This window comes from Schistocerca piceifrons, chromosome X (assembly GCF_021461385.2).
Source record: "Schistocerca piceifrons isolate TAMUIC-IGC-003096 chromosome X, iqSchPice1.1, whole genome shotgun sequence".
Lineage (NCBI taxonomy): Eukaryota > Metazoa > Arthropoda > Insecta > Orthoptera > Acrididae > Schistocerca > Schistocerca piceifrons.
The window spans coordinates 829730711-829874889 of NC_060149.1; the positions used below are offsets into that span (position 1 = coordinate 829730711).

The 144179-nt window shown below is 41.7% G+C and overlaps 1 protein-coding gene across 1 annotated transcript; it reads right to left on the reverse strand.

Moving 5' to 3' along the window:
- Positions 1–60323: 60323 nt before the first annotated feature.
- Positions 60324–107768, reverse strand: LOC124723183 (pro-neuropeptide Y-like). Its single transcript, XM_047248377.1, has 3 exons — positions 107739–107768; positions 66470–66671; positions 60324–60616 (listed from the first exon to the last, which is right to left on the reverse strand). Exons 2-3 carry the CDS (start codon positions 66661–66663, stop codon positions 60511–60513), a joined length of 300 nt encoding a protein of 99 aa, XP_047104333.1. The 5' UTR covers positions 66664–66671; positions 107739–107768; the 3' UTR covers positions 60324–60510.
- Between the last annotated feature and the right edge of the window lie 36411 nt (positions 107769–144179).

Here is a 144179-nt window from a genome sequence, read left to right on the forward strand (position 1 = left end):
ACAATGTTTGGCCCGTTTTAGGAGAAATGAACAAGATATTTTGTGGCAGTTTGTGACCACAGATGAAACTTAGGTGCACTGCCATTCCCCAGACACAAAACAACAGTAAAAGCAGTGGAAACATGCTTATTCTCCACCAACAAAGAACACAAAGACAATTCCTTCGGTGGGAAAGGTCATGGTGTCAGTGTTCTGGGATGCGAAGGAGATTCTGTTTGTAGATTATCTCCCACTGGGTAAACAATTACTGGAGAATACTATGCTAACCTCCTGGACAAATTGCAACAAAAGATATGCAAAAAAAGGCCATGTTTAGCAAGAAACAAAGTCATCTTCCATCGAGATGATGCGCGCTCTAACATTTACCGTTGCCATGGCAAAATTACATGAACTAGGGTATGAATTGTTGCCACACCTGCCTTATTCACCTGATATGTCTCCATCAGACTTCCATCTCTTCCCAAAACTGAAAATTTTTCTAGGTGGACGAAGATTCACTTCAAACAAAGAACTGATAGCCGGAGTTGACAACTATTTTACAGGCCTAGAGGAAACTCATTTTCGAGATCAGAGCAAGGCACTGGAACATCGTTGGACCAAGTGCATTAATCTACAAGGAGACTAAATTGAAAAATAAAAAAGTTTCAGTGATGTAAGTACTTTTTTCTATTCCTTTCCAAGAACTTTTCAAACCACCCTCGAATTTCACAAGACTGTCTATCCATATACCCTGGAATGAATCCATAGATGTCCCAGTCTATACTTAGTACGTTACAGTTGCCTTCAACTAATGTAGCATGATCTTGGTATTTCTGCACTACTGGGCATAGACTTTCTTTGAATGACTCAAAAATTATCACTGCAGAATCAGGTGACTGGTGAAAATATCCAATGATTAACTTGATCTCACATAGACTTGTCGTATGTGTCCAGATAACTTCAGAGTCACACTCAAAATCAGTCTCATTAGAGACAATACTTTTGTCAGTTGCGTTGAACACTCCCCCTCCTATGGTGCCTAATCTGTCTTTGTGATGCATGTTCCATAGCCCACTAAATACTTCAGAGCTTTCTACATGGCTTCGAGCCAGCTTTCAGTCTCAAGAATAATTTGAGCATTAGAAATTACCTAGAGGGGAGTAAACTCAGGAACTTTGATACAAATGTTTTAACAATTTGCTGATAAAATTTTGACAGTTGAAGTGTCTTTACTCTGAAGTTATCTAATTTTGCTGTTTGCATGTCACCTGTTGAGTGTTCATCAGAGTACCTCATACTAGATGGCACTAGTTCAAAAGAAAACATAGCGGTTGACAACATTATTTTTGAAACATGTAAACTTCCCTTAACAAGTGCAATAAAATTGATCTGTTTGCAGATAGTCAAGAATGAGGAATAGCCACCAAATGAAGTAATAGATGTACTTACAAAATCAACGCCATTGTGAAACAGGTGCCAGTTTCAAAGCTGTGACTGCAGTAAGCTGTGAAAAACTATTGGAGCTGAGCACAAATGATTTCTCTGTTTTCCTCACAGGAACATACGACATAACAGCAAACAATAGAAATGAACTCATTTCTCTTATGCCAAGATTGCTTGAGTTTAGAAACACAAATGTGATCATTTTTTTCAGTTGCACATTGTCATGACCTACCAAACTGGTCCTCTGTAAATGAAAGGTACAAAAAGCAAACAAAGACATTCAAAATATCTGCAGACAATTTAAAAATGCAACATTTGTGGATGTGTGTGAACTTGGAAGAAAATTCCACACAAATTATGGCCACCATGTGAACAGTGTGTGAAAGAAATTAATTATTTGCAAGCTTTTAGAAATAATTTGTCAAAAGTTATGCTTTAAGCAGGATATCTAGGTAGCCATGCCTCTCAACGACAAGTGTGTTATGTCTAATTCTATAAATAAGACGTGTGTGGTAACAGAAGTGACATCTCTCAAGGCCGGAAATGGACCATTTATCTTCATGCCAGAACCTCAGAAACATAACCAAAAGATCACTTAAAGATTGACAGTACATATACACCGTCAACAACAGATACCACACAAGAAATATGTTACAGGACAAGTTATGCTAGCACTCTGAAAACAGCAGCAGCAGTTCAAGCTTCTCCTGTGGAAATAAATGAGCAAGGAACAGCACCAGTTGCAGTGTGTAGTGACGGGAGCCAAGGGGAAAAAAGCAACACCAATAATGGAAACTATATCAACAACAGCAGAAGCAACAGGAGTCACTTGTCTCCCTAATAAGAGAAGAGTCTCACCACTAGCCCATCAGAAGGATTTTTTTTATTAGTAAGTGGTATGAAGAAAAAACTGAGGTAAGAAATCTATGAAAATGTGTACTTAAACAGATAAAGAAAGGTGAAAAAATTATTGAATGCATTGGAATATAAATGATCTGAAGGCAGATAGTTTAAAAATAGAAGACCTGCAAATTATCCACAATCAAAGCAAAAAATCAAGGTTGTCCATTCAAGTGAGCATCGGTTAACTAGTGACTCTATAAAAATTTTAAATAAACTGGAACATTTCAATGTAGCATGCACCTTTTGCAGAAAAGAAAGATCCCATGGGGGGCTTGTGCATACTGCCGATACCAGCATAACATATGAAATAAAGACAGATTTTGATTATTTAAGTTAGGAATTCTTCTTTGAAAGTTGTTGTGCTGAACTAAAAGTAGTCATATCAATTTACAGAATTCTGGGAAGTGCAGTAACTAAAACTTTCTTGTCTGAACTCCAGTGTCTTCTTGATAAACTTAAGAAAGAAAGGAGAAAAAATATCATCATAGCAGCTGATTTTAATGTAAATATGATAAGTCAAGACAGTGGCTCAAAACAGTTTGTTGACATAATTCATAACTCTGGTTTTAAACTAAATTTTTGTGAATTCACTAGAGATAATGCCATTTCAACTACTTGTATAGGCAACATCTTAACAAATTATGCTGTGCGGAGTAGCCACACAGTCTGAGGTGTATTGCAGCTTCCCCTGTTGGAGGGCATGGATGCGTGTGTTGTCCTTAGCGTGAGTTAGTTTAAGTTAGATTAAGTAGTGTGTAAGCTTAAGGACCGATGGCCTCAGCAGTTTGGTCCCATAGGATCTTACCACAAATTTCCAAAATTTAACAAATTATGTGTTCGACAGTGTAACAAAGTCCTGTTAAGATTTAGGAATTTCTGACCATTCTGCATTGTTTATTCAGCTGCCAGAAAAAATAAACCAAATGTTAGTAGAGGTTTTATGAAAAGAGGCTTTAGTAAAACTAACTCAAACCTATTCCGCAACAAGATAGATGCAGTGAAATGGCCCATAAATAATAGTGTGTCAAGTACTGAGAAGTATGATAATTTTCTAAAAAGTTTTCTATGGGTATTCAATGACTCATTCCCACGTAGGATCTGGCACCAAAAAGTTAAAAGTAAACTAAATTGGATGACTCCACGCTTAAAAGTGTCTAATGCTCGAAAACGAGACGTACATAAAGAAATGAAACACAATAAAAACCCTGAATTTGTTAATTATGTGAGACATTATAAAGTTGTATTTAAAAGTGCTATTAAAGCTGCCAAAAGAATGTCAAACGATGAGTTCATTTTAGGACATAAGAATAAAACTAAAGCAGTATGGTCTTTTATTAAATCGGAATTAGGTACAACAGTTAACCACCAGGAAATTTCAAAAAACATACAAAACAACGTTACTATTTCAAACTCTTCTCAAATAGCTCAATGTTTTAATAAGTTTCTCATAAATGTAACAAAATTTGGTGTAAATGTGATTACTTATCAAAACAGTGTGAATTTCTTTGGCCTGAACAAGAATAGTGACCACTTTGTGATATTTAGTAAAATCTCAGCTGAAGATGTAAAAATGCTATTTTGTCATTAACAAACAAAAATGCTCCAGGATGGGATCAAATACCCACCAAAGTAATTAAATTTGTATATGATAAAATAGCACACCCTCTGTCCTTAATAATCAATCAGTCATTTGAGCAAGCAAACTTCCCTGATGTGCTTAAGTATGCAGAGGTAAAACCACTGCACAAAAAAGGATCAATAGAGTGTATGTGAAATTACCACCTCATCTCTATCCTCCCAGTGCTATGCAAAGTATTCGAAAAAATAGCTGCTGTCCATATAATAAATTTTATTGTGAAACATGGTTTTATTCTTAAAAACCAATATGGGTTCCAAAAAGGGAAAAGCAGCATGACTGTTGTTAATGAATTCATTGAAAAAATCTGCTCATCACTAGATAAAAGCAACAAAGTAGCAGGTGTCTTCTGCGACCTTGCAAAGGCAATCGATTCTGGGAATCACTTCATGCTGCTTCATAAACTAGACAGATATGGCATCAGACCAAATGCTCTGCAGTGGCTCAGATCTTATCTGACAAACAGGAAGCAAAGGGTAATCATAATATCTAACACTGTAAATTAGCATCTCAGTGGGGTACAATACCACAAGGAGTCCCTCAAGGCTGAATCTTAGGGCCAATATTGTTTCTCTTTTACATAAATGATTTACCTCTTAGTATCAATGCAAATGGCCTTCCTGCAGTGGTAACACCTGTTCCCATCAGATCACCGATGTTAAGTACTGTCGGAATATGCTAGCACGTGGATGGATGCACTCAGCCCTTGTAAGGAAACTTAGAGCTACTTGATTGAGACGTAGCGACTCCGGTCTCATAAACTGACATACTGCCGGGAGAGTGATGGGGTGACCACATGCCCCTCCATATCCGCATCCAGTGATGCTGGTGGGCTGAGGATGGTACAGTGGCCGGTCGGTACCGTTGGGCCTTCCAAGGCCTGTTCGGATGGAGTTTAGTTTCTTAATATCAATGCCTAGCCAGTCATGTTTGCTGATAGTACTTATGTACTCCTTGAAAAACAAAATGTGGGAGAAATTCTGGATGGTGTTATAAACACACTAAACAACCTAGATACATGGTTTCAACATAATGGCCATAAACTTAACTTTTCAAAGACCTTGTTTACACAATTTAGAACCAATCAATCAAAACTCAGTGACTTCAGTATTGTACATAAAAATCAAGTTATGGACCAAGCTCAGTCCTTTAAATTCTTGGGACTAAACTTGGACAAAAATCTAAGCTGGCAAGCACATATAGATTATTAACTGCAACATTAAACAGTCTTGCCTTTGCAATGGATCTGGTATAACAGACATAAGCTGCAATGATGAACCATAGTTACTTTGAATCTGTAATTAGATACGGTTTAATTTTTTGGGGAAATTCAAGCTACATGCCACGAATCCTGCTACTCTAAAAAAGAATTGTTAGAAAAATGTGTGCTGTCCCTCCCAGAACATCCTTCCACCCATTATTCAATAACCTAAAAATATTACCTATCCCTTCACTGTACATATTTGAAATTATCATCTTTTTACATAATAAACCTGAACTAATGGAAGAAAACCATTTCAAACATATGTACAACACTGGACACAAAGATAATTTCATGCTTCCACAACAGCTCTTGAAACTCTACCAACGGACACTCTAGTACATGGGACTGAAAATTTACAATAAACTCAAGGGTAGAGATGTACTGACCATGAAGATAGGTTCACTAAAGAGAAAACTATGTGATCTCCTGGTGGAAAATACTACTATTCAACTGAGGAATTTATGAATGATGAAATCATCATTTGACTAGTGTGATTGTTTAATATTATGGCATTGTGCATAATATTGTACACACATGTAAAGATAATGTACTATCACATCATAAGAAAAACATTATCAACCAGTACTGGTAAAAATAGTGGTAGGGAATTGTGTAATTATGTATATCATAAGGCTAAAATTTATGTGTCTCCTGTACAGCATCATCAGTAGATCTGTAAATGTATGTTATGAGACAAATAAAATGGAAATACAAATACAAACTATCACCTAGCCTTTAAAAAAAAACCCTTGTGCACTCCACAAATACTCTTGCTCCCTGAGTAGCTCCTGCCTTTGTGTAGTGCACCCCTGACCTGTCAAGAGGAGTCCTACAACTCTCCACCCAATAACATAGCTCCAGAAATCTGCAGCCAAAATCATCACAGAGCCAACATAGCCTTTGGTTGAGACACTCCACTGGTCTCCAAACCAAAGGAACCCAATCACCTCTGGAAACAATGCTGCAAATTGCCAGCTCTGGTTGCGCCCCACAGGCGAGGCCAGCAGGCTTGCCCACTTCCACGAGCCACTGCTATGAACTGAGGATAGGCTCAGAACTTATGTAACAGGCATCATTGGTGCCAAGAGCAGCCAGAACTCACAGATGACTGCAGCCTGCATGCTTGATAGCTGCATGCAAGGCTTCCTCCACTTTTTTGGATGTGGCCTTTTGGCAGATATATTGAGTACACATTGGCTTTCTTACAAGCCCTGAATGCTATTTCTCTATGAGGCTCTATAACATACTTAACTGTGGAGATCCCAATACGCAGCAAACCCCAACCCCCATTTGCCTGCTCAGACCCTGCTGACAGACTGATGTGAAAGCATTATCACCCACAATTCTCACTGCAGTCAAGGCGGACACCCCTTGCTGGGCCATCTGGAGGCTGCCTCAGTAGCAGAGCCTGTGGGTCAAACAAGTGACACCTGAAGTTTCCCATGTGATATATCGGATGATCCACCACTGCTACACCTCAAGGCAGCAGACTCAGGATCGCTGACTGTAGCCAAAAGTACCTTCAGCTGTTCGCAAACTGTGGCCAGCTTCTCCTGCATCTGCACCAAAGCATTTAAACATCCTTTACACCCCAGGACTCCTAAAAAAGCACAGAAAAAGCTAAATACATAACTTGCTGCTCTGCAGGTATGTAGCAGACAACAGTTGGAACCTGGACCATATTACAGTGTTAATTGGACCTCTGAATTAAATAAATGAATTACTTGACCATAAATACCAAAAAATTGCAACAACTTTTGTAACAATGATAAACACACATTTATGAGTATATTAATGAAAAAAATGATAGAAATAATAAAACTAGTGCACACTGAGTTTAGTGATATTATTCCGGAACCAAATCATGTCTTCATAGTGAGACCTAGTGCGTTGGATAGTTTGGTAATTATTTCATTTGACGCAACAAAGGTATCTTCTTCTTTTTCTGCAGCTGCAAATTTTGTATTATAAACTACTGTCTTACATAATTTTACTTCACAGTCATCAACATACATTTTAATCACTCCAGCAAACAATTGTGACTACTTGTGGCAGTTTTATCTTGTACCTTAACTACAATGAAGTCACCTTTGTGCACTGTTTCAATATTTTCAAAGCCACTTGTGTACAAGTTAGCATCAAAGGAATCAACGTACTGGACATGATCAGGATCTTCACAGCTACTGCTGCTTTCTGCCACTATTTGGCATACTTAATTTAATTTATGCCTTTTTGGCAATAGCTGTGCTCTTCTGTCTTCTGCTGCTGCCTCTGTCCATTGATGAACTGTTGTACTATTAAGGACAGTTTGTTTTCGTTTCCTTCTATGTCTCATTGTTTTCCTTGCACCCGTCTTAGTACATTGCCAAACTCATAATGTATGTGTAATTTCTGTTTGCTTATCTTCTGGCTGGTGTCCAAGATTCTCAACATTGTCATCTGCAGATGTGCTTGCATGTTCTCCCAGTGAAATATTTGTTATTTGTTGCCAAATTGGGAGATGTCCGTCTGCTATGTAAGACGATAAAAAATCATAGGCATTAAATATGTGTGAACTGATATGTTTGATACTACTAACACTAAAGCCTTTCCAAATGTCAGAGGCAGTAAATACCAAAGGAAATGCTACACCAGTTGCTAGGCTTAAAAAACCCAAAACAGTTACACATACACAGGGATACAATTATTTAACATGCTACCACCTACAGCACACAGGGTATCATTGAATGTCTTCAAAAATATTACAAAAAGGTGGCTTGGACAAAAAGCATCCTATACAATAGAAGAATTTACAGTATGTAATAAAAATGATGTAATCTATTAAAACTGCTGTATGACATGACCACCATATTACATGAGCACTTCTGAAAATGTTATTGTACCATGCTGTTGTGCTTTATTTACATAATGCATTTTCCCAATGGTTAACATGTATTAAGCCTGTTTCATTTATATTTGTTAAAATGTTTTTCTTAGCATGTGTATTGTGTTACACATACAGTATCTCCTTTTGTCATTCTGCATGACACATTTATGTTTAATGACTACTAAACGTGTGTAGTATAAAACATATTTACTCATTCAGAATGTTTTTTTGTAGTTATATAGTGTATGTAAAATGACGACATCAACTGCATGAAAATTGCTTAAAGATGGATCAATAAACCAACAAGGGCTGTAATGTTATATGTGGTAATTCTTGGGCACTAGAATGTGTTTCTTTGAAATTACTCATGAAATCAGAACAAGCACTCCTATATTTAGCCGTTAGAGGTCAACATAAAGTTGAATTTCCAGGCATTTTCCAACAGAAAGTAAATGAAACTGCGTGAAAAATGGTTTTTACTTGAAACTGCATAGCTTACATTTATGTAATTTATTAGATGTTTGTATAAAATTGTTTGGTGTTAACTGAACCAATCCCCTTAACTGCAGATTTTACTGATACATTTAATTCCAGCTTCACTTTATCAACAATCTTCAACATGAAAGGAAAGTGACTCCATCCACAGCTCATATTTCATGGAGTGTCATAAAGCAAGAAACACTTAACCTAAGTCAAACAAGTAAAACTGTAGGAGAAATTGTTAAATGCAAAAATAAATTACTCTTACTAGTGGATTTCAGTTTTTTATCTATATCTGCAAATGTGGCTAATAGACAACATTCATATTAGCTCACTCAGTACAGCCCACCTAGTGGAACATATTTATGGTACAAAAAAAAAAAAAAAATTTTTTTTACTCTTGAATTGTTTATAATTGTGATGGTCCAATTAGCTTTGAGAAGCAGTTAACCCAGAAAGCCATTGGTCCAATGTAAAATGTAATTACGTTCAGTTGTCTGTATGAAAGTTCATCTTTTCAATACGTGTGTACCATATTATAAGTCTTTCAGACCAAGATTAAGAATGTTGCAGTGAAAATAAATGTTGCATACACTAAATTTCAGTGAGAACAAAGTGTGTCAGAGACTTGCTCTTCAGACACGAGGAAAATAAAGTGATCATTTGAATAAGTTTTTCTCTGCTATGTGGTAGAGAGTAACGTCTTGCCGTTAATGTGGGTGGTTGCTGTTGAGAACTATCAAATAGAGTCATTTTTTTGTGTATAAAGCCAAGCAGAATGAAATATATGAAGCAGCAATGTATTATGTAATGGAGAAGTATATAATAATGATTTGGTGAAATATAAAGTGAATATGAAGTACTATGAAGTATATATGAAACAGCAATAGTTAGGGACCCTGTCTTTGTAATAGTTTCTTTTGCAAAAGTATCTCTTCAGTCAACATGTTTGTAAGGGAATAAATAAGCAGTATAATGAGCATTGATAAATTGGAAAGTGAAATGATATACAAGAGAATGTTCTTTTGTTGTGATGACATGCCCAACAAATATGACATTACTTGTTGAGAAGCTACTGGACATTACAGCACTGTTGTCAGAAACAGAGTGATTCTTTTATAAAAAAAAAAAAATGATAAAATACTGAAAATTATTTAATGAAGCTATGTGAATTACTAATTTATTTAGTGACTTGTTTAATATAAATTGCTGCACAGTTCATTTCTTTGATGTTTATATTTTCTAACAGGAATTAAACATGCGGAGTATTTCACTAACTTCATTTCAAGAAGGTTAATTGGCCAGAGTCAGAGGAGACCCGTTGAGTAAATAAAGCAGCTTCCATTCTCATTTCATTTATATACATGTGTTGTTGTAAATTTTCTGTGTGACGTTATACTGACAGTTATGTTCATTTATAATAAGTAAATTTCCAATTAATGAATAATCATTCTTACTAGAAATATAGAGATAGAAATTACTAGTGCATTAATTTAGGAAATTTGTTTGTCTATCCATGTTTGTAAATGCTGAACACCACTTTGCATCAGTACAATACAATACAATGGACGTGAGTGAAAATTTGAAGGAGAAATCACAGAAAGGACCCACAGCAAACCGTGAGAGTGGTTTTTGTGAAGATGGTGCCAATAATGAGTAATGAACTGTGTTAACACTGAAAAAATTGGGAAATATCAAGAATAAGTTATGGCCCAAGAAGTTCTCTGATATAAATCTGTTTTGAAATATTATAGTTATGTACATATAATGCTATGCACTTGTATGTTTAGAAATTTTGTAAAATTTTATGTCATAAGATGGCCAGGTAACATTTATTTAGGATACCTGATTTGAAAATTAGTTTAAAGCATTATGGTAACATTGTTTCTTTTTTATGTATTTTGAGACATGTAATAGACTCTTATAGACCACTGAATTATCCAGTAAGCTAATTGTCAATAACAGTCTGTTTAATTCAGTTGCAGGGTGAAGAGATATAGCAAGTTGTAAAATACTCCAACTGTTGTGTTTTCTGCCCACATGAATGACTGAAATTCATTCACTTTTTCACACACGCAATATGTAAGATATACAGGAATATGTAAAATTTTTATTTATGTGAAATGCCATTTAAAATTGTTGTTCAATTGTTTGTATTTATCTTCCTGATTAAAATGGCATATTTTCATTAGAAGGCTCAGAAATTAAATGTTATGGCGAATTAATGTTTGGACACTCATAATTTGAATGGCCTATTTTGCTTTAATATCGGCAAGATTTTGAACTTAGAAGACATAATTTTTTTGCTATATTTTTTTCTGAATCAGAGAACAACTCTCACTAATTAATTCAGTCACTAATTAAGATTTTGGATAACTGAAGATCATAAAATATGGATTTCAGGATAGATGCCCTACTTGTAGATAGGGGATTTCAGACTACAAAAACGTAATGATGTTCCACATGCTTTTATCATTTATTAACCTGAAGCATTTTTCATAAACGAGATAATAGTAAAGTCCGCAAGTCCACACAAAATAGTGAAATCTAACTTAGCAAAATTTAAAAACATTGAGTAATTTTATAAATCACATAATGTTCTTGTGCCTGTCTTTAAATAGGCACCCCTCCCCCAAAATCAACATTCTGTGTAGTAGTAGTAGTATTAGTAGTAGTAGTTTATTCATTCAGCGACAATGTACATTATATGGATTTTGTCAAAGAACATAGTATAACAAAAATAAGATAAGGGTGTACAGTTTCCTACATACTACAATGGTTCATTGTACCCATCACAATATTTTTGGGCAGTACAATTTTGATTACTGTAACAATATAAAAGTATGAGAAGGATCTTTTACATGAAATACATTACAAGTAAATAATTGATTTAACACTTTTGTCCAGAAAAATTTTCATTGAGGCTGTGGCAAGCATTTGATTTGTGGTACTATTAACTTACAGTAAATGAATGTAGTTACTTGCTACAAGGACAGGTATTCATTTATACTGTAATAGCAGTTGGTCATTAAGAATTTAAATATTGTTTCCTTGAATGTAGACAATGTTTTTATTTCTCTTAGCTGAGTTGGAAATTTGTTGTACAAAATAGTACCCTGAATATTGGTTTGTTGTTGTGTTAAAAGCCTTGTTTACTCTTTTTATGTGGATGTCATTGCACATTCTTGTATTGTAGGAATGAGGATCTTAGTTGGTTTTATAATTATCAATGTGCATTTTTATATTAACAACACTTTTTTATATAAGGCATGGTAAGAGTAGAATATTTAAGTGTTGCAATAACTGTTTGGAAGGTGTTAGCCTTGTACTGTTTGAAATTATTCTAACAGCCCGTTTTTTGTAAGGTGAATATGGTTTTTCACGTTTGCCTTATTATGACCCCAGAGGGTTAGACCATAGGTGATAGCCGAATGGATGTAAGCAAAGTAGACAGTTCTGCTACACTCTCTACTAATAATGCAAAGCGAGCAGAGCTTAACTTGTTAGTGAGGTACTTATGTTGATTAAAGTGAAAGTCTGTGAATGGTGAGCAACCAGGTAAAATCTCTATGTTGAGTTGTGTTAGACTCATGGAAGTAATACCAAACGAACAACATCAATGCATCAGAAAGTTCTGTGACACCCTAGCTCTCAGAAACATACTATAACATTCAGAGTCAAAGTCCAGGGTAAATATCAAAGACCTAATACCTCATGTGAAAATCTGTGCTCTGACATCATCTGCATGACACCCATGTGTCACATATGTAAATGCAAAGTGTCATCTTACTGGACAGTATAATTCGTTTTGGTGATTGTATAGCAAGTTATATAATGCGCACTGTTAACTGCATATTGCTGTCACTGTCGCATAAGAGGGCCGCTAGTAGTGCCACTATGAGGATGCAAATCAGGTTTCATTTAACACACGCTGTAATGACCATAGCATTGGTGACCTTTAGGACTAAACATAATAAGTTGATGTTAGTCAAGTACACCTTTGAGGCAACAAAATGCCATTATCAGCGCCTCACTGAGTTTGAGCGAGTTCATGTAATAGAGCTATGAGAAACTGGATGTTCCTTCTGTGATATTGCAGTAAGACTTGGCAGAGATGTAACCACTGTACATGATCACTGGCAGCAGTGGTCACAAGAAAGTACAGTCACAAGAAGATGAGGGTTCTGGATGGTCACATGTCTCTACCGAGAGGGAAGACCATCATATTCGGTGTGTGGCTCTGGTGAACTGTGCTGCATCTGCAGCAGCAAGTTCAGCAGCAGTTAGCACCACAGTGACACAACAAATTGTTACAAATTGGTTCCTTCAAGGACAGCTCTGAACCAGATGCCCTGTAATGTGCCTTCCACTGACCCCAAAACTTCTGTCATTTGTGGCTTCAGTGGTGTCAAGTGGCTCATTGGAGGCCAAGGTGGAGGTCTGTTGTGTTTTGAGATGAAAGTTGGTTCTACCTGAGTGCCACTTATGGATGCGTGTTGGTTATAAGGAAGCCTGTTGGGTGCCTGCAATCTACCTGTTCATGTGCTAGACACACAGGACGTACATCTGGAGTTATGATGTGGGGTACGGTTTTGTATGACACCAGCAGAAATCATGTGATTAGTCCATGCATCCTGACTGTAAATTTGTATGTCAATCTGGTGATTCAACCTGTTGTGCTGCCATTCATGAACAGCATATCAGGGAATATTTTTGAACAAAATGGTTCAAATGGCTCTGAGCACTATGGGACTTAACATCTAAGGTCATCAGTCCCCTAGAACTTAGAACTACTTAAACCTAACTAACCTAAGGACATCACACACATCCATGCCCAAGGCAGGATTCGAACCTGCGACCATAGCAGTCGCGCGGTTCCAGACTGAAGCGCCTTTAACCGCTTGGCCACACCGGCCGGCTATTTTTGAACAGGATAAAGTTCACCTATGTACTACTGTTGTAACCCCACATGCTCTACAGAGTGATGAAATGTTGCATTGACCTACTCAATCACGAGATCAGCATTCAATCAAGCACATATGGGACATCATAAGACATCATCTCCAGTGTCATCCACAAGGAGCACTAACCGTCCCTGTGTTGACTGATCAAGTGCAAAAGCATGGAGCTCCATCCCATAAACTGACATCAAGAAGTTGTACAACACAGTGCATGAATGTCTACATTAATTATTTTTTGGTGTTGAGATTTTTTTCCTGGCAGTGTACATTCCTCTAAAAGGAGAAGTATTTGTGTGTGAGGATGTAATTGGTAAGGTTTAGAAGGAATGAAGTAGTGGGTTTATGTCAGAAGGACATTGAGATCAGTAGTGTTGGATGGCAACACACAATGGGAGATCTAGGATTGTCGGGTTTTTAGATTTTGGGGAGCTCGTAAAATATGTGTGTGTGTGTGTGTGTGTGTGTGTGTGTGTGTGTGTGTGTGTTTTATTTGTTTTAGACCACAAAAGCAACTATGGTCATACGTTCCCATGTCATAACCTTAGAATATCAAGAAGTAACAGAACTCAAAAGAGACTATACATTAAGCCCAGTTGATTGATGGAAAGCAAGCTAAGAATAAGGTCCACAAAATATGCTGTAGAGACAGTGGTGGTCCTGAACCAAAGATTAAATGCCATTTGCCATGTTGCTATGAAGGATAAAAAGTAAAACATGGTCAACAACCCATGCGTCCTTTGCTAATACAGCCTACAAATCAGAAAGCAAACATATATGAGAATGTAAGTGGTAAAAACAAGGATATTCGGTCAGGAAATGGCGAATCATCAAAGGTTGACAACAGTGAGCACAAAGTGGCAGGGGACCATCACTTAACAAATAGCACTGACTAAAACAACAATGCCAAATATGCAACCTAGCAAAAACGATATCCTCGTTTGATGAGGTTGGCCAAGCAACTGGGAGAGGTTTAATTCCCCGGAGCACGTTCCCATGAAGCATGCTCCAATGGTGATGCCAAGCTGGCCGCTGTGGGTGAGTGGTTCTAGGCATTTCAGTCCGGAACTTCGCTGCTGTTTCTGTCGCAGGTTCGAATCCTGCCTTGGGCATGGATGTGTATGATGTCCTTAGGTTAGTTAGGTTTAAGTAGTTCTACTTCTAGGGGACTGATGATCTCATAATTTAAATCCCATAGTGCTTAGAGCCATTTTTTCATGATGCCAAAGTGACACCACTTGCCAATGGACGACAACATAGAGATCATCCATAGGGTTGGAAGAACTAGTGGACTGAGGTTGGAGGACTGCAGCCTTTTGAGCAGCATCAGCAGCCTTCCCATCAGACTGACGTTACCAGGAGACTGTATGAACATCACAGTGTCTCCCTCAACAGAGAAAAAATGGTAGCCTACATGGACCCATTGCACCAAGGGATGGACTTTGTACAGCACACAGAGGTTCTGAAGGGCACTGAGAGAATTGGAATACGACACAAATAAAAACTTGTCTCGCTGGATGTATTAGGTAGCCTGATACAGGGTGAAGAGCTCTGCTGTAAATATTGGACAGTGTTCTGGAAGCCAATACCGAAAATGGTCGGTGTCAATGATGAAAGCGCATAGGACTCCAAAGTCAGTCTTAGAACCGTTACTGTACACAAACGTGCTGTCAATATGTTGTGTGCAAGGGTCAAGAAACTTACTACGATACATCAAATCAAGAGAAGTTTGCTTAGGAAGTAAATGAAGTCCAAAATAAACACAGGCCCCCACGTAATCCAAGGTGGTGAAGGGTTCGTACCAACCTGGAAAATGGCAGGGAGTGTGAAGTTAAGCTGCTGGAATAGGTGCCGAAAGCAAACTCTGGGAAATAACAGAGAAGGGGGATGCGCCCCATACTGGCAGTCAAGGGAGTCATCGAAAAAGGAGGTGCAGGATGGGTGGCTAGGCATGGGAGACAAAACAGCAAGCATATATTCTGAGGAGAACATCACACCAGTATAACAGCAGTTGTCTGGCAGCTTCTGCATAGAGACTCTCAATTGAGCTAGTGTAAAAGGCACCAGTGGCCAAACAGATTCCGTGATGCTGGGTTGTATTAAGATGGCGTAAAATGGATGGACATGCAGAGGAATAAATGAAACACACATAGTCTAATTTCGAATGGACAAGAGATTGATACAAATGGAGGAGGGTGGTCCGATCTGCTCCACAGAAAGTACCGCTTAGAACATGTAAGACATCAGGAGACTCGGTAAAGCGTACAGCCAGATAAGACACATGGGAGGACCAAGAAAATTTTCTGTTAAGCATAAGCTCCAGGATTTTCATAGGTGGAAAAGCAACAAGCCCAAGATGTAAAGATGGTGGAAGAAACCGATTGCGGTGCCAGAAATTCATACAAACTGTCTTGTCAGTGGAAAAGTTAAAGCTATTGTCGATACTCCATGAGTAAAGACGATCAAGATGTTGCTGAAGACGCTGCTCAAGGATACAAGTATGTGGAGAACTGCAGTACATTGCAAAATCGTCAACAAAAAGAGAGCCAGTGATATCTGGTGGGAGACAGGCCATTGTAGGATTAATGGCTGTAGCAAAGAGTACGACACACAAGACGGAGCAATGAGGCACCCCATTTTCCTGGATGAAGGTGTCTGGCAAGAATGTACCCACACGTACCTTGTATACCTGGTCTTTAAAAATTTCTGAATGAAACAGAGCAGGTGGCATTGAAAGCCCCACATGTATAGAGTACAGAGGATACCAATCCTCCAGCAGGTGTCGTAGGCTTTCAACAAATCAAAAAACATGGCCACCATCGGGTATTTTGTCAGAAAACGGTTAATGACATGGGTCGACAGGGTGATGAGCGGGTCAACAGCAGAACGGTGTGCTCGAAATCCACATTGTGCAGTGGTTAGTAGATTGTGAGATTTGATCCACCGTACCAACCAGCCATAAATCATATGTTCTATCACCTTGCAAACACAGCTGATGAGAGAAATGGGGCAGTAGCTAGAAGCAAGGTGTTTGTCTTTACTGGGCTTAGATATGTGTACGATAGTGACTTCACATCAGCATCTGGGAAATGTGCCATCTGCCCAAATGCGATTGTATGTATGAAGGAGAAAGTGCTTGCCTCTGATAAAAAAGTGCTGCAACATCTGAATGTGAACATCTTCTAGCCCTGGGGTGGAAGATCGAGATGAAGTGAGAGAATGATCTAGTTCCCACAAGGTAGAGGCTGCATTGTAGCATTCACTTCTCTGACAGACTCAGGAAGAGCTGCAAATCGAACAGTGTGCATTAAAGACACCGAGCAGAGGTGAGGGAGTTGATCAGTAAGCTGGAGGAAGTTTGTCCTGGTGACACCAAATGATGGAGGGATGTATACGTTGCAAAGAGAAAATGTGAAGCGAGGAAGGCTAATGTGGACTGCAACAGCTGGCAGTAAGATGGTATGGCTATGAACGTCATCCCAGATGAGCAGCATGAGATGGAATTCTGTCCTCAGTAGGAAGGTCAAAGCAGTCCCAAGGATGCAGTTTTGTTTCCTGGAGGCAGAGAAAGAGTGGACGCTACAATTCCAAGAGCAGCCATAGTTCCTCCTCCTTGGTTCTAATGCCATGAATGTTCCATTGGAAGAGGGTCATAATGGTGAAAGGGGATGAGGAAAAAAATGGTTTGTCACCTCAGTGGCTGCTGAGTGCCAGCCTTTGAAGACTCACTGTTACAGGGTGCACAGGCTGGCAGATCTTGTTCCATGAGGTCTACAGAGGTGTTGGCATTCTCACTGAGTTGGCCTGCAGATTCTACGTAAGGAAAATGGTAGGCAGTGTTCACTAGTGAAATGTAGGTCAGCTAGGTAGGGGTATAATGCAGTGACACCATTGAAGAGGAGCTCTGAGTCAGGGAAGGAGAAAACCGTTTGCCTTTGTTTGATTTCTTAGAACTTTTGTGGTTGGCAGAAGAAGACTCAGAACTTTGCTGGCAGGAGTTACATAAAAAGTCATCAGGAGAGTATTCATTTTCTCCTTTCCAGTCTACCAGTTGTGTAGCAGGTAATTTCACTGCAGGAGGTGAAGATTTGATGATTTGTTGCACAGCTGGAGGAGAAGGAAATGGTTATGCTACCACAATGCTTGGCGAATTTACAACTGCAGTGCTGAATTTGAAGCTGCAAGACTGGGTGGCAAGGTCCTTCATGGAGCGAGGCGTAGCAAAACTGGTACTGTAAGTGCCAGATGGTGAAACATAGGGCTTTTGTCTAGCCAACAACTTGCAAGCAACAGGGTAAGGCACTTTTTCCTTCTACCAGATCTCCTGGATGGCCCACTCATCAAGATATATGGGACATTCTCTGAATGAGGCTGATGATCACTGTTGCAATTGATGCAGCACAGAGGATGGTGTGGGCAATCACCCTTCTGAGCAACCCTACCACAAATAAAGCGTTTGGTCATGTTTCAACAGGAAATGTGACTTTGGTTGTAATGTTGAAACTGGTGCCTACACATTGGGTTTGGAATGTACAGTTGGATCATGTTCACTTCACAATCTACTTTGATCTTCGGTGGAAGCAGTACTCAATCAAACACGAGTAAAAGAGTACATGTAGGCACTAATGTTGCATCAACATTTTTCATTAGCTTATGGACTGCAGTGATGCCCTGACCAGAGAGGTAAGTATGGAATTCTCCCTCAGCCTAGTGTAAATAACACCATGCAAAGAATTCAGCATTCAGTGGGCCTCAACATGAACAGGATAGCTGTGAGAAGTGAAGCTGCAAGCAATTGTTGGGCCTGAAATCACAGAATCCAAACGCAAATTTCCATTGCATAAATGGGAGCAAGATTTCACAGGGCCTGCAATTGCATCAACACCTTTTTGAATAATAAACACATTAACAGTAACAAAGGACTGACCTTCTTCAGTATGTGACACCATGAAGGTCCGACGTACTGCTGGGAGATTCTTTGAAACTTCATCTTCATTCCATTTACATTTAGTACAAGATGTAGACTGAAATGATGATTGACTCAGTGCGAGAAAATCTCCCATGATTCCCAGCATCTCCGATGGCCTGCTCCTTCAAACTGGGATCCCTCCAAGGCGGGCTCACCTGCCTTAGGTGATTGTTCAAACCTCAGGTCACACCTTCAGAACTCCGGATAGAGTGACAAATTGGCAATTTGGGAAGGTAAGAGCTCAGCCAGTCACCTCTCCCTGGGCCTGTCATGTACCAGGGGATACGTGCGAACCCTATGTATCGACCCGAGGTTGGGAATAACACATAACCTGTTACACTTGGGAGGAAGAAGAAACAAAGGGGAATCTCAAATGTTGAAGCAGAGGAAGGGTAGGAGATGGCAAATGAAAAAAGAAAGAAAAACAGTTGAGGGACTGTTCTGATGTCAGGGGCTAAAACTTCAGAACACATTCCCAAAACTAACCCAGACATATCCTCCGAGGGATGGCAAAATGAACAGCAGGAGGATAGACATGCAGTGCAGGGCTGATACCTGGAAGTGTACCTGATCCCTCAAGGTGTCGACAGATCACCAGGAAAGTTTGAAAAATTACATTAAAAATAATAGAGCCTATTCACTTTCACACATGTGCTCCATGAAGCTCTAATACGCTTTGTACAATGCCAAACATTTTGTTTTTCTGCCACGACTTCGAGGTCTTTGTCAGGTTCTAAACTGACATTAAGACGCTCTGATCTACTGCTTCTCACAGACAACAAGGACATCACCCCAAAGTACCATTATCCAAGATGTCACACTGTGATGCGATTGACATCATTCAAGATGATTGCTGTGACGTTAGATGATGACGCAAGTACCGCTACCCAAGGTGGCTGGAAAGTGCCACACACCAAGCCCCCAATGGCGGGAAGTTTGAATTTTGGAGGGAAGATGAGTCAATTGGACTACCTCTAGACGTCGCACTGTGCAAACCATATTACTACCGCTGTCACCATGACACTGGCTGATTTTAAATAAAAATCATTTACAACATAAGGAAACTGGAAGAGTTTTACGACGTTGGCGTGGGTTTCCAAACTACAGTTAAGCACATTTGTCACATTAACTGAATAGCTAATGGCTCTGCGTTCCATTTCGACTGATTCCTCATATTGCAGTCATGTACGCAATCACTGTTTCGCTGTTAGCAACCCCCACAAGGTGTCACCCATCCACAAAACTCATTCTCCAACTGAAACAAACGCTGTCAGTCAATCATTATGTGGTAACCAACAGTTCACCAATGCACGAATGGGATGGAAAAGACACCGCCGATGTACTGTAATACTAAGCAACACAGTTGATAGTGCGAACAATTTTAACAGTTTTACCGTAACTTCAGCACTGGGAGAGGATGTGGCAGCATGTTTCCCCAATTTCAGTATCGTAGCTAAACCACCCCTTCTCTATTTTACGAGTATCATTGCGAATGTAGTTAGATGACTGCTCAGTGTGTCCATTCAGTGCTAATTCTCGAACACATAAATCTTCAAAGTACACCAGACAGCGCTCTACATACTTCCAACACCTCAAGCACAGTGCTTAAATTACGATCTATCTCTCTGCATATGAGGGTCACATAGTATTCTCGCTGTCTTAGGATAAAATTAAAGAGTGAAAGACCGCCTTCACACTGTCATTGACCAAAGCGCCCTGCAGCACCGTTACCGAATTAATCTGCAACCGATCAGAAGAAGACCGCTAGACTTCACGTCTCGTGAATGAAGGGAGCTCTCCGAGTCCTCACCCATCCAACTGCATGAGATTTCTCGAGATGCGCCCATGTCGAGGAGCTTAGCACTCCTTATCGATCTATAGTAACAGATTTCAAAGTGTCGTGATATAATAACAGACAGTTAAGAATAACTAGAAACGAATGACTTTTATGGTCAAAGGAGCTCGAGACGGATGGAGTTCGACGCCTTTTTACGTAAATCAATCAAGCTATCAACTCTAAAGTATTGTTGAAGAGTCTAGGATCGGTACCTGGACGGTAATGGTAAGAGAGGACATAAACACACGCAACACAAACAACGTTCTGCACTTAAAATGGGCTCTAATGTTAGATCTCTTGCGTCTCCAACCTATCAGTCGTATGGAATGCAGCACTGTTAATATCGCAATGTAAGAAATATATTTCAAGTGCAGGACATACATCCTTCTTCCCGGTTCCTCTACGATAAACTATGTTATCGAACTGTGTACTGGCTGTACTGGCGCATGACAGTATGCGAGACAGCTTGAATGTGGGTGCACAATGCCCACGCCAGTGTGGAAGGAAGGATTATTCCCAGGCGATCATAAATCAATGAACAGAACAATATGTTAAGGGGAGGCGAAAGTGGATGGGTTACATGAAAAACCATTTAGCAGAACAATAGGTTGAGGTCATAAATCAATCATCTGCCACAATTTAATTAATTTGCAATCAAAAGTGGTATAGAACTGCCATTATGATACTACTTATAACGATGTATAAGTGCATTGCTCCTGTTTATGTTTTACTATTTTTTTTCTATTATCAAATATAAAAGCCTGACTAAGAAGTGTGCTATTTGTGATGCAAAAAAGACTTGTGTACACTGACTGACAATTGCTATGGAACACCAGACAGTTTCTAGTGAATAACTGCCAGTTGCTAGAGAGCAACCGATAACTGCTGAGTAATGTCCGACAAATGATAGTAAAAGGTAATGTAGTGGGTGGGACTTGTTAACTACAGCGAAGCTTGTCCTCAAGCATTCTGCATGCATCCAACAGCTTATGCAGCATGTGTCTGACGAAGGTTGTTGTGAAACCGATTACTTTGACATTCTGTGTAGTATGGTAACATGTCTGCAAGGTATCATTTCAGAGCTTATGATTATGGACGAGCAGTTGGAGGGCTTGAAGACTTTCAAAGTGTCTCTGGTGTGGCTACAGTAATGGAATTGTCCAGTTGTGTCATCTCGCAATTAAAAAAGGCCGTTGAAGGTGGAAATGCTATTTGAAATGTACTGGTGATCGTATATGGGTCAAAACACCACAAGAGGATCGACACGTAGCCCTAATGGCGAAAAGGAACAGACATCTCACTCATAGGGAGACCACCGCAGACCTTGCAACTGCTACCCATGTGTCTGCCAAAAACATTTCACACTATTAAATCAAACTGCTTTGTATGCTAGGAAGCCTGTTAAATGTGTCCCACTTAAACCACGCCATCATTGAGAAAGTGTTCGTTTCTGTAGGGAGCATGTTAGTTGGGATCAGCAACACTTGTCCAGAGTGATGTTCTCTGACGGATCCCACTTCACTGTGACAAGTGATTCTGGCAAACAGTTACTGTGGAGAGAGGGGGTGGAGGAACGCATTACTTTCCACAGGATGTTCATCAGTGACATCGGTATGGCCTAGGCGTTATGGCGTGGGTAGGCTTTAGGCACAATGGCCGAACGCCACTGCATATATTTGTGCAAAGTACCTCTACAGCACATGGGTATTGAAGGAAGGTTATTCTGGACCATGTCCGTCTATTTAGGGGTATGAATATGGAGGTGTGTTTGCGCTGTACCATTATTCCCTCCCACGTAAATTGTTCGGTTGACTGCTCCTGCACATTTCGCGCCTATGTTTAGTTGAGAGAAGATCGATTGTGGGCTGTGTATCTAGCATGTGGAAGACATAATTGCTGGTTCTCTAGACATGAGACACAATTTAGTTGACCTTGTAAATAATAGGGATGATTTGGAATCTACTACATCACTGACATTAGTATTCAAGAGTGGAAATATCAGTTTCCTCTATTCGTTTCTAGTTACTCAGTGGTCTAGAGCACACTTCACCTAGCTAAAGTTTCAGGTTTGTATAGAAATTGTTGTGTTGGCAGAAGAGCCAACACCATGTTACTAGTGGGGGCCGAAATGCACGCGTTTTAGCTCATGCAGGATGGCGTGAGGAGGAAAGGACTCTACTGACGTGAGATCTGGAACATGACAAGGAATTAGAATTCAAAAAGCGGACGTAATTAGTTTGATACTAATTATCTGCTCAGAATAGTAACTGAATATGGCGCCTTGCCAGGTCATAGCAAATGACATAGCTGAAGGCTATGCTAAACTGTTGTCTCTGCAACTGGGAGCGTATGTAGTCAGTGAACCATCGCTATCAAAATCAGCTGTACAGCTGGGGCGAGTGCTAGGGAGTCTCTCTAGACTAGACCTGCCGTGTGGCGGAACTCGGTCTGCAATTCACTGATAGTGGCGACACGCAGGTCCGACGTATACTAACGGACCACGACTGATTTAAAGGCTACCACTTAGCAAGTGTGGTGCCTGGCAGTGACATGACAGAAATAATTCTGTCTATATCCTCGGAATTATGTTGTCTAGTGCTTGATATCGAGAAGTACCACGACAATAGTATAATATTATGGCAAACCATGCGAAAATACGTGTGTTCTTGTAATCCCAGTGTCTGGAGATAGGTGTAGAAAAGGGAGCAAGCAGGCAGCTTTGGACCAGAAATAGTAATGCGTTTGTACTGAGGGGGTGAAACGAGCCAGTCTTTGCACAACAGTTCTGAGAGTGACTTCGATCCACTGACGCCTTTCGGATGTAAGAGGGATGATTTTGTATAGTGGAGGATATGAATTGTATGTTTACTAATTCTACACAGTATACGGTGATATATTGCTGGGTTGGAGATCGCTTTCACGCTCTAATATTCAAGTTCCTGTCCTCAGTTGGAGAGCAGTGTAATTGAGTAAGAGTCTTTCCGTATTTGATGATATGTATGGCATTTTGCAAGGTTTAGCTGTCGCTGCAATATGGCGATCAGTGTAAAGTAGTTTACTGCTGCTGAATGTCATGTCTGTAGAAAGGAAGTAAAGGCAGACGATGATTCTCTAGGACTCAGGAGCATCGTGACATATAGCCAGTGTGAGTGTAGGCATAATACAGGGCTACTACAAATGATTGAAGCGATTTCATAAATTCACTGTAGCTCCATTCATTGGCATATGGTCACGACACACTACAGATACGTAGAAAAACTCATAAAGTTTCGTTCGGCTGAAGCCACACTTCAGGTTTCTGCCGCCAGAGCGCTCGAGAGCGCAGTGAGACAAAATGGCGACAGGAGCCGAGAAAGCGTATGTCGTGCTTGAAATGCACTCACATCAGTCAGTCATAACTGTACAACGACACTTCAGTACGAAGTTCAACAAAGATCCACCAACTGCTAACTCCATTCGGCGATGGTATGCGCAGTTTAAAGCTTTTGGATGTCTCTGTAAGGGGAAATCAATGGGTCGGCCTGCAGTGAGCGAAGAAACGGTTGAACGCGTGCGGGCAAGTTTCACGCGTAGCCCGCGGAAGTCGACGAATAAAGCAAGCAGGGAGCTAAACGTACCACAGCCGACGGTTTGGAAAATCTTACGGAAAAGGCTAAAGCAGAAGTTACTGTTTACAATTGCTACAAGCCCTGACACCCGATGACAAAGTCAAATGCTTTGAATTTTCGGTGCGGTTGCAACAGCTTATGGAAGAGGATGCGTTCAGTGCGAAACTTGTTTTCAGTGATGAAGCAACATTCTTTCTTAATGATGAAGTGAACAGACACAATGTGCGAATCTGGGCGTTAGAGAATCCTCACGCATTCGTACAGAAAATTCGCAATTCACCAAAAGTTAACGTGTTTTGTGCAATCTCACAGTTTAAAGTTTACGGCCCCTTTTTCTTCTGCGAAAAAAACGTTACAGGACACGTATATCTGGACATGCTGGAAAATTGGCTCATGCCACAACTGGAGACCGACAACGCCAACTTCATCTTTCAACAGGATGGTGCTCCACCGCACTTCCATCATGATGTTCGGCATTTCTTAAACAGGAGATTGGAAAACCGATGGATCTGTCGTGGTGGAAATCATGATCAGCAATTCATGTCATGGCCTCCATGCTCTCCCGACTTAACCCCATGCGATTTCTTCCTGTGGGGTTATGTGAAATATTCAGTGTTTAAACCTCCTCTACCAAGAAACGTGCCAGAACTGCGAGCTCGCATCAACAATGCTTTCGATCTCATTGATGGGGACATGCTGCACCAAGTGTGGAAGGAACTTGATTATCGGCTTGATGTCTGCCGAATCACTAAAGGGGCACATATCGAACATTTGTGAATGCCTAAAAAACTTTTTGAGTTTTTGTATGTGTGTGCAAAGCATTGAGAAAATATCTCAGATAATAAAGTTATTGTAGAGCTGTGAAATCGCTTCAGTCATTTGTAATAACCCTGTATAATTTTTTTGGGTGCTGTACAGATATAAAAAATAACTGCACTGTTTGTGTAAAATGTGTATATATTGCATTGTAAAGCTATTGTGGCTATGTTGTGTAAAATGTGTCTATATTTCATTGTAAAGCTACTGTGGTTTATGTTGTGGCATGATTAGAGAGGATGACTGTGTGTCCTATCGTGAGGGATGTAGAGTTTCCGCACATCGATAACTGTGAGGGTATGAGAGAGATTTTTTTTGTGGAAAATTATGTGCGCTATGGATACTGAGATTCGTTCCAGAAGCTCAGCCGTTAAGAGGAGACATTACCTGTACATCAATCAGTGTCAGGCTGTAGCCCAATAGTAATATTTAATTGTAGTTACACTGGATTCCAATATTCTTGTGAGTCTCGTATGTATTTGATGATTTGTAGACAACTTTGTGGGTTTAACTGTCAATGCACTTTAGTGATCTGTGCATAATAATTTTACTGCTGAAAGTCGTGTCTGCAGAAAGAAAGAAAAGGTGGATCGTGCTTCAATACCGATGGCATCAGTAATTCGGCGAGTAAATTCAAAAAGAGCCCATCATAATGCTTGATTCATTCACATCCTTTGTGCTGGGATATAGGAGCCTCTACATAGCGGTGGGAATGTTTGTGTGTGTTGAAAGTGGGAAGGGTAAGACGTGCTGAACTGGGGAATCACGTCAGGACCGCTGGGAAGAGTGCATTCGATGTTGTTCTGCACTATTTGCAGTTAAGCAGAGTTAGACGCATCTTTCATGTCGCACTAGGTACAATGTGCCCTGCACTACTCTGTCATCAACGGTAAAGACATGTGCTGCCTAGAGGTATCTCGCATATGGGAGCAGCATGAGCACAACTTGGAGTTCTGTGACGTCAGTGTAACACTGACTGTATACCCGAAAATAGAGGCCACTTTCACTTGTGTCTATGGCGGTTCGCAGCGGTGATGGCGTGCAATTCTCTGGAGCGTCTGCGCTCCCACACGGCGGCGTCAGCAATGGTGCCTAGGTAAACATGTTTTTTGAGAGGAATTTCTCAGGTATCACGTATGAAAGGGATGTCGCTGCCTCATGCATGCTGGCATCTGTGCGTGGTATGAAAGCTGACAGCCGCATCACTTAGCAGGGGCTAACACTAACCTCCTGTGCAGTTCAGTGGACAGGGTGTGGGGGGTGGTGCTTTCATGCATTGATTGTGTGTCTCTTCCATTGTTTTGTGAGCTGGTCTGTAGGCTGTGCTATGCATTATTTGGACAGTTTATGATTCCATGTCTGCACATCAGTGTACTGCATTATTTAGGAGCAGTATGCAGGTCTGTACTGAAATTATTTCAGTTAATTAGGAGCTGTTTGCATGTCTGCAGAGCATTATTTAGGAGTAGTTTACAGGTATTTGGACTGTGTGGCGTGACCCCAGCATGTGGTTTGTTCCAGTGTGATAAATATACTCCATCTCTAAATAAATTGTTCCAAAATAAATAAAGTACAGTCCTTCCTTACTCTATCCAGCAGCCCAGCGCAGTCTGAGTCATTTTCGCACCATTTTCCCCCTCCAGACCGCCATCTGGGAATACATCACAGGAGGGTTGATTGCACCATCTGGTGACAGTATTGTGTACTAGGTCAGCTGGCGTCTAGATCTCATGGTGGAGACATTGCCTGCAAAATAAAAACTCATGTCCAGCACAGGCAGAGTCGTTTTTCCGCTATTTCCCCCCACCATCTTGGATTATGTCACTGAATGGACAACTGCACTCTCTGGTATTGGTACTGTGTACTAGGTCTAGATCTCCTGATGAACACACTATTGGTCACCATCTTGGATAACGGTACTTGTGTCATCAGCTGATGTCATGGCTGCCATCTTGGATTACGTTGTGGAACGGATGACAGCGCCCTTTGGTGGTGGTACTGTGTACTATGACAGTTGGAGTGTGGACCTCCTGGCGAACACACTGGATGGTGGTGCTGTCTCTAATTGTTTAAATAAAAACTGGTGCATGATTTCGACAGTTGATAATTAGCAAGCATGTTTGCAGAGTCTTTTAGATGAATTATTACTTTGACAATTTACGAGTTGTTTGGCTCTCTGGACGTAAATGTACTACATTATTTAGGAGTGGTTTGCATGCCTGTAGGCTGTGCAATGCGTTATTTTGACAGTTTGCAATTAGCAAGTGCATGTGGAGAGCATTATACAAGAGTTATTTAGGAACAGTTTGCAGGTCTGTATGTTGTGTGGCATGTCAGAGCGTGTGTTCTGTATCACTGTGATAAATATACTCCATCCCTAAATAAATTGTCCCAAAATAAATAAAGTACACTCGTTCCTCTCTCAAGCAGCCCAGTGGAGACAGTCCTTTTCCCACGAATCCCTAGGAGGAGGTGTTGGTTGGGTGACATAGGTTAGTGGAGGTATCCCAAGTGACATATCTTCCCGCGATTTTCTTAGATAAGTAGAGATAACCGTGGTGTGATGCATTATCCTGTTGGAATTTGAACTTGCCGCCATTTTTCTGGGGGAGAGGAGGGGAGGGGTATTAGGTTAGTCGGGGCAGCCCAATTGACCAAAGTCCGCCATCTTGGATGACGTCACAGCGGCCACATTGGATGATGTCCTGTGCTGTTGCCAATTCTATGCACCGCCATCTTGGATAACGTCATCGCCGCCACCTTGGATACGTCTGGCAACAATGCAGAGTGGGCGAGATTTCCCCTTGCCCCAATACTGATGTCTATTTCAATTTCATGTCAATCGCATAAGAGTGATGCTAGTAGCACCACTGTGATGATGCAACTCAGATTTGCTTTAAATACGCTCTGTAATAGTCGTGAGTGTTAGTTACCTTTGAGACTGGATATGACGAATTGATGTTAGTCATGAATGCCTTAATGCGCAAAGACGCTATACATCTCACTGAGTTTAAACGAGGTGGTAGGGCTATGAGAACCTGGCTCTTCCTCATGCAATATTGCAGAAAAACTTGGCAGGAACATAGCCACTGTACATGATTACTGACAGTGGTGGTCACAAGAAAGTATGATTGCAAGAAGACTGGGCTCCAGATTGCCACATGACACGACTAAGAGGGAAGACCATCATGTTCAGTGTATAGCTCTGGTGCATCGTACTGCATCTGCAGCAGCAGTTTGAGCACCAGTTGACACCACAGTGGCACAACGCACTGTTACAAATTAGTTACTTCAAGGACAGCTCCGAGCCAGACCTCCTGTAGTGTGCATTCCACTGACCACAAACTACGATCATCTGCGACATCGGTGGTGACAAGCGAGAGCTCACTGGTGGGCAGGCTGTTGTGTTTACCAATGAAATCTGGTTCTGCCTCGGTGTGAGTGTGATGGCCATGTGTTGATTCGAAAGAGGCCAGTTGAGGGCTGCATCCAGCCCGTCTGTACACTGTACCCACTGGACCTACATCTTTAGTGGCAGGGATGCGATTTCGTGTGGCAGCAGGCGCACTCTCGTGGTTATGCCACGCACACTGACTGCAAATTTGTACATAAATCTGGTGCTCCCACCTGTTGTGCTGTGATTGAAGGGCAGCATTCCAGGAGGTGTTTTCCACCAGGATAACGTTCGACTACATTCCGCTGATGTAACCCAACATTTTCTACATGCTGCCTTGGCCTGCACGATCAAGATCTCAGTCTCCTGTTGAACACATAAGGAGATATCGGAAGGCAATTCCAGCGTCATCCACGTACAGCGCTAACCATCTATGTACTGACCGACCAGGTGCATCAGGTATGGAACTCCATCCCACAAACTGACATCCGGCATCTGTACAACACAGTACATGCACGTTTGCATGGATGAATTCAACGTTCTGGCGGTTACACCGGTTATTAATGTACCAGCACTTCATATTTGCAATGGCTTATCTCGCGCTTACATTTACCTGTAATCTTGCAATGTTAATCACTTAAATATATTATCTAGAAAAATGTATTCCCAAAATTTGATTACTCTATATTAATTATTTTTTGGCGTAGCGATTTTTTCCGATCAGTGTATTACTACTCCGATCAGTCGGAACAACACCCCGCACAGAGAAAGAAAGTAGCAAATATGTACAAATCTGTAACGTAATGTAAAAGTATACGATGAATTCATAATTATGGGTGAGACATAGACGTGAATAAAGAGTTCTGTAAGTATAACTTGGAGGAGAGAATAAACCTACATAATCCATTGTAAGCAGTTACTTGTGATATGTGCGTTTAGAACTATTTGTGGTGAATAAAAAGTGAAAAAGTGACAGGTGCTGATACGAGATAACTGTGTCGCCCACTGAATAAACTTGGTGTGAAAGATAGTGTGTTTCACTTACCAGCTCTAGGATGTTGCGGAGGTGAACGGCAATTCCAGTCACAAAATGAGTCTTCGCTTCCTCCAGTGAATAATGCCAAACACTACTTGGACTTTTGGTCTACTGAAGATACTACATATTTATCATTTTTGGACATTTTAATTGGTGAAAGTCTTTTGAGTTCGATTTCGTCAAGTAAACAAGATCATTTCCTTGCGTCAATCAAAGGGGCAATATAGCTAAGATTTTTCTCTTTTTTCGGTTTTAGTAAAATTACTTTTTTTTCTAAGAGCAAATATAACAGTCCGACTATGAAGCCTGCTATTTATGATGAAAATATTTATGTATATGAAACTCAAGGTCATTATACTGAAGGCTTGAAGTAAGCAGTTTAGTAACTAAGTTACCTTTATGAAGCAAAATTAGTCTTTTATCTGATATACTTCACTTATCTCTTCCTTCTTTACCTTTCCTCCTCCTATCCGAGATCTTTTAAGATCCATGTATTGACGTAAGTTTCCTTAAGTGAGAACAGTCACTCATATTTCTTCAAACATTGTGTGATGTTATTTTGTGCCACTAATACCCCAGGTATGTTATTGACAGGTTTTGCGATGGAAGTGTTGCTAAGTCATTATATGAACGGAAGTAACAAGTTTGGGCGACATCTGCTTAGCCACCATTGCGGCTGTGGCACCGAGATACAAGAAGCCAAGCTAGTTATTCCTAAAGAGTGATATATCGTGTCTTATAGGAATCCAGTCTGTAGAATTTTCCATTAACTCAGCTCACCCTCTGAAAAGGGAGAGTTAAAGGAAACTTGAACGTAGCTTGGGGCAATGTATAGTCTACCTAAGGAGTTAAATGCCTGTTTTTGGCCTTTGTTAGATACTACTTTTACATTACTTTTGTACAAAGTCTTGAGAGGGAGTTTTAAAGTTGGCAAAATTGTGTTAATTCCTGAAAGCTCTGAGCAGGCAACAGCAGATAAATTTCTCCCGATTACCTTATTAAGTTGCCGGCTGTCTGCTTTGCTAGAGAGAATTGGTGCTGATCATCAATGCTGTATTCCTGGTCGTATTACTCTGACCTCGGTAGCTAAATGTCGTGAAGTCACATCGGTGGCCGCTGTTGCTTCTATTCCTGGTGCTCTGGCATTTTTGAATTTTGACAAGGCATTCAGCCAGATCATTCATGGCTTCCTGTTACCGGTACTGGGAGTCGTTGTGTTCATACTTGAAGCAAGCAGGCTGTTGTCTAACTTATTTACAGATATCGCAGCTTCGGTTTCTGTCAATGGACAACTGACACCCCAGATTCCCATCCGTAGAGGTTTTCATCAGAGAAGTCAACTTACACTATCGTTGTTGGTTCTGTGATTCGAGCCTCTTCCCCGAAGAACCGTCGCTCACTTACAAGGATGGACACTATTGGGCGAGACGATCTCTGTGCGCGCATACATGTGCGACGTGATGGTATTACTCTGTTCTTCCACTGAGATTCCATTGCACAAGGCTACGTTGGATACCTTTTGCCTTGTATATGGTGCCTGTCTGAACGAAAGCAAAAGTCATGAAACTTCCTGGCAGATTAAAACTGTGTGCCCGACCGAGACTCGAACTCGGGACCTTTGCCATTCGCGGGCAAGTGCTCTACCAACTGAGCTACCGAAACACAACTCACGCCCCGTACTCACAGCTTTACTTCTGCCAGTACCTCGTCTCCTACATTCCAAACTTTACAGAAGCTCGCTTTTTTAACTCTGCGTTTTAACCTAGCATTCACCGCTCAATCGTGTGCACATTCACCAGAAACGAAACCTGATTCGGACTCCACCTTTCACTGCAGCTTCCCCTTCCTCAGTTGAATAATTATTTAGGGGGTTGCAAATCACCTAAGTGACAGGCAGTTGATTGCAATAGTTTGGGAATAATGCAAAGAGAAAATAACGTGCGAATCGAAAACCTTCATTTTAAGTTTTTTGTAGTCAAAGCAAGTTTGGAATGTAGGAGACGAGGTACTGGCAGAAGTAAAGCTGTGAGTACCGGGCGTGAGTCGTGCTTCGGTAGCTCAGTTGGTAGAGCACTTGCCCGCGAATGGCAAAGGTCCCGAGTTCGAGTCTCGGTCGGGCACACAGTTTTAATCTGCCAGGAAGTTTCATATCAGCACACACTCCACTGCAGAGTGAAAATCTCATTCTGAAAGCAAAAGTCGTTTGATGAAATTACGGGGTTCTGATAACGCCATCATTTCGCGGGCGGCGGTCGATAGACATAGATCTCTGGGAGTCACAATTGATCGTTCTCCACTCCAAACGGCTACACATAATTGGAAGTCAGGGCAGTTATAGGAATATAAAAGGTGCAATCCTGGAACATGAAAGTCTTTCGTTAACCAGCTTCAGAAAGCTTAGATCCTGGAAACCTACATCTTGTGCAAAACATATTACATCGCTCAGATCTTTCCCCTTCCCGCAATGATGGCTAGCCGTTTTCATGGAAGCGTCACATATTTCCATTACGATACGAGGTGGTTGCGCGTGCGCGTCCTCTCGGGGCTTGGGACTTTCCGATATTCGAAGGGAAGAACCTATGTTACTTATTCGGCGGACCATGCTGACTATCTCTCACGCCCGGCGGGGTCAGGGATTTTCACCTGCCTAGAGATGACTGGGTGTTTGTGCTGTTCTCATCATTTCATCCTCATTCATGAAAGTGGCGAGATTGGACTGAGCAAAGGTTGGGAATTTGTACGGGCGCTGATAACCGCGTAGTTGAGCACTCCACAAAACAAACATCATCATCATCATATCTCTCACGCAATCCACGCATTCAAGTCCCTGTTATTTTACTGTCGGCGGCCGGACAGTCTTGATCCGCCTGTAGATGTTGGTCGATTGAATTTTCAGTTAAAACATGTCAGTGAATTTTACGCTGCTTTCAGTTACTTGATATTCTACAGAGGCAGCATCTGACAACCACATTTTTGATGATGCGTGTGGGAGGTATTGACTGTACGGTGTCTGTTGAACGAGTATCGCAGCAAACTTCTTGGAAGCGGGTGTGGTGTTATCTTAGTCTTCCTGTTCTACCTCGTAGTATCAAGTGGTACACAACCTGTTATCCACCAATGATCAACTATTTGTATTGGACTTAGTGCCACGGATCATTGCAGTCGCTGTCCCGCTATAGACACGACACCATATAGATTTACTTTTCACGGTCACGAAGCGAACTAACGCTGGCTTTAAAAAAAAATCAACGTTTTTAGTTCTGTCAGCTGAGACTGCTTTTTCGTCTGATATGGTATTGTGTCCAGACTTCTCCTACTTTCCGATAGCAAATTCAAATAGAACTGCACGGCTGCTGCGTCACCATATTCATTACATTGTAGATGGAGCGGGCGATACGATCAAACTTACCTTCCACCAATATTGGGCCACTGTGTATTGGAAATGCCTGCGCCTACCACGGTATCGCGACTTTTCGCTAATGTGTTGAACCTTGTATTTCGTCGTCAAGTTATCGGTTGAGTCAGCCGGTCCTTGTGTCATCGTCCGCTTTCAGGCATATCGTTACACAGTTTATTACACTTTTGTGGTCGTGTAGTCTTTTTTTTATTAATGGAAAAAGTACACTACTGGCCATTAAAATTGCTACACCAGGAAGATGACCTGCTACAGACGCGAAATTTAGCCGACAGGAAGAAGATGCTGTGATATGCATATGATTAGCTTTTCAGAGCATTCACACAAGGTTGGCGCCGGCGGCGATACCTACAACGTGCAGACATGAGGAAAGTTTCCAACCGATTTCTCATACACAAGCAGCAGTTGACCGGCGTTGCCTGGTGAAACGTTGTGATGCCTCGTGTAAGGAGGAGAAATGCGTACCATCACGTTTCCGACTTTGGTAAAGGTCCGTTTGTAGCCTATCACGATTGTGGTTTATCGTATCGTGACACTGCTGCTCGCGTTGGTCGAGATCCAATGACTGTTAGCAGAATATGGAATCGGTGGGTTCAGGAGGGTAATACTGAACGCCGTGCTGGATCCCAACGGCCTCTTATCACCAGCAGTCGAGATGAAAGGCAACTTATCCGCATAGCTGTAACGGATCATGCAGCCACGTCTCGATGCCTGAGTCAACAGATGGGGACGTTTGCAAGACAACAACCATCTGCACGAACAGTTCGACGACGTTTGCAGTAGCATGGGCTATCAGCTCGGAGACCATGGCTGCGGTTACCCTTGACGCTGCATCACAGACAGGAGCGCCTGCGATGGTGTACTCAACGACGAATCTGGGTGCACGGATGGCAAAACGTCATTTTTTCGGATGAATCCAGGTTCTGTTTACAGCATCATGATGGTCGCATTCGTGTTTGGCGACATCGCGGTGAACGTACATTGGAAGCGTGTATTCGTTATCGCCATACTGGCGTATCACCCGGCGTGATGGTATGGGGTGCCATTGGTTACACGTCTCGGTCACCTCTTGTTCGCATAGACGGCACTTTGAACAGTGGACGTTACATTTCAGATGTGTTACGACCCGTGGCTCTACCCTTCATTCGATCCCTGCAAAACCCTAAATTTCAGAAGGATTATGCACGACCGCATGTTGCAGTTCCTGTACGGGCCTTTCTGGGTACAGAAAATGTTCGACTGCTGCCCTGGCCAGCACATTCTCCAGATCTCTCACCAATTGAAAACGTCTGGTCAATGGTGGCCGAGGAACTGGGTCATCACAATACGCCAGTCACTACTCTTGATGAACTGTGGTATCGTGTTGAAGCTGCATGGGCAGCTGTACCTGTACACGCCATCCAATCTCTGTTTGACTGAATGCCTAGGCGTATCAAGACCGTTATTACGGCCAGATGTGGTTGTTCTGGGAACTGATCTCTCAGGATCTATGCACCCAAATTGCGTTAAAATGTAATCACATGTAAGTTCTAGTATAATATATTTATCCAATGAATACCGGTTTATCATTTGCATTTCTTCTCGGTGTAGCAATTTTAATGGCCAGTAGTGTAGTTTGAGGCAATGACTGAAAAGGGGAAAAACTTTGGTTTTTTGGTAAGTGTGAAAGTGGCGGTGCCCTGTGGGATTAACTTTGGTCTCGTTTTATTCATTTTTGAGTAGAAAATTCTAAGGATAAGAAAATGCCCGTTAGCACGCCTCTTCCGGCTTTCGAGAGGCGTATCGGCCCCTGATCTAATCCAGCCGGCGGTGTGGGGCCAGACGTAGTGTGGTTTCTAGGCAGTTTTCCACATCTGGTAAATATTTTTAAAAACGAGTCAGTAAAGTGTCTGGCTAGAAACCGAAAGTTTTTAGGCTGGAATATCCTCTGGCTCGCTTTTTTAACTCTGCGTTTTAACCTAGCATTCGCCGCTCAATCGTGTGCACATTCACCAGAAACGAAACGTGATTCGGACTCCACCTTTCACTGCAGCTTCCCCTTCCTCAGTTGAATAATTATTTAGGGGGTTGCAAATCACCTAAGTGACAGGCAGTTGATTGCAATAGTTTGGGAATACTGCAAAGAGAAAATAACGTGCGAATCGAAAACCTTCATTTTAAGTTTTTTGTAGTCAAAGCAAAAAGTAGCATGGGATGCAGCTTTGCTTCGTTTTGCACAAAGGAAGTTTTACATCAGCGCAACGTATCACTCAACTTACAGTTTTTCTGCTTTTATTGAGTCCAACATAGTTGGGAACAAGATTCTCTGCGTCGTGGGGATAAAGATAATATATGTTTGGACACTTTGAAATTATGCAGGAGACTGGTAAACGAATATCCACTGGCGACGCATTTCGAAATACGACGACAGTTTCAGACAACCAGTTTCTGATTCCCTCACATTAGCAATCGCAATTGCACAATTAATTCACTGCAAATCCATCGAACAACAAGCAGTGAGTTACTCAACTTCCAATATTCTAATAAATATGACCATTAAGGAAAAGATAACCACCTCATGATATGATGTGAGACTTGCAGTTTAAAATAATGAAATATCCTTAACCATCAGATTCACTGCATTCGTTTGAGAACATTTTCATAGCGAAAAACATGCAAATCCAAAATATGTGGCGTTTTACTTTTTATGCTTCGAGTAAAACATTTTAGAAAAAGTACTTCTGCAACTTTGCTTCGTTTACAGGCTATACGTTATTCCAGGAGCGCAGGAGATGACTCAGCTTTCAGCTTTCTGCTTTCCTTGAATGAAACATAGATGTGGGCCCTATTCTTTTCGTGGCACCGCAAAGAAGTCTCCCATAAAGCATCACGACAAATAATTGCGCCACTGAGTCTCAACAATGCATCACAGTGCGCACTAAGCTTCACAAGGGAAGTGTTTCAACAGGAGCTAAAAAGTGGTTCAAATGGCTCTCAGCAATTTGGGACTTAGCATCTGAGGTCATCAGTCCCCTAGAACTTAGAACTACTTAAACCTAACTAACCTAAGGACATCACACACATCCACGCCCGACGCAGGATTCGAACCTGCGACCGTAGCGGTCGAGCGGTTCCAGACTGAAGCGCCTAGAACAGGAGCTAAACACCTACATTTTTTTTCTTTTGTTGGTGCCACCTCAGCCAAGGTTGTAAGCATATTACTTTCATGAGGATGTGCTCCCATCATTGATATGAAATGTCACTCCAAAGGCCAATTATATATGGAAAACACAATATTCATCCCTCCAGACAACTTTACCGTGTGCTGCTTACATCGCGTAAGTTATTTGAAAGTGATGATATTCACTTACTTAAAGTTGTTTTCAGAATAATTAATAGTTTTATTCGTGGCCCCCAAAGAAAATCCACTACGCCTTTGAAGTCGTCTGACTGTAGATACTTACTGCTACCCGCGCGAAGTCATGCTGTTTTGCTACTACATTTACAATAGCCGAGAGACTTTACAGTCCAGTTGTTGCCATGTCAAAGACACTTAGAACATTTTTGCGTGAAATGGAAGTTAACAGTTCAACTGTTGCAATGTCAGAGTACGAGAAAGAGTGTTTGCCAAAAATACGCATTACCAATTGTACCAGTACACATAAATGTTATGTTGCTAAATGTAGAGAACACTTAAAACTGCTAGTCTCATACAGCTACTGCATAATAAGTGCAAACGCATAGGAGTACACATGCAGTCCAAGTTGTTGTTGTGTTGGCAGGACTTTGCAGCTTTTACATGAGATGAAATTTCAGCTGCTGCAATGTGTGGGAGAGACTTTACAGTTCATACGTTTTCTGTTATTTTCGCTTTGAAAAGAGAAACTTAGTAGTTCACGAATTTTCAGCTGTTGTTGGACTTACCAGTTCATTAGTAAAGGAGGCAAAGTGTGTGTGTAATATGAGATATGAAATTTAACAGTTCAACTGATGCATGTCATAGAGACTTAGCAGTTCACATACATGTCGAGTGCGGCTGTCCTTAGCAGTTCTTTATTAGAAGAGACAAAAAATGTTTCGAATGTGAATGCTCAAAAAAAAAAAAAAAAAAAAAAAAAAAAAAAACGAACTGGGAACTATACAAGGCGTCTGTGGGAGGGAGGGAGACAGCCAGAAATAACTTCTAAGCAGTCATACCATCCACCACTATTTGATGCAGTATCGTGCAGTGCTCTACTACAAAAAATGGTATCTAAAGATAACAGCCTGTAAAACCTTTTAGCTACGAGTTAAAATACAGAGCTCCACAAATAAAATTATTAAGCAGCCACACTAACATGTACCACTTCCAAACTATGGGTTACAATACGGTTTTCTACAGCAACAAGTGTTGAGCAGCCATAGCAACACATACCATTTCCTCAGTCTGAGTGTACAGTAACAAGTGTTAAACCACAATACCATTCTGTACCACCTCTTTGGGACGATGTATCAGTTAATGGTCTACAACAACAATTGTTAAATAGCATTACCTACCAGTAACACTTCCAACATATGGGTTACAAGACAGTGCTCTACGACACAAGTGTTAAGGAGGTTTACTAACCTGTACCACTTCCTCACTACTGTCACAGTTCAGTTCTCGACAGCAACATGAGTTAAGTAGCGATAACATAATGAACCACCTCCCCATGGTGGGGTATCGTTCAATGCTCTACAGCAAATAGTGTTAAATAGCCATAGCATACAGTATTGCTTCTAACATGTGAGTTAGAAGACAGTGTTGTACAACAACAATGGTTAAGCTACCGTTACAACTGATGCACCTTTCTTACTATGGGTTACTGTCCAGTGCTTAACAACAACAAATGTTGAGGATCTGTACTGTCCTGAATCAGCTCGTCACTATGAGATGCAGTTCAGGGCTCAAGAAAATTGTTAAGCATCCTGTTGAAAGTCATATCCATGGGATGGCATTCAGTTCTCTATAAATAAAACTGTTAAGTAGCAATAACATCGTGTACCACCTCCATGCTGTGTGTTAAAAATCTGTGCTTAACAATGACAACTGTTAACTGAGAAGAATATCCTCCACCATTTCCATATGACTGCGTAGCGTTCAATGGACTACAACATGAATTCCGTTTTGTACCACTTCATACCCATTGACTGCAGTTCAATGTTCAACCACAGCAAGTGTTATGCAGCTATGCCTTCCAGAACAACTTACTCGTTATGGGGTACAAATCTGTGCTCGTCATCATTGAGTGGTAAGCACCCACACTGTATTGTACCATCTCCTCAATACAAAGGACAACTAAGTGCTGGATAACAACTGGTAAGGACGAATAGCAAACTGTACCACTTGTTTGTCATAGAGTACAACTCAGTGCTTGACTACAAAGTGAGGAGGCACCCATATTATCATGTACAACAACCTCACTATCACTCTTTTGTGATCAACATCAAACAGTCTTTACTGATAACAATCTGTTATGCGGTAGCGTTCAGTGTACTACGGCGCATGTAACACCCCTGTACCATCAATTACCACCTTCTGATTATGCATTAATTTACAGAACTTGACAGCACCAAGTATTAGGCATCCATTAAATCCTGTACAATCTCTTCGCAATTGGGTACCAATCAATGCTGTACAAAATAAAGAGTGTTTAGTAGGCATACCAACCTAAACCACTTGATACCTGTGGGATACCATACAGTGTTCTTCAAATACAAAATTTAAGCATCCATGCCAAACAGTGCCACTAACAACCTATGGGTTACAATAAAGTGCTCTGTAACATCAATTGTTAAGCAGGTATACCAACTGGTTATACTTCCAACGTTTGAGTTACAACACAGAGCTCTACAAAACAAAGTGTTAGGCAGGCATACCGCTGCAGGCTACAAACCATGGCATGGCAAAAACAAGAGTTATGCAAACAATAGAGTCCTGTACCACTTCCTTTTTTAAGTCAGCTTTCGACTTCTACGAGCGTTAAGCAACTACACTATTCCTTCCAGCCTGCTAGATAATGGTTACAAAAAATGGTTCAAATGGCTCTGAGCACTATGGGACTTAACATCTATGGTCATCAGTCTCCTAGATCTTAGAACTACTTAAACCTAACTAACCTAAGGACATCACACACATCCATGCCCGAGGCAGGATTCGAACCTGTGACCGTAGCAGTCGCGTGGCTCCGGACTCAGCACCTAGAACCGCTAGACCACCGCGGCCGGCATAATGGTTACACATCAATTATTGACAACATCAAGTGGTAAGCGACCCAACTATCCTTTACCACCTTATGGCTATAGGTTACAATACAGTACTCAACAACAGCAAGTATTAAGCATACGTACCAGCCTGTGAACTTTTCCCACTACCTATACAGCCCATACTACCCTGTAACACATCCTCGCTAAAAGGTACAACTGATTGCTGGACAACATGAGCTAACAGTACCATCCTTCAACAATTACTCTTCATGGTGTAGAACTCAGTGCTCTACAAGAACGAGTGGTATGCACACATACTGTCCTGTGAAAACTCCTCACAATGGGTTACTATTTAGTACTCCAAAAAAAAAAAAAAAAAAAGAAATGTAAAGCAGGCATAACATCCTGCACAATTTCCCCATGTTGGTGTACCATTCAGTGCTCTGCAACAAAAAGTGCGACTCATTCATACCGTGCTCTACCATCTCCTCTCTGTAGGTTACAATTCAGTGTGCGACAGCACCAACTGTCAAGTAGCTATAACAACCTGCACTGCCTCCTCACGATGGGGTACCATTCAGCCATTCAGAACTGTACAGCAACAAGTGTTATGCAGCCGTAAGATACAGTACCATTTCTGTCGATGGGGTATTACTCAAGGCCCTAAAACAATTACTATTAAACAGCTATATCAACCAATACCATATCTTACCTATGAACTGGAGCACAATGCTCTATAACACAATGTGTTACATGTCTGTATCAACAAGTACTACTTCCTCAATACAGCTTACAATTTAGTACCTAACAAGTTTTAAGCATCCATACCATTCTTCACCATCTACTTACTACAGGTTACAACGCACTGCTCTACAGCATTAAGTTTTAAGTCACGATACAAACTTGTGCCTCCCCCCCCCTCTTAGTGATGGGGTACCATTCAATTTTCCAAAAAGCGTTAGTTTTATCTAGGCATACCAATCAGTACCAACTCCAAACTATTGCTTACAATGCAGTTCTCTACAACAACAAATGTTAAGCAGATGTACTAACCCATACCATTTCCTCAATATGGGTAACAATTCAGTGGTGGACTGTGGCAAATGTTAAGCAGCCATTCAATTCTGTATCATCTCCTAACTGTGACTACAATACAGTGTTCAACGACAATAAATGTTAGGGAGCGATACTATCCTATACCACATCCTCACTATTGTTTAGAATACAGTGCTCGAGAGAAACAAGCGTTATGCAGTGATACCAATCTGCACTACTTCCTTGGTATGGGTTAGAGTCTAGAGCTTGATAGAAGCAAGTGTTAAGAAGCCGTAATATCTCCTCCTGGTAGGGTACCTTTCAGCACTCTACAATAGCATGTGTTAAGCAGTAAGTCCATCCCATACAACCACCTTGCTTTGGGGTATCACTCAGCCGTCTACAACTACAAGTGTTCAATAGCCATATCAACCAGTACCACTTGCAGCATATGACTTACAAAATAGTGCTCTACAACACCATGAGTTAAGCAGGCTTACCAACCTGTGTCACTTCCGTACTACAGATTACAATTAACGACTTAACAACAAAGAGCATCGTGTACCACCTCCTCATTACGGTTTACAATCAGTTTTCGAAGAAAAAAAATCTATTCTATTCTGAACGACCTAGTAGATATGGGGTGCAGTTAACTTCTTGACGACATTAAATGACATCCATATCATCAAGTACCACATCATCACTATGGGTTAGAGTACAATGTTGAACAAGTAGTGTTAAGCAGTAATACAGTTGTGTACAACATCATCGCTATGAGTAACAATTCAGTATCCGACAGTAGCAAGGGCGCAGCAGCTACAAAAGCCTTTAACGCTTTCTCATGATGGGGTACCGATCAGCACTCTACAACAAGATTTGTTAAGGAGCCATACTATCCTGTACCACCTCCTTGCGATGGGCTAACAATCAGTTCTCTACAACAGCAAGTAGTAAGTAACCATACGAGCAGGTTCCACTTACTACCTGTGGGTTACAGTGCAGTACTCTGCGACAAGTGCTATCTTGTTGTACCAACCAGTACCACTTCCTCACTGTAGGCTATAGTTCATTGCTCAGTAACAAGAGGTGTGCAACAGCCATCCCATCATGTGTTACATGTATCATCATGAAGATACTGTTTATACTCAACAATAGTGTTATGCAGGAATTACATCCTCTATCAATTCCTTGCATTTTCGCACCATTGGATGCCCTGTACCTAGTGTTGAGCTGCTGTACCATCTCCTACCACCTCGTACCAATGGGTTACAGGTCAGTGCCTGACAAGAATAAATGTTAAGCAGCTATATCATTGTGAAACATCTACTCGAATGGTTTACAATTCAGTGCTTGTCATCACCGAGTAGTAAGTGACCATTCTATCCTGTACCGCCTGTTCGTTGTAAAGTACAACTGAGTGCTGATAAACGTGTTGTGAATATTAACATACTCCCTTTACCTCCCACTCAATATAGGATACAACTCAGTACTTGATGAGTGGTATGCACTCGTATTATCATGTACATCGTCCTTGCTATGGGTTACTACTATTTGCTCGACAATAAGAAATGCTAAGCAGCCAAAATAAACTGCATATGTTCCTCACAATGTGGTACCGTTCAGTGCTGTACAAATGTGTAACGGAGTTATTCATACCTATACCACCTTCTCACTATGAGTTACTATTCAGTGCTCTACGGCACCAAGTGTTAAGCAGCAATACCAACCTGAACTGTTTGCTCACTGGACGCAACTATTCAGAGGTCACCAACAACAAGTGATAAGCTGGTATACCATCCAGCACTACTTACTTGATATGGTGTGCAATTCAATGGTCGACAACATCTAGTGGCACGAGGCCACACCATCCTATACCAACTCCTCGTTATTAAGTATATCTAAGGGCTGGCCTAGAAGTGGAAACAACAACACTATCCTTTACGAACTACTTTTTGTAGAGTGCGACTCAGTGCTTGACAAAAACGAGTGGCGTGCACATATACTATAATGTAAAACTTCCTTGTTATCGGTTTACTTGTTACCATTCAGTGCTAGGCAACAAAAAGTGAAGCACAGGCATTCCACCAAGTGCTAAGTAGTGATAACGTACTGTACCACCTCTTCACAATGGGGTACAATTCAGTGCTGTGCAACAGCAAGTGAGAAGCAGCCATACCATCCTGTACCAGCTCTCCACCAGTGATTAAAATACAGTGCTCGACAGCACAAAGTGTTACACAACTGTAACGTCCTGTACCACTTCGTCACGATGCTATACCGTTCAGTGCTCAACAACAAGTGTTAAGTAGCCATAACTTTTTCTACCATCACATTAAGATGATGTATCATTCAATTGTCTACAGCAACAATACAGTTAAATAGCATTACCTACCAGTAAGACTTCCAATATATGGGTCACAATACAGTGCTTTACAATCCCAAGTTTTAAGCAGACGTACTAACCTATACCACTTCCTTACTTCAGCCAAAATTCAGTGCTTGACAACAACAAGTGTTTATTAACCACACCATCCCGAACCAGCTCCTCTCAAAGAGACAGATTTCAGTGGTCAACGAAATTGTTAAGCCCCCTGTTGAGTCATTTTGATTGGATGCCCTTTAGTTCTCTATAAATAAAACTGTTAAGCAGCAATAACATCGTGTATCACTTCCATACTGTGCATTAAAATTCGGTGTTTAACAAAGAAAAGCGTTAACTGTGAAGGAAATTCTCTAACGTTTCCTTGTGATTGCGTAGCGTTCAATGAACTACAACAACCATAATATTTTGTACCACTTGGTACCAATGGGTTGCAATTCATTGTTCGACAACAGCAAGCATTAAGCAGCTATGCATTCCTGAACGACCTACTCGATATGGAGTACAAATCTGTGCTCATCATCACCAAGTGGTAGGTACCCACACAGTAATGTACCACCTCGTCAATACGAAGGACGACCAAGGCCTGGAAAACAGCTGGTATGGATTAATAGCAAAATATACCACCTATTCATCATAGCGTATAACTCAGTGGTTGACTGCAATGAGTGGAGGCACCCATACTATCATGTACAACATCCGCGCTATGGGACACTTTTTGGTGTTCAATATCAAACAGTTTGCGCTAATAATAGTCTGTAGAACTTATTCACAAATGGTTAGCATCCAGTGTACTACAGCACATCTAATGCTGCTGTACTATCAATTACCACCTTCTCATTATGCATTAATTTTCAGTGCTCCACAGCGCCGAGTGTTAGGCAGCCATTACATCCTGTACAATCTCCTTGCAACTGGGTACCATTCAATGCTGTACAAAATAATGTTTAGTAGGCATACCAACCTATATCACTTGGTACCCATGGGATACAATACAGCGTTCGCCATATAAAAAATTTAAGCAGCCATACCAAACAGCGCCACTTACAACCTATGGGTTACAATGAAGAGCACTGAAAAATCAAGTGTTAAGCAGCCATACCAACTAGTTACACTTCAAGCCTAAGAGTAACAAAACAGGGCTCTAAAACAAAAATGTTAAGCAGCCATAACACTGGAGGTTACAAAATAGGTCATGACAGAAACAAGAGTTACACAACCACAACGTTGTGTATCACTTAATTGTTATAAGCCAGATTTCAACTACTGCGAGCGTTAAGTAACCATACCAATCTTTCCAACCTGGTGGATAACGGTTACATTTAGTTATTGACAACATCAAGTGGTAAGCGACCCAACTTTCCATTACCACCTCATTGCTATGGGTTACAATATACTGTTCAACAGCAGCAAGTATTAAGCAGCCGTACCAGCCTGTGAACTTTTCCCACTACCTATACAGCCCATACTATCCTGTACTACATCCTCCCTATGAAGTACAACTGATTGCTTGACAACACATGCTAAGGTTCAGTCCCATCCTTCAGCAACTAAAGTTTATATTGTACAACACTATGCTCTACGAAAACGTGTGGTATGCACACATACTACCATATAAAACCTCCTCGATGTGGGTTATTATTCGGTACTCAAAATCAAGAAATGTTAAGATGCTATAACATCCCATACAACATGCTGAGGATGGTATACCATTCAGTGCTCTACATCAACAAGTGTAATACAGCCGTACCATCCTGTAACACCTCCTCGCTATGGGTTATCATTAGCACACAAAAAAAAAAAAAAATGATCAGGAGGTATAACATAATGTATAACTTCCCAATGTTGGCTTACCATTCATTGCTCTACAACAACAGGTGTGTCGTATTCATACCGTCCTCTACCACTTCCTAGATTTGGCTTACAATCCAATGCTCGACAGCTCTAACTGTTAAGTAGCTATAGCAACCTGTACAGTCCTCTCACGATGGGGTACCATTCAGAGCTGTAAAACAACGAGTGTTACGCAACTGTACCACGTCCTTCGATGGGGTATCAATCCATACTCTAAAACAACTACTGTTAAACAGTCAAGTCTATCAGAACCATATCCTATCTGGGGGTTACAGCACAGTGCTCTACAACACAATGTGTTGTGTATCTGTACCAGCAAATAATAATTCCTCAGTACAGCTTACAAGTCAGTGCCTAACAACTTAAAGTTTTAAGCATCTATGTCATCGCTTACAATGCACTGCTGTACAGCATTAAGTTTCAAGTCACGACGCCATCTTGTACCACCTCAACACTCTGCGCAGTGTTCAATGACAATAAATGTTAGAGAGTGATACTATCCTATACCACATCCTCACTATTGCTTAGCATACTGTACACAACAGAAACAAGCGTTGTGCAGTGATACCAATCTGCACCACTTCCTTGGTATGGGCTACACTAGAGCCCGACAGCAGCAAGTGTTAAGCAGCCGCAACATCTCCTCCTGATAGGGTGCTTTTCAGTGCTCTTCAATAGCAAGTGTTAAGCAGTAAGTCCATCCCATACAACCACCTTGCTTTGGTCCACAACTACAAGTGTTCAATAGCCATACCAACCAGTATCACTTGCAGCATATGACTTACATAACAGTGCTCTACAACACCAGGAGTTAAGGAGGCTTACCAACCTGTGAGACTTCCAAAATACATATTACACTTCAGTGAGCGTCAACAACACGTGATAAGCAGCTATACTGTCCACCACTACCTACTCAATATGGATTAAAATTCCGTGCTCGGCAACTTTTAGTGGCATGAAGTCACACTAGTCTATACCACCTCCTCACTATTACGTACGTCTAAGGGCTGGCCTGGAAGTGGTAAAAATCGACACTATCCTTTACAAATTACTGTTTGTAGATACGACTCAGCGCTCTACAAAAAAGAATGGCTTCCACATATACTATCATGTGAAACCTCCTTGTTATCGGTTTGTTAGTTAGCATGCAGTTCTCGGAACCATAAGTGAAACACAGACATTCCGGTAAGTGCTAAGCAGTAATAATGTCTTGTACCACCTCCTCACAATGGGGTACAAATCAGTGCTCTACAACAGCAAGTGAGAAGCAGCCATACCATCCTGTACCACCTCTCCACCAACGATTAAAGTACAGTGCTCGGCAGCACCAGGTGTTACATAGCCGTAACATCCTGTACCACCTCCTCACTGTGTCATACCATTCAGTGTTCCACAACAACAAGTGTCAGGTAACCGTATCATTTTGTACCACCACCTTGGGATGATGTATGAGTCAATGGTCTACAACAACAGTTACCAAATAGTACTCACTACCAGTAACCGTTCCGTCATATAGGTTACAATACAGTGCTCTACACAACAAGGACACGTACTAAGCAAGAACATTGTGTATCACCTCCATGCTGTGTATTAAAATTTCGTGCCACGAGATTCCACTACGAAGGACAACTGAATGCTGGAAAACAGATGGTGTGGATTAATAGCAAAATATACCACCTATTCGTCATAGAGTATAGCTCAGTGGTTGACTAAAATGAGTGGAGGCATCCATACTGTCATTTACAACAACCTCGCTGTGGGACAATTTCTGGTGTGCAACATCAGTTTGCGGTCATAACAATCTGTACAACCTACTCACCATGGGGTAGCGTTCAGTGTACTACAGCACATGTAACGTTGCTGTACCATTTGCTGTACCTCCAATTACCACCTTTTTATTTTGCATTAATTTTCAGTGCTCGACAGCACCAGGTATTAAAGAGTGATAACATCCTGTACAACCTCCTTGCAATTGGGTGCAATTCAATGTTGTACAAAAGAAAGTATTTAGTAGGCATATAAACCTAGACCACTTGATACTTGTGGGATACTATACAGTGTTCGCCATACAAAAAAATTTAAGCAGCCATGCCAAACAGTACCACTTCCTATCTATGGGTTACAATGAGGTACTCTGTAACATCAAGTGTTAAGCAGCTGTACCAACTAGTTATTCTTTCAGCCTATGAGTTACAAAACAGTGCTCTACAACACAAAGTGTTAAGCAGCCATACCACTGCAGGCTACAAAATAGGTCATGATGAAAACAAGAGTTACACAACCATAGCGTCCTTTATCACTTCCTCGTTATAAGTCAGTTTTCGACTATTACGAGTGTTAAGCAACTACTCTATTCCTTCCAGCATTCTAGATAATGGTTACACATGAGTTATTGACAACATCAGCTGGTAAGCAAACATACTAGCCTTTACTATGTTCTTCATGTGGGCTACAATACAGTGCTCAACAACAAGATGTGTTAAGTAGCCGTACCACACTGTGTATCTTTCACACTATGAGTCTCAATGACTCACTGAGATGACAAAAGTCATGGGATAGCGATATGTACATATACAGATGTCAGTATCATCGCGTACACAACATGTAAAAGGCAGTACATTGGCGGAACTGTCATTTGTACACAGGTGTTTCGTGTGAACAGGTTTGCGACGTGATAATGGCCGCATGACGGGATTTAGTAGACCATGAATGTGGATCAGTAGGTGGAGAGAGACGCATAGGACATTCCATTCCGGAAATCATAAGCGAATTCGGTGTTCCGAGATCCAATGCGTCCAGAGTATGCAACAATGTGTCAAGAGAATGCCAAGAATATCAAATTTCAGATATTACATTTCACCACAGACAGCGCAGTGACTGAAGGCCTTTAGTTAACGACTGACAATAGTGGCGTTTGGGCAGAGGTGTCAGTTCTATCACACAAGCGACATTGCTGGAAATTTCCGTAGAAATCAATGTGGGATGTACGACGAAAGTACCTCTTTGGATAATACGGCGAAATTTGGTGTTAATGGGCTATGGCAGCAGACGACCGACGCGAGTGTCTTTGCTAACAGCACGACATCGCACGCAGCCCCTCTCTTGGGATCGTGACCATATCGGCTGGACCCTAGACGACTGAAAAACCGTGCTCTGGTCAAATGAGTCCCGATTTCAGTTGTTAAGGGCTGATGATAGGATTCGAGTGTGAAACAGACCCCATGAAACCGTTAACAAGGCACTATGTAAGCTGGTGGTGGCTCCATAATGGTGTGTCCTGTGTGTACGTAGAATGGACTGAACAGATCATTGATTGGAAATGGTTATGATCGACTACCTGGAGACAATTTTCAGCCATTCCTGGACTTCATGTTCCCAAACAACGATGGAATTCTTATGGATGACGGTGTGGTATGTCACTGGGCCACAAATCTTCGCGTTTGGTTTGAAGAACATTCTGAAGAATTCGAGCGAATGATTTGATCATCCCCACATGAATCCAATCGAAGATTTATGGTACATAACTGAGAATCCAGTTGGTGTGCAAGATCCTATAATGACAACAATTTCGTAGTTACGTACTGCTATAGATGCAACACAGCTGCAGCAAACTTCCAACGAGTTGTTGAGTCCATGTCACATCGAGCTGGAGCACTAAGCTGGGAAAATGGATGTCCGACGCGATATTAGGAGGTATCCCATAAGTTTTGTCACCTGAGTCTACTACTCACTGATAGACAACGCGAAATGTTTATCAGCCTTTAATACTTCTACAACCATCTCATAATGGGGTGCCATTCAGTGCTCGATATCAAGAAGTGTTAAGCTCCCATAGTACTCTGCATCACTTCTGCAATACATATTAAAATACACTACTCGATTACGAAAAGTGTGAAGCAGTTATACCATCCTCTACCACCTACTCTATAATGGTCACAGTTAGGTGTTCAACAACATTGACTCACAAGCAACCTTGCTATCCTGTACCACGACCCTGCTATGAAGTAGAACTGAGTACTGGACAACAAGTGGTAAGTATCAATATTACACTTTGCCACCTAGTCGTTAAAAAGTCCAACTCAGTGCTCGGTATCAACGACAGGTATGCGCCCATACTATAACTATGTTGGTTTATTATCATGGTTTACTATTCAGTGCTCGACAACAACAAAAAAGTTAAGCACCCATAACATCCCGTACAGCGTCCTCTCGATAGTGCACCAATCAGTGCTATACAAAAACAGTTTTTAAGTATCCATACCGTTCTTTAGCACTTACTTGCATATTTTTACAGTTCGTTGCTTGACAATATATGTAAAGCAGCCATACCAAGCTGTAACCGCTCTTCACAAAGGGGTACCATTCAAAGCTCTATAACAAGAAGAGTTAAGTATCCATACCAACCAATACCACTTCCAACCTATGGGCTACAATACAGTTATCTACAACACCAAGTGTTAAGCACCTACTCAACTGCTCAACAACAAGAAGTGTTAAGAAGCCACTCCATTGTGTACTACATCCTTACTGTGTATTATGATTCAGTGCTTGACAACAGCAAGAGTTATGTAGCCATACCATATTATAATAACTCCTCACGATTGGGTACCATCCAGTGCTCTACAATAACAAATGTTAGGTAGCTGTACGAACTTATGGATTACCGTACAGTGCCCTACATCAGCAAGTGTTAAGCAGCTGTACCAACTTGCACCACTCCTTCCTACAGGTTACAATTCAGTTTTCGAGAACGAAAAGTGTTAAGAAGCCATACCACCTTGGACCGCTCCTCACTATGGGTTACAATTCAGTTTTCGACGACGTCAAGTGTTAAGCACCTATACCACTCTGTACAACCTACTCATATAGGCTACAGTTCAGTTCACTACACATTGAGTCGTAACCACCAATATTATAATGCACCACCTTCTCGTTGTAAAGTTTACTGAGTGCTGGAAAGCAAGTGGTAAGCATTAACACGAACATTTATCATCTACTCAGTACAAGGCAAAACTCAGTGCTCAGTAATTACAAGCTATCAGCTAAAGCCTCCGCACTGTGGGTTACTATTCAATACTTGATAACAATAAATGTTAAACTGCCAAATATACCTGTACAATCACCAGATAATGATGTAGCATTCAGTGCTCTATAACATCAAGTGCTAAGCCGTGATGCCACCCTTTACTATCTCCTTGCTACGAGTTACAATTCAGTGCTGGACAGGAACCAGCGTTAAGCAGCTATGCTATCCTGTAAAACTGTCTAACTGTGGATTACAGTACAGTTCTCTACAAGAATAAATGTCAGGCAGCGATACCAACCTGTACTGCCACGTCATTGCGAGTTACAATCCAGCCCTCGGCAGGAACAAGTGTTAAGCAGCCATTATATCCTGTGTAACCTGTTCATGATGGGATACCAATCATTGCCCTACAGCAACAAATATTAAGAAGCCGTACAATCTCTCACCACTTTTTTGCTAAGGGTAAAATTTCAGTGCTCAGTCACAACAAGCCATACTATCCTAAATCACTTCTTCACTAAATATGGATACATTTCTGTGCTCGACAATGACAAGTGTGAAGCAGCAATACCAGCCCCTATCAGGTACCCAGTATTGGCCACAATTCCGTGCTCGACAAAATCGAGTGGTAAGAATTCATACGATCCCGTGCCACGTCCATGTTATGAAGCAAAACTGAGTCCTGGACAGCAAGTGGCAAGCATCAATACTATCCTTTTCCACCAACTCGTCATAGGGTACACTTCCGTGTTCTACAACAACGAGTGGTATGCGACAATACTTTCATAGACAACCTCCCCACCATGGATTACCATTAAGAGCTCGACAACAAAAAACATTATGCAACCATAACATCCTGTACAACCTTCTCTCGATGGGGTACCAATCAGTTGTTAAGTACCAATACCATCCTGTACCAGATCCTCGCTTTTGTTTTTCTTGTTTCTCACTATGAGATACTATTCAGTGCTCAACAAATGCGTTAAGCATCCCATTGAAAAACAAACAGGCACCATTCAGTTCTCTACGACTAAAACTGTAAAGTAGCCATAACGTCATGAACCACCTCCCTACGATTCTGTACTACTCGCTGCTCTACAACAACAAGTGATAAGCAGTCATACAATTCTATGACACCTCCTTCCTGTTGGTTATAATTCAGTGTTAAAAAATAACAAGCGTTATTGCGGAATAACATCGTCTACCACTTCTCTGTGACTGGATACTGTTCAGTGATGTACAACAAGTGTTCAGCTGTACCACCTCCTATATATAAGTTACAGTTCAGTGATCGACAAAAGCAAATATTAGGCAGCTACATCATCCTGAACCACCTACTCCATATGGAGCACAATTCAGTGTTCGACATAATCGGGTGGGAAGCCCCCATAATATCATTTGCCACTCCAGCTGAGTGCTGGATTATATGTGGTAATCATGAATAATATACTTTTAAACCTACTCATTGTAGGGTAGAACAGCCGGCCGGGGTGACCGAGTGGTTCTAGGCGCTACAGTCTGGAACCGCGCGACCGCTACGGTCGCAGCTTCAAATCTTGCCTCGGTCATGGAAGTGTGTGATGTCTTTAGGTTAGTTAGGTTTAAGTAGTTCTAAGTTCTAGGGGACTGATGACCACAGCAGTTAAGTCCCATAGTGCTCAGAGCCATTTGAACCATTTTTATAGGGTAGAACTAAGTGTTCGACAATAGTACAGCCACTTCACAATGGGTTATTAATCAGTGCTCAACAAGAAGTACCCCCTCACAATGGGGTACTCTTCAGTGCTCTGCAACAAGAAGTGTTATGGAGGCAAACGACCGTGTACCACTTTTGTGCTATGGGTTACAATTCGGTGCTCTACAACAAAAGATGATAAATAGCCATACCATCCTATGTCCCCTGCTTGCTATGGCTTACAATTCAGTGTTCTACGACGAAAGGTGTTAAGGATCTATGTCATCCTGTAGCAACATCACGCTATGGGTTACATTACATTGTCTGACAGCAACAAGTACTAAGCAACCATACCATCCCGTGCCACCTCCTCACTATGGGGTACAACTGAGTGCTGGCCAAGAAGTGTTAAGCAGCTGTTCCGTCCTGTACCACCTACTGGTTATGGTACAAAATTCAGTTCTCTGTAACATGGAGTAGTGAACTTTGTTTGCATGCTGTATCACATCCCGACTGTGTGGGATAACACAGTGATCGTCAACTAGCGTTAGACAGCGATAGAAATTTATACTATATCTTCCCTGTTTCGTGCAGTACAGTGCTGGACAAGATCGACTTGTAAGCAGCCATCTTATCCTATGGCAACTCCACTCTACAGAGAAAATTCAGAGCTGGGCATCAAGTAGTAAGCAACCATGTCTTCCTTTACGACCCACTCATTTGGGTTAAATTCAGTGCCGAACTACAAATAGTGCTAAGCACCCATATCATCATATATCACCTGCTTTCTATGGGGTGCAATTTTGTGCACTACAGTAAGCATTAAGAAGCATTAAGAAGCCAGTAGCTCAGTGCTCGATGCAAACATGTGTTAAGCAGCCATACCATTCTGTGCCACCTCCTCACTGTGGGATACAATTCAGCACTTGGCAACAACAAATGTTAAGCAGCGACTCCAGTTTGCAACAACGAGGGGTTAGCATTCATACCATTTTTTACTACCCCCTCTTTACGAGGAACTCTTCAGCGGTCGACAGAAACGTATAGCAAACACCAGTATCATACTGTACAGTACTCCCACTGTGACTTAGAATTAAGTGCTGGACATCAAGTGTTAAAAACTATACCATCCTGTGCAATATCCTCCCTATGGGTATTAATTCAGTGCTCGACAATAACAAGTGTTAAGCAGCCCTGTCATACTTTACCTTCTCCTCGTTGGAGGATACAATTCAGTGCTCCGCAGTAACCACTGATGAGTAGTCATACTATCTCGTGCTAACTTCTCTCTATGGGATACAATTGAGTGCTTCACGACAAGTGGTAACAATCCACACCAATCTGCACCACCTACTCACTTTTGGGAGCAATTCATTGGTGGACAATAAGTGATAATCAGCCATTTCATTCTGTACAAAATCCTTCATAGTGGAAATGATTCAGTGCTCGACAACAACATGTGGTAAACAGTCATATCGTCCTGTAGCATCTCTTGCCTATAGATACCAAAAAAAGAAAAGGTTCAAATGGCTCTGAGCACTATAGGACTTAACTTCTGAGGTCATCAGTCCCCTAGAACTTAGAACTACTTAAACCTAACTAACCTAAGGACATCACACACATCCATGCCCGAGGCAGGATTCGAACCTGCGGCCGTAGTGGTCGTGCGGTTCCAGACTGTAGCGCCTAGAACCGCTCGGCCACTCCGGCCGGCCTATAGATAACAGTTACCTATTAGACAATAAGAAGCGGTAAGCAGGTGTACCATCTTGTAGTAACTTTTAAGTATGGGGAACACATCAGTTCTGAATAACACGCGGTAATCAGCTAGAGCATCCTTCATCACGTTCTCACTGGAGGATTCAAAGGCCACAGCCTCATATATGCAGCTCTGCTTACTAGTCATCACGGCGTATTGAGATTCACATGGGCACAAGTTGACAACTAAATTCCTGAAAGACAGACTAATGAGTTGCGGTACATGTGGACACACGCTGCTGGCAGTGATGATAACTTCAAAGACCATATCAGGCGTTGCGTCACGCTCGGTGTCGAAGAACCGTTCAGGCAAATGACGGAGGGATTCTTGTATGGAGGAACATTACAAAGCATAAAATGGAGCTACCGTTAATCCATCATCGTTTCTCGAAGATGAGCAATACGGGAACGCATAGTGAGATCATCTGCATCAACTTTTTGATACCGTGCGAGTTCTCACAGTGGTAAGGTACAGAATTTGTGTTCAGGAGGGCGGCTATTCTAAATCCATTCCAAACATAACATGGTTATGAATGTTGACTGGAAAGGAATTTGAGTCAATTATTGTACAAATAGGTGGAAAATAGGTTTATTATCGTGCATGTACTAGTTTTCGCCGAGTTTCGATCCGGCGACATGTTCTTGAGCCTCGTCAATCCACAGGGTGACTGCTTGATTAGTTATGACGATGAGAACAGCATGAAATTTCTCACTCATTTCGTACCTAAAACGCAACATCAGGTTTCTGGTACGTCGCACGTCGAGTTACCTTGGCAGGTGCGGAGTGAATAATTCATTGTGCCTCCAAAACGATTTATTCCTGACTTATAAGCGACGTCTGCGCAGTAACTGTGGTGCCAGATTGAGCTAACAACTGGAAACAACCAATGTGTACTCGACCAGTCACTTGTGAGCAGGCTGTGTGAAGTAGTGTGTCAACGTTGGTCTATGGCAGTTCGGAACGGAGTAACACATTGAACACATCTAAATCAAGTGTTCAAAACATTCTGCAGAGATGTTTTGAATAAGTGAAAAGCGTGTGCAAGATTTTTGCCGCACGCCTTGACTCCCTGATACGAAACAATGACTCGTGCGACACCCGCCACGACTTGATGAAAATGCAAAATGCGGATAATTCGTTTCTGGAACCATGTTTATCTGAAGTTTTTGCTTCAAATGATCTTTCCTCTCATAACTTTGAATATTGAACATTTCTTCTGGGACACCATGTGTGCCGACCGGTGGGGCCGAGCGGTTCTAGGCGCTACAGTCTGGAACCGCGCGACCGCTACGGTCGCAGGTTCGAATTCTGTCTAGGGCATGGATGTGTGTGATGTCCTTAGGTTAGTTAGGTTTAAGTAGCTCTAAGTCTAGGGGACTAATGACCTCAGATGTTAAGTCCCATAGTGCTTAGAGCCATTTGAACCATTTTTGAACAATAGTTATGGGATACAACAATAAAGTGATCAGAAACAAAAGAACCTGCAGTCACACAAAACATGTCACAGAAACATCGGCTTCATCACAATTCCACAAGCGCAACAAATTTAACACATAGAAAATATACAAGGTGTTTTGCATCACTGACTGTTATGTTAGAAACTGTAATTGCTTGTGTGCAAATCCAAATGTAGAGTTCCAGGAAGGAATGAGGATTAAGGTACAATATTTCGTCGACGACAAGGCCACCTGGGAAAGAACTCTAGGTCGGTAGCTCGGATAGGACAAAAAAATGACAGGGTTAATCTTTGCCTTTTCAAAGAAACCATTTCGGTGTTCACCTTCAGTAATTTAGGAAAACAGTGAGAATAGGATCTGAACATCAGTTCTCCCGAATGTGGGCTCATACGCTCAGCCATTCGGCTACCTCGCTCGGATTTATAATCGAAATGAAGCCTTCATATCTCTTCTAAGTTGCTACTTAGCATTTGACTCATAGATCTCTATATCATGTGCACAATTTATATTTTAGAAACGTAACTGTCGAAAAAGAAGACGAATACTTAAGGCTTTGGAGAATTAAATGCCATGTACAGTTACCTAGAATCCTATGGTAATTTATTTGGTGTACATCTTTCAGAATCTTATAAAGACCATCGTACGATTTGTTCCTTTACCAGCAAACGCTAATAAGCCAAAATACTATGCCCACTGTCCACCGTGAGATTGACTGGCACGTGACAGTACATAAGCGAATTTTTTTAAGGTCAGATTGTTATGGCCTGGCGCCTCAGATCAAGCATCTCGGAAACGGCGAAACTGATCGGCTATTAGCGATGTATGTATGAACAGTGAATGAAAGACTGCGAAACCAGGCGTAGAAGACAGTGCTTTGGACGTCCAAACCCCATCACAGCACGAGGTAGTAGGAGGCTTGCTCGTTCTGTAAAGAAGAATAAATGTAGATCTGCTGCAGAGCTAAGGACGGAGCACAATGCTGCTACAGGGTTAAGTGTTTCGGCACACACCGTTCAGCGAACAATGGTGAACATGGGATTTTGCGGCACATGACCCGTAAGAAATCCCATTTTGAACCAAAGACATTGTCATTTACGATGACAGTGAGCATGGAATCATCAAGATTACACCGTGGATCAATGGGAGCGTGTCACATGGTTGTATGAATAATGTTTCATACCAAGCCCAAGTTGTATCTGGACACGTCGTGATCCAGTCGAACGACTGTTCAAAACATGCATCGCGCCACGGATGTAGGTCGGTGGGGGCAGTATTATGCAAGGGGGGGGGGGGAATTCAGGCATTCACCTGGGCTTTTATGGGACCTGTGACAGTAATCTAAGTCACTTGATAGCTGTGGATTACCTGCAGCCCTTCAGGCTTGATGTCTTCCCCAACGGTGATTGCACCTGTCCGTGTCACAAGGCTAGAATTGTGCTATAATGGTTGAGAGTCGTAATAGTGAACTCATGTTGATGTTAGCCACCAAATTCGCCTGAACTGATGCCGATGGAACACATCTAGGACGCCTCGGCCGCCTGCTCCGATCCCAAAAACTCACAAACTACCGATCCATAATTTACGTGAGTAGCATGATCTGCTTAGAGAAGTCTGGTGTTATTTACTTCTGGAAAGCTACCAAGGACTCGTTGAATCCATGCCTCGCTGAATTACTGCTGTATAATATCCCAAAGGTGGGCAAATACGCTGATAAGTAGGTGGTGGTCACAGTTTCACTCATCAGTTCATATATAGCTTCAGTTATATCCTTCCTATATTAATAACATGGTTTGCACAATGCGTACATGTATTTCATTGCTCCAGAAGTTGAATTTATTTTTTTATCTATCGATGTTACGAGCGGTTTTCCAGTTACTTAGGGCAGTTCTCTCTTCAGTTTCATGTTCAGTGTGACAATCCAATATTTTCTAGATGATTTTGTCTTCTTACACTGACCGATGTGACTCTGTGTTTAAGTCACTGATGTGAAATCGGATGCCTATACAGGTACCCTCTCCGTCGTTTGAAGTAACGTATCAACAGACCTTGCTGTCGGACGAGGATATCAGGAGGGAGTGGGTACAGTCGGAGCATCGACATAATATATACCGTATCGGGACACATAATCCACCATCAATACAGGCGTGTTTAAAGACGTCTCGCCCCCTCGCGAAACGCTAGAGTGGGGGGTCACACGTCTGCGCTCCGGACGACGGCAACACCAGTTTGTTTTCGTTCGAAACTCCAACAGTCGCCACCGTGAAGAGCGACGCCCGCCTCGCTACTAGAGGTGTTCGGATGACCAACGGAGGCGCGTCAGACATAGTACTACTTGCTTCCGCCTGTCATATGCCCGCAAGCAGTGCGAGCCATATATATCCGCCTGAACAGTACTTGAGTGAGCGCACAGGTCCGTATGCAGCCTCTGTCTGGGGATACGCTGCGCCCACACGCCTGCGCCGTCTGCAAATCATACAAAACAATGTACTCAAAATCATAAGCAATGCTCCACGATACACACACATCGCGGATCTTCACCGGGAATACTGACTTGAGACACTCAGGGAGGTAATCCACAAACTCACCACAAGACTATACAGAAACTCCAGACATTCGCAGAACCGGTTCATTCTGAATCTGGGGAACTACGACCACAACCACAGATGGAAATATAATGGGCCAAGTACACGCAAACACAACGGTACAGGTGAGCCCCTGTTTATCAGCCACCATTACTGGATACCCAGTTGGAATACACCTGCCGAAAAAACGGCACCACGCAGGGAAACCGTACCGTACACTACATGCAGACAAGCTATACCCACCCCCCCACACAATGAGATGATCTATGGCCGATCTGTCACTAATATATAACGATTTTGACTGTTCCAGGAATGCAGCGGCTGCAGCAGACCGTGATACATCGCCATCGCCTGCCACGGTATTGATGCATGATACCCACACTAACAAACCCAACCTTGCATGAACTATCGCAGCTAGTAAGCCACTATTGCTCTTACTACCCATCCCACAGAGGTTTTTTGACCTCGGTACGAGCCTTGGCACTTGTTTCCCCTCTGCTCTTCAAATTGCTACCGTCATTCGCGTTTCGTCCACAATCTATCACCTGTTGGACCATGTTAATGCGCAATCTTACCCAGACACACCGATAACATCACCGCCCAGCATCCTGTGATCCACTGATTAGACAAGTAACATGTTGACCGAGGTGACAGTAGAACTTTTGGTTTGGTCACCACGTTGGTGCGGGCGTGGAGGGGCCCCATCTCTATTTTTTCTGGAGCAGCAGTTCCGTCCGCCGCCGCCGCATCGGCATGGTAGAGGCAACAGCAGCTTGAACGAGTGGCCAGCCATCACCACGGAGACTTCGCATCCTCAAAGTGGCGACTAGGGGCCTGCGCACTCTTGCATTCGTAAAAGACGACTCAGCGCTAAGAATGTACTCAGAACCATCTTCAGCGATAAACGTCCGTCTATTGTTAGACTCTCAGCACTGATGGGAATCTGAACTGGACAGACTTTAGTGTTTTTTTTTGTCACAGGTTAAATAACTAACTAAGACTATAGTAATTCACCAGATTAAGAAGATCTTAAATTTTGTATCGTGATTATCACTAATTTGCCATTGAACAATGAGAGTGGCTTGTTTTTATTACTGTGTGTTAGAATAAAGTGTCTGTCGCTATCTGGGAAACTTGCCTCGAGTTCAGAATTAGCAGCAGTTCACCACAGTATTTACCATAATATGCACTGGGCTACAGAGTTCCGTGTAAAACACTTAAAGGGCGAGTTACAGTTTATCAAGAGAGTAAAGAAGGCGTGGAAGCCATTATAATTCACCAAGAATCCGTGAAATGAGTGTTTTGATAATAGGCAGTGGCTGCATACGGAGTGATATGCGTATACGTGCCCTCAACGTGGAACTGCGACTGAGCAGATCTGGAGAGATGACATGCTGAACATTGCACCTTGAATGTGATTATTACATCCTAATAGTTGACAACGTTCGACCACACAGGTCTTCTCTTGAGGTGAATATATCCCACACCAAGCAACTTGAGCATGGAGTGACCATCACCGTCATCTGATACGAATCCTCTAGGGCCTGTTCAAATGGCTCTGAGCACTATGGGACTTAACATCAGAGGTCATCAGTCCCCTAGCACATAGAACTACTTAAACCAAACTAACTTAAGGACATCACACACACCCATACCCGAAGCAGGGATTCGAACCTGCGAACGTAGCAGTCACGTGGTTCCGGACTGAAGCGCCTAGAACTGCTCGGCCACCACGGCCGGCTCTAGGGCCTGTCTGAAACACACTCTAAGATAAAAAAAGGAGGCACCATAAAGGAATAATCTGAATGTGACGAAAATCGGTAGATGTGATGTCCAGGTACAGACATACAAGTGATTACAATTTCAGAAAAATTGGATGATTGATTCGAAAGAAAGAGTTCCACAAACTGAGCAAGTCGATAACGTGTTGGTCCAACCCTGGCCTCTATGTAAACAGTTATTCGGCTTGACATTGACTGATCGAGTTGTTGGATGTCCTCCTGTGAGTTGTCGTGCCAAATCCTGTCCAACTGGCGTGTTAGATTGTCAAAACTCCGAGCTGCTTGGAATGGAGGGCCCTGCCCATAATACTCCAAACGTTCTCAATTGGGGAGAGAAACGGCGACCTTGCTGGTCAAGGTAGGATTTGACAAACAGTAGAAGCTGTCACCGTGTACTGACGGGTATTATCTTGGTGAAATGTAAGAGGATGGCATGCCATGAAGGGCAATGGAACGGGGTGCAGAATATCATTGACATACCGCTGTGCTTTAAGGGTGCGCGAATGATAACCAAAGGGGTTCTGCTGTGAAAAGAAATGGCGCCCCAGACCATCACTCACGGCTGTCGGGCCTGAGTGAGGCTTGTCATCGACAGTTCCTGTCTCTGCGTATCTCCTCCATGTCCGAACAATATCGCTTTGGTTCACTCCAAGACGCCCTGTCACTTCCCTTGTTGAGAGCCCTCCCAAGCACAAAGTAACAACGCGGACGCGATCGAACCGCAGTATTGACCGTCTAGGTATGGTTGAACTGCAGACAACACAAGCCGTGTACCTCCTTCCTGGCGGAATGACTGGAACTGATTGGCTGTTGGACCCCCTCCGTCTAATAGGTGCTGCTCATGCATGCTTGTTTACATCTTTGGGCGGGTTTAGTGACATCTCCGACAGTCAGAAGGACTGTGTCTGTGATACAATACCTGTTGTGGTTGGCAGGAGAGCCAACACCGTGTTACTAAAGGAAGTCGAAAGGCACGCGTTTTAGCTCACGCAGGCTGACGTGAGGTCTGGAACAGGACAAGGAAATTAGAATTTAGAAAAAAACGGACGTAGCTGGTGGAATACTTAACTTTAATCCATTAATGGTGAACGTCGCTCTTGACGTTACATGATTCACAGTATCAATAGTAACTGGTAATGGCGCTTTGCTAGGTCATAGCAAATGACGTAGCTGAAGGCTATGCTAACTATCGTCTCGGCAAATGAGAGCGTATTTTGTCAGTGAACCATCGCTAGCAAAGTCGGTTGTACAACTGGGGCGTGTGCTAGGAAGTCTCTCTAGACCTGCCGTGTGGCGGCGCTCGGTCTGCAATCACTGATAGTGGCGACACGCGGGACCTAGCAAGTGTGGTGTCTGGCGGTGACACCACAATACCCACACTCAAGTCTATCTTCAGGAGTTTTGGCAACCGGGGTGATGCAAAACTGTTTTTGTTGTGTGTAATTTGTTAAACTGAATTTCGCCACAACCAACAACTGAATGAAGGAACACAGATACAGAGAGAATATTGAACGTTGGCTTTTCTGGGATGCAACCATGCAGTCTGTCCTTTCTTGCCAAATCCAGGGCACTGTCTGTAATAAAAAAACAGCCTGCTGGTCGTCTTGGTGCTCTTACCTGCTAGATTTGCAGTCAAAAGGGACACCCGAAAACTGCGTTGATAATTGTCGATTTTGTAAATTTTAGTTGCATTCACAGATTTATACCATTCTGTATCGGCAGTCGTATCATACAGCTCCAATGAAAAAAAACATGCTTCACATTAAATTCTGCGGAAACAATTTATTTATAAATTGCCTTGTAATATGTTTGAGTGTACTGAAATGTAAATGAATGCTCTTATGAGGCACTGTACTTTTCGTCTCTCGTGGATACATCTACGAACTAGTGCAGGTGATGTCTGGGGAGTCAAAAGAGCAACATTGTGCTTTCCGAGTTGTGGAAAATAATAAGAGGTATAAAGACGTGAACTTAAAATGTACGTTTAATGTGCATTTTCTTGAGATATGTAAGAACAATGTGATTCGCACAGATCAATTACGAATAAATGCGTACACAAACAAAAGATTACGGTTGACAATTATGGGACGAACTGGCAGGTAAAACGTGAGAAGTGTGGCGGAGACTGCGTCTACTGGTGGTGTGCGGGCTGCTCACTCGTCGTACTGGAACAGCTGCTCGTAGGCGTCCGGCGGAGGAAGCGGCAGCCGGCTGGCCGCTCGGAAGGCCGCCGCCGCCGCCGACCCGCGCTTGCCGAACCTGCTGCCAGACACAAGACGCTTAGTCACTTCACTCCGTCTCTCATAGTACTCTCCGTTCTGAAGGCAACATAGCCTGGAGACGCTATGTAGTGTTCAGTTTGCACGTCTGCAGGTTCGAGGATATGTGATGTATTGCACATAAATAAACGGTATTGTACGATTATACGAATCCCAAACAATTTCTGGAAGTACCGGGTGATCAAAAAGTCAGTATAAATTTGAAAACTGAATAAATCACGGAATAACGTAGGTAGAGAGGTACAAATTGACACACATGCTTGGAATGACTTGGGGTTTTATTAGAACCAAAAAAATACAAATGTTCAAAAAATGTCCGACAGATGGCGCTTCATCTGATCAGAATAGCGATAGTTAGCATAACAAAGTAAGACAAAGCAAAGATGATGTTCTTCAGAGGAAATGCTCAATGCGTCCACCATCATTCCTCAGCAATAGCTGTAGTCGAGGAATAATATTGTGAACAGCACTGTAAAGCATGTCCGGAGTTATGGTGAGGCACTGGCGTCGGATGTTGTCTTTCAGCATCCCTAGAGATGTCGGTCGATCACGATACACTTGCGACTTCAGGTAACCCCAAAGCCAATAATCGCACGCACTGAGGTCTGGGGACCTGGGAGGCCAAGCATGACGAAAGTGGCGGCTGAGCACACGATCATCACCGATCTTTCACGCGTCTGGCAATACTTTTTTTTGTTCTAATAAAACCCCATGTCATTCCAAGCGTGTGTGTCATTTTTTACCTCTCTATCTACATTATTCCGTGGTTTATTAAGTTTTCAAATTTATACTGACTTTTTGATCACCCGGTGTTTGTTGTATCCGGGAAGTGCGGAAAACAAAGACTGGGGGTGTGAATGGAAAAACAAATTTAATCTCTCAATGGAAATTCACACGTCTCAATACAGACACTGTCAGGCAGAATTGTACACCGAGTCCCTATCACAATCGTACAACACTGTAACATGGGAGTCTCCATAGATAGGTCCGTAGTAACGAGCGGTGGGTCCAAACATTTCGAGAGGCTGCAGTCCAACTTCGCACTGCCATCTATGGAGGGGTGTGCGCTTTTAACTAGTGCGGGCTCGCAGGAGTACACAGGCTGCCGGTGAGCTCGTGACGGCACGGCAAGGCGTGATTGGCCTGTAATCGGTAGGCTTCTATTTTCCGTATGCACGCCGACTGGCGATGCTGGGATTATCGTGGAAACGGCTAAGGTGAGGCCGCGCCTGCACTGTTAAGTGACGCTGGTGCCGCCGCCTATCGGCTGTGAGCTGAAAGCCGTGAGTTGATATCACGTTTTCGTATGAATCAGTTGCACAACGATTGGGATTCACGATATCCAGTTTTATGGCGCTATACGATAAGCTCGTTGATTCGGAAAAAGCGTATGGGGCCTGAATATGGCAAAATGAATTGCCGAAACTGGTTGCGTTCGAAGTAAAATAAAATAACCTAAAGTATACGGCAGATGATAAAGTTTATTGAATTGAAAAGTACGTACTGCCCGATGTCCCCTGGCAATAATGAACCGACAGAGAGAACGACATATGTTTTCCACCTGCTGTCAGAGGGTAAGAAAATCTGTGATAGAGAGTCTGTTGTTGCAAATGTCAATTTTAGCTTTTAATGTGTTTCTGTATCGCGATCCATATGTAATAACCCTGGAAGATAGTCTTCAGTACGGTTATGACATACTAATTTTATTTTATTATGAATGTTAATGTAAAATTTTTTTATAGATATTGCTTTTTGGTGTTTAATGTTCCCTTCATGTTTATGTAGTGTTTGACTCACACATTTTAACTGAATTACCACTGAACTGTCGGAGATGACATTTACTCTGTGCTCGTACTCGACTCTCGATATTTAACATGTATTACAATATCTTTCTCGAATATTGTATGAAGTTTGACGACGATAATCTGTTAAAGTCTAATGATAACCTTGTAAAATGAAAACAAATTAACAAAATAAATTAAAACTGTAATACATACGCAGTGTTGTGCTCTTCTTTTATAATGATGTTGTTCTACTAAGAGCCGACGGAAGAATCGGTAAAAGTCTTTATTTGTTCTCATATGCTACGCGAGAGTGGATCGGTAGTTAAATAGTTTGAAACATTCCGCAGCGTAGACATGTAAATGTGGATGCTGATAAATGAATGGGTCTTCCACCGTAGCCGAACGAATGCCGGCAAGGTAGCTCAGCGAGTTCAGTCAGGAGACTGGTCATGCTTCGAAAAAATGTCATCGATAAAGTGGGCAGTGTAGACAGCTGCCATGTGGAGGACGCTCAGCTTCGTGATGTCACCTGAGAAACCTCATGACTGACAAGGGTACCGCGCCTGCGCATTACACCATTTCGTCCAGATTTATGGTATATCTAGGGCTTGGCCAAAAATGAAAGTGACAGAACTGGGAGCTCCAGACTGAAAAACTCTTAAAAAATAGCTTTTTGGCGCGGGTCGGCATGAGCCATTTATACTCACGTAGTCTCCAGCCAGCGAATGGCCCGGCGGAAATCCTACAGAGTGATAATCTAGAGGCCGTGGGCACTAGTTTTTTTATTTTTTATTTATTTTACTTTTATTTTTATTTTATTTACTTATTTATTTATTTATTTTTTGTCGTGTGACTAGGGCCTCCCGCCAGGGAGACCTTTCGCCAGGTGCAAGTCTTTCGATTTGACGCCACTTCGGCGACTTGCGCGTCGATGAGGATGAAATGATGATTAGGACAACACAAAACCCAGTCCCTGAGGGGAGAAAATCTCCCACCCAGCCGTGAATGGAACCCGGGCCCTTAGGGTTGACATTCTATCGCGCTGACTACTCAGCTACCGGGGGCAGACATGAAATCCTATGAGCAGGAGGACAAATTTCTTCTGTTAACTGACTTTTGGTGAGGACAAACAAATCCACAATTATGCGATGAGATTTTTCAAGACAAAGAAAGACAACCATCGTGCAGCATTAAAGAGATTCACTCCAAGTGCTCTTTCAAAGTGCAACCCTGCCACGCCTGTTTTTATCGTCAGCTAAAGAATTTAACGAAAAAGCTTCAAAACTGCCATTATCTCATCGAGAGAGAACAAGAAAAGACCACATCCCTAGCAGACTGCATCAAAATACGTTCCATTGTACATCAGCAGCTATCCTCGCTCATATTTGATGAAGTGATGCGTCAAGCGCAGTTTGCTGCCAAAATATGTGATGACAGGGAACCTTTCATGTCTTTGAACCGTATATATTTTTGTGTGGAAATTTTAAGACAATTACGTAACCGTAAAGCTGCGGAATTAACAACGTGTGTAAGGTGCCGAGAAAATTACTGCTTTCCCAGTTTTAGACTGAATATCATCCCAACAACTGAGAACTGTCAACTTTAAAACAACAAAAGTACCTAACTTTATAAACGAAGTCCTCGTGCACGCCTTACAATCCCTTCCCGGAAATTTATTTGGATTCTCTAATTTTCCTTTACCCTTCCTTTACGTGCCTTTCATGAAAATATTAACAAATACAATACATCGAACATTATTTCGATTCATTTGCTGTGTGAGTAAAGTAAAATTTGAAAAAAAAGTTGTCGCCGATGGACTCGAACCCACGACCTTTCCGCTGTTTTTTATTCTCATTTTGTTCGTTTTTGTTCGTTGTATCTGCTAGAGGCGCACGTCGCAAGACACCCGTTTCAGTTCGTCGTTTATCCATTAACTCAGTTTTTTTTATTACAGAGGGCAGCTAACCCTCTGACCGAACACGCTGAGTTACCGTGCCGGCAATGATGAGGAAACACAAACACACAATTCCCGGGCAGAGAAAATCCCAAACCCGGTCGGGAATCGAACGTAGGACCCCGTCATCCAGAGGCAGCAATGCTAGATACGAGACCACGAGCTGCGAACCGCTGGGCCGACACCAGCCTTGAGAACACGTGAATGCAAATGGATCACCCCGCTCCGCGTCAAATATGTTATAATTTCTAAACGCTTGGCAGCCTGAAGTTCCCATCTCTGTAACTTCCATTTCTGGCCAAGCCGCGGATATGCCATGGACGAAATTAATTATGGCGAGAAGGCGGGGTCCTCTTGTGATTAGAAGCAGCTCCTGGTCTATTAACCCGAAAACGGCTGGGAAAGTGGTGTGTTGACCACCACATCCAAGGGACGCCATTGGCTAGTGGATGAGGCGCAGGGGGATTGATGGAGAGGCGATTGTAACTCTACAGTATTCAACAAGACCGAGCAGTGTGGCGAATGACTATTAACTGAAGGCTCATTACTATTCACAGACACTACTAGCCATTAAAATTGCTGCACCACGAAGATCAAGTGCTACAGACGCGAAATTTAACCGACAGGAAGAAGATACTGTGATATGCAAATGGTTAGCTTTTCAGAGCATTCGCACAAGGTTGGTGCCGTTGGCGACACCTACAACGTGCTGACATGACGAAAGTTTCCCACCGATTTCTCATACACAAACAGCTGTTGGTCGGCGTTGCCCGGTGAAACGTTGTTGTAATGCCTCGTGTAAGGAGGAGAAATGCGTACCATCACGTTTCCGACTTTGATAAAGGTCCGATTGTAACCTATCGCGATTGCGGTTTATCGTATCGCGACATTGCTGCTCGCGTTGGTCGGGATCCAATGACTGTTAGCAGAATATGGAATCGGTGGGTTCAGAAGGGTAATACGGAACGCCGTGCTGGATCCAAACGGCCTCGTATCACTAGCAGTCGAGATGACAGAGATCTTATCCGCATGGCTGTAACGGATCGTGCAGCCACGTGTCGATCCCTGGGTCAACAGATGTGGACGTTTGCAAGACAACAACCATCTGCACGAACAGTTCGACGACGTTTGCAGCAGCACGGACTATCAGCTCGGAGACCATGGCTGTGGTTACCCTCGACGCTGCATCACAGACAGGAGCGCCTGCAATGGTGTACTCAACGACGAACCTGGGTGCACGAATGGCAAAACGTCATTTTTTCGGATAAATCAAGGTTCTGTTTACAGCATCATGATGGTCGCATCCGTGTTTGGCGTCATCGCGGTGAACGTACATTGGAAGCGTGTATTCGGCATCGCCATACTGGCGTATCACCCATTGGTTACACGTCTCGGTCACATCTTGTTCGGATTGACGGCACTTTGAACAGTGGACGTTACATTTCATATGTGTTACGACCCGTGGCTCTACCCTTCATTCGATCCCTGCGAAATCCTACATTTCAGCAGGATTATGTACGACCGCATGTTGCAGGTCCTGTACGGGCATTTCTGGATACAGAAAATGTTCGACTGCTGCCCTGGCCAGCACATTCTCCAGATCTCTCACCAATTGAAAACGTCTGGTCAATAGTGGCCGAGGAACTGGTTCGTCACACTACGCCAGTGACTACTGTTGATGAACTGTGGTATCGTGTTGAAGCTGCATGGGCAGCTGTACCTGTACACGCCATCCAAGCTCTGCTTGACTCAATGTCCAGCCGTATCAAGGCCGTTATTACGGCCAAAGGTGGTTGTTCTGGGTACTGATTTCTCAGGATCAATTGCGTGAAAATGTAATCACATGTCAGTTCTAGTATAATATATTTGTCCAATGAATACCCGTTTATCATCTGCATTTCTTCGCGGTGTAGCAATTTTAATGGCCAGTAGTGTATTATGTCGCAACTGGTGAACTGAGACTGGAAGCTGTCGCTTGGAACGACTGGTGCTATAAAGTATAAGTTGTTTAACTAGTAAAGAACTAAACGTTTATTTCCACCCATTAGTTCCAGTCTTAGGCTCCTGTGAAACTGAGTACGTCTGTGGCACGCACCTGGGCCTGCCGAGAGACGCGTAGAAGTCGCTCAGCTGGGTGAGGTAGTTGCGCAGCTCCTCGGGCGAGGTGAACATGGGCGGGCGCTCGGGTCGCTGCTGGCCTGCATCGGCGCCCGCGGGCAGCGGCTCGCTCAGCGGGGCCGTCGCCGCCAGCACCACCAGCGCTATCACCACCACGCGCACCAACGACATCTGGGATCCTGCAACACCCACACACACTCTCTGTACTTTACCTGGCTGGCTCGGAATCGGTAAGTCTGAAGTCAGCATTTCTTTCTGTCGCTGTATGACCTTTGTAGAGACAGCAAAGGACAAGGACTTGGGAGAGCAGTTGAACGGAATGGACAGTGTCTTGAAAGGAGGGTATAAGATGAACATCAACAAAAGCAAAACGAGGATAATGGAATGTAGCCGAATTAAGTCGGGTGATGCTGAGGGAATTAGATTAGGAAATGAGACGCTTAAAGTAGTAAAGGAGTTTTGCTATTTTGGGAGCAAAATAACTGATGATGGTCGAAGTAGAGAGGATATAAATTGTAGACTGGCAATGACAAGGAAAGCGTTTCTGAAGAAGAGAAATTTGTTAACATCGAGTATAGAATTAAGTGTCAGGAAATCGTTTCTGAAAGTACTTGTACGGAGTGTAGCCATTTATGGAAGTGAAACGTGGACGATAAGTAGTTTGGACAAGAAGAGAATAGAAGCTTTCGAAATGTGGTGCTACAAAGGAATGCTGAAGATCAAATGGGTAGATCACATAACTAATGAGGAGGTACTGAATAGAATTGGGGAGAAGAGGAGTTTGTGGCACAACTTGACAAGAAGAAGGGACCGGTTGGTAGGATATGTTCTGAGGCATCAGGGGATCATAAATTTAGCATTGGAGGGCAGCGTGGAGGGTAAAAATCATAGAGGGAGACCAAGAGATGAATACATTAAGCAGATTCAGAAGGATGTAGGTTGCAGTAATTACTGGGAGATGAAGAAGCTCGCACAGGATAGAGTAGCATGGAGAGCTGCATCAAACCAGTCTCAGGACTGAAGACCACCACAACAACAACATCTTTGTTCCTCCACAACCTTTCTTAGCAGCTCATATGCGCCTTTTCAAAAAGATTCATTCGATTTCACGAGACATTATTTTCTACACGAGTGAAGACAGAAACCTGGGACGGATTTTAACTCGCGCGTTGAAAGTAAATGTTCACCTCGGCGCCGGTTGGTGTGGTTGCCAGGAGGGTTTGAACTCACATTCTCCAGAGGCGAAGAACTATGATCGCCACATCAGAATTAGATAAACTAGACATTAATGAGCCTTTGAGACTAGTGATGATATTAATTAATTTTGAGTGAAATCTGATTCGTGATTTTTTGTGTGTTCAAATGTTCAAATGTGTGTGAAATCTTATGGGACTTCACTGCTAAGGTCATCAGTCCCTAAGCTTACACACTACTTAACCTAAATTATCCTAAGGACAAACACACACATCCATGCCCGAGGGAGGACTTGAACCTCCGCCGGGACCAGCCGCACAGTCCATGACTGCAGCGCCTGAGACCGCTCGGCTAATCCTGCGCAGCTTTTGTGTGTTGTGGGGGCGAACAGAAGATACCAAATAGTCGGTAATGGCGCTTCAGTGTAGTGTCATTGTCCGTAGTTTTGCTAGTAGTAATTACACTTAGTTCAGAAGTTAGTACTTTTCGCCAAGGGAGCCCTCGTGCTAAAACTGAACGATCCTTGGGGTGTGAATACACCAGAGATGTGGCAGGGAAACAACCTAAACCTGACCAAAACAGCGCAAATGAGTGCCCTCCCCACAGGCCGCCGTTTCCAAGGTTATAAATAACCTCCATAGCGAGAGCTCTGCCTCACTGCGACCCGAGTTCTTCTGCCACCAAGACGCGTTTCCGTGGCTGGTACAGTCAGTCTCCAGGCCACACGGTCCTAACGTTTAGGTACACCCACTAGTTTGTGTTCTTCTGGCGAATATGAGGAACTAACTCATCGTAGGCGTAGGCATCGGTGATAAACAGCCTAAAAACGAACAGTTATTTATCGGGTGCGATGATTCGATCCGAGTGTGGTTCTTCTGTATATCATTCATGCTAGCGCGCGTAGAGTTAGCTTTCGGAGTGCGTCAAGATGTATGAGAAACTTAGAATTAAACTGATTATAGTGAACGTACAGTCTCAATCTATACAGTGATCATTTTAGTGGAACATCCTGCGTTAAGAACTCAGCTTAACCTAATGGAACCCAAGATTTTTAATCTGAATGTGAAGAACATTGTCTTTTATTTTTCTTACTGATGTAAAAAGTAAAATAAGGGAACTGAAGAGCTCTTTGTGCTCGACATAAACGGACTGCCCCTATTGACCATGGCTTGTCAGAACACACACAATCTTTTCGATTATAACAGTACTACTGATACTTGTGTTTCATATTCCGACTCCTTGGCACAGAGCGTTATGTTAGTATGTGTTCCAGAATGACTTATTTAAATGCAAATTATGTCCCGTTGTGAAAAGTATAATATCCCTCAGACCACTGTGAGCAAGAATGTTAAGTTGTACAAGGAACTATGTGAGTTTCTGGATAAGAGATGATTCATTTCTATGTCTTCAGTTACATCTACAGTGAATTCATAATAAGGGACAGACGAGAAGTCTGGAACAGTTGTATCACAGTAGGACGAAAATCAGTCCCATGATCAAAGCAAGTTTGTGTTAATGGTATAAAAACACTAATTCTTCAGATGAAGAAATGGGTAACATAAGTAGTAGCGCAGCAGCAATCATGAGCTACTAACTTATAAGTTAATAAGTAATGTCCTTGGTCATATACGCACAATACATCACTGACATAGAGAATTTTTCCAGACAGATTAAAATATGCAATTGTTAAACTTCTTCATAAGAAAGGTGATAAGACAGACTTAAACAGTTATCTTCCAGTTTCTTTACTGACAACTTTTCCAAAAACACTCGAAAATGTAAAATTCTCAAGAGTAGTCTCACACTTAAATGGAAACAGTTTACTTAATGTATCATAGTTTCGATTCCAGAAGGGTTGTTCGACTGAGAATACTATTAATACATTCACTCATCCAGTAGTACTACCGTTAAACAATAAAATGTCGCCAGTTAGTATTTTTTGTGATATTTACAAGGCGCTTAGTTGCGTAGATCATGTTACTCGCTCAGAAAAATTCATCTTTTATGTAGTTGATGGCTTTACACACAGTATGTTTGAAACATACGTAAAACATAATGCAAAAAGGTTGTGCTGAATAATTCAAACAATCTTGGAAGGGTATCGTTAGTGACAGGGGAGAAATCACGAAGGGCGTCCCTCAGGCACAAAGTTTAGGTCCACTGTTGTTTTGTATATACGTGAATGACCTTACACTTACCATTCAACAAGTAGACTTGGTACATTTTGCAGACGGTACTAGTGTTATAAGAAATCTCATTAGAGAGAAATCAACAGAAGAGATGGTAAATGATATTTTCCAAAAAATTATAAAGTGTCTCTCAGAATATTGACGCTTCCTAAATTCTGAGAAAAAACCACACTGTATTCAGTTCTGTACAGCAAACAGAGTCATATCAGCAACTGATGTAGAAAATGAGCAGGAGTCAGTAAATAATAGAATGCTGCAAATTACTGGCTGTACATATTGATGAAAACTTGAACAGGAAGAAGCATATTATACAACGTCTTTAACAGTTAAGATCAGTTACTTTTGTTCTTCCTGTAGTTGCTAATCTTAGAGGTCTTGACATATTTTGCTTATTTCCACTCAATAATGTCATAATTTTATGGAGTAGCTCATCACATAGAAAGTACAAAAGCGAACAATAAGAATAACGTGTGGTTTTCACCCACTCACGTCATGTAGGTACCTCGTGCACTGCTCCGACACAATACACACATTCACTAAAAACATTGTTCAGAAATAATCCATCACAGTTTGATAAGAACAATGATGTCCATGCCTACAACAGTAGAGGGAAAAATAACCTTTAATTGCCATTACTAGAGTTGTCAGTAGTTCAGAAAGGAGTTCGACATGCAGCAACAAAAATTTTAGATCATTTGCCCAATACCACAAAATATCTGATAGGTAGCAAACCAAGTTTTAAATTTAACTTACAATCATTTCTCCCAGACAAGTCCTACTCTATTAACGAATTTATACTTAAAAACTATTAGAAAAAAAAGCTTGTTTTTATGTGTAGTTGCACGAGTAGGACTAAAAACGTAATGTGATCATTAACGTTAATACTAATCATGCATACATATCCCGAAAACTGTGCGTTCCTCATCACTTCGATAAAAGAATCGTTCAAATGATTTATGGAACATGAACTAACAAACTGACTAAGTAAGGGTAGTGTACGTCTAACGGGTGCCTGAGCTTGCTGGGCTTCCGCATTATTGCAGAACATTCTTAGATATAACAAATACAACTCAAGCACGACGCGGCTCTTAAGCGTTCTCGAGGAATCGAGGTTGAAATTTTTGCGAGCTAGCCCTTGAGTTGCTGCTTTAGCACATTAATGTTTGCAAAGTGTAAGTCTAGCCTTCCTGAGTTCAAGTCATGTAATTTTTTTAGTCCTCTACCAAACACCTATATTGCTACAACAGGGAAATCTTGTTTTGTGTCATGAAATCTTTCAAGATGAAAACAGACGAACAACGTATACATTCAGAACTATACAACCCAAAATGAAGACCGTTGTGTCAATCTTGCAATGTATACTTTTGTCGGTAAATCAAAAATTTTGTGAAGCGACTGGAGAATGCTCCTACATTGTTGCAGGGCCTGAGAGAAATATCAAATCTTGGAGCTTATGTTACTTTTCATTATCTGGTACTACATCAGTTGACAGCTCCTGTGTTCGTATGTATACTGAAAACACAGGGTTCGTAAAAAAAAAAAAAAAAAAAAAAAAAAAACTATTTGTGAACCGTCATTCTTTTTAGATATCAATGACGCATGTTTTCGACTATCATTATTAAAAATGAGAAGTGCGTGTCAAAAAGTGGTTTAGTGTCAGTCTGCACTATGTTTTCCTGCTTTTATGACACAAGGGGTGTTCAAAATGTTTTCGATTGTGGCGTTGCTGTAGCATATATGCACAACAGCGCGACTCCAACGCGCTTGTAGGCATGGAAACTATTGGTCGCCCCTTATAGATACCAGCGCAAATGCTGTCTACCTACCACTGAGAGGAAGAATCGTAAGTGAACTGCCACAAACGCGTTAACTGTTTATTACGCGCATGAATTTATTGATAAATAAGTGTTCATTTTATCACACTTTCTTAATTGTAGTTAGTCCAATGTTTCTTGTTAATGGACTCTGAAAAGAACTGTTTCTGCTGGAAGTTAGTTTCAGAGGCAGAATTCTTCGTCATAATTGGAACCCAAAATATCTTGGTGTCAACCTGGACCGTACACTACTCTTCAAACAACACCTTCCTAACTTAGCTCAAAAGTTGAGGACTCGAAACAACATCCTCCAAAAGCTATGCGGAACTACCTGGGGATCTTCAGCAACCATCCTGCGATCTTCAGCTCTGGGCTTGGTGTAGTCAAGTGCTGAGTATTGTGCACCTGTTTGGATGAACAGTCATCATACAAGGCTTGTTGACACCCAGCTGAATACGACAATGCGCATGATATCTGGCGCAATCAGATCTACTTCAGTTTATTGACTTCCAGTGTTAACCGGTATAATGCCTCTTGATCTACGCAGATGTACTGCTCTTATGAGAAAATTCCACAAGATCTCCAGGAATTCTACCCTACCCGTGCATAGTGACCTGCCACTTTTAAATCGTAGGAGACTGAAATCACGCCATCCAAATCTGTGCGATGCTGCTGAAATGGTCGCTGAGGATTTCAGACCTCTTGAAGAATGCAAAGGTCAGTCTAAAGCAGTGACAGATGTGCACCTGCATAACATCTTCTCAGGTGCTAAACCTCCAAGTGGATTCGACCTACCACACAAGACCTGGACTACTCTCAACAGAATCCGTACCGGCCATGGCTGATGCAGGGATGCTCTCTTTAAGTGGAGGAAGCTGTCTAATCCAGCCTGTGACTGCGGGGCTCCATTCCAGACCGTTCACCACATTGTCAGTGAATGCAGGATTCGAGCCTTTCACGATGCTGAAGACGACTTCCTGCAAGCAGCTCCAGCTGCAGTGCACTGGATTGCAGTTGCGAAGACAAACTTAAGTTTCTTGTGTGTCAATATGTACATATGTATACGTAATTTAATTTTATGATATGTCTATTAGCCATGCGCTAAATAATAATCTTAATTAAACCATCGACTCGAATGTACCACAATAATTATTGTTATTCCCACCATTACTTTTCGAAGAAATATGATTCGATATGGTGATAGAAGTGTTTGGCGGGAGTTTATCAACGAAATGATGAGAATCGAATGCAGCACGGGCAGATTCTTAGTCTATTGCCTTAGACAGTAAAGTCCCTGCTCGGCGATTGCCGTTAATGTATGATACTCAAAAGCCTCGTAAAACTTTGAACATCGATTTCTTGGAAAGTCTTGAAAAGCCCATCATACTATAACAGCGCTCGTTTCATGTAAATACGTACTCCAGCGGTGCCAAACATGAGCAGACTCGATTAACCTTTGGGCATATGTTTCCCTCGTTAGAGGTATCTCTGTTCTCTCGACCTCTCATTGGTAATTTAAGAACACGAAGTGTACGAAATTAATGAGAGAGGCAACAGCAATAGCTATAAGTACAATGTATATTTGTGCCAAATATCTCTATATCGAATATGCAGCCAGATAAAGCAGTGCTTTTCCTACCGGTACATCCATTTGTATGCCACAAGCGTCTTGAAATCAAAGGTAGAGGTAATTTCCATGAATACAGAGGATACCAAAGAGAATCACTAGATCTATTTTAAAAGAGCCAACTATCAAAACAGCGAATTACGGATACTTTGATTACTCACTTTAAAAAGATGCACGAGGAAAAATAGTTTTGTAAATGACAACTGAACTCAAGGCGCTATGGTAGCTCCAACTGAAACTGTGCGTGAAAATTAACTTCAGAGGAGCGTAGATGTTGTAATTTATATCAGGCGATAACACAAAAGCTATAACTTAGCGACACCCGATACAGGGATTGTCGACGATGAATAGAACATAATATCTGGAGGTACTCTAGTTTGGAATTATGATAACTCAATAATTTTCAATTTGTTTACTAATATCTTATACGAAATAATTGTGATTGTCCCAGGTGTGATGTACTGACTACGTAGTGAGGTGAAAATGTACCCATATCATGCTTTAATAGTCGCTGCAGGTAGCTCCATCCTAGCAGTCTGTTATCTATAATTGACAACTGAAGAGCAGGAAGTGCACGGAGTCGATAAGAGAGGCAACAGCGATATCACAACAGACGACATCGAGTATGCTACAAGTGCAGAGACGTTGTGTTTTTGATCACGTGTTTACAGGGCTTCTTATTTTTATAACTTTTAAGAAATCACAAAGAAAATAAGCATTGCCTAATGATAGCACATTACTTCGCTATGATGTGTCTATAAAGTTAAGTGGCCATCATTTAGCGTTTAATTTTAGACTAGTCTTTCACACTGATTTCATGAGTACTTTTAGTTCCAAAGCGTTTAGTAAATTATTGTCATTGGTACATTTCTCACGAATTTATCTTTTCCGCGGATGTTGTTTTGTAATTTGTTAGAAAATCTAGTACACAACAGCTCAGTTTTAAATTCAGTCTTGCCTCACTACTATTCGAAGGTCCACCGATTGTTTTATAATGGAATGTATCGTTATCTTCAGCCTATAATCAGCAATGAAATCTGAGTACCAGCCATACATTTACGCACGAATTGCCAGTTGTATTAATTCAATGAAATACTCCTACTTTTATGCTTGATCAGAGTCACAAGTTTTTCATCTGAAATTAGTTTTTAAAATCTTCTTCACGTCTTATCTTCTTGTAAATTTGCAGTAATATAATAACGGCGTTTATAGAATTGCCCTTTGAAGTGTGTAGACAGTACTTTGAGGAAGAAAAAATAAAACAAAAAACCAAACACATCTGCTGAAGTAAACTGTGTAGACTATTCTTTGAGAAACAAAAAAAAAAAGAAAAACAAAAAACAAACAGACCTAGTGAAGTTCTGTTTTGAAAATGCATATTACTTTATTTCGAGGAAGGAATATTTTTCTCGGTAGGACATAATGACTACGAAATGAAACAAATGCAGTTAGTGTTCTGTAGTAAGACAACAATGTTAGTGAAATAACAGTTATTTTAAAATAGTATGACTGAGAGTTATTGAAGTTGTGAAAAGTAACGTTATATAAGAGACGTGAGGCTCGACTGCCTATGTGCAATAAAACGGTTATTATTCAATTAAAAATTAAGAAAAGTAGAGGACCTAGACGTAAGACACACAAGCAAGATATTTGGGCATCAAAAGCTATCGAATATTGGAAATCAATAATTTATGGTGAAGTGTTTGAGAACAACGAGGAGTTAAGAGAAGTAGTAATGAACAGTGTTTCTTTTAATTTTTAGAGAAGAACTCAACATCATCCAGTGTTTACGAAATACTTCCAAATAAACATCTAAGGATAATGAGAAGCAATAAAAAGAGAGGTATGGGAAACATAAGGTTAAAATAAAAGGAATGCAAGGTCGTATTATGATAAAACAGTAGCGAAGATATCTGACAAGAGGAAAAATTATCATAGTGACGGGATGAAGCAATAATGGTGTGTAATTAGGACAATCGAAATTGGCCCACGGTCCTCAGATATTTGTAACGAGAGGAAGCAGAGTTGTACATAGTTAGGCGAAATATTTACAGCGGTGGCATATTAGTGTAAATTCGTAAATGTGATTAATTATTTAATGCGATAGATGTCACTCCACAGATGGAATAATTTGCGAGATCTATTGTATAACATATCGAACTGTTAACATTTCAGTTAAATAATAGTTACTGAAGATATTAAATTTAATATTTATCAAAATTTTATATTTCGTATCTATCATTGAGTAATTGTTATGGCATAACTAACACCACGTGTATTCAATTAGTTTTTTATTTTAATCATATGAAATTCAGTTTACTAAGTTTACAAACGAAATAGGCTAAAATGTTACGTAAAAAGGGAACAACATCAGGAGAGAATATGTACGATCTGTTATTTATGTTAGAAGTTTCTCTGCTTGAAATCTGTAGGTAAATGTGTTCTTGTTCTATTATTATAGAACGCTTCAATAATTCTCTGCGCAATAGGCTTTGGGATGACTGAAATGTCAGAGGCGAAGGAACTAGCACAACGTGAAAAATTATGAAAAGTTCGTTTTATGACATCAGATATCAACATAAAAGAGCATTAAAGGCTGCTTACCTCTCATGTGTAGCTTGCAACAACTACTGAAACATTTCCTAAAATATCACTGCAGATATTTTTCCTGGGTTCTTAAGGAGTTATTCGAGACTCGTCCCTTCCGCTGAATAAAGACCCACACAACCTTTACCTCTCAAATATCATCCATCTCCGGCAAGATGACAGTTTGTCGCCGCGCAAAAAACCTGATGGCATATATTTGTCAAGCAGAGATGGAGAGTTTTTTTTACACAGTGGCACATGTTACGGTGTGTAGGGACAGATAACACGGATGACAAAGAGTGTATGCACGTACATGAAAGATATAAAACAAACATATTCTGAAATAAATAAAGAATGCAATAAATGAATCATATTGCTATCTGATGTAAGTATTCCCTTCAGCTGTAACACCCACTAATACTAATTCCGAGTGAATTACATGCTGTACCTAGCTCACACGAATCTGCATAATGCCATTTTATCTCCTCAGTATACCAAGAATAGGTACCTTATTAAAATCTGAATAAAAAATTATTGCTTTTATTCCTACCCTTAGCACGTTTCTGCTAGTAGTCTTTAGTCGAGAGCTAAGACTGAATACAAATTCTCGTAAGATGCATCGGACGTTGTTTCCATCGTGTGAGGTACAGATTCACAGAATAGATCACCATACGAAACAACTTGGCTGTAGTCACACTATCGTATTATTGCGAAAAGAAAGAGAACCTTCTGGAAATAACGAGTCCTCTGGAAGAAAACGGCCTCCGAATTTCCTCTACCAGTTATGTTGTAGGGCACATAAATTTTCCTTCCATATACACACCTTGACTAACTAGAAACTTCAGTTGTGGTTTTACAATGCACAGAAGTACGTTATTAATTAGCGTCCCACTCACATTTACCATATATTTTCAAATTCATATTTGAATTCTTTTCATTTTCTGCGATTATCACTGCGATATTCACCAAATACATTAATAACACCTACAGGACAGAACCTAAGAATATTAGCGTTTATCTAATAGGATATGAACACAGTGTATTCTCATTCTGTTAGGACGCAATATGAGAAGTTGTTAGTTTGTAATTATGCATGAAACTCTTGAAATATACTGATGAGACAAAACATTATGAGCCCCTAGTTAAATGCGTGTTGGTCTAGCTTTCGAACGCAACACAGCAGCACTTCTAGGTGGCATGGATTCCACGAGTCGTTGGAAGGTTTCTAGAAATACGTAGCACCAGATGCCGATGTTGAGGTAATGCAATTTTCGGGCGCTGAGCTAGCACCTGATACGCCCGAGATGCATTCGATTCGGTTCAGATCAGGTGAACTTGGTGGGCAAGACATCAACGTGAGTTCACTACTATGTTCCTCAAAGCGTTGCAGCACGATTCTGGGCTTCTGACACAGGAAGTTATCCTGCTAGAAGATGCCATCGTTGTGGGGTAAGAGATCGAACATAGCGGAGTGTGGGTGGTGAGCAACAGCGTTCACGTAGTCCACAGCTGTCACGGCGACTTCGATTACTGCCACAAAGTCCATCGAAGCCCAAGAGAATAACTCTAGTGGTACAGCACTGATACCAATGGCTTGCGTCTGTGGTGATGCCCATGTTTCGAGCAGCCGTTCGCCCTTATAATACCTGTCTCCAGACACGTCCATCGACCTGGTATAACAAGAAATGTGATTTATCCTACCGGACGAAACATATCTGTTGATCGATGGTCCATTCTAGAGAACTCCGTACCCACTGCAATCGTAATTGACGATGTCGTTGATCAGCTCGCGAACACGTAGCGGTCGTCTGCAACGGTGCCTCATATTCAACAGCGTGCGCTAAACGCTCACAGAACTGCCTGTTGTGTTGTAAAGAGCGGGCAAGCTTCCGACTTCCACCTTCTGTGATGATATATGGTCGTTCAACGCCAAGTCACTTCCTCATGGTTTCACCAACTACTTTCTGTGGATGATAACGACAGTAATACAGGAACAGCCGACCAACTTAACCGTTTCTGAGGCGCTTGCTCCCAGTCGTCGAGCCAAAACAACGTACCATTTTGTCAAAAAAGCTTATATCATTGGAATTCCACATTCGCGCCAGTTTCATCGTTGGAATGACTCCCCATTGGTGTCTGGTCCGTTTAAAGGGGGAACAATAGGTAATGGAAAATTTTTCTCTCTGAAAGCAGGTTGGTTTTATACAGAATTCCAATATACCATATTATACTCCACTCTTTTGGATGTAAAACCATATTTTTCAACATACACTGCTGGCCCTTAAAATTGCTACACCAAGAAGAAATGAAGATGATAAACAGGTATTCATTGGACAAGTATATTATACTCGAACTGACACGTGATTACATTTTCACGCAATTTGGGTGCATAGATCCTGAGAAATCAGTACCCAGAACAACCACCTCTGGCCGTAATAACGGCCTTGATACGCCTGGGCATTGAGTCAAACAGAGCTTGGATGGCGTGTACAGGCACAGCTGCCCATGCACCTTCATTATGATACCACAGTTCATCAAGAGTAGTGACTGGTGTATTGTGACGAGCCAGTCGCTCGGCCACCGTTGACCAGACGTTTTCAATTGGTGAGAGATCTGGAGAATGTGCTGGCCAGGGCAGCAGTCGAATATTTTCTGTATCCAGAAAGGCCCGTACAGGACCTGCAACACGCGGTCGTGCATTATCCTTCTGAAATGTAGGGTTTCGCAGGGATCGAATGAAGGTTAGAGCCACGGGTCGTAACACATCTGAAATGTAACGTCCACTGTTCAAAATGCAGTCAGTGCGAATGAGAAGTGACCGAGACGTGTAACCAATGGCACCCCATACCATCACGAGGGGTGATACGCCAGTATGGCGATGACGAATACACGCTTCCAATGTGCGTTCGCCGCGATGTCGCCAAATACGAATGGGACCATCATGATGCTGTAAACAGAACCTGGATTCACCGGAAAAAATGACGTTTTACCATTCGTGCACCCAGGTTCGTCGTTCATTACACCATCGCAGGCACTCCTGTCTGTGATGTAGCGTCAAGGGTAACCGCAGCCATTGTCTCCTAGCTGATAGTCCATGCTGCTGCAAACGTCGTCGAACTGTTCGTGCAGATGGTTGTTGTCTTGCAAACGTGTCCATCTGTTGACTCAGGGATCGAGACGTGGCTGCACGATCCGTTACAGCCATGCGGATAAGATGTTTGTCTTCTCGACTGCTAGTGATACGAGACCATTGGGATCCATCACGGCGTTCCGTAGTACCCTCCTGAACCCTCCGATTGCATGTTCTGCTAACAGTCATTGGATCTCGACCAACGCGAGCAGCAATGTCGCGATACAATAAACCGCAACCGCGATGGGCTACAATCCGTCCTTTATCGAAGTCGGAAACGTGATGGTACGCATTTCTCTTCCTTACACGAGGCATCACAACGTTTCACCAGGCAACGCCGGTCAACTGCTGTTTGTGTATGAGAAATCGGTTCGAAACTTTCCTGATGTCAGCACGTTGTAGGTGTCGCCACCGGCGCCAACCTTGTGCGAATGCTCTGAAAAGCTAATCATTTGCATATCACAGCATCTTCTTTCTGTCGGTTAAAGTTCGCGTCTGCAGCACGTCATCTTGGTGGTGTAGCAATTTTAATGGCCAGTAGTGCAATTTCTGTTCAATCTGATGGCCTTATTCCAACTTACAGGGAGGGCCTGTATGCCTGCATGGTACCAATCAACTAGTCGACGTCGTTGCCAACGTCTTCCTGCATCAGTAACCTGTAAATCATCGACGTACCTCTTCCCGCGGAGAGCAGCTTTCATTGGGCCAGTAGGCTGTCTCCACGAGTTTACGGACTGAGGGTGCAGCTTTGAACTTTTTCTTCGAACGAGAGGTGGTGTGACGCCACTCCACGCATTGCCGTTTTGTTCCCTGTTCGAACTGATCAAACCATGTTACGTCGCCTGTGTCAATGTTCGAGAAAAAATTGTCACGATCAATCTCGTAACGCGTGAGCAATTCCGTGCAGATGGTCCTTCATTGCCCATTATGGTCTTCCGCTATGCGGCGAGGAACCCAAGAATCACACACTTTTGAGTACTCCAACTGGTTGTCGATTGAGTCAACACTACCAACAGCGACGTGCAATTGTACAGCGACATGTTTGATTATGATGCTTCGATTACCTCGAATGAGAGTGTCCGTACGTTCCAAGATGCAGGAGTCAAAGCTGTGTGCGGCCGGCCAGCACACGGGAGATCGGAGAGGTCTGAGCGACCTTCTTGAGACGAATACAGACGCCTCGCCCAACGACTCACTGCGGTTTTGTTCACTATCAGGACTCCGTAGGCATTCTGCAAACGCCTATGAACAGCTGCGAGGCTCTGGTTTTCCGACAAAAGAAAGTCAATGCTTCGAACGCACCTCCATTACAAACGCCGTTTGGAATGGAAGGCTACGTATAGCGCCGCGAGCTATCGAGATTTTATGAAACTATGTGGACCGAAGCAGGAATTTTCCACGATATCCTGCGACAAGGTCCGCATTTTTCAACCGAAACTGGCCGAGAAAAAGAAGTGTTGGATTACTTATCGAACGCCCCTCGTATACTTTTCTTGCCACATCAGGTGCCCGAAACGCCACCAAGCGGCATTCAGTCTCATGGTGGGCTGTGGTCATAACGTTTTGGCTCATCGATGTAAGTAATTTGCAACCTTGTCTTTAATGACGCTAATAGGCGTATTGTCTTGTTTTATTTCCGTCTGACCCGCGTGAAAATTGTAAGAAAAAATATTACGCCACACTATTGCTGTTCAAACCGCGAAATGGATATTTACGGTATATTTTAAGGGTTTGTAATTTTAGCAGCACTTTCTAACTAGTTGAAATACTACGAAAATCATATTTGGCGTGGGAGAACGAATCTTATAACATAAAAATTGGTTCCAAGGGAGATATGAAAATGATTAATGTCGACATTTGGTTTGAAAGCTAAGATGGCAGATTTACTTGGTGCAAAGCGTGGTTACATTTTTTACATCTACATCTCCGCAAGCCACCAAACGGTGTGTGGCGGAGGGCACTTTACGTGCCACTGCCATTTTCTCCCTTTCCTGTTCCAGTCGCGTATGGTTCGCGGGAAGAACGACTGCCGGAAAGCTTCCGAGAGCGTTAGAATCTCTCTAATTTTACATTCGTGATCTCCTCGGGAGGTATAAGCAGGGGGAAGCAATATATTCGATACCTCATCCAGAAACGCACCCTCTCGAAACCTGGACAGCAAGCTACACCGCGATGCAGAGCGCCTCTCTTGCAGAGTCTGCCACTTGAGTTTGCTAAACATCTCCGCAACGCTATCACGCTTACCGAATAACCCTGTGACGAAACACGCCGCTCTTCTTTGGATCTTTTCTATTTCCTCTAACAACCCGACCTGGTACGGATCCCACACTGATGAACAGTACTCAAGTATAGGTCGAACGAGTGTTTTGTAAGCCACTTCCTTTATTGATGGACTACATTTTCTAAGGACTCTCCCAATGAATCTCAACCTGGCACCCGCCGTACCAACAATTAATTTGATCATTCCACTTCAAATCGTTCCGTACGCATACTCCCAGATATTTCACAAAAGTAACTGCCACCAGTCTTTGTTACGCTATCATATATTCATACAATAAAGGATCCTTCTTTCTATGTATTCGCAATACATTATATTGGTCTATGTTAAGTGTCAGTTGCCACCCCCTGCACCAAGTGCCTATCCGCTGCAGATCTTCCTGCATTTCGCTGCAATTTTCTAATGCTGCAACTTCTCTGTATACTACAGCATCATCCGCGAAAAGCTGCATGGAACCTCGGGCACTATCTACTAGGTCATTTATAAATATTGTGAAAAGCAGCCGGCCAGGGTGACCGAGCGGTTATAGGCGCTACAGTCTGGACGGCGTGGATGTGTGGGACGTCCTTAGGTTAGTTAGGTTTAAGTAGTTCTAAGTTCTAGGGGACTGATGACCTCAAAAGTTAAGTCCCATAGTCCTCAGAGCCATTTGAACTTTCTTTTTTTTTGTTATCAGTAGGTCCAAGATTTTATCTCCACGAGTCGGTTCTCTCGAAGTAATTTTCGGATGTGTTTAGTATTTCAGCTTTACGCGTGTCATCCTCTGTTTCATTGCCATTATCATCCCAGAGTGTCTGGATATGCTGTTTCGATACACTTACCGATTCAACGTAAGACCAGAACTTCTTAGGATTTTCTGTGAAGTCGGTATATAGAATTTTACTTTCGAATTCACTGAACGCTTCACGCATAGCCCTCCTTACGCTAATTTTGTCATCTTTTAGCTTCTGTTTGTCTGAGAGGTTCTGGCTGCGTTTAAATGTGCAGTGAAGCTCTCTTCGCTTTCACAGTTGTTTCCTAACTTTGTTGTTGACCCACGGTGGGTTTTTCCCGTCCCTCACAGTTTTACTCGGCACGTACCTTCCTAAAACGCATTTTACGATTGCCTTGAACTTGTTCCATAAACACTCAACATTGTCAGTGTCGGAACAGAAATTTTCGTTTTGATCTGTTATGTAGTCTGAAATCTGCCTCCTATTACTCTTGCTAAACAGATAAACCTTCCTCCCTTTTTTAATATTCCTATTTACGTCCACATTCAGGGATGCTGCAACGGCCTGTTCTGCGCTTACAGAGACGAAAAGTTCGGGTCTGTTTGTTATCGCCGGCCTCGGTGACCGTGCGGTTCTAGGCACTTCAGTCCGGAACCGCGTGACTGCCACGGTCGCAGGTTCGAATCCTGTCTCGGGCATGAATGTGTGTGATGTGCTTAGGTTAGTTAGGTTTAAGTAGTTATACGTTCTAGGGGACTGATGACCTCAGATGTTAAGTCCCATAGTGCTCAGAGCCATTTGAACCATTTTTTGTTTTGTTTGTTATCAGTAGGTCCAAGATTTTATCTCCACGAGTCGGTTCTCTCCAGGTAATTTTCGGATGTGCACTCAGTATAATGTCACTCGATTCTCTGTCCCTACCACCCGCCCTGAACATCTGAGTGTCCCAGTCTATATCTGGTAAACTGAAATCTCCACCTAAGACTATAACATGCTGAGGAAATTTATGTGAAATATATTCCAGATTTTCTCTCAATTGTTCTGCCACTAATGTTGCTGAGTCGGGAGGTCGGTAAAAGGAGCCAATTATTAACCTAGCTCGGTTGTTAAGTATAACCTCCACCCATAATAATTCACGGGAACTATCCTCTTCTATTTCACTACAGGATAAACTACTACTAACAACGACAAACACTCCACCACCGGTTGCATGCAATCTATCCTTTCCACACACCGTCTGTGCCTTTGTAAAAATTTCGGCAGAATTTATCTCTGGCTTCAGCCAGCTTTCCGTACCTTTAACGATTTCAGCTTCGGTGCTTTCTATCAGTGCTTGAAGTTCCGGTACTTTACCAACGCAGCTTCGACAGTTTACAATTACAATACCGATTGCTGATTGGCCCCCACACCCTTTGAGGCTGTTGCCCTTTCGTGTAAAGCGTGAGTTACTCTCTTTATTTTCTAATACGGACACATTCAGCGATCTGAAGCTTAGAAAGACACGCACTCATATCACGCTTTCGACCGTGACCCTTACTTCAGAGTGTTGGGCTGGGGGCGGCAGGTGAGCGCCGTAACTCAGGGCCGCACAAAGCGCTGCTCCGGCGACACACACAATTTTCAGCTCGGATATTGCATTACTGAGGCCGGCGCTGTGTGCAGGGGGAACGCAGCCCTGGCGCGCAGCTTCCGGCTAACTGAGGGTAAACACGTCAGCCCTGTCTATCGTCCCCGTACCTCCGCCGTCACACAATTCCTGCAATACGCCCATCGTACTTTGGGGACTGCACTGTGAGATTTTCCAGAAATGCTCTAATGAGTGTTTATATAGCAGATTACTGAGTCGTGCTGCAAAGTGTCCTGCTACTAACCGTTTATTTTAGCCCCTAATTAGCTAAATGAAAATGGCTTTCTTCCAATACAAATCCTGAGCATGTGGGGTGGAAGATTGAGCCGGTATTCCACGACACACCTAATGTGTTCAAGTCAAGTGTAGACGGCTACCGAGCGAGGTGGCACAGTGGTTAGTATACTAGACTCGCATTCGGTAGGACTACGGTTCAAATCCGTGTCCTGCCATCCTGATTTAGGTTTTCAATGATTTCTCTGAATCGTTTAAAGCAAATTCTAGGATGGTTCTTTTGAAAGGGCACGGCCGACTTCCTTCCCCACCCTTCCCTAATCCGATGGGTCCCCTCCCCCAAAATCAACCTGCCTCCTACCGGCACAATGGGTAGAGCTGTGATTTCTGCAGACGGTTTATCCGCCAGGGATAAATAGGAACCATTCTATTCTGCCGTGGATCCGCATGTGCGCAACAGAAGAGGTGTAGGCGCGCATGCGCAGATCCCAGAATTTGGAGCGGGTTTTCTGCTTGTTATTGTTTTCACGTGTGGTCAACAGACGAGAAACACGCGAGCTCTTGAGGGCACTTTTGGCTGTTGCGCGAGGTATTCTACACATTTTTCAGTAAGTATTTTTCATAACTACAGTAATAACACATTATAATCATCTTTTTCTTATCACCGTTGAGAAAAGTTGTACATCTAAGGACAACTTCTTACTATAGAAATGAACTACACGAAGAAAGTATAAGCATGCTTGTTGAGGCATACAGCAAGGAGAAGTGTCTGTACGATTCTCTAGATACGCTATATCATAATAAAGTACGTCTACAAATGTTTAATTCTGAGTTGATACGTTTTACTTAAATGTGGATCTAATTTTACTTTCGATATGTGTAAATATTCCTGTAACTTGCTGAAAGTACCGCATGTGTTTGATATGACTGCACCTTTCGTATTATTTGAGCGTGCTAGGAAGGAGAATAGCGACGAGAGTCAGAGCTGTTATGGCGACCGCCACCCGTGAGGACTGTAAAAGCCGTTCTGTATCTCTGCGCTCACACTATTCTGAAATAACTTCCCTCATTACTGTGTTACTTGCGTGAATCCCGTCATGTACGATAGTTAAGGCACATCAATTCTGACGAAGTTCCTAAATCCCCTTTCTTCCAAGCCATGGTCCAACCCAATTCCTACTCCTGGCATTATGTCGTTCTGCCCTTCCCGTATCGACTAAGGCGGATACCATCACGGCAAATGCTGCATAGAAAAGTGCGTCCTCCATGTCTAAAATGCTGTGAAAACCGTTTACTTGTATCAGCGTGACATAAAACGAACACTGAGTCCATAATTCTGTATATTTCAACGTAATTATATTATAGCTGCACAAGATGATAATAACTGCTTAATAAATATGAAACTGAACTTCTCAGAAGCTACAAAATAAGTAAATAGCAGCTTTACAAAATATCAACAATCGCACTCAACTACGTAACCGACGTAAACAAGCCAATGGTTTCGAATGTTGGCGTACTGGTGAAGACTTATACGTTAGGTGTATCGTGTAATAGGGCTATTACATTCCTCCTTCCCCTCTCTACCTATTCGACTTGGCGCCTGGTAGGAAGGATGGATAATTGACAGTACCCTTCTGTGTGCGTCTGAATATTTCTAATTTTTCCGTCGTTCGCTTTTCGCGAAATGTGATTTGGAGAATAATGGTGTATTTAATGATTCGTATCGGAACGTGACCTTTCCAGGATGCACCATCCATTTCTTGTAGCATCTCCAGAGTTCGTAAGCCTCTGGAGCTTATTGCACAAACTCGTCAAGAGTCGCGCAGCTCTTCTTCAAAAAAATGGTTCAAATGGCTCTGAGCACTATGGGACTTAACATCTATGGTCATCAGTCCCCTAGAACTTAGAAGTACTTACCTAACGAACCTAAGGACATCACACAACACCCAGTCATCACGGCTCTTCTTCCAATCTTGAGTATTCTCTCCGTACATCTAACTGGACGAGATTTTCAGATAGACCAGTAATGCTGGAGAAGCGATAGATCGAAGGTCTCATAAGCGATTTCGTTCGTGAATGAATTACACCTATTTAGGATTCTTCAAATAAATTTTCCGTCGAGCTTCTGTTTTTTCTCATGTTCGTTGCTATAACTCTCAGGAATATAACTAAATTGTGTTCATAAATCCGCAGAAACAGTTATGTTCAGTACGTCTACCTATCTAAATAAATATTCCTTTCAGTAATTATTTTGTAAGTCACAGAGAAAAACATCTTATCTGGAACACGCTTTATATGAACTGTAGGATATATTTTGGTAACTTTATTGCCTGATATTTCTATTGGTTCGCCTTCTGTTAGTCTGATAAAAGCTATGTGTTTTCCTTCTTACAGCCTCACATTTGAAAAAAAGAGCATTGTCAATGCGCGTGTTTCATTTTTTCAGAAGTAACTATAAATAGCAGAGTACTCCGTTCTTGTGAGCCACAAGGATGCATTAGTAAGACGCTCGTGGGCGTAGTTGTGTTCGCCCTCCTGCGTCAGCCATGCAACAAAGAGCGCTGGCTCAGCCCTCATCAACATTAGGCCGCGGCAGATGTCTTTGCCACAATGCGTATAGCACCACAAGGTCGATATTTCCAGCCCTTTTTGGCCAGATGAATGAATTCATTAACTAAAACGCACACCCGCTGCTGGCACGCCAGTTTGTCGCATTTAGTTTTTATACGAACGGTCGGAAAGTGCATTTTTCAAGTATGGGGATTTTACTGTTATTACGTTCAAGAGCTGTGGAGGATAACTGCCTGACACTGAATCTCATTCCACAAGAAATGAGATGGAGAATCAATTGTACCTACAGTAAAGTACGAGTACTGAGTGTCTGTGTGTGTGTGTGTGTGAGAGAGAGAGAGAGAGAGAGAGAGAGAGAGAGAGAGAGAGAGAGAGACAGGGGGTGGGGGGAGGAGGGATAACGAGGAAGAGAGGGAGGAAAATCTTCCAGAAGATCACTGTTTCAAGAATAACACACGTCTTGTAGATGCGTATTAAAACATCAACAGAAAAAGCCATTAGATTTTTCACGGAAAATGTCTGCATCACTAATTCAAAGTACACATAACAGTATTTATGGGTTATGCCTATACGGGAAATATCAGATACAATGGTTTCATCATTTCGTGTAAATACCTTAGGTCCGTCCATCTCTCTCCAACAACGTTATATTAAAGATAAATTGCGTTATGATGCTGATAATACTAATGAGCGTGACGAAAGACACCTTCTTTAAGTTAAATTTTCTATTTTGATACTTGTTTTTGTTCGATGTATCCTCAATAGCTCAATGATAACAATTAAATACTTAAGGCCAACGCTGAGCAGGTGTTTCAAATTAAACGCAGAAGTAAGATCTAATATACGCACCAAGTCCTTCGTTTAATAGTTGAATATAAGACTACCGTTCCTGCAGACGACACCACATTCCATAATTATATATAACACATGCTTTAGTAACCTTCAAAGTTTTGTGAACTTTCGCATCAGGTCGTCATGAAAGAAAGTGTCGAAAGAGTTCAGAAAAGTCTTGGTAACGTTGTTACAAGAAGTTTTGATTTATATAAAATTTAGAGATATTTATAAAATTCAAATAACTAAATGAACTGTTAAGTATTTTTCGCCTAAGTTTGTTGGGTAAATTCAGGAAAACTGTATTTCAGGTGAAATGGGAACCAGTTCTGCTTCCTCCATCGAATATTTTGTCTAAGCAACATGAACACAACATACAAGTGATTTAACTACATACGGAATCTTGCAGGTTGTCATTTTGCCTTCCCTCCGTCTACGAATGGGACAAGCATGAGTACGACTAATAACCCTAAGAAGCAACGTCCATCATGCACTGAACAACATTCTTATGAAAATGTATATAAATGCGTATATTGCGTTTTACTCATTTACGCTGCTTGATTGTTTATCAGCGACTGTTGGTATTGGGCCTCACTCACTTCATCATCGTTTGCGGCGTTATCTGAATCTCGAGGATTTTTTATCTTTGCTTTTAATGGAATACTACAAAAGAAGACTCGGTTGTAGTATTATTTCGCGTTCAGGCAGTATATTTCATCGAAACGTCGCAACGTACATTTACTTCAATACTGCGACAAGCATTCTTGTATCTTTGTTCCGCTAATGACAGTGCACTCATCCCTGTCCGCTCATGTAATCAATCTCTCTCACAAAGCGGAGTACATGTGAAAGCTTTTCCAAACAAAATAAAAAACATCCTTCTTGTTCTTTGGTCTCAATGGTTTATTCTGCACCAAGAAGCAGTAGAGATCCGAGATTAGTCTGTTGGATACTGATACTGCGAGAGCACAATCTTTTTCTAAATATGTGTATAGCAGTGTTTTCTCTTGCATAACCTCAGTAATTATGAAGGAGAAATTACAATAATTTTACGTTTATGCTTACTCCGTTGTGTCGAGGTCAGAAAAAGTCCCCTTTTTAAAACAATTGATAATGTGCAAAACAGAAATGGTTCATATTTTGTTTGCATAAAGCGACTTCTTTCAGTTTGGATGAGTAAAGACACAGCATTCTATGAGATACAAGAGCCAATATGTGCTAAAATTTGTGGCAGTATGCTTGCTTTAACTTGCAAAAGAGAAGATACGAGGAGTGGAAATGCTAAAACATTCATTACTAGTTGGCGCATGGCCTTTGCGCCAAGCAGTGTTTCCCGCTGGACTTTCAGGCGCCATGCGTAAAGTTATCCTCCATTTAGATGATGCACAATTTCCGTGGTAAGCAGAGTGCATGTAAGCTTGTGTTTGTATCAATAAAACACATTCACAACGGAAGGACATAATTTGGGTTTCAAAAATAGTAAAAAAGTTGGAGAAGGGAACAGGCAAAACAACGTGTCTTTGGAAAATGCAATGAAAAGCCGTTTCCTTCTCAAAAGCACAGGGACCTCTACAGCAAAGTTTGTAAGAATGCAGTTGTGTGAGAAACAGAGGTGTATACTTGAATTTAATACTGTTATTCTCTTGCAAAAAGCGTAAAAGCTGTAAGAAATGGTTTCGTTAATTACAGTTCCACTCCTTAAAATATTACTGCTGTATTTCTGTTCTTGTATTATCCCCAATAAAACATTGCGCCTCAACATTAATCGCACTTGAAACAAAAACTTCCTTATTGGCGCTTAAAACCAGTCAGTTTCATGCTATGGCATCTAATATGTTCTTAACAAACTACGTATTTTCTAATTTCTCTCATTTTTTTGGCAGTGATGAGACGAGCAGAATAATTCTGTGGTATCAGAATACGTTTCAATTCTTTGTATAAAAATAAGCTACGTACATTATTTTTAGATTTTCCTAACAAATGTAGGGTTCGAGGCCTAGAACGTTTGCATATTCTCTCTTCATATAATTCTCAAAAGTGTGTTTAACTGTAAGTCTCAATGCGAACAACGGCTAACTGAAACTATTTGCTATAACTGACTTCTTTGTAAACTGAGAGAAAAGGTCAGTCTCTTGTAAATGTTTTATGTTACGCACATAAATTTCTTGTATTTAGCATTTATCATGCACCTCTTATGAACATAACCTGTTACGTGCACGGAAATTTGAAAAGATAAGAAGCACCGAATACAGTTCATACTCAAAAGTACTTCAGTGGGTGGGAAGAGGCAGTCGATAAATGTGCTATCTCGCTAATTACCAAACTGAAGCGATTCAGTTGTCGGTGATCATAAAAGTGCTTTTACACAGTCGGTAACACCATGAATGGCTATTAACGACAGTTAGCGCCTTACCCTGACCAGAGCATTCATCGAATTCGGGAATATTGTTAAATTATCAATGTGAAGTGACATTTGGCAGTGCTGCAAAATGTAATTACCATGAGTGTACGAGTGTAAATTTTACGAATGGCAGTTACAGAAAAACGAGGAAGGTGTCTGAGTCCACCTCATTGTGTCGGCGTTAACATCCATCCGATAACAGGTTCTCCGAGTTAGCAATTTATACAATCATTACTGCAAAGTTCTTCTCCTGTGTTCGTGATAAGAGCACAAACACAAATTTTAATGTATCACAATCGTGCCTATGAATCACAAGGCTGTCGCATTGTAATATAAGATGCAATTTAAAGTAAAAACTTTGAGAAGTGAGGTGATTGATAATTGAATGATAGCGCCTTTGGGAAGCCGCAAAATACAGACTGTTTCACAATTTCTGTTACAGGCATCTAGAGGTTGTAGGGGGGACTTAGTAGATAAACTTTTGATAAGGAACTCATATCAGAAAATGTACCGTTTGGATATAAAATAAAGTTCCAAATCTCCCGACTCTACGCACGCAAACAGAGAAGAGGAAAAAATTAATCTGTGTGTAGATATTCATTCAAAGATTCAAAATTACTTGCAGTTTGATATTTACATACTTTATTGCAGTAAATTCTACGACGCATGAATTCTTAAGAGATTAAAGGCAGTTATGTGTTATAGAAATGTCACTGGCTCGAAGCTTCACTTCAGTTACTTTAATTAAATTAGAATTACATTTAGTAAAATGAGCTGGAAGCTTGGAATGCTGTGCAAATTAGGGTCCAAGAGCAAACGAAAACCCAAGTGTGGAAAAAGCTTACGTTAAATTGGTTAAAGAATTCGGCAAGATAACTACAATCATGCACTATATCAGTCAAGAGCATTGCAATTAACTCTAACATTGCCAGCGCTCCGAATATTAATATCATTTTATGTTTTAAAAACGAGATTCTCGCAACAATAACATCACATTATCGGTGGGAATTCATTAATAATGCAATAATGTTACTTAAAACATAATTCTGCAAAATGTTCTGAAATAGGTTTCATGTTTATCTGAAATACGTTTAACTCTCGGCAAATGGCATTCTTCCAAAGACGTCCAGTCGCATTTTTTGACATGAGGTTTCGAGTTGTGAGCTATAGCTGGAACAATCGAGTGAATTTCACCCCTAATTGACTTCCAGAAAGAATATGCAATTATTGGTGATGTTCCTGTTCCAGTCTAAACGAATATCATTTTAAATTCTCGTGGCAATATCATACGTTCGCTCTAATACATTGAACACTGGTACGTGTAATAAAGCCCATTTCGGTTTTCATTTAATATCCTACTGAAAATGACGGCTACTAGTGTGTTACTCAAAACGACGACTTTCGTAAATATTTATTTTCAACTATGTTTTATTACTTCATGTATAGGCTTCTATGAAACACATTGTCTTTCACAGTTTTGTAATTTCGATAGTATAAGGTAACTTCATATTAAATATGTTATTAACTTCATATCCATAACAGTATCTAAACAGCAACAGTGAAAAATTGTGATCGTCTTATTAAGTTGTAGCTCTGTCTGTTGGTGTCACTTGCTATTAAACTTTAATAGAGTTTTAGCAATCAGCACAAGGTAAATACAAGGAAGGCGAAAGCAGTTTCAATCCTCAACAGAGTGTGGTCTGGAGTTAGACGTGAATATTCCATATGTTCGCTGATTTCCCTAGGTCCTCGCTTGTTTTCATACATACTGTGCTGCTGCATTAACAAGCTGAGTGGAGCAGACGGCAGAATTCTTGCATGAAGAGAATATCGTTTCCAAGTGGTATACAGCTTTTTTACTGGTTGCAACGTAGTTAAAAAGTAACTGTAGATGTAAATTCTCCAGTACAATAAAAACAGATTGAAGAGTAACAATTTTCTGAACTATAACTAAAAGACTAATCTCGATTTATAATTATTATTTATCTGGAACATACCACTTTTAAAGCACAGAACGTGAAATAATAACAATAAAAGCAAATTAATTGTTCTCAATTTCAGAGCTTAGTTCAATTTTGGAATGTGAGATTGATGCCAACTCTCTTTCCTTGTAAATGTCACTCAGTACTTTCAAAGAAGATATATTTCATGTACACATATGTTTCGAAAACAAAACTTGGTTGTATATAGAGAAATGTGTTTTGCACCCTACAAATAGTTTTAGACAGCTTAGCATTTATTAGATCTTATTATTGATACGTCACCGGAGTGGCGTGTTTCTATAAAATTTTCTCGGTTTACAAGCCGCGTCATTTCAAATGAATACCTCAAGTTTCCACAGGTATGTCCTAATGATGACGGCTTGTAAACTTAATTTTTATGTTTAGTTAAATTTTAGGTTCGTGTGCAGTACCAGTAGCCGTTTTCCACAGTTCGCTGTCTGCAGCCGGCCTACTCAGCTGCTACGAGCTGCTGTGATTTTTGTAGTTTGTAAATTGTTGAATGTACTACTTCGTGGACATCCACAACCCCCTGGTTATTAATGGTCAGTTTTCATTCAGCTTTAGTGTCTTTAAGAGTGTCAAATCGACACTTCCCACGAGTCCTGTAAACCTAGTTTTGCCCTATTTCTTGATTATTTTTGTTGTCTACAATACCCTCCCATGATTTTTTGTAGTTCATAAGAAACAACAAATTTCGAAAGCCGTAATACTTTTCAAATCATATGCTTCAGTTTTCTACATCCCATTAACACCATCAAGATGTTAAATACGATGTTGCTTGGGTTAAATACCTCTCACTTTTGTTTAATTACGTAATATGTATACAGTTTCTCGTTGACTTCAGCCGTAAAGTGGTGTACTGCTCTCTTAATAAGTAAATTATTGCATATCATCAATTTTGTACATTTGCAAGACAATATATGAAGTTATTCTAATCTTTTATCCCACTTATATCTTACGAGGGGAACGTCCCTACGTGTCATCACTGATTTCGACCTGATGCAGGACTTGGCGAGGAATCTAAGCTACAGAAGCTGGAGCTCCGGATGGCAAAGAGTTTAGAAAAAAAGTAGCATTTTCGGGGTGGACCAGACAAATCATGATCGTAGATTCAAGGTAGCAACTGGCGAAGCGCGAGGAGTACAGAACGGTAATGCGATGGTAATGGCGTCAAGTGCGAATGCCGGGAATTGTTTTTGCTTTTTAATACTCAATTTTTACTTTACCTACACTCCAAATACAACGGAATAATGCTAAATGTACTGTATTTATTAACATTTTCATAAAAAAAACATGTACGGAAAGGCAAATGAAAAATTGGGTTTACAGATAAAATTCCAAAAAAGGTCGTACTTCTAGCCTCATTGAGGAATGTGCAAATAACTTTCCAAGAAGGGATCGTAATTAAAGTGTACCGCTCTTGGAATTCGTTTTGGCCCTGAAACAGCCCTTGGCATCTGCAAGCCAGCAAATTTTCCCCGCACGCTATCTCATTAGCTAGCTTTCTCGACCGAGTGACAAGAATTTTTCGAAAATATTGTGTGAACACAATGGGAATCTTTAAAAAAAATCGTGTAACTGAAAAAATTAAGCGTTTATAACATGTGTAACATGCTAAGAAAATTACTGCTTCCTTTGTTTTTACGACGAATATCACCCGCAGCACATGCATATCACGAACTGTAAGATAATAAGAGTAGGTAATTACATCATACAAAGTTCTCGTGTACGCCTTACAATCCCTTCCGCGAAATTTATTCACAGTCCCAAATTTTCCTTTGCCTCTCTTTTTCATGCCTTTTGTGAAAGTGTTAATAACTTCAATATACTGAGTGTTATTTTGGTTTATTTGCAGTGTAAGTAAAGCAAAAAATGAAAATAAAAAAGAAAGAGGTTTCATCTTAGGGACTCTACCCCACGACCCTCGGATTACCTTTCTGCACTGCCTCCACTGCGGCAGCCGCTGCCTGGAAAATAAGTGAACATAAACAGCTCATGTCTTTCTCTACCGAAGCCAAAAATATTATCTTTTCTAAACGCTTGGCCATCTGGAGCTCTCGCTTCTAGCACTTTCATTTCTGGCCGAGCCCTGCATATACCATAAATTTGGACGAAATCGGTGATGGCGAGTAGGCGCGGGCCCCTTCTTAGTTATAGGTTGTATTTTATCTATTATACTGGCTCCAACCTTTAGAATATTGAGATGACATGTTTCTATCTCTCTACGAGGAAATGAAACTTTTTTGGGAAAGTAAAACTTTGTGGCAGACCGGGACTCAAATCTACAAACTGCTTTTCGCGAGAAGTGCGCTATCCGAACATGCATCATAGACCACCTTAAAGATTGAGTTGTCCTCCCATATCCTCCAGGTTCAATGTGCCACTAACTCTTCTCAATATCTCGGAAGCTTCGGAGGTATGGATAGGAACTGGTGACAAGGCCGGAGTCAGTTCCTGAGGCGTTCTCGGATGGCACAGCTTGTTGCACACTACCTGCCATAGGCTACGATATGGGTTAGAGTCCTGGCCTGATACACAGTCCTAATTTTCCACATATTTTATCAGTGTATTTATTTTGGTTCTTCATCACCATCTACTAGTGCTGCTATGGCATACGCAAAGTGAGTCACATTTATTTTCTCGCCATTTATTTTTATTTCATCTGTTTTGTGCAAGCACTTCCTGGTTTCATTGAGACCCAAAGGTAGAGAAGGACGAAGATCTCGTTGAGATCGATGTCATCATGGACAAATCATCCGTTGTTGGAGGATGGTGCGAGGAATCGACCGTCTCTTTCTCAATGGCATCTATGATAGAGAGCGTCCACACGTCATATTGTTTCGGTTTTGATTTATAATTCATGTTGAACAGATCTCACAAATGACATTTCCTCTCTTAACTTGTGCAAAATAAATTCCTTTTCCCATATTTGAGTCCTACGTTACTCAAACTTTTAAGAAAATGTTCCATTCCATTCTGTGAAATGATTATTCCATGCTTTTTTTTACCTTCGGAGATTGCACTGTATGTTTGCACCTTGAATACTTGTTCTCACTTGCTTTACAAGTATCATAAGTAGTGCGATTTTGTGTAACTTGTGTACTCAGAAAAGAGACAGAGAGAGATTCAACGCTTAAGTAGTGATAGCACTGATAATGTCACCAGCTAACCATTATTTAATGTTTTTTCATCATGAATTGGGTGCATTCTTCCAGGTTACCATGCACATGAATCAGGCTCTTTATCTCAACATTCTTGGTGACCAGCTGTTGACCTTTTCCCATATCTACATGATGAGTATGCTGTGGAGACTTCCGTCTCCTAAACTGACAACAGTGTTCTGAGCTGAACGTGTAAGTCCTTGTCTGATGAACAATCAGGCTTTTGACACCGTGCCCCACAGCAGACTGTTAAAGAAGGTCCCAGCATACGGAATAGATATCCAGATATGTGATGGCTCGAAGACTTCTTAAAAAGTAGAACCCAAAATATTGTCCTCGGCGGTGAGTATACAGCAGAGACAAGTGTGATAAGGCCTCTCTTGTTCTTTATACATATAAACAATCTGACGGATAGAGTGAACAGCAGTCAGGACTATTTGCCAATGACGTTGTAGTATACGCGAAAGTATCGGTGTAGAGTGAGACTCTGGAAGGATACAGGATGACTTAGATTTTCTGTTTAGTGTGATGAATGGCAGCATGCCCTAAATATAGAAAACAATATGTTAATTCGGGTGAGTAGAAAAGACAATCCCGTAATGATCCAATAAAATATTACAAGTGTGCTAATTGAAAGAGTCACGTCGAATAAATATCTAGGCCGGACGTTGCAAGGCGATGTTAAATGAAAGACGCACATAAGGACGGTAGCAGGAAAGGTGAATCGTCGACATCTGTTTATGTGGCGAACTTGAGGAAAGCGCAGCTCATTTGTAAAGGACACCGTGTATAGAACACTTGTGCAACCCATTGTTCAGCAGTACTCGAGTGTTTGGGATCCCTACTACTTCAGATTAAAGGAAAACATTGATGGAATTGAGAGTTGTGCTGCTAGATTTGTTACTAGTAGTTTTCATTAATACTATAGCGCTACGTAAGTGCTTCGTGAACTCGTGAACTGAAATGGAAATCCCTGGATGGAAGAAGGCGTTCGTTTCTCAAAACACTACTAAGAAAATTTAGAGAACCAGTATTTGCAGCTAACTGCAGAACGATTCTACTGCCGCCAACGTATATTTAGCGTAAGGACAGCGCAGACAAGAGAAGAGAATTTAAGGCTCGCTTGAAGGCCTATACACTATGTGATCAAAAGTATCCGGACACCTGGCTGAAAATGACTTACAAGTTCGTAGCGCCCTCCATCGGTAATGCTGGAATTCAATATTGTGTTGACCCACCCTTACCCATGCTGACAGCATCCATTCACGCAGGCGTACGTTCAGTCAGGTGCTGAATGGCTTCTTGGGGAATGGTAGCCCATTCTTCACGGAGTGCTGCACTGAGCAGAGGTATCGATGTCGGTCGGTGAGGCCTGGCACGAAGTCGCCGTTCAAAATCGTCCCAAAGGTGTTCTATAGGATTCAGGTCAAGACTCTGTGCAGGGATATTATTGTCGTGTAACCTGTCCGCCACAGGCCGTGAATTATGAAAGGTACTCGATCCTGTTGAAAGATGGAATCGACATCCCTGAATTGCTCTTAAACAGTGGGAAGCAAGAAGGTGCTTAAAACATCAATATGGGCCTGTGCTGTGATAGTGCTACGCAAAACAATATGGGGTGCAAGCCTCCTCCTTGAAAAACACGACCACACCATAACACTACCTCATCCGAATTTTAGTGTTGGCACTACATACGCTGGCAGATGCCGTTCACCGGGCATTTGCCATACCCACACCCTGCCATCCGATCGCCATATTGTGTACCGTGATCCGTGACTCCATACGTTTTCCACTGTTCAATCATGCAATGTTTACGCTCCTTACACCAAGCGAGGCGTCGTTTGGCATTTACCGGCGTGATGTGTGGCTTATGAGCAGCCGCTCGACCATGAAATCCAAGTTTTGTGACCTCCAGCCTAACTGTCATAGTACTTGCAGTGGATCCTGATGCAGTGTGGAATTCCTATGTGATGCTCTGGATAGATGACTGCCTATTACACCTTACGACCCTCTTCAACTATCGGCGGTCCCTGTCAATCAACAGACGAGGTTGGCCTGTACGCTTCTGTGCTGAACGTGTCCCTTCAGCCGGCCGGTGTGGCCGTGCGGCTCTAGGCGCTTCAGTCTGGAACCGCCTTACCGCTACGGTCGCAGGTTCAAATCTTGCCTCGGGCATGGATGTGTGTGACGTCCTTAGGTTAGTTAGGTTTAAGTAGTTCTAAGTTCTAGGGGACTGATGACCACAGATGTTAAGTCCCATAGTGCTCAGAGCCATTTGAACCATTTTTTGTGTCCCTTCACTTTTCCACTTCACCGTCACAGTGGACCTAGGGCTGTTTAGGAGTGTGTAAATCTCGCGTACAGACGTATGATACAATTGACAACCAATCACCTGACCACCTTCAAAGACCGTGTGTTCCGCGGAGCGCCCCACTCTGCTCTCTCACGATGTCTAGTGACTACTGAGTTCGGTGATATGGAGTACTTGGCGGTAGGTGGCAGCACAGTGTACCTAATATGAAAAACGTGTGTTTTTGGGGGTGTCCGGATACTTTAGATCACATAATGTAGATAGTCGTTTTAACCTCGCTCCGTTTGTAAGCGGAACAGGGAAGGGAATGACTGGTAGTGGTACAAGGTACCGTGCACCTATACACCATATGGTGACTTGTGATATAGAAGTCGATATCGCACTTCGAATGGCCAGCTAAATCACTCCATAAAACCCATATAATATATGAGACTGCTTAGAATATCGGGTGGGACGTAGCAGTCACCATCCTCGCAATGCTTAGACCTTAGCATATTCAATAGGATCACGCTAAGTAAATCAGAGTCCTGTTGAAAGCAGCCTTCAGGGTGAGACCCAATTTTACTTGATGTGTGTTTGGAATATTTTTTTAGTTACTTTATCGCCACCTTATCGCTATGTCATGCATTTCTACAAAAAACAGTTTCCACGCAGGCAAACGCCAACTGATGTGATTTGATGTGAAATTTCTACTGTACGATGGATGTTTCAGAACATGCTGCTGCAGAGTCAGCTGCATGTGCATGTCAGGGAGAATTTTCAACAAATTCTGCGTTTATTGATGGTAACCCGCTGAAAATGTGTAGTGGAAGTGACGTAAGCGGGTGATACCAAAGCTGATGTAGAATACCGTGACCTTCGAACAGTCCTGTTCTAAAACGATACAGCTTCCGCTCACTTTATAACAGAAGTCTCATTGCATCTCGATCATGATCTTGACCGAATAGTGACACGACAGCGTACTGTTCTTGGAATCCCACCATTTTCACCTGATATTGCCCTATAGAGCGCAGTTAAACAGATGATATGGTGGTTTGCGGAGTATAGATGTAGGTGTAGAAGTGTATCGGAAAAAAAAATTGGAAGAGGTAGAGCAAATGAGAGAATTCGCTAAAGATGACTCGAAAAGTTTCGATGAGAGTTCACTAAGGCAGCTCCCTAAAGTTTCGATGCGAAGGTGTCACAACGCATGTACGAGTGTATTCCGGGTAGCCTCAAGCAGTATGTTACTGAGAACGTAAAAAGAATTGGATGTGTGGGTACTAGTTTAAGTGCATAACACATATATTTTCTTTTTTTTATACTTTCCAAGTAACTTTTGGGTCCTCTGTACTTTCCAAATAACCTTTGTGTGTTGGATAGGTGAGACTACAACTAACATGAACAAATTTTTCCGTTTGCAGAGGATCTCGTAGGCACGCCTAAAGAATAACTCAAAATGTATGCTGAGGCACACTGTTATATTTGAACTGACATACTGAACAGGCCTTTCAGAATGTAGCAGTTTCGCAGTAATTAACAGCAGTAGTAAGAAAGTACTACAAAATCATTATGCTCCCGTAGAAGTCTTACATGGTATTTGTTGCAGTCTGAAATCGAGTGACGGATGGAAATTATGAGCTAAAGAGAGAGAAAAATGTAAGTTTCTGTCGACATCTGAACACATTTTATGCGTTGCAACTTGTAGTTCCGCCTAGAACGGGTTAATCAGATACAGTAGCGCAACAGACCACCCAGCAACGAAGTTTGTGACCCAAGTTATAGGGATACAATTTTAGTTCTACGGCGCCGTCAGGACGGCAGAGGAGTATCGACATTTACACCGAGCATCAAACCAACAAGTGGCGTGCGGATCCCTCCTTCAAATATTTCGTGAAGTAGCAGGCAGGAAGCCGCGGCTCCGGCGCCGTCATTCAAGCTGCCACCAACTCAATACTTATCGCCTGATGTTGGCGGATGATATCCGGCTGACATCTGATCTCAGCTCATTCTTCTTACTTAACTCGGCTGTGGATTTTTTAAATCAAAATGTGCTGAAAATTACAAGATCTACATCTGCATCTACGGACTTAAGCCGCAAGCCACCATATGGTGCACGTCGGAGGATAAGTTTGCTGTAGACCTGTACTGATTTAAAATTCATGTTGAAAACCTTCAGAAAACAGGAGCTACTGCGAAAAATTTATGTGGATGGGATCCGATCGAAACGGATAATAAATCCTGGTAAGTTGGATCCGGGACTTAGTTGAAGCTTTGAGGGGTTGTCGGACAGCTGAGTTCACATGGTGCGGATCAAATGGCCAAGTTACGTCAGTTCGAGTCCTGCGTTTGCAGTACATATCCGTAAACTATTACACATTAAACTGCGCTTGTGACCGACGTTTAGACTTTTCGGCTACTCTATAAATTAGTACCTTACTGCATTTTATGACAATTTCCATTAAATGTAGTGTCTTCATAACAATTTTTTCGTTTTTCTCTTCTTTCAGTCGAAATAACACTGCGCTATGAAACGTTACTCATTCTTAAATGACCTGGGCTTCTCGATTAATTTATGTCAATGACTCACAATACTCACAAATAAGGGAGCAATGAAACGTTTTCATGTGGTATTAGTGTTACCTACGTTATCGCTCAGCCATACTTATCTGTAACGTCCGCCCCCGGTAGCTGAGTACGCCGGCACGGTAGCTCAGCGTGTTCGGTCAGAGGGCTGCTCGCCCTCTGTTATAAAAAATGAGTACAGGAATCAACGATCAACGTGAATGGATGTCTTGTGACGTCCGCGCAGACCAAACGCAACGAACAATTAAAAAAAAAAAAAGTGGTCAGCGCGATAGAATATCAATCCTAAGGGTCCAGGTTTGATTCCCGGCTGGGTTGGAGATTTTCTCCGCTCAGGTACTGGGTGTTGTGTTGTCCTAATCATCATTTCATCCCTATCGACGCGAAAATCGCCGAAGTGGCGTCAAATCGAAAGACTTGCACCCGGCAAACCGTCTACTTACCACTAATATTAACATTACTTTAATAGTATTGGTCTCAAAAGTTTCTATTCCAGATATTTGCATCTTAGTTTAAGATAGGCTTTGTATGAATGCTTGTACCTGGGTGTTAAGTATCATCCTGTTTCTATGTTCCAGTACGCCAAACTCTCCAGCGGCCGAGAAAATAGAAATAAATCGATGTAAAAACTCCAGGAAAAGTTTTATACGCAGAGCTTGATGACAGGATAGTTAATGTGTAGTTCATTCACCGTTCCAATAGTGGTATTTTTCAGTTAATCGTTTTATCAGCACAATACCCAATAAGTATGTGACTGGTCGTGTACCTCTTCAGTTTAGATTTCAAGCCGAGGATAGGTCATTGTCGATCATTTATTAACTGGAAGTCACACATCTAAATAAAAGATGTGAAAAAATTGTTTATTCAATCATGAGTGAAACAGTACGATCACTAGCATTGTAGCGTGTTGGTCCACCTTTGGAACGCAATACTGCAGTGGTTGGACTGGACAAGTCCCTGGTAAGGCGCCAGATGCCTACACGCAGGTCACACAATTCCCGGTGGTTTGTGGGCGCGGATCTAATATCCGACAGTGCGCTCAGATCAAATGATTTTGGTGTCCAACACATCAGCGTGAGTTCATCATGCTTCTAAAACCACTGCAGCACTATTGTGAACTTGTGACGGAGAATTATCCTGGTGGAAGACGTCGTCGCCTTCGGGGAAGGCGTCAAACATGAATGGTAAAAGTCACATAATCCACAACTATCATGGTGCCATCGACTGCTACCACAGGATCAAGAAAGCCCACATGTATGTCACCCTTAACATAATACTGCCCCCACCTGTCTGCGTCCGTGGCATTGCTCAGCCGTTCACCTGGATGATGGAGTATCTGTACACGGTCATCGACGTGACTCATCCAACCAGGCGACAAGTTTCTACTGATGACGGGCCAATCTCGATGATCGCTTGCGCACTGCAATCGTAATTCATGATGTTTCTGGGTCACGATGGAAGTACGTAGAAGTCGTCAGTTGTGTCACCCTATGTTCAACAGCACGAAGTGAGCGGTGTGATACAGAATATTTGTGCCTGCACCGGCATTTTAGTCCTTCGTCAGATCTGTCTCAGATCACCGCGTATCCTGCTTTGCAAAGCGACCGCGCCTTCCACCTTCAAGTTCTGTGGTGAGGCTTGTCGCTTATTCGTATTTTCACCGTCCCTCAACCACTTGTCATACATGATAGATACAAGCACGCGAACAGCCGCCCAGGATCCGCAGTTCCAAGATGCTCGTTCCTAGACGCCGAGCCGTAACAACTTATCCTTTTTTGTAATTGCTCATTTCAGTGGATATCCCATTCCGGGCTTCTATCACCATTAAAATGATTGCACATTCGTCACTGCTCCGCTTATATACTTTACTTGCCGCGTCACGCACCCGCAGCGCGACCATGCCGCTTTCAATGTCGCTGTAGGCTGTGGTCGTGACGTTTTGACACATCAGCGTATATTAAAGGAATTTAACTGAAATGAAACCAAAGATTTCATCTGGATGTTAACAGCAACAACTACAATAAAAATATGTTGAACTACATCCATTGTAGAAATTACGAGGCCTATTCGGAAAGTAAGGAACGATAGATGGCGAAATGAAAACCATAGTGAAAATCAAAACTGTTTTATTTGCAACGGTTAGCTACACCTCCCAGCGACTTCTCTACACAGTCGTCGCTCGGACTTAGACATCTGTCGTAGCGTTGTACCAACGTTTCAATTCCCTCGTTACAGAAGACAGCCGCCAGTGCTTTTCGACAATTTTGTACTCTGGATTGCAGCTCGTTATCTGTGTCAAAATTTTGTCTTCACGGCCAATGGTTCATTTGAGCAGAGATGAACCTCAGAAGTAGCCAATTACGGGCAGTATTGTGGGTGATCAAACACTTCCCATCGAAACGCTGCAGTGCGGTCGAGAATTGTCGTGTAGAACGAACCGCATGACAGTTATGTTATGTAGATTGCATTGCTTCAGGCGAAATCTTTCGCCAGGCCCTCATACTTGGTGGGAGATGCTAATTTATAGCCATCTTTGCGTTTTCACTGTGAGCTGAGAACTGGAAAGAGTGACATGATGCGACTGACGGGCGTACTAGACACAATGCCCAACGTATCTGTGCAAAGCTTCATCAGATTTTCACTGTATTTTCCATTGCGCGACCGATCGTTCCTTACTTTCTGAATAACCCTCGTAATTCATGCTTTCGATACTGTAATTAAAATTTCCCGAATTTGCAACTAATAATGAAGAAAACTGTCATAACAAAAATTGATAAATAAACTGATCTTCAATTTAGCATGATGTTCATACTCATACAACAACATCGTACAATAAAATTTCAGTGTGATGCTACATTTGAGTGATGCAGAACTCTCCACACATATTAGTAATGTATATGATCAGAAATGACTTCAAATATATCTCAAAAAATATCATACAGATATATCAGCACATCTGTAATTCTGTGCAAATTTGTGAAGAACTGCTGTCTTAATGCTATATTTATCTTTTAGTGTCTTAACGGGAATAATAATTTGCTTGCAACATTCTTCCTTAAATTGTCATTTTTTCATAATGTGCAACAAAGTATTGAAAGTTCAACTACATTGTGGCTCATAACTGTTCTCATTTACAGCAAAAATTGAAAATTGTTTCCCATTTATATATAACTGTCATGGGGAAAGTATATGTTTTAATCATTAATAGGATTTTTAACATTTTTTTTTCAACTAAAATTCCTCGCAAACAGTTCTGTTCACTCACTGACGACTTAAGCGTAGAAGCTAACTGTAACGAAGTACCGGCTATTGCTATCTCGAAGGTAATCGTGTTGTCTCTACAGACGTATTTCTGCCTGAGGTTTATTTAATTATTAAAGGAGTGGAGGACCGCGAAAGCAAGAAGAAAAACTCCCTATACAGGTAAAAATGACTGACATAAACTGAAGCTGAAGTTAATCCGAATTTCTAGAGCGCTGATATTAATTTAGGTATTACTTTTTACAAAAATAGGAATATGAATGAAATAAAATTCTTATTAGCATTCAAAAAGTTTGCCATTCCCGTTTGAGATGTGGCCACTCCACGCGCATTACGTGGCATCGTGACGGGGCTACAGGCGCACAGTTTCTTCTTAGCTGTCTGGAATCCATACTTACTTTCTGGTAAGCCCAGTGGACAACTGCAATGAAACTTAACAAACTGCATCACATACCAATGCTGTGACATTATAGAAACTGCAGAGTCTATTTTATGTAAATCTGTTACTTTAACCCTGTCATTAAATCTGCCGACAGAATATTATAAAGCTAACGGTGCAATCCAGCATTGTCTAATCAGTTATTTTTGTTAAAGAAATGGTATTTACACTCTTCCCACCACCCAGCGCACGCCCATCCACATCTCCAAAAGAATGCATTAAATGACGGAATTTTATCTCCAACACTTCAGTGCACTCGAAGTAGCAAGAAATTGCGCAAAACCATTGATATTTGGTGATCTGTTCTAGCCGCCCATGTTTTGTGTGGTACGAATAACGAAATCACGCGGCGTGCTTCCCAATGAATCCCAGACCAATTGGAATATTCTAATGATATGCTTGTTGCTTCAACGAAGATTAAAACTAAGAAGTACTCTATAAAGGAAGATAATGGTGGTGGTCGTTGGGATGTTTAAGGGGGACTAAACAGGAAGATAATGGTTTTGAGCTACGTTGACGATGAAATCTTCAGAAACGGTAAAAAATCTAAAAAAGACCTATAGAAATTTCATCGAGTGACTCGAAATTAAACGGGTTCTATTAGAAAAAACTGGGTATGAGAAGGTTAGAAGCACGTAACACGTTTTCCCTCCTGCTAAATTTAAATGTACAAGCTAGAGTGTGTAATTGACTAAGCCACTCCGATAAGAGTAGTTCAAGAGTTGCAGTGTTTTTCCCTGTTCCTTAATAATGAAATAGTTAATAATTTATTGCTTAGTTTCCGATCTATATTGTTTTATAGTCTCTTTGTAGTCATAGATATTATCACGTGGGTGTCCACGCTCAGAATTATGGGCAACGATGATTATGCCTCTTTGGCTTAAATTATGTGTTAACCTTCCGATGAACGAAATGTAGCGTGACGTGTTAGTTTTTCTTGTCAGATGTCTATCAGAGAGATTTGTTCATTCTTCTGTGCCAGGGCTGAACATGTCGTGATACACCTCGGCCTCATCTTTCACTTAACTGCTCATAGCGCCGTAGCGTGTGTTTGGCAGCTTGCATTCAGAAAAAGTGGCTATATCCATTGTCTTCATGTTAAGCTACTCATATTCTTACGAAGTAGGTACCGATATGTTTAAAACCTGTACAAAAATCTACAAAGCTGAAGCAATTTTTCATTTAATTTAGCAATTCCAGTAATGGGAAAATGTGGACTGCATCTTTATCGTGTTCAGTGGTAATTGTTTAATTTCATTCACGTTTATTGCGCCAGTTTAAATGACAGGTTTGTAGAACTTGTTACTGACTGTGATTGTAATGAAGAAACCAATCGCAGCTAGAGGAATTAGGGATATAACACAAGACCGATGATACAATATGGAAACTTTATTGCTGAAATTTGTTGTTTAAAATTATTTTTAAATGTAGAGTAACATTCTTCACCTACCAATAGAGATCTCACTGAGCTTATGCTTTGTCTCTAGACATACTGTTACTGTAACGTAAAATCACAATAAACGCATTACATTTTCCTACTTGCCGTAGTGCGCCCTGATTTAGTGTTCCTATCACGCTGAGATATTATCGGTCAGGTAGAGCTACCACTTCGTTGAAACTATATGGATTCTAATAGTTTAATGACGAAACTGGTAGTTAACTGTTCAATATCAGTGCCAGAAGTGGCTTAGTTTTAAATAAAGAAACGGTAAAGTATGGTAACTAGGATCGCAGATGTTTTAAAAATATGGTACACTTCAACAACATGGACATCATTTTAAGACTGCCACTGAAGGAAAAATATTGTATTCTTTTGGTTACTACTTTATCTTGTTGGAAGTTATAATTTGGATAATGAAACAACATCCAAGCCTTTTACTGTCTCAGTACTGAGCAATTTCGCTCGATTGGAGACAGTAATTTTTTACTTAAGAAGAATTTAGGGTTCATTGGAACAAGGGTACCGAAGTGCCGTCCATCAAGGGTATGATATTAACTGGTTTCTAACGCCCATATAAGCAAATGTCGGACTTGGTACCCATTTCCATAACATCTACGTCATTCATAACTACATCATACCACGTTACAAGGGGCGCCATATTTTCCTTCAATAGGTTTCTCAAAGTTGTGGAAGATAAACTGGGACATATTATGTATACTTTCTAGTTTAGTTAGAATGATGTTTAATTCGTTACTTGCAGCTGTGTATGATATCATAATACATGATGCATGATACGGCACCCCTTTCTAGTAAAGTCTGAATGTTCGATTATTACTTAGTCATTGTCCGATATTGAAGAAATCTGTCGCCTTAGATTATAGTGTGATTTAAATTACTTGGCATCTGAAGTTTCAGGTTACAAGTTGTGTCGCTGTCACGTCAAGAACTGCCAGCGGGCAGTTGTCGCAGCATTCTGCTCTCCAGAACCACAGTAAATCTCTCCTACAAAAATGTCGTCTTTACAGACCGAGGGCTCTTTAATTCTAACGAGAGTGAAGGACCGCAAAGCCAAGGAAAAACTTATACAATCCAAAAATTAATCGGAATTTCTGCAGAAGTGATATTAACTTCGATATAATTTGTTACAAAAATAAGAAGCCGAATGAACTAAAATTCATATTACCATTCCAGAGGTTGTGATTTGAACCTGACAGCGGTGAGGTGTGCCAGTCCGGTTTGGTTGGAACGTGAGACCGCACGCCGTAAGTCAGATCGTGCGAGCTTTTGTAAGAGGGCTATAGGCACACAGTCTTCCCTTAGCAGTCTGGATTCCCTGTTTTGTGTAAATCTGTTACTTTAACCCTGTCACTCGGGACCCTTCGCAGCAGCCCCCCCCCCCCCTATCCCCCCTCCACCATCCACACTCTTTCTTTAAAGTACGTTTTCGAGTGCACCTTTTGATTACCTTTCATTTTGAATTAACCAACGACAAAAATTATTAAACAAATAGATTACGGTCTTAACACATTACTCACGTCTCTAACCAGGGTACTTCACCTCTGTGACACTGAAATTACAATCGCTGCAATAATAATATGAATTTTATTTCATTTAAATTCTTCGTTTTAGTACAAACAATATCGGTTTTAACATCGTCACTTTAGGAATTCAGTGACGTAAAGGAAGCTTTTTCTTGACTTCGCGGTCCTCCCCTGTCGTTGAATTAATCAAAGCTCAGGCTGAAATAAACTTGCAGGACACAATTACCTACAAGAGATGTGTAGTCGTCTATATACTTACAGTTAACTTTTACATTTAAGTCGACGGGGACTGAGTACAGCTGTTTGCGAGAAATTTCAGATTTAAAAAAGTCTCATTTGATTTTTGTAGGAGACGGAGGCTTTAAAGAGATTTACTGCCGCCGAGGAGACTGGAATGCTCTGACGGCGGCCTTCGCGCCAGAAGTAAACAACTTTTAACGTTAAATGCCGAACTATTTTAACTCATACTGTAACGTGAGGACGACATATATTTTCTATCAGGCATAGATTTCTTATTTACTGAACGGCCTTGTGCTATAAAGGATGTGAAGAAAATCTGAAAGTTACCTGTGATACAGATCTCCAAGAAGGTCCAAACCTTTTTTTCTTAAATTTTAATTAGGGTAAGGGCTAAGTTACTTTTAAGAAACGGGCAAATTTTTCACATGTAGGAAACATTATCACACTTATTACGTGATATCTAAACTATTGAACGCAATGAAACACTTTTTTTTGTATGTTACTTACCAAAATGACTCGGTCAGCAACCGGTGGTTCCAGACTTTCTTATCGCATTGCGTTTGCTATGTGTAAGCTTCGGAAAATAACGTTCGTCCGGAATTTTGGAAATATTTAACTCACAACGAGTATTAAATTTGAAGTCTGTACAAAAATCATAGAAAAATCGCCCAAAAATTCTGAAATTCTCATAGATCTCTACAACATCTCTACAAATGTCAAAACTATGATATTAATTTTAATTAGGGCGTAGACGTGTTTTTACATGGAAACAGGCGGGATTTTCCGTACGTCAGGAAAGGCAGGCACACTGCTCTGCGCAGAGAAATTGACGATACAGTGAGAGCCGACAGTGCTAATACAGCCCCACGGATGTATCGACAGTGAGAAGTCGAGCCCGCTACCTGTCAAATGGAAACTACTTCAAATTGAACTATATTTCAGGCCAAGCTGAAAAATCTAGGCAATACATTTGTTTCCCCCGGGAACGCCTTCCATGAACGGACACAGAGTGGAGTACGTAGTGCCTAAGTAATACTCGGCTGAAGCTAGTAGGCAAGTCGGGCAGTGCGCGCGCCGCCGCAGACTCACCTCTGGTAGCAGCAGCGGCGAGAGGGCGGGAAGGCGGGAAGCTGAACGCTGGGGCCGGCTGCCGCCGCCCTTATATACTGCCCTCCGGCGCGGAGGGGGCGGCGTGGGTGGCGCGCCTCTCGCCATTGGTGCGCTCGCCGCCCCGCGGCCCCCTCCACACCGACACGTCCTAAGCTCCTTATCACTCATTCTACTGGCAAACAATTTATAAATTTGACCGAGATATTCCGCCAGCGAACTTTCTTTCCTGTGGGTGGTGTAGTGTTAAACCGAGTACCAATGGTTAAGGTTAAGAATTTTTGATCTGCTATCATTTGGTGTTCTAGAAGAAGTAGCATATTTTAATGAGGAAGAATGTGGTACTTCGGAATTAGTACTGGCATCTATAGATCACGTGTTCCTCACGAAGTACAAATGGACCACTGTAGTTTGCCATCTGTATGAATTAGTTAGAAAACAACGTACTTCACATATGAGAACATTGATCATCGCGGCGACATTCTTGGATAAATGTTTCTCAGTTTTCTAGCCGCGTCAGATGTATTCGTATACTCCAGCTGTCAACGACTTATGCTGTTAGGAGTGAAATCTCGTGCCGTTGTTTGGTATGGAGTTGGCACCAAGTCTCGGAACTTCCGTATGCTACCAGAGAGTATGTCCAGGCCTGCGATGGAGGAAAATTAGTAGCGATGGTGATTCCGTGAGATGCTATATAGCCCGGCTTATTTTTCTATAGCCTTTCGACATTAGGCACCACTAAGGGTATAGCCGCCGTCCCGATTGGACCTGTACATACTAATTTCAACGGATTCCTTGATTACAGAATCTCAGTAGTTAGGTACTTAAGATAAGATATTCCTTACATCAAACGCAATCGTAAGTTTTTGAGGCTCTGTTCTGCAATAGCAGATCTGTCGAAATCGCGATATTTGATGTTGCATTGCAGCTTTGTGTTACATTCTGGCGGCCGGAGTGGCCTGCGGTTCTAGGCGCTACAGTCTGGAGCCGAGCGACCGCTACGGTCGCAGGTTCGAATCCTGCCTCGGGCATGGATGTGTGTGATGTCCTTAGGTTAGTTAGGTTTAATTAGTTCTAAGTTCTAGGCGACCGATGACCTCAGAAGTTCAGTCGCATAGTGCTCAGAGCCATTTTGTGTTACATTCTGAAATCGTATGTACCGACTGACCAGTGTAACTGCTACCACACATCCACGAGGAATTTCGTAACTTTTCGGAACATTGCTGTCTTTTACTGCTCATATGGTCTCTGTAATTTTCTTGTGAGGTGGGTAATGAACTGAATACCTTCAATCTGTCTAATTTACTTCGTGTAACTCCGAAGAAAGGAAGGAGTTTAATAAACCTATTTTCTCGTGATGACTGAATATCTCCGTGCCGACGCCACATTAAATACCGCGATTTCGACAAATCTGCTCTTGCCGAACACAGCCGTACAACAAGTAAATTAGTTTGTTCTATGAGACGAATACCTTATACTATGTATCTCCTCATTGGGATTCTGCAACGAAAGAAGTTATTGAGATTAGAATCGCTGCTAATATTCCTCAATCACAGACATAGACGTGATCCCTCGTAGCTTATGGAAGTTTCCTGACTTCGTGACGTCTCTATGACATTATTCGACCAACTACATACCAAAATAGCACTCCGCCCATTAGAATCAAAGGTAGTACCTGTCGAGCAAGTTCGCGTATACAAACACATCAACCAAGTCTCACGCGGCGAGAAAACCGAGACACATGTATGCAAGTATTTCTCATACTTTTATCTGCAATTCTATCTATATTCAACAAATTATCAGGATTGTAACACGTTTGTATAGCCTACACAAGAGTGCAAGAACTTTTAATCTGTCTCTTAAAACAAATACGACGTTATCGTCGAGGAACGTTGTCGGCTAAATTCAGAGAACCAGAATTTGAAGTAGAATCTGAAAAGATTCTGCTCCCCCGTGAAATGTCTCGCGTAGAAATCATGAAAATAAGAAGAGGTAGGCCAAGTCTCATTCTAAAACATGCAGTCGGTAATTCTTTTCTTGCACCATTTGCAAAAGAAAGGAGAGCGAGTGGTTAACACTTGTACAAATACATCCGGCAGGCACTGCAGAGTGTAGATGTAAATTCGTGGCAGCGTTTTTTTTTTTTTTTTTTTTTTTTTGTCTAATCACTTCGTGGAGTGCGTAGGAATGGCTGCTTATGCCTACCTAAGAAGTGTTACTAGTCTAATTTTCTGGTGCGAGTTGCTTCGAGTGTTTGTTTTTCAGATTTTCCTTCCTTATACAGGCTGCTTTGGATTTCAAGTACTTTACTAGTATTTCAACATGTACCGTACAAGTGTTCTGTATGTAAGCTGTTTCGTGATAAACGGCTGTTTCCTGATATCGTAGCAATGAATCTAAACCTGCTGTTTTCTTTTCCCCCCTCTGGACATAAGCGGTATTTCGAATTCGTATTGCCATATGTTGTTATTTCCGGGTAAGCCTATTTTAACAAGCCTGACCCCAGTAAGTGAAGCATTTATTTTACAGTAAAAAGGTATCATATGTTTACGTCTTGTTATACGGAAAAGAACAGAGGAGGTATCGAGTTAATCTTTTGTCAAATTGGTCATCGCCAGTGACGGAACGCAAGCTCATTTTGGACTTTGTTGTCGAAGGAAATCAGAGACAATATCATTTAAGAAACCATCGCGGTTTTCCTTCCAAATTGTTTAGGAAATCACGAAAACATAAATCGAGCTGAATTGGCAGGCATTTAAGTCCCACTCCTTCATCGACATAAATACAGTTCCTTCAAAGCAGCGCCATCTTTCTTGATTGCTGTGAAACTCACAAACCTACATTAAGTGGTAAACGTCAGTAATTGTACCATGTGGTTTTTTCTTGCAGAGATGGAGTTACGTATTCCTACAATTATTAACGAAAATTATTTTACAATATGTAACAGTACTATCTGCTGTATGACTGAGCAGTATTCAGTATTTTCTGTGATTGAGGATGCGATATACTTTGTGTAGCGATAGTACAAAAAGATAAAATAATTCAATTAAAAATAAGACCAGCTGCAACACCCAGTGATTAGCAGCTGACCCTAAATGTAAATAATCTCAGAGTAATGGGCGATAAGCTGCAGTATCGGTTGGGGAGCGACAGCGATAAATAGTCTGTAGTATCAGTTAGGTACCCTGGCGGTCGATTAAAATCGTTTACGATAGAACAGCTTCGCCACACCATTAGTGCCAAACTGCGGTGCATTGGAAGAATTAAGGCGTACAACGTATCTGCACTTGAAACATACCCGTAATTGCTACACGACTGCAGAAAAAAAAAGACTGAAATGAGTGAAGAATAGACTGAGCGACTGAGCGACTGCAATTTGGAACGTGCGGACACTCTCATTCGAGGTGATAGAAGCATCACAATCAAACACGTCGATGTACTGTTGCACGTCACTGTTGTTAGTTCTGACTCATTCGACCACCAGTAGCAGTACTCAAACGTGTGCGGCCCCTGGGTTCCTCGCCGCCTAGCCGAAGACCATAAAGAGCAACTAAAGACGATCTGTACGGAATCGCTTGCACCGTCAGCCTGTAAACTAGTGGTGACAGTCTTTGGTACTCTGAAGGGGTTATTCTGTTTGATGTCATCCACCATGGTTCAAGGACCAACTCTGAAGCATATTGTGCTACCCTCAGGAAACTGAAGACACGACTTCGGCGTGTTTGTCGCAACAGAACTGCTAACGAACTTCTCCTTCTTCACGTGAACTCAAGGCCTCACATAAGTCTGCGCACCCGAGAGGAGCTCACTAAACTTCACTGGATGTTCTTCCCGCACCGCCCTACAGCCCGGATCTCGCACCTTCCGGCTTCTATCTGTTTAGCCCAATGAAGGATTAACTCCACGAGAAGCAGTACGTGTAGGATGGGGCTATTAATGATGCAGCAAGTCGTTCATTCCGACGAGTACCGGAAGAGTGCTACCATGCGGGTATACAGGCCGTCCCATTAACGTGACGTAAGGCCGTCGCACTGAACGGAGATTATGTTGAAAAATAGGGGTTTGTAGCCAAAACAGTGGGGAGTAAAATAGTGTATTGGAATCCTGAATGAAGCCAACCTGCTTTCGTATGAAAAATATTTTGCAATACTTACTGAACGATCCTCGTAGTTCTCGCGACGTAAAAATTGTTTGATTTGCCCTGTGGCTCGAATTTTGTAGCTATTTTCAATGTGAAGGGAAATAAATGGTACATTCAACATCTGAGAATCTACCCGATCAGAAAATTTTAGGAACGTATTACTGTTCCCTCTATAAATATCACGTAAGAAACGAAGGTTCAGGGTTTGGATTATAATCAGCGATTATATCACACAGTGCCCGTGGATGGTGTAAGACAAGTTTAGATGCAATCTCTTATATTCAATAGAACGACTTGGAAAATGTAATCGCTGGTGAAAATCCGTACATTTTGTTGAAAGACAATCATGTCTATTTTCTTGGTCGTGTCTACCATTGCTAATTCAGACAAATAATGGAGAAGACGATCTTCCTACTGGTTTAGCTTAACGCGCAGCGATCTGACTTAACAGACAGTGTAACAGGCCCAGACAGAATCAATGCCTTCTGGACTGAATGTCTAGAAGGATTTGAACGAATCCACGCCTGCAAACGACGACCGTGGTTAGGAACAACCGTAAACCTGACTATGATAGATATGTAATTTCCCACACTCTTCTAAACAAACAAAATTTGGTTCAATGTATCCGTTTCAAAACCACACGCTAAATACGAATATGGGTATAACACATTTATCACGATTCGCAATCAGATTATGCATACGGAATTTCTTCCGTAAGGTGACTGACGAAGTTGGTAGTAAGATCTGCAGCCGGCAACTGAATTAAAATTAAATAATTGCTAACAATGGGCGAGTTTGTTCCCATCATTAGAGGCTGCTGTCATAGAGGAGACAAACTTTCAAGAGAAAATGTGGACGTGAGCAAATTGCAGCCAGCCACTGTTATACAAAATTAGCAACAAGAAAACTGTGACTGATAACGGTTTGCCCAGCTGCTTAATGGGTTATCTGTAAGATGTTCGCTCTCTTTGATCGCAATTCGCTGGCTTTAATTTATCTCTGACTCTATTCGCCACAGAATTCTGAGTATAAATTTAATTGCCAGAGGCAGATAATTTAGTGTGTTATCGTTGGTTTAGTAACATGATTCCATACGTCACACTAATTTAGAGAGAAAGCCTTGTTCCATTTCGTCTGAATATCCAGTAAGACGCAATGTTTTGCTGAATTACAATAATAAAAGCAGTATTTAATAATATATCTGGTTGTAGTGTAGTGCCATTCTCATGAAGTTAAGGAAATTATAGCCTTCTTAGCAGGGTAGTTGATTCTGAATGGAAGAAATTTGTGGTACAGTCCATGCCAAAATCCTACGCTTTCACCATGGTTCATCTCTGGCAACCGTTCGACAGTAATTTTTTTAATGTGCACTGTAAATTTTCAGTGTTCTGGATGCTTAGAACAGATGAGACCGTCTTCCTATTGTACAAATTGTAGCAGGTGCTGTTAGAGTAAAGAGCGTGAATTAATAAACAGCTGTTCTTAATATACGAGTAATTGGCTCACTGTTCAGATGGTAATTGCGCTTTGCGACCCGCCAACATCGAGGATGTTATAGTGTTCTGACGGTCCCACTCCATCAACAGATTTATCAATGCAAAGTGCATGTTACTGGGTTCTTTTAATGAGGCTGAAGTAGTTCGCTCGGTCCTTTGTAGCTACATGATCACTTTCGGCGATAGTGTTGTTTAGAAACAGAGGCTTTGACGATTTAAATAGTTTTATTAACTTTCTGTGCCCTGCGATATGAATGGAATGGGTACCGTATAGCCAATGACAGTGGATGGACTTACGCTGCAGCTGTATTCTTTTTTCCAGGCTAAAAACTAAGATAGTACGCTGTTATTGGCTGAGAGGCTCTTAGTGGAAGACTCAGTATTTCATTCGGAGAAGTCCTTCTACGCAGACATTTGCAGTTCTACATTCACAATAAAACGCTGAGTGTAGTAGAACTATGCGAAATAAACTTTCGAAGGATAACACGGCAACACGTGACATCCATTGAACACCAACAGAAAACTAATTCATGCGCCTGCAACAATTCGTGCTCTGAGAGGTTTTATGCGAGAAACAAGATTGCACAGTGAATACATCTTGATAACTTTACATTTGGACAGACCACTGACAGATGTTGAATATCACCCGAAGCGTCGTTTTGTGGCAGTGGACAAGATTGTAGGATAAAGAAAACATTCAACGGTAATATTAACAAGGTCAGACATGCGTAGTACAAGCTAGCGGCAGCATCTTTACGATGCATTATGACTTCCAAGCACAACAGCACTAACGTGCCCTCAGATCTGTAGTGATATAATCCTGAAACGACATGTGGGGTATTTGCGCCTCCGTTTGATCCGATGCCCGAAAACACATGGCACTCCTGCAATATGAGAAAATCACATGCTTACAGGGTGTTACAAAAAGGTACGGCCAAACTTTCAGGAAACATTCCTCACACACAAATAAAGAAAAGATGTTATGTGGACATGTGTCCGGAAACGCTTAATTTCCACGTTAGAGCTCATTTTAGTTTCGTCAGTATGTACTCCAACGTGATCAAATTGTAAATTTTCACAATCAACATGTGTGGGCTGACGAGAATCCGCACGCAATTGTGCAATCACGTCATCAACACAGATTTTCTGTGAACGTTTGGGCAGGCATTGTTGGTGATGTCTTGATTGGGCCCCATGTCCTTCCACCTACGCTCAATGGAGTACGTTATCATGATTTCATACGGGATACTCTACCTGTGCTGCTAGAACATGTGCCTTTACAAGTACGATCCAACATGTGGTTCATGCACGATGGAGCTCCTGCACAATTCAGTCGAAGTGTTCATACGCTTCTCAACAACAGATTCGGTGACCGATGGATTGGTAGAGGCGGACCAATTCCATGGCCTCCACGCTCTCTTGACCTCAACCCTCTTGACTTTCATTTATGGGGGCATTTGAAAGCTCTTGTCTACGCAACCACGGTACCAAATGTAGAGACTCTTCGTGCTCGTATTGTGGACGGATGTGATACAATACGGCATTCTCCAGGGCTGCATCAGCGCATCGGGGATTCCATGCGACGGAGGGTGGATGCATGTATCCTCACTAACGGAGGACATTTTGAACATTTCCTGTAACAAAGTGTTTGAAGTCACGCTGGTACGTTCTGTTGCTTTGTGTTTCCATTCCATAATTAATGTGATTTGGAGAGAAGTAATTAAATGAGCTCTAACATGGAAAGTAAGCGTTTCCGGAAATATGTCCACATAACATATTTTCTTTCTTTGTGTGTGAGGAATGTTTCCTGAAAGTTTGGCCGTACCTTTTTGTAACACCCTGTATAATAGGTAGTTTGCTCGTCGAACTTTTATCCGATTTACCATGACCCGAAGGGATGCAGCCCTAAAGACGTCACCACCGTCCGAGTCTGATCTCCAAGAGGGCGTTTGTCCAGCAATGGGAGGCGCTACTGAAAACAGGACTGGAATACCAAATCTACGTTCTAGAGAAATATGGCGTTCTTTTAAATGTAGCTTCCGCAACTATGGCTGCTTTATAATGTCGCATTAATACATATGGTGTAGGGACTCGTCCAATAAGTAGAAAGAAAACGATATTGGCATCCATCGTGTACTATAAATGAACTACTTCCTCTTAGAATGTATCACGTCCTACGTTAGGCAGGACAGGATCCATACTGCTCGGCTCAGAACGATTAATTTAATACAGGAGACCGTGACACAGTGAGAACCGTGTCTGGGTGTCAACAAGTGGGCACTGCTCCAACAGGTGGCCGTGTGCCCCTCTCATACCGTTTGAAGATCCACTCTGCGCCACGCGGCACGTAGACAAGCCCGCAAAGCTAGCGCGCATTGTAGCCGTGCACGCTGGTGACTGTAAGCGTGTCATTAGACTGCCTCCGCGATTGAACACGAGAGAAGTCAACTCCACTTCTCTCTCTCTCTCTCTCCTTCTTTTTCCTTTTCTGGTACTATGCGTAATGGCTAGTTTGCGTCGAGAAAGGAAACTTGCAAGGAACTGTATTAACGTGTATGCATATTTTTAATTATTTTGTTTGAGTTACACTACTGGCCATTAAAATTGCTACACCAAGAAGAAATACAGATGATAAACGGGTATTCATTGGACAAATATATTATACTAGAACTGACATGTGATTGTATTTTCACGCAATTTGGGTGCATAGCTTCTGAGAAATTAATAGCCAGAACAACCACCTCTGGCCGTAATAACGGCCTTGACGAGCCTGGGCATTGAGTCAAATAGAGTTTGGAAAAAATGGTTCAAATGGCTCTGAGCACTATGGGACTCAACTGCTGTGGTCATCAGTCCCCTAGAACGTAGAACTACTTAAACCTAACTAACCTAAGGACATCACACACATCCATGCCCGAGGCAGGATTCGAACCGGCGACTGTAGCAGCAGCGCGGCTCCGGACTGGAACGCCTAGAACCGCACGGCCACCGCGGCCGGCTAGAGTTTGGATGGCGTGTGCAGGTACAGCTGCTCATGCAGCTTCAACACGATACTACAGTTCATCAAGAGTAGTGACTGGCGTATTGTGACGAGCCAGTTGCTCGGTCACCATTGACCAGACGTTTTCACTTGGTGAGAGATCTGAAGTATGTGCTGGCCAGGGCAGCAGTCGAACATTTTCTGTATTCAGAAAGGTCCGTACAGGACATGAAACACGCGGTCGTGCATTATCCTGCTGAAATGTAGGGTTTCGCAGCGATCGAATGAAGGGTAAAGCCACGGGTGGTAACACCTCTGAAATGTAGCGTCCACTGTTCAATGTACCGTCAATGCGAACAAGAGGTGACCGAGACGTGTAACCAATGGCACCCCACACTATCACGGCTGGTGATACGCCCGTATGGCGATGACGAATACACGTTTCCAATTTGCGTTCACCGCGATGTCGCCAAACAAGGATGCCACCATCATGATGCTGTAAATAGAACTTGGATTCATCCGAAAAAATGACGTTTAGCCATTCGTGCATCCAGGTTCGTTGTTGAGTACACCATCGCAGGCGCTCCTGTCTGTGATGCAGCGTCAAGGGTAACTGCAGCCATGGTCTCCGAGCTGGTAGTCCATGGTGCTGCAAACGTCGTCGAACTGTTCGTGCAGATGATTGTTGTCTTGCAAACGTCCCCATCTGTTGAATCAGGGATCGAGAAGTGGCTGCGCGATCCGTTACAGCCATGCAGATAAGATGCCTGTCATCTCGACTGCTAGTGATACGAGGCCGTTGGGATCCAGCACGGTGTTCCGTATTACGCTCCTGAACCCACCGATTCCATATTCTGCTAACAGTCATTGGATCTCGACCAACGCGAGCGGCAATGTCGCGATACGATAAACCGCAATCACGATAGGCTACAATCCGACTTTTATCAAAGTCGGAAACGTGATGGTACGCATTTCTCCTCCTTACACGAGGCATCATAACAACGTTTCACCAGGCAACGCCGGTCAACTGCTGCTTGTGTATGAGAAATCGGTTGGAAACCTTCCTCATTTCAGCACGTTGTAGGTGTCGCCACCTGCGCCAACCTTGTGTGAATGCTCTGAAAAGCTAATCATTTGCATATCACAGCATCTTCTTCCTGTCGGTTAACTTTCGCGTCTGTAGCACGTCATCTTCGTGGTGTAGCAATCCTAATGGCCAGTAGTGTAGTTTTAAAGTACAAGTACAGAGAATCACTATAGAAAATACGAATATTAAGTCATTCATACCTCCGCATTAAAACAAACGACTGCGTGGAAGCGCCAGAGTGTAAGTTGCATTGGCGTTTTGTAAGTTTTGTTCGACATGTTGCCATGACGTGCGTGAATAACTTCAGTAGTTAGCCCAATGGATAACTGATCCTGGTCCATTGTCTCCGTGTACCTTCACGTAGCAATATTTCTTTTATAAAGTAGAGATTTCAGAAAACACCATTAAAAGAAATTAACTGGATTAAAGTCTAGACATCTAGACGACTATGACACAGCCTTTCAGCGACAAACCCACTTGGAAGGAAATGCGTTTTAAAGGGTAACGTCGCACTGAGGCGCGCAAGTGAGAGATAATTCCATTTTGCACGAATCATACTTCCATACGACAGGTTAGAGTAACATTTTCCAGTAATTCCGGTAAATCAGCATCCTGGAATACTCAAGTCGCTCTACGATCAGTTTTGGTGGTAGGACATTTTGCCCTATAAGGTAATGATCGACAATGCCACACGAAATATTGACAGACAACCTACTTTTGTTCCCCACTCGTTCCTATTATGACCACACACTGTGCCCCTCAGCATGAAACTGGCATTATCAGCTCAAGAACTTTTCTCGAATAATGCAGGTCCTACATCAGTCGCACATGTCCAATGTCCAGCATCTGCTAGTAGTATTCCGGTAACAACGGTTGCACCACCTACATGAGAAAGTGGTGGAAATGGTGATTTCTGTGCAATACTCGAACAACGGATTGTGACATTTCTGATTGACCTGCTGCTTATTCTTCGGACCAGTTTACAAGAAATTGTCTTCGGCATCGAATGTCGGCCCGACTACTAAATTCTAAAAGCGCCACCTGTCCACTGAGGAAAATGGTTTTGATAATGGGAGGCGCCTGCTGAGAATATTTTGTAGGTAGAGACATCTTGAAATTCCGTCCTTTAGCCCATAAATAATGTGAATTTCGGGATACTCCTAGTCTTACATAGCTGAGACGGAAGTAACACTGCGAACCGTCCGTTAGCAGGTGTGGCGCATATCAGCACACTTCCCTTAGACACTGGACGTTCTTTCTGTTTAGAGCTCAAATTTCACATATCATGTGACTGAACACACTATAGTTGTAGGCAAAGTGATTCAAAAGTTCTTTTATGATGAGTCGTATCCTGCAATGAGGTAAGTTTGTCTCGCGTCTTATCGGCGCTGGCTGATTCAAATCAGGACTTTTGTTTCTCGTGTGACACATCTGTGGGAAAATAAGATGTCCAGATCTTGAGGCTCTGATAGTCTCGTTAAATGGTTGATCTTCATTTATTTATTTTGGAAACACTGAGTCCAGAAGGAAACAGGTAACAACTGTTCTCAACTTGTGCGAAACAACATACGTTTCCTCATTTATGTGTTCAGGGTGTTAATTTTAACTTGGAACAACTAACTGTCTCTAAAACGACGCATCATACGAAAAAAATGTTCTAGATGAAAACTTAGTATTAGTAAAAACGGCATCTGTTTGTGCTACAACTGGCCACCTCCTAACCACCGCTCTAGCGTGTTTTTATAAATGGGAAACCCTCCCCCCTCCATTTTAGTGCATATTCGAATTCTACGCCAAAAAAATAGGTACGGTTTACTAAGCCCATTGTTTTCCATTCGTGGTACATGGCGCCGTAATCGAAAAATATCAAGTGTACCTGTTTTTGCAACTAAGAAGCGACATATTTAATATTATATTTCATTTAAGACGTTAATGTAAACCTTTGTTTTCTAACGGTAGATATTGACATTCACACGCTATTTGAGTGTTGAAAGTGTGATTTTGCAGTACAAATAATATAGCTGGATACTGATATTTCTGGTAAGTTATCTGCTTGTATGATAACGTAGTTTTCTGTTTCCTACGGGGTTGATTGTGGTTAGTCCTCAATCCATCTGTGTTTTGCCGCTACTGATCATTACTTTGCTCTATGTGCACAGTGATTTTTGTAAATAAAAGCGATTTACAGGCACTGATCAGTGGAACATTACGACCTCTCATATAAAAAACAGCTGAAATTTAATGTTTTCTGGATTCTACAAGTTCGTGACACGTGTTAGGAAGTAGATGGGAAGAGATGCTCGCATTGAGGTCACGCATTTTCAACCGATTTCGAGTGTGCGGGGTGTGCTAAGGATGACAAAGGTGTGGGCGTCCTGGACAGTTGTGGATTTGCATTGAATGTTAAAATGCGGAAGGCTCACTGGTAAAATATGATGGATTTATTGAAATAAAGGGGCATACTTGATTTGGTTCGCTTGGGGAAACCCACCAGCTCGTTTGAAGGGGCCATACGGCCAAGAATCTAAATGGCAAGATCCGGAGGACAGGATATGACAGTGTGTTTGCCTACCGGAGGCCGGTATGTAAGAGAGCATAGCGTGGCCCCTCTCACTCTCAGTTCTCCGTCCCCAGAACCGCGTCATTCTCACCTATTGATTGCTAGAGAGCTGCTGCTGAGGGCTTACCAAAGTGTCCCCCCGTCAGCAGCTCTGAAACCTTTTCGCCCAATGGCGAGCTTGCATCGTATTGTCAAACTGAACAATAAATTTTTTAAGAAAAATTATCCTTTAATCCTCCAGACGGTTGACCACTGTGTACTTGAAAGTCGTCGTAAGCCGTGAACTGGCGATGTGTGCTTCAGATGTGTGCAGTACAGTCAGGGCATCCGTCATACTGTCGAAACCTCCATAAGAGCCTGTGATGTAACAAAATAAAAGTGACGCTGTTATTCAACTGAAAAGTTGGAGTTTGAGATTTTGCTTACTGTTTTATCAATCACAATTGGCGTAAGAATCATGGATTGACCATTGCCATAAAATATTGCATTATGAAATGTGAATAGTCTTTACTTGCAGTTTCTCGTGGCTTGAAGCAGTCACAGCTACCGTGCTATTGATTAAGAAATTGCATTATCGTCTTTCTAATTACTTCATGATCGTAGGTACGATCATACCCGGTTGTGAAGTTATTGTTATGACAAAACAATTTCCTAAGGGACCAGAAAGTTATTAAGGGCGCAAAAACAACTGTAACATCACACAAACGGGAAATTCGATATTAAAGCTGATGCAAGATGACGATAAAACAGTTTTCTTTTTATCAATGTAACACGAACATTGGACTGCTGATCTTGGTGTCTGTAATCTTAGCAAAATTCATAATTAAAATGAAAATAATACTGTGGAGATGATAGGAATGAGCACTGCTAAATGATTCAGTATTTCCAGAACAAATATTTATTACAACTGAAACATATATCGTACTTTAAGCTTAGTACTACATTGACGGTAGATTTTTATGTCTGTTTCATGTCCATTGAGCGCTCTTTTATATAGCCATTGTCCTCTTTGAGTCGCTCGTGCGTCGTCACGATAAGTTATAACAGTTCTTCTTTTTACACTTCACTCAAACTTAGACATAACACGTTTTTAAACATTTAGTAAAAGTTAGATCAGACTGCCACAAATCTGCGTCCGTCTTACTTAAGAAAAACAGTACAAGTCTTTTAGCATTCAAGGCTTCATTTGTTCTCCAGCGAACAAAATAGTGAAGGATCGCATATCTATCCGTATTTTTCTGTTTATGTTGCCGCACAAAGACGACGAATTACTTTATTTGGGAAATTCCACTGTCGCTATACGACGCCTTATTATACGTTAATCATTCTTTATAAACAAGTATTTGCCTTCTGACTGAAAGTATTAACTATTTGCTGTTTTAATGAAGCCAAAAATAGCGAATATCACAAGCCGTAGCCCAATTTTGACCCTGTAGTGTGTAAAACTAGGCTGACAACAAATGAGAAAAAAATCAGGCATGCGGGAATGAAAGTAGTCGGTGATAACATGGTTTATTTCGAAGCTGTCATGGTGTCTTCTATAGCATTCGCAGGTGGCCACCGATTGATGTGTCTCACGTTGCTTGTGTGGAGCTTGCTCTTGAAAGACACGTCCACTGACATTTCTCAGCTACAAGCGTAATTCATCTTTTTAGGCAACTAGAAATTCCGTAGGCAACTCGGTTATATTCCTCCATCATCCAGTCAAGATGTCCAAAATCCGTCTGCAGTCATAAATGACGATTGTAAAAACACTGACGGAAAAAATTAATTCACCGTTTAGAGGTTTCCAATTCAATCAAGATTTCTTGTTGCAGCAGTGCATAAGGAGTACACGAAATGGTTACATTAACAGAACAATGGCACAAGCGGTTCTGAGGTCTCAGAAGATGCTGAATATCAATATTGGTACGTGGTGTAGCCTCCACAGGTAGCAATGCAGGTGCCGAGTCTGGCATCCAATCGACCGTACAGATGGCGAATACTCTCCTGGGATACGTTATGCCGTGCCTGCTAGACCTGTTCACGTAGTTCTGTGAGGATTGTTGGTTGAAAAGACGCACGAGTCACTTCTCGTCCCATAATATCCCACACGTGCTCAATTGGAGTCAAGTTCGGAGATCGTGCTGGCCAGGGAAGTTGTTGTACGTCTTGCAGAGTTTTACAGGCAGGATATGGGCAAGCGTTATCCTGTTGGAACAACATATCACATTTCTATTGCAAGAATGGCAAAATAATGGGTCTAGCAATATTCTGCACGCATCGAGCGCTGGTCAGCGTCTCCTCCAGAACCACCAAAGGTGAACTACATTTGTAGCTTATCACCCTCTAGACTTTAAGGCGAGGGCTGGGGCCACTGCGTCTTGGATGAATGGACTCTACGAGACAGCGCTCTCTAGACCTACGTTGTACGAGAAAATAACCATCACTTGCATGCGGGAAGAATCTTCTTTATTGTTGAAGTCCACGGCGTCCCATTCCATCTGCCAAGTGATCTGACGGCACTAGTTGAGCCGTGAACATCAATGCTGAGGCGTAAGTGGAGGACGGGCTAGAGGTGTGCGGGCCTGCCGTCCCACTGCTAATAACTGGTTCGCAACAGTAGTGTTGATACGTCTGGGCTCACAAACACTCTTATCCGTGCTGTGGTATCTGTACGATCTGTCACTGCTGCCCTTACAATACAACGATCCTGGCGGGCGTTTGTGGTGGGTGCACGTCCAGAACCTCATCCGCAGGTGTGAGAGTGTTCACGTGACGACTGATAGCGAAATTGTTGCGCAACTGACGCAGCACGTCCAAATTGTGTGGCAGTTCTCTGAAAAGACCATCCCGCCACTCGGAGGCCACAATTTGACCCATTCAATCTCACTCAGTTGACTGTAGGAAGCACGAGTGTGTCTCCGTATCATGGTTTCCTGCTTGCTTGACACGTTTGCACCACACTGAGCCTTCTGGCTCTGAGCATTTCCCATTAAAGGGTAGACACACTTGGCGCTCTGACAGCTATGCCACTACTGTGTCTGTTGAGGACGACGTTGAAACCACTGTCAGTACATTTACTCTTCCCGAGGTGGCATATCCTGTCATTGGATCAAAATCGACGTCATCTCCTTGTTCACAACATCTTGGTAATAATATCATCTTTCACAGTAAATCGCGTTAAGTCTGTCCTTTCGAACGGATCATCTACATATTAAAAACATAATTGTAGTTCAATTACTTCCTAATGATAAAATATCTTAATTGACGTAACAGTAAACCTCACACGAATTGCTAGATTTTTGAGTTTACGTAACTCTTTGCTACAGATTTTATGGCAAACGAGGTTCAGACATCACATATTGTATTTACGTATCTGTAAAACGAATGAAACTCAGCTGGAATATTACATATGGTAAATGAATTAAATAAAGAATGACAACGTTGTATGTGTGCTGTAACGCAAAACATTACAAAATTGAACATTAATTAGTTTCTAGTCCGCCATAGTTTTCAGTTTTCATAGAAATAAAATTTCATGACGTATTTTCTGGTGCTATCAGAGCTGACCTCGCCAGGGGAGGAAATGTCATTATTATCTTTTTTTCCCCCCTTCATTATCTGTAACCGAGGAGCGCGAATGAACTTGATTAGCTGATAATTGTTGTATACGAATTTAAATGTGTTTCCGTTTCCGCTGATCAGGCATTATTTGATACATCGTGTTTTACTGGGTCCTTTCAAACTCTAATCATAGCATTGCTTCGTAAAATCAATGATACAGACAAATGAACGTGAAAAGCTGACGGGATACTGAGCCACATTCAACCTGCTACTACATGAGTGCCTCCATGTTGGTGAATTAATCAGCAAATAAAAAAACATTTGAAAGTGACTTTGTTTTGTTGTTCGCGTTAAGTCTGGCCTAGTTCTCCCTCATTATATTTGACGATTATTTACTACAGATTAGAATTTTTCGTGAAGTATCAATCAATACTGCAACGCTCTTCAATCACACAGAACGCAGCTCGAGAGAAGTTCTGAAATACAAAAAAACATTATGTCTGTATAAAACTGCCATGTGCACAGCTCATAATAACATAGGAAGGATCCATTTAAGCATCGTCTGAATAGTTGTTACCGTACAAAGCTTATGGATTTGCAATAAGACGTACATCCACGAAACACTTTCACATTCTACTAAAGTAGATAGGTAGTACCACTCTTTTTGTTATCATCGTGTTCTGACGAGCACTGATGATTGTGTTGAATATCTTCTTTCCGGGTTGGCAAATTCATGTAGTAACAAGGTAGTAAAAACAATTGATTGCCAGTAATCCGTGTGATAAAAAGCTGCTATTCTGTACGGCCTATCACATAAAAAGTCATGAAATCTGTCTAGCGCAGGTCCATGTTATCTCATTTACTTTATAGGAACAATGAGTTTGCAGTTACTGGTGCGTTATAAATAATAATGAACGTTTCCATTTCGCCTCGAGAAATTCATTTTCCAGAAAAGCTCGGTGGCAGTTTTATCTGCTTGGATTTGCACCTGCTCCCAATCGATAAATGTCCCATTGCTCGCTATATGCAAATGAAACATTGTAATTGAGAGGAAGACATGTGATAATAAGCTACACGGCCGTCGTAACACTTTCTGAGAGACATTCGACGTGTGAATCGATTTTGGACCTCGGGGTAACGACACCTAGAAAAGCTTCCGACTTCTCGTTAGGTTGCCGTTCTTTGAAGACTAGAAGGAACATCAGCATTTCACGTTTTTCCTGAAGTTGTAGGTACTCGACGCATTCTATGCTTGACAGAAATAAATTACATTCCTTAATAACTGAAGTTGTCTTCTATTTGTATATTGCGAGTTTAGTCATCACACATGTGTAATGTAATGTAAGTGATGAAGCAAACAAGGCACTGAAATTAATCGACATATTGCTCAAATAATTCAGTTTAGAGTTGAGTTTACATTGTGATATTACAGAACTTTTCAAAGAAGTTAATATTTTATAAAAGAAAAAATGCCAAAAGCTCAACCTGTTGGAACCCATGGGAATTAACAAACATTTGACCCAGAGTCCTAATCTGATATTAAATGACCAAATACAGCTCAATAATTTTCTCTTCTAAACTTCACTGAATGCTCAAAGTTTTCCAAATGCTTCCCACACTGCCCGTTCCTTTCTATTCCTTCTTTTTCATGAATTTATTTGTTTTTGTGATTGCCTATGTGACCAACACATTCTCTTGTTACAATTTTCAAGTCTAATTTTTACTCTGTTTTTGTATCACCTTCCATATGTAAACCTCTTCAAGTTATTCTTAACTATCCTTGTCAAGTAGTAATTCTATTTTATTGAAATTTCTAACTTAATTTAAACTATTATACAAGCTCTGTTTTTTGAGTTTAGCGATAATATTTTTCCCAGTTTGCTTCCATTATACTCAATTACTATTCAGTTTCTCATATTTTTAATTATATTACCGCTGCACTGTCAAAGATGGGATTTACTGTGTTTTCTTGTTTTAGTCTAGACGAATAGTATCTTTCCCAACGTTGTTTATAAACGTTCTAGCTTCTTTGACTGTGACAGTTAAAGTCCTATGTGGCCCTGTAAGCCGAAAACAGTTACTAAACAAATTAATCATGTAGAACATACACAATATGATTTTATTCTTTTATAATGATGTTGTTCTACCACAAAGCGACGGAAGAATCAGTTAACATCAAATATTTTAAATCAGTGATAGCAAAAGAAGATGGACATTTATTTGCATGCCATGAATTTAACGCGCTTTACACAAGCAAAAGGCTAGGCTGTACTATCATTACCCGCAAAACAGCGTCTACATCGGTAGTTTGAATAAGAACGACTTCAGTCACAAATTTTCGTGTTTTATTAAATTGCACGATTCTTTGCGGACCCTATGGGTCTATCTTCAGGTGGAAATCGTCTAATAAATAATTTATATTTATTCTTAAGTGAGATGAAATGCATTTCCCTGTGATGAGAAAGTTATATGTAAGATTTCGTATTTCGTGAACTGAGTGCAGGAATATGTGAGAAATAGTGGAAATAATGATAAAATAAAAATATCTACATCAGTGAAGCTGAGCGCGAAAACTTGTTTTTCCTTCTTCTGGACTGGATTCTGTATTCTATAAGTGATAACATTTCTTGTGTTCCACTGTGGATATGTTTATTGTCCACAGTTGCAATTTCGGTCAGTTATCCATTTTCGAGTGCATCGGCATATGTGAGTAAACAGGCGAATAAGAGGAAACAGACATACATCGCCATAAGCGATGTCATGAAACATGTAGTCGACAATTTAACAAAAAACATAAGAACTAATCGCACGTCAAATGCACACGCTCTCGTTGAAATATATGCGTGCGTTTTCCTTACCGATTCCTTACAGCGTTATATTGTAAAATAGCGCACCGTTATATGGGACTTAAAATGAATTATCTTAGCCGTATATGTTTATATACCTCGTGTTCGGCCTTGTTCAAGAACCTGAGTTTCGACATAAATTTATGTTCTTGTAACATGGTTATCAGCTTTATAAGCATAATCAGAGGAACCTGCAATATATTCTAGACAACATAGATTATGATTTTAGGTTGGTGATTACTGTGCAGAAACCATTTCATTAAACGGCGGGCTTCCAGCAGAAAGGAAATGACTTGTCCCACATTCTCAATTTGCAACTGCAAGTATTTTCAGTAGTGGAGCAATTCTATTCGCAGGACGATTTTTAGAACATGATATTTATTTCTATGTAATATAATTCAGTTTAAGTTATGTTGTCTCCTTTAACATCACCACAATTTATTGGCTTGTACAAGGACATAACATGTATTCGCCTATGGGCAAATTTTTATGTCACTATTTTCTATCAGTCAACCTAATTTGTTCTGTATATCCTTCGCTTTTCCCAAAAAAAGTGGTTGAGTCAGTGGCAGTATGAACTTTGAATGCTGACAACAGCAAATAACAATAAAATTATTTATTTGTAAGTGCAACGCGAATATTGTTTTCGTTTGTTTCAGGAGGTATTCTACACCTTCCGAGTAAATTGTGAAACTAACATTACTTCGCAATTGCTCTATTTATATTGGAATGTATGAGGTCTGCCATTCGTTTTGTTTTTCACAGCATGTGTCTTGAAATAAAGTGAAATAAAACAGCCTATGCAGGTGATCCAATTTTCTACTCTCCTACTGCAACAAACTTTTATTTGAAGTTGTCACACCAGAGAAAGGCAGTTACCAAATTAGCTACGATTAGATTTCAATTGTTCTACTAAACCATTATGTTGGTGTCTTTTTCTTTTCGGAACAATCATATCACAAACATGAACCACAGAGTACGAGTGACGGTTATTCCGCGTCGCAACGGAAAAAGGTGTGCCAGAAGCGACATCAACTGATAGAATCTTTAGTTTTTGACCTATATGTGATATATTATTATATTCTCATTACCATTAACGAATTTTGGGGCAATCGCGAGACGTTTCTCACACTTACGTACGATTGTGTTACTGAAAATTAGAAAATGTAAACTCATAAACTTCAGATTAAAAATTTGTTGTAAATGCAGAATTTTTCTCGAAACTGTAATTATCTGACGAGTAATTTAGAAAGACTAATCTTAAAAAGGTATGAATTTTTTTGCATTCTTTCCTGTAAGACTGCCATCTTCAGAGCGTCGTTAATGACTCACTATCATATTTTCACACAACGTAACTTAGTTTTTCCATTAAATCCGAAAGTTCTAATGAGCGCGTTGTTCATTACATAGATGGACTCCGCAAACGACAGATTACGGTGTAGTGTTAATTAGCGAATCCTGATTGCCTGTTTATTTCTAGCTCTAACGAGACAATCCTCATAACGGCTGCATACTATTTCCACGTTTAAGGGTGCAGTACCATAATATATTGTTGTATTATCTTCCATATTTCTACGACAGAAAACATTATTGTACAGAGTATGAATGCAACATACTCTATACGCAGATAGTCACTCGGTTGAAGATATATCTTAAACTTTATCAATGACTCCAACAATGCCTTTCATATAAACAGCAAAGAGGCCTAATGTGCGACTTCTGCATGAGCCAAGATCCGTTTAAGAGGTAACTACAGCTTCTCTCTACTTTAACAACTTCAGAGTGTCATTGATTCTCTGGAAGAACGGCTAAGAGGGGACTTGCGCTATATCGGCTCAAAAACTGTAATTTTTGTCATTTCATATGCTCTGCAGTTTTCTTTACAAAATGAACTTTGTTTCGTGAATATCTGAGGACTATTTTCCGAAATACTTCCAATTTTACAATACGTTTAACATAACGTACCACACCCATTTTCGCTTTACTGCAAGTTTTCAGGCGTATGACTGTGATGTAAGCAGCTATGATTTATGGTTCAAATGGCTCTGAGCACTATGGGACTCAACTGCTGAGGTCATTAGTCCCCTAGAACTTAGAACTAGTTAAACCTAACTAACCTAAGGACATCACAAACATCCATGCCCGAGGCAGGATTCGAACCTGCGACCGTAGCGGTCTTGCGGTTCCAGACTGCAGCGCCTTTAACCGCACGGCCACGTCGGCCGGCAGCTATGATTTATATCTCAATGTTTTTCCAGCCTGTAACCTTGGTGAAAATTGAACTCGCTTGCCGATACGAGATGAAGATGTGTTTCTTTTGTTTATTTGCACACTTGTATTGCTATTGTAATTTTCATAGTTTCCCAAAGAAAATGCTGAGAATAAAAAAGATTCACCGTAATAAAACAACTGATAAACCAAAACAGTGGGTGTCTAAATGTGCTTCTGATGATGAAATCAAACATCCCGTAAGTACATCAAGAAAGAAATTAAAAGTGAAAGCTTCTACAACAACCTTCAGAACAGAGAGAACTCGGAAAATAGTAGAATTGACTTGGAGATGCCAAGTGAATTTACCAGTTCACTTAGCGATATAAGGAGTGTGGTGGTGTTATTTCTTTACGAGAAGACAGAAATATTCGCAAGGGGATTGTGAGTCAGTTAGTGATAGAATATGCTAAGTGTAAATGTACTGCGACGACTACGACATCTAATTTAGGTCAAGCTAAGTTATGTGACAATAATGTACGTCCTGTATATGGATTAATATCGATAGGAAAAGGTATACAGGCACGAAGGATTCTTTGTGAAGTGTTAAATGTTCCTCAACTTCTCACGCGATTTTCAATTTATAATAAATTCATTAATTCACTGTCACTGACGTGTATGACTTAAAAAAGAAGCAGCTCAGCAAGGGATAAACACTGAAGATAATTAATGGTCCATGGCAGAAACGAGGGCACATGTCTTTATTCGTTCTTTATTACGAGATGGGCATTCCGTTAGTAAAAGGGTGAATGGCCTTTCAGACCATGATGCATAAAATTTTAACACTAAAAGGTTTTTGTACTCAAACAAATGTCACATATAGTTGCAAACCATGTAAGAAAGTTAATCCAACAGCAATGGAGAGTGTTTTAAACCTTGTCAAGGAACAAGAGTGGCAGGATGTTTATAGTGCCGATAACATAGGTGATAAACATAATACTTTACTTAACACATTTCTCATCCTCTGTCAGAGTTGCTTTCCATTAGAACGTTCTAAACGGGGTAATAGGCAGCCCAGGTGGCTGACTAGTGGCATAAGGATATCATGTAGAACAAAGCGGGAATTATATCAAAATGTTAGAAGTAGTCACAATCAATCTACAATAGCCCATTACAAACAGTATTGTAAGGTGCTCAAAAATGTTATTAGGAAGACAAAGAGTATGTGGTATATTTGAAACGGCAATAAAAACTAAACGAGCAGCGATAGAAATACACCGTTTGTTGCAATATGCTTGGGACAACAGTACATTTTCAGGCAGACAAACTTTCGAAATTACAGTAGTTACAATTTTCAACAACAGATGGCGCTGCGGTCTGGGAAACTCTATAGTACGATATTTTCCACATATCCACCATGCGTAGCAATAATATGGCGTAGTCTCTGAATGAAATTACCCGAAACCTTCGACAACGTGTCTGGCGGAATGGCTTCACATGCAGATGAGATGTACTGCTTCAGCTGTTCAATTGTTTCTGGATTCTGGCGGTACACCTGGTCTTTCAAGTGTCCCCACAGAAAGAAGTCACAGGGGTTCATGTAGGCGAATAGGGAGGCCAATCCACGCCGCCTCCTGTATGTTTCGGATAGCCCAAAGCAGTCACACGATCATCGAAATATTCATTCAGGAAATTAAAGACGTCGGCCGTGCGATGTGGCCGGGCACCATCTTGCATAAACCACGAGGTGTTCGCAGTGTCGTCTAAGGCAGTTTGTACCGCCACAAATTCACGAAGAATGTCCAGATAGCGTGATGCAGTAATCGTTTCGGATCTGAAAAATGGGCCAATGATTCCTTTGGAAGAAATGGCGGCCCAGACCAGTACTTTTTGAGGATGCAGGGACGATGGGACTGCAGCATGGGGCTTTTCGGTTCCCCATATGCGCCAGTTCTGTTTCTTGACGAAGCCGTCCAGATAAAAATAAGCTTCGTCAGTAAACCAAATGCTGTCCACATGCATATCGCCGTCATCAATCCTGTGCACTATATCGTTAGCGAATGTCTCTCGTGCAGCAATGGTAGCGGCGCTGAGGGGTTGCCGCGTTTGAATTTTGTATGGATAGAGGTGTAAACTCTGGCGCATGAGACGATACGTGGACGTTGGCGTCATTTGGACCGCAGCTGCAACACGGCGAACCGAAACCCGAGGCTGCTGTTGGATCACCTGCTGCACTAGCTGCGCATTGCCCTCTGTGGTTGCCGTACGCGGTCGCCCTACCTTTCCAGCACGTTCATCCGTCACGTTCCCAGTCCGTTGAAATTTTTCAAACAGATCCTTTATTGTATCGCTTTTCGGTCCTTTGGTTACATTAAACCTCCGTTGAAAACTTCGTCTTGTTGCAACAACACTGTGTTCTAGGCGGTGGAATTCCAACACCAGAAAAATCCTCTGTTCTAAGGAATAAACCATGTTGTCTACAGCACACTTGCACGTTGTGAACAGCACACGCTTACAGCAGAAAGACGACGTACAGAATGGCGCACCCACAGACTGCGTTGTCTTCTATATCTTTCACATCACTTGCAGCGCCATCTGTTGTTGAAAATTGTAACTACTGTAATTTCGAAAGTTTGTCCGCCTGAAAATGTACTGTTGTCCCAAGCATATTGCAACAAACGGTGTATTTCAATTGCTGCTCGTTTAGTTTTTATTGCCGTTTCAAATATACCGGTCATTTTTGAAACACCCTGTATGTACAGTATTTAACAATTATTTCCTGAAATTTGAAATTTGTGTTAAGGTCTTATGGGACCAAACTGCTGAGGTCATCAGTCCATAAGCCTACACGCTACTTTACACCACTTAATCTAGCTTAAACTATGGACAACACACACACTCATGGCCGAGGGAGGACTCGCACATCCGACGGGGAGAGCCGCATGGACCATGACAAGGAGCCTGAGACGGCGCGGCTACACGACGCGGCTCATTTTCTGAGCATTGCTGGTGAATTAAATAAAAATTTAGTTTCTACTGGGAATCATGTAACTTCGTTGCCAATTCCCCTCCTGAGATTGATGTTTGAAATACTCCTCTGTGTTATAGACAAGGGGGAGATTGAGTCAATAATTAAATCACTAAAGACAAGGACTCACATGGATATGATGGAGTGCCTAGCAGAATATGAAAGTACTGTGCTGCACATGTTAGCCTCGTATTTAGCCATATTTGGTATTTTTCTTTCATGAATGGTCAGTTTCCTGAACGATTAAATTACTCAGTAGTAAATCCTCTTTATAAAAAGGGAGGAAGGGATAAGGTAGACCATTTTAGCCCTATTTCTATCTCATCAGTGTTTGCTAAAGTTTATGGAAAGGCTGTGTATGTAAGGGTAATTGATCATTTTACATCACACGATTTGCTAAAAAATGTACAGTTCGGCTTTAGAAGTCGTTTAACAAATGAAAATGCTACATTCTCTCTTCTCTATGAGCTACTGGATGGGTTAAACAAAAGGTTTCGAACGCTAGGCACATTTTTGATTAACTAAGGCGTTTGATTGTTTGTTGGTCACAAAATATTGCTCAAGAAGTTGGTTCACCTCTTACTTTAGCAACAGACAGCAAAAGGTCATTATTCACTATTTTGGGAATGGCTGTGATGTGGGGTCTGAGTGGGCTACAGTCAAGTTGGGTGGGGGGGGGGGGGGAGGGTGTCCCAGGGATCAGTGTTGGGGTCTCTCCTGTTCCTTATTTATACAAATGATATGCCATCTAGTATTACAGATAACTCTAAAATATTACTGTTTGCTGATGACACTAACTTGGTAGTAAAGGATGTTGTATGCAACATTAGCTCGGTTTCAAATAATGCAGTTCATGACCTAAGTTCACGGCTTGTAGAAGATAAGCTAACGCTAAATCACAGTATGAGTCAGTTTTTACAGTTTCTAACACACAATTCAACAAAACCTGACGCTTTAATTTCACAGAATGGCCATATGATTAGTGAAACTGAACAGTTCAAATTTCTAGGTGTTCAGAGAGGTAGTAAACTGTTGTGGAAAGGCCACATTCAGGATCTTGTTCAAAGACTTAAGTCTCCAATTTTTACTGTGCGAACGGTATCTGAAGTGAGTGAGCGTTCGACACGAAAAAAATGGTTCTAAGCACTATGAGATTTAACATCTTAGGTCACCAGTCCCTTAGACTTAGTACTACTTACAAACCTAACTAACCTAAGGACATCACACACATCCATGACCGAGGCAGGATTCGATCCTGCGACCGTAGCAGTTCGACACGAAAATAAATCTACTTTGCTTATTTTCATTCGCTTATGTCGTATGGTATTATACACCCCTGGAAATTGAAATAAGAACACCGTGAATTCACTGTCCCAGGAAGGGGAAACTTTATTGACACATTCCTGGGGTCAGATACATCACATGATCACACTGACAGAACCACAGGCACATAGACACAGGCAACAGAGCATGCACAATGTCGGCACTAGTACAGTGTATATCCACCTTTCGCAGCAATGCAGGCTGCTATTCTCCCATGGAGACGATCGTAGAGATGCTGGATGTAGTCCTGTGGAACGGCTTGCCATGCCATTTCCTCCTGGCGCCTCAGTTGTACCAGCGTTCGTGCTGGGCGTGCAGACCGCGTGAGACGACGCTTCATCCAGTCCCAAACATGCTCAATGGGGGACAGATCCGGAGATCTTGCTGGCCAGGGTAGTTGACTTACACCTTCTAGAGCACGTTGGGTGGCACGGGATACATGCAGACGTACATTGTCCTGTTGGAACAGCAAGTTCCCTTGCCGGTCTAGGAATGGTGGAACGATGGGTTCGATGACGGTTTGGATGTACCGTGCACTATTCAGTGTCCCCTCGACGATCACCAGTGGTGTACGGCCAGTGTAGGAGATCGCTCCCCACACCATGATGCCGGGTGTTGGCCCTGTGTGCCTCGGTCGTATGCAGTCCTGATTGTGGCGCTCACCTGCACGGCGCCAAACACGCATACGACCATCATTGGCACCAAGGCAGAAGCGACTCTCATCGCTGAAGACGACACGTCTCCATTCGTCCCTCCATTCACGCCTGTCGCGACACCACTGGAGGCGGGCTGCACGATGTTGGGGCGTGAGCGGAAGACGGCCTCACGGTGTGCGGGACCGTAGCCCAGCTTCATGGAGACGGTTGCGAATGGTCCTCGCTCATACCCCAGGAGCAACAGTGTCCCTAATTTGCTGGGAAGTGGCGGTGCGGTCCCCTACGGCACTGCGTAGGATCCTACGGTCTTGGCGTGCATCCGTGCGTCGCTGCGGTCCGGTCCCAGGTCGACGGGCACGTGCACCTTCCGCCGACCACTGGCGACAACATCGATGTACTGTGGAGACCTCACGCCCCACGTGTTGAGCAATGCGGCGGTACGTCCACCCGGCCTCCCGCATGCCCACTATACGCCCTCGCTCAAAGTCCGTCAGCTGCACATACGGTTCACGTCCACGCTGTCGCGGCATGCTACCAGTGTTAAAGACTGCGATGGAGCTCCGTATGCCACGGCAAACTGGCTGACACTGACGGCGGCGGTGCATAAATGCTGCGCAGCTAGCGCCATTCGACGGCCAACACCGCGGTTCCTGGTGTGTCTGCTGTGCCGTGCGTGTGATCGTTGCTTATACAGCCCTCTCGCAGTGTCCGGAGCAAGTATGGTGGGTCTGACACACAGGTGTCAATGTGTTCTTTTTTCCATTTCCAGGAGTGTATTTTGGGGTAACTTTTCCCATTCTAAAAGGATATTTTTGGCTCAGAAACGGGTGGTTCGGGCAATAAGTTGTGTAAGTTCACGAACCTCTTGTCGACATTGGCTTCTCAATTTGTATATTTCTTACTGTCATTTCTTGTTAACAATATTTGCTTATTTCCAAGAATAACCAGCTTTCACTCAGTTAATACTTGGCAGAAATCAAACCTGCATTTGAATCGGAGTTCTTAACTCTTCTGCAGAAACGTGTGCAATGTACTACTGCTTCCATTTTCAATAAGCTACAGCTCGAATTCAAAAATCTTATCAGTAATCCTCATGCTTCCAAATCGAAACTGAGGAGTTTCTTCGTGGGTCACTCCTACTATTCTGTCGAGATGTTCCTTGAAAAACTAAGCTGATTCTTGTTGTACTATTAATTGCTTTTACTTAAACTTATGGATTGACTTTTTTCGGGTTCATAAACATTTTATTTTTATCTCTTTTTACTTTTATGTTGTAATTTCATGTACTGAGGCGTTCCGTGACCTTGAAGATTTGCTCCTCAATTTGGTTCTACGGAACTTGACGTGGCTGGAGTACAAAAAATTTGTCAGCGCTATGTCTAGAGGTGTCATGTACACGAAATATCTCGGTGTTGACGACACAAGGTCTTTGCTATAATTTGTGAAGAGATGTCATATGGACCTGACTCTCAGATTACAAAATTAGAACACACACGGCGTATTCAGAAAAGACTTGGCTCGAGCTGAGAAAGTTTATAAATTAGAAGTCGGGGAAAAACTTGGATGAAAAAGATGTCTCACAAATTCTAAAACAGATAAGATGTATACCTATTATGGGTTAGCCATAAGAAGGAACTTAAATAATTCAAATTGTATGAGAAGAGCTTTATGAGCAATTTTTTTCCGTAAGTTATCAAGTGATGCAGACCCAAAATGCAGCCTTTGCCCAAGTAGTCCTGGAAGTTGGTGCAAATATAAACGGGCATTATGTGCCGGTGAAAATCATGAGGATAAACACTCTTTACCACTAGCAATTATGAGCACAATAAAAACCTTGTTAATAATAACCCACTCAAGTACTGCTTACATGGTAAAACTCAAAATCTCAATGAAGGCTTGAACCTAGTAATTTGGAATTGTATACCAAAAAAACGGTGTTTGTACACTGTGAAACCTTACAATTTGGTGTTTTAAATGCTGCTTTATGTTTTATTGATGGCATATCAAGAATAATTGAAGTGCTGAAGAGACTAGGAGTCAATATAGGTGCAAACACAAGATTGGCGTTACGAAATATCGATTTTTCAAGAATTTGTGAAACAGACATAGCTGCATTCAACTGCGCGAAAGAAGTGGGAAAAAAAGAAGAGCCAAAACTAAAAGAAGAGAAGATGCCTACGATTCAGATGATGCTGAATACAGTGGAGGAAAATGTCAATTGTAAAAACTGTTATAAAAAGTTTTAAATAATACGCAAATGAAACTTCAAACCAGGTTTCCTCAAAAGTACATATTTTGTCCTGTAGGTACCATTATTTCCAAAACTGTGTCGAACAGAAACTTGAAATCTTCCGCAATTTTTCCAAGACAGTAAATGAATGAAAACTGCACATTTGGCTATGTCAGTGTACTTCTTTTGATTCCGGCTCAGAAAGAAGATTTTCTTTTAAATTGTAAACCACTTTTTTAAACTAATGTCAACAGAACTCCACAAGTTCACTGTATGTGAATCTGTACTAGGTTAAAGCTATAATTACTGGAAATCTTCTTTCCAAGTTCAAGGTTCTATGTCTAATAGTTTGTGCCGAAATAGTACCCACATACACTGAACATTTGCATAACCGGCATAGCTGAAATGGATCGTGTAGGTCACCCCTTCTGCAATCCAAATCAGTCAGTAATTCTTACATATGAGACTACTACGTCATGTATTCTGAAACCACAATATTTCATTTATATTTGACTGAAATTTAGTCCATGTGCGAGAGTTTGAAATGAATAAAAACACTATGAAAAACGTTTTCAGTTAAGTCGTTGTTCCAGAGAACGCCTCAGTTGCGTCACACAGTAAAAGTCAAGGCACATGTTTATATACGTGATGTGTAAATATAAATTGCACTCTTCATTAGTAAACAGCGTTTCAGTCGAACTGTACTTCATCAAACTGGCCTAGTTATCGTGCGATCCAAAAGTAGATCACCAAGCAATATACCGGCTGGTTATAATTAAGGAGTCCAGTGTGGGATGTAATTATCATATGACAGCGAAATTTGGTAGTTGTGTTAATGAGATGCTTTAATGAAAAACCGATTTACGCTGGAAAACAAATCAGTTCCAGTTTTGGCTAGCAGCCCAAAGAGAAGACCGACGTTACGAAATAGCTGCACTCATCTGCACGAAAGAGGCGAGGAAAAAGAAGATTCAAGAATAAATGAAGAGAAGATGCCTACGATTCAGATGACGCTGTACACTGCCTTTTTGACAGTATGATACCCACGCTGTCATTTGGCTAACCGTAATGTGAGTGAACAGTATGACGGTCGAGAAGAGAGACCGGGCGCAATTAGTGAAACTGTTCTGTGTGAATGGCAGTAATTACAGTGCTTATTGACAGAGTATAGCTGACTGAAAGGTTTGAAGAGAGTCCCGATGTCATTAAATGATTTAAAGAATATGACAACGAAATTCGAAAGCACTGGTGAGCTGGATGTGGCACCTGGAAGAGGAAGGCATCCTTTCCCGGCAAAAATTATTGACGAGGTTGCTGTTGCTGTAACTGATCATGCAGCACGAGCCCCGGGTAATACTAGTGCTCCTACAGGGTCAACTGTACGGAACTTTTTGGGGTCTATTTCACACTGGTATCCATTCAAGATCCAGACGGAACAACTGAAACGTCATGATCCGCAGCAACGTTCTGAGTTTGCTCTTCGGTTTCTGGCACGGATCGAAGTTGATGACACGTGGCCGGGCAATATTCTATAGAGTGAGTAGCCGCATTTTACACTACAGTGTGCAGTGAATGCGCTGAACTGCCGAATTTTGGGTACCGTTCAACCGTGTGTTGTGCACGAAGAGCGCCTGCACTCACCATCTACATCTACATCTACATCTACATTGATACTCCGCAAGCCACCCAACGGTGTGTGGCGGAGGGCACTTTACGTGCCACTGTCATTACCTCCCTTTCCTGTTCCAGTCGCGTATGGTTCGCGGGAAGAACGACTGTCTGAAAGCCTCCGTGCTGCTCCGTGCGGTGTGGATTCACTGACACCTTTATTCTGGGTCCGTTCTTCTTTGAAGAGTACACCCAGGAGCCTGTCAGGTGCACTGTGATGTCTGTAATGTTATCGAGACATCCTTGTACAGCATGTAATTGCTGCTTTGGAAGAGCGCAACTGTGTGGAAACCACTTTTTTCATGCAAGATGGGGCAACACCTCATGTCACCCGCCATATAAAAGATCTGCTTAATGAAGCCTTCCACGAACTTGTTATCCCTAGATATTTTCCAGATGCATCGCCTGCATGATCTTCTGAACTAAGTCTATGTGACTTTGGGCTCTGGGGATGCCTAAAGGAATGCGTTTACCGGGGACTCGTACGGTCTCTGTCTTATTTGAAGGCCAGTATACAGCAACAAGTCGCTCAGAATCCACGGAACTGCTGCAAGCAACTGTTGCTCACGTCGTTTTACAGATGCAGCATCTCGTCGATGTCTACGGTGCTCATAATTAACAAATTGTGTGATCGACGGTTAATAATAAAATCAACATTATGTCTTTCTTAATTCTTTGACATTCTCTGCCCACGTCCCGTTGCTGATCCATTACATATGGGAACATCTCTATATGTATTTTTTTTTTTTTTTTTTTTTGCATTCACTGTGCTAGATTATCATCTGGTCACCAGAACTGGAACTAATTTTTTTCTACTGTAAATCGGTTCCGCATCAAGGCATTAGAATGTCAACCAAGTTTCGCTGACACACGATAGTTACAGTCCACAATGGACCTTTATGAGTAGCTACACTTTAATTATAACCACCCAGCATACGGAAACAATTATTGTCGCAGGAAGTGTAAGTGTATGAGGAAGAACTAAGAGGAGGTACTAGTACACACTGAATGTTTGTGGGTACACGCATGAAGCATGATGGAAGTGCAGTCTCGTTTGAGGGTAGATGTATTCGTTAGCGCTATAAACTCCGGTAGATAGAAGCTTTTGTCATGCTCGTTGCTCATAGAAGTGCAGATATGTGTTTGAAGTTCCAGAATTTTGGGAAAAGTTGTAGGTGTTCCATACTGCCTATTAACGTTACAGCGAACATACCACAAGCCTGTTAAATAACACTGTTAGAAAATAACATATAGTTATTCAAGAAATTAGTAAGTTACTGATAGCCATTAATGACAATTGACAACTAGACGACGCTTTTTCCGCATATCAGTGGTACTTTATTGCAACCGAGTTCTGATGAATCGCTCCTGGCGTCTCAACAACTCCAGTTTTCCACGTCCCCTGAAGGTCTAGAGAGGCGTGCTTTAGCTACTCCAAGTTAGGACAAAGACTAATACACTACGGTGGAACGCTCCCGGTGGATTAATCGTTGTTCCCGCCCCAGCCGTGGCTCGTAACTGTTACGGAGTGCGCCGCAACACCTGCGCGGAGCAGCAGACATAGGTTGAGAATCCTCAGTTAAACCATTAAACGAAGGCACTATGTGATAATGATCGTGTAACAGCGTCATTGTATTTTTTAGGGAATAGATAGGCATTTTTCTTGCTGAATAGGCAAAACCCATTTACAACCAAAATCTTGACTCTAAACAGCATTCCTTTCCGAGGAAGCAGATAACGTACTTAGCGCGGAGTTGTGCGAAGCATACGCGCAGTAGACTCTAGATCTAGTATTAGTTCAGATAACCTGAATGGCTGTAATTTATTCTTTTGCAATTAAAACTTACATACATTGTCATAGCACACAAGTCTCTTCAAAGAGACATTTCAGAATAGACACCAATCCTTTCCAAACGCAGTGGTATTACTTGGTGTCAGTCTGCCAATATGGAAGCCAATTATCTGGATTTACCATCACAATCTTAGTTAGAAACAGGTCATACGACTCATAATGTTAGAGATTACTTTCGTCACATACACGTGTGACAAATGGAGTTATTTTATAATTTTACGAATGAATAAACTACATTTCATGTATTACTGCTTAAAATTGTCTTTTGTTTTGAATGCTTGTCCTTCCTAATGAAATGACGGTATGGCGTTATTTGCCAGGAGACTACATCTGAAGTTGTTCGGCTGCCTAGTGCAAGTCGGTGACTTGGGCTTCGATGATGATGAAATGATTATCAGGACAACACAACACCCAGTTCCAGAGTGGATAACATCTCCGACATGGTCGGGACTCGATCCCAGGCTCCCACGTGGTAATCACCTACGCTGACCACTTAGCTACGGAGGTGGCCAACACACATTCCCCCCCCCCCCCCCCCCCCCCATCCATCACTCCGTACTGTCTCGTCTTCTTCCAAGCAAGGTAATTTATTTGTTGCTCATTCATTCGGTGAATCACTATGTTTTTGTTTGGGAGAGCATTGGAATTTTAGCAGTACTGTTGTTTGTATACCGTAGATTACTTGTCATTGAAGCCAGTAGCAATTTCGACAGAAGTTGTTCGACGATTATCTTTTCAAATTGAAGAGTACTCATCAGTAGTTCGGAAGACCAGTCCTAATTAAACATAAAACTTTTGGCTCACTAAGGTGATTAGCAAAATCATATACTTTGGAGGAAGAAAAGAACGGAGTGGATTGGCAGGTGTAGAATATCAATGATGAACCTTTTTCTTTTTTTGAATATACGTAACAGTCGAATCACGACTGTACGTCCTCAAGCGTGAAATCTTGTCCTCTGTATTAAGTCAAGGTGGCTAGTCTTCCCCTGTTGTGTTCTAGCTGTCAGATCCCTTCATGTTTTTAAATAGCTTTTATTCCACGGTTATACAACCATTTACTTGAGAAACTATTTGGACATTGCTTGATGTAGTGAAGGATCACCAAAGTCATCGGACTTCGTGCTAAAGCAGTATTACCTGTGAAGTCGACGGAATGCTTTCTCGTATAATTGTGAAAGTATAAATAGACTGCAGTTACAAATTCCTTTGCGTGTCCGTGGAAATTAATTGGCGTAGACCAGCGTATACATTCGGAACGGCAGAAGATTATGAGCATAAACTCGCGACGACGGTGGAGACTCTTCATGGCTTGGACTCAACAGGACCCGGAGAGCATTGGGGAGACCTCCTGATCCATGTCCGCTCACCCACTGTCCCCAGATCGCTTACTCAGGTCGGAGCCGAGTCCAAGGCGCACTGATCTCGCCAAATGGCGTCGCACATATGTTGACTGGAATTAAAGTCAGATGAATGGGTGGAGGGGAAGCGCACAATTTCTCTAATTCCATTGGAGTGTTCCTCAAACCATTCTGAAACAATTCGGGAGCGATAAGATACAATGGTGCTTTCTTTTTCTTAATATAGGGGTCACCAGGGTTGCTGTGACCAATAAACGGATGCACATAATTACACAGCAGATTTCTGTTTCGTTCGCAGACAGGAGACGATGGCGGAAGTGTGGGGGCATCAATTCATAGCTCGTAAACAGACTTCCCCCCTCCCTCCCCCCCCCCCCCCCCCCCCGCCATTCCACTGTCCCCCAGCCACCAGAATACCCTCTCCACCTGTTGAGCTGCAGGATTCATCGCCTCATGGGGCTTACGAAATGATTGTACAGCGTCACGCCTGCTCCTATACTGCTACTCATAAGTCCAGATGACTTTCCCCATGCTTTCCATGGCAGTTGACTCTGGCAGAGGCACGTTTCCCCCAACACTTCTGAAACGGTGTCATGTGGAAAGCCCGACCTCGGAAACGGAGTGTCCCTTGAGTTGGTTATCCACAACGTGTTGACGATGAAGTGCTCTGATAGTGGGACTCTTGTGCACCATAAGGTCGACTGCCAAGCGACGGTCAGTACAAGGTGTGACGTCACCCATTTTCTTGACATGGCGCCTTATTACATTCTCCTTGGTGACAGGAACGTTTCCTCTCCAACACAGAAGTTGTCTCTGAATGTTGTACTTCATCCCATTAAGAGAGAGTAGCTGGAATGAAATGCTTGTACTTAATTCTTCCGAGAGTTTATTGTGTGGAAGAGGGATACCTCACAGGGACCACAGCAGGAGTATAATGAAGATATGCATACCATTATAAATTAAATTTCCTTTGAAATTAAACCTCCCACTTAACCAAAATGACTCTGTTACGTGCTAGTAGCATTCTTTCCTTTGTAGTCAGATGCAGAGTCGTTATTTGGGGGCAGAAAAACTTGATGATGGTGATAATATGACGTATAATGGAACAGAGTAAAGTGCATTCCAGAAAGCAAAAGAGTGATCAGAATTCATGACAAGAGATAAGATTGGATGGTTCGACTTATGAAAAACGCAAGTGTGCATCCAATGGCGTGCGGTTAGCGCGCAACCAACAATTCACCAGACCACTCGCTTCCCAAAGCTATTAAAAACTGAAACATGAGAAGAGGCTACACATATTATTATTAAAGGATAGCGGGGCACTTTCTCATAAATAAAAACGCAGCTCAATTAATGCAATAATTAATGATAAAACTACAGAGAGCAAGAAAATGGCGTGCTCATAGTCTGTAAGTCGTAAGACAAGAAGAAGATTGCACTCCTTACTTTGTTTTAAAACAGATGACAATCGAAAGAAATAAGAGATACATTCAGCACAACGATATGAGTTAGGTAGAACCCGAAAATGATCAGATCGCTGATCTTACTATAGACCTCAATTTATTAGAGTGCATGAAGTGAATGGAGACATGCCCTGCTACCGAATTTTGTTTTAATAACGATATATTTGTAGCAAATCGTCAACTTTATCTAAACAGAAAAGTAAATAATGTATATAAACAGATTGAGGGGGACGACTGTATTGCTTCGCATGCAGGTTCCTTCCCTGGCTTCCCAGCTGTTCTGACTCCGTGTCAAAGTAAGGCAATAGCCTCATCTTCCTCCGCTCTTTCCGTTAAAAATTGCTGTATAGTTTTGTTATACTGAAATCGATATATAAATGCAACAGCTGCTACAAACTTATTATCAGTTTTAGACTCTTACTTCTATTGTCAAATAGAAATATTGTTTTCCTTTCATTACTTTCAGTTGGGTACGACACATTTCAAAATTAAGATTCTTAATATGTTAAATTTTTTGTAATGCTACAGTTAATTCACACTGAGCTGCTGACACCCAATCGGTTATACCTGATAACGAATACTGGAGGTAATCGTTATTAGAAACTCGATTTGCAAATGAAATGTGGCTGTAAATTCCTTTTCTTGACAACAGTCGTACATTTAGAATCAATTAAATAGCTTAAAATAAAATTATAGATTGCTACACAGCTATAATTATTCATAGGGTATTCTGTAAAAGCAATATTGATACCTGTTTCCCCTGCATGGAGGTAATGTAAATTAGTCAATTTTTCTCGCAAGTTCAGTGGGCGCAGAAAAAATAATAGGCTGGTGCTTCAATAAATTAACTGTGGCTATAACGATTTTCTTGATGTGAAAGAGTATTAGATCTGAGACAAGTCTTCCCGCGTGTCTTGATTCCAGTCTAAGGCAGCCGGGTTCACTTACCCCTTGAGAACTTACCAAATTCGTATTGATGGAAGAGGATGCAGATGAAGATGAAATAGGAGATATAATACTGCGTGAAGAGTTTGACAGGGCACTGAAAGACCTGAGTCGAAACAAGACCCCGGGAGTAGACAACATTCCATTAGAACTACTGACAGCCTTGGGAGAGCCAGCCAGTCCTGACAAAACTCTACCATCTGGTGAGCAAGATGTATGAAACAGGCGAAATACTCTCAGACTTTAAGAAGAATATAATAATTCCAATCCCAAAGAAAGCAGGTGCTGACAAATGTGAAAATTACCGAACTATCAGTTTAATAAGTCACGGCTGCAAAATACTAACGCGGATTCTTTACAGACGAATGGAAAAACTAGTAGAAGCCGACCTCGGGGAAGATCAGTTTGGATTCCGTAGAAATCTTGGAACACGTGAGGCAATACTGACCCTACGTCTTATCTTAGAAGCTAGATTAAGGAAAGGCAAACCTACGATTCTAGCATTTGTAGACTTAGAGAAAGGTTTTGACAATGTTGGCTGGAATACGCTCTTTCAAATTCTGAAGGTGGCAGGGGTAAAATACAGGGAGCGAAAGGCTATTTACAATTTGTACAGAAACCACATGGCAGTTATAAGAGTCGAGGGACATGAAAGGGAAGCAGTGGTTGGGGAGGGAGTGAGACAGGGTTGTAGTCTCTCCCCGATGTTATTCAATCTGTATATTGAGCAAGCAGTAAACGAAACAAAATAAAAATTCGGAGTAGTTATTAAAATCCGTGGAGAAGAAATAAAAACTTTGAGGTTCGCCGATGTCATTGAAATTCTGTCAGAGACAGCAAAGGACTTGGAAGAGCAGTTGAATGGAATGGATAGTGTCTTGAAAGGAGGGTATAAGATGAACATCAACAAAAGCAAAACAAGGATAATGGAATGTAGTCAAATTATGTAGGGTGATGCTGAGGGAATTAGATTAGGAAATGAGACACTTAAAGTAGTAAAGGAATTTTGCTATTTGGGGAGTAAAATAACTGATGA

Bases quoted from the DNA above. Each gene is read 5' to 3' on its own strand.
- LOC124723183 (XM_047248377.1), bottom strand. From the start codon at position 66,663: ATGTCGTTGGTGCGCGTGGTGGTGATAGCGCTGGTGGTGCTGGCGGCG. The intron at 60,617-66,469 runs GTGCGTGCCACA...GTCTGGCAGCAG, and splicing joins GCGTCTCTCGGCAGGCCCAG to GTTCGGCAAGCGCGGGTCGG.